The sequence below is a fragment of the Rattus norvegicus genome, chromosome X (genome assembly GCF_021556685.1).
Source record: "Rattus norvegicus strain SHRSP/BbbUtx chromosome X, alternate assembly SHRSP_T2T, whole genome shotgun sequence".
Classification (NCBI taxonomy): Eukaryota; Metazoa; Chordata; class Mammalia; order Rodentia; family Muridae; genus Rattus; species Rattus norvegicus.
The window spans coordinates 31,077,697-31,217,254 of NC_141554.1; the positions used below are offsets into that span (position 1 = coordinate 31,077,697).

Consider the following 139,558-nt stretch of genomic DNA (forward strand, 5'->3'; position numbering starts at 1 on the left):
TACAGCTGCAGCTGTTCTGAGTTTGTGTTGGCAATGGTTGTCTTGTGAAAGAGATAGCAATTTGCACCTCTCATCTCTATGTCCTAGATCTTACATTCTTTCTGATGTCCATTCTTCAATTTTCCATGAGCTCAAAGTGGAAGGAAGGCAGTTGTCACTTACTACCAGCACCTTGTGCAGTCATGGGTCTCTTCATCATACACTAGGAAGAGAGCCTTGTCTAAGGCTAAAGGTAGCATATGGATATGGGAAAGGAACTAATAGGGGTGACAAGGGGTCAATACAGAAAATGTGGTACATCTACACAATGGAATATTACTCAGCTATCAAAAACAATGACATTATGAAATTCATAGGCAAATGGATAGAACTGGAAAATATCATCCTGAGTGAGGTAACCCAGTCACAGAAAAACACACATGGTATGGACTCACTGATAAGTGGATATTAGCCCAAATGCTCGAATTACCCTAGATGAACAGAACACATGAAACTCAAGACCGATGATCAAAATGTGAATGCTTCACTCCTTCTTTAAAAGGGGAACAAGAATACCCTTGGCAGGGAAGAGAGAGGCAAAGATTAAAACAGACACAGAAGGAACTCCCATTCATAGCCTGCCCCACATGTGGCCCATACATATACAGCCATCCAATTAGATAAGATGGATGAAGCAAAGAAGTGCAGGCTGATAGGAACCGGATGTAGATCTCTCCTGAGAGACACAGCCAGAATACAGCAAATACATAGGAATGCCAGCAGCAAACCACTGAACTGAGACCGGGACCCCCGTTGAAGGAATCAGAGAAAGGACTGAAAGAGCTTGAAGGGGCTCGAGACCCCATATGAACAACAGTGCCAACCAACCAGAGCTTCCAGGGACTAAGCCACTACCCAAAGACTATACATGGACTGACCCTGGGCTCCAACTGCATAGGTAATAATGAATATCCTAGTAAGGGCACCAGTGGAAGGGGAAGCCCTTGGTCCTACCAAGACTGAACCCCCAGTTAACATGATTGTTGGGGGGAGGGTGGTAATGGGGGGAGGATGGGGAGGGGAAGCCTATACAGAAGGGGAGGGGGGGTTAGGGGGATGTTGGCCCGGAAACCCGGAAAGGGAATAATAATCGAAATGTAAATAATACTCAAGTTAATAAAGATGAAAAAAAGAGAGTATGTGTGTGAGAATAACTGTAATATATTATACATGTGTGAAATTGTCAAAGACAAAATTAATTTAAAAATAAGAACGTATTTCTTGAGATCAACTTTGATAGCTCTTTTAAAAATTCTGTCTATATGTTTATGTCTATGCATGGATGTCTAGAAATGAGTGCAGTGCCAGAGGAGATATCAAAGCCTCTGCAGAAGGATTATAGGTACTTGTGAGCTACCCAACTTGGGTGCTGGAAATCAAACTCAAGTTCTCTGAAAGTGCAGTATAAGCTTTTAACTGCTGAGCCATCACTCCAGCCCTATTAGGTGCAATAATTTGAAAATTATTTTATCTGTGTTTTACTTTCTCTGTAATAAAGCACACACAGTAGTCTTTTTATAAAGTAATATTTTCATTGCTGAGAGATCTATTTATTTATAGAAGGAGGCTGAAAGATCTTAAAAGTCAGAGGTGATGGATGACTCCAAGGAAACACCATCTTCTAGGTACAACAGGATTGAGGCACATGTGAACTGAGTCTGTTGCGGCAGGTACGAGACCTGGCACAGATTTAAGCTAGGTGGGGTCCCAGCACTGGGAGAAGGAAGTGAACAGGAACTTCCATCCCTAACCCAAATGCTGTCTACAATAGACAATTATTGGCAGAAGACAAATTATCCTTCTCCCTTGGAGTCTGACTGGGAATACAACCACACTTAAGGTTAGGCCCATGCCAAGCAATAGATGGCTGCCCCAAAACAAACTCCATGTGTTTTCTCTTGATGTGTTTTTGCATTTTCTCTTATTGGGTTTTGTTTCCTTGCTCGAGATTATGGGGGAGGGGGAGGAGAGGGCGAGGAGGAGGAGGAGGGGGAGGGGAAGGGGAGGGAGGGGGCGGTGAGAGAGAGAGGAAATTGGGTAGGTAGGGAAGTGGAGGAGAATAAAGGAGTAGTTGGAGGGGAAAATATGGTCAAAATATATGAAAAAATCCTTTTTCTAGGTCTTTGCCCTGTCATTTGCTGTTTTCCATATTTGTGTTTTCTTGATTAGGTTAGTTTTTTGGATTAAAAGCAAAACCCATTGTCCCTATTTTTAAAAGTCGGAAGGTCAAGTGTGTCAGAGCACTGTTCCACTGATGGGCTCTAAGGGAGGGTTCTTGTCTCTTCTAGTTCCTAGGGATTACAGACATCCCTTGGCTTGTGGCTCCACCTCTCCTGTTGCTCTTTCCATTTTCACAGGGCCTTTTCACCTGTATTTCTCTCTTCAAATATTCCCCTCCATTCTCTTATGAAAGCACCCAACTGTTGGGTTTATGACCCATCCTAAGTTTCAGTTTGAAAATCCTTGATTAATTACATTTGTCTGATGCCATTTTTAAATAATCATATCCTGACATTTTGAGTAGATCCAAATTTGAGGAGCAGAACACATACATACATAACACTGCACACACTTACTCACATATGTCCAAGCATTAGTAAGCTGCTTATTGGTCATGCTAACTGGATGTTCTTCAGCTTCGCTCAGGTCTTGTCCTGGGTGCATTGGTACTTGTGTATTAAGGCTCCTAATCTTTTTATATTGATGGTAATCTCTACTATTGCAAGCCATTGCCTAATGACTTGTTAACTCTTCATTGGATAACATCGTCCACAGTACTGGGAAGTAGTCCATGCTCCCCGTGCACTCAGTCACAACTCCATCTTGTTAGACACCAAGAGTGCCAAAGATGATTTCACTTTGTTATTTTCTCACCTGTTTACCTATGTACCTGCTCTATGTTCTAGACTCTTTTTTTTGCCTGTCTGTGTTTCTCCCCAGATTAATATTAAAATGCATTGTTTGATATTTCTAAAATGCTTCATTTTAACGGGTCATCTGGATATGACCATTTATTAATAATACTGGTTTATAAAAATGTTCTTGCTTCTGTTTTGGCAGATACTTTTCAGCTGCTGCCTTGCTTTCCCGCTGGCAGTTGTAAGAACTTGTTCCAGTACCTAGTCCTTCTTTTAAGCTTAACCTTAATGTTCAGTAAACCTTTTTTAAAATCTCTTGGTCTCAAGAATAATTCCAACACAAGAGATCATAACAACCTTAGGATTGAAAACAACACATATTTACCTTATTACACTTCCAGAGAAGTTTATAATGGGTTACACTGAGGCCAATTAAAGTACTGTGTTCATAAGCAGACACTAGGCAACAACATTTTCTAGACTTTTCTACTTCTAGAAGCTTCTTAGATTTGTCTGCTCGTGGTCCCATATTCCATTCTCAAGGCTTACCAAGCAACCCTTGCTAACTGCGTATTCTACCTTCATGTAATTTTTTCTTATTTTAATCCTACCTCACTTTTATTAAGGTCCTGTTGATGTCATTATACCCATCAACCATGCACATGTTCTAGGGTGTGCTGGTTGGGTTCTTTTTGTTGTTATTGTTTGTTTGTTTGTAAACTCGACACAGATCTAACATATCTAGGAAGAGATAGTTGTAATTGAGAAAATGCTTTCCTAAGACTGGCTTATAGGAGGTCATATTCCCCACTATGTTCATAGCAGCCTTATTTGAAATAGCCAGAAACTGGAGCCAACCCAGATGTCCCTCAACCGAAGAAAGGATACAGAAAATGTGATTCACTTACACAATGGAATACTATTCAGCTGTTAAAACTGAGGCCATCCAACCCATGGCACCAATCCCTGAGACTATTACTGATGTCAAGATGTGCTTGCAGACAGGAGCCTAGCATGGCTGTCCTATGAGAGGCTGTATCAGCAGCTGACTGAAACAGAGGCAGATACTTACAGTCAGTCCTTCCCCATGGAAGAGTTAGGGGAAGGATTGAAGGAGCTGGAGGGGATGGGAATACCATAGAAAGACCAACAGTGTCAACTAACCTGGACCAGTGGGAGCTTCCAGAGACTAATCCACCAACCACAGAGCATACATGAGCTGGTCCTTCCCTCTCCCCCCACCCCCTGGCACATATGTAGCAGAAGACTGCCTTGTCTGGCCTCAGTGGAAGAGGATTGCCTAGTCCTGTAAAGACTTGATGCTCCAGGGAAGGGGGATGCCCAGAGGTAGGGTGGAGGAGGGGGAACACCCTCTCAGAGGCAAAAGGAAAGGGAGATGTAGTGAAGAACTCTGGGAGGGGGAAAATTTGGAATGTAAATAAATAAAATAATTAATTGAAAATAAATGAGACTAATAAAAAATGTAAAAAACAAGATTGGTTTGTAGGTAAGTTTGTGATGCATTTCTTTGATAGATGATTTATATAGGCAGCTGAGGCTACTTTGGAAGGTGATATACTTCTGAGGAGGTTGTCCTGGGTGTGTAAGAAAGCAGGCAGAGCAAGCCATAGGGAGCAGGTAGGTCAGTATGCAACATTCCTCCTTGGACTCTGCTTCAGTTGCTGCCTAAGGTTTCTACTTTGAGGTCCTGGTATGCTTTCCTTATTTTCGGTCAAGATGTTTTTCACAGCAATAGAAGCCTAAATGAGACACAGGGCAAACTCTCTGTAGCTCCAGAACCCCTAACTTAATCACATTTATATAATCCTTTCCTATGTAAGCCAGCATCTTCAGAGGTTCTACAGACATGGAATTGAACACCTTTGGGGGTAGTTGTCCAATATAGTGGAAAAGCACACTCTTGGAAGAGTATATTTCTGAGTTCTTATGTGGATGTCCACTCGTAAATATCTGTATCAATCATCAGGTATTGTCATGTCTTCTTGAAGCATAGCCTGGAGGCCCCAAAAGTAGAAACTGCCTGTTTTGTGGCATTTGGAAGTACCATACCTGAGTTCCGTGCCTAGAGGAACACAGGTCTCTAGAAACAGTGCCTTTCTATCAGTCCCACCAATAGCCTTTCTGGCTAGATTGCTTTTCCTGCCCTGAAATTACAGGCAGCAAGCCAAAGGTAATAAAGAAAAATTGTTTTATTTTAGTGGAATTCGTTAACTAGAAATATTTGATGTCATGAATAGAATTATCTGTGATGATATAGTTGTCCTAGATCCCTACTAAAATATCACAGTTATTAGATCACATGTGACCCTTAAGCACTTAACATGTAGCTATTATGAATAAGGCACTGAATTTTAACTCAAATTTCGAGCTAATTCTTTTGTAAGTAGCCATTGTGGGTGGTGCCAAGCATCCTTGGCCAGTACAATTCAGAAAAAAATCCTATTTCTGCTTCACAATACTAAGTCAAGAAACATTTCTCTCCTTCTATGAAGCCACAATTACTCTTATACCTAAGCCACACACACACACACACACACACACACACACACACACACACACACACACACACACAAGTAACATTTCTCTCTAAGGCCAGGTCCAGGATAAAAAGAGCTTCTCCTTACTTAGAGAAAAGAAAACCTTAATTCTGTTGTTGTCTTAGTCAGGGTTTCTATTCCTGCACAAAACATCATGACCAAAAATCAAGTTGGGGAGGAAAGGGTTTATTCAGCTTACACTTTCACATTGCTGTTCATCACCAAAGGAAGTCAGGACTGGAATCCAAGCAGGTCAGGAAGCAGGAGCTATTGCAGAGGCCATGGAAAATGTAACTTACTGGCTTGCTTCCCCTGGCTTGCTCAGCTTGCTTTTTTATAGAAACTACTAGCCTAGGGATGGTACCACCCACCATGGGATGGGTCCCCGCCTTGATCATTAGTTGAGAAAATGCCTTACAGCTGGGTCTCATGGAGGCATTTCCTCAACTGAGGCTTCTTTTTCTGTGATAACTTCAGCTTGTGTCAAGTTGACACACAAAACCAATCAGTGCATCTATAATTTAGCTAAATTGACATAGTGTTGAAGCACCATATATATCCTTAATCTCAAAGAAGTTTTTCTTTCCAGTGAACTTCATGGGCTGGAGAGACGTATGGTTACACAGGGCACTAAATGACAGTGAAGTACTCAGCCCTAAAGAAGACATTTCTATCATTTCTTCCAAACTCAGGGAACACTGTGTGAAAGGAGAGTGGAAAGCAGGTAAAAGTCTGAAGATAGGAGAAGGGCCATAAAATGTAGCCTTCTGGTGTAATACACAGTTGTTCAAAGCATGAACATTCCACAACTGTGGAGTACTATACTGGGTCTGCACAAAAATGGGTACATCAACAGTCAGGCATGGAGGGAGGAAGTGCTCAGTGCCCCTTACTGCTGAAATACTACCTTTGGATAGTATTACAAATTAAAGGAAAGTTTAAATAACTAAATAAAAACCCAATTATTTCTATGACTTCTATGCAATGGAGATGTGTAACAATGGCCATTGAATTAATTTCAAATTCATTAGTCAGTAGTTTGAAGTTAGCCATGAGCTGACTGGCTTCCAATGGGCAGTCCCAATCCAATGGTCACACATATTGTCCTGATTTAACTAAATGAGTCACAAAACCCACTTTTTTTTTTACTATAAAATAGAGATTATTCAGGGCAAGGGAATGGGGTTGAGAGGATAGTAGAGACAAAGAAAGACACACACAGAGAGAGAAAGAGAGAGAGAGAGAGAGAGAGAGAGAGAGAGAGAGAGAGAGAGAGAGAGAGAGAGAGAGGAGGGAAGAGGGAAGAAGAGGGAAGAGGGAAGAAGAGGGAAGAGGGAAGAGGGAAGAGGGAAGAGGGAAGAGGGAAGAGGGAAGAGAGTAGAGAAGTAGAGTCAAGCCTCGGGCATGTGGAGAGAGATGGGGGAAGAATGTGGGGAGAGAAAGGGAAGGGACAAGAGGACAGAGTGGAAGCAGGAAGGGAAGAGCAAGAGAAACCATAAGATCATTTTGAGCTGAGCTGATTGCCACTAGCAGAGACACCACGATACATATGCGAAGTAGAGAAGACAGCCTTCTAATCCAAGCTTGGTGATACATGCCTATTATCCCGGCTGAGACAAGTGTATTAACAGTTTAAGACAAGCTTGGGCTACACAGTGGGTTCAATGCTAACCTGGGTAAATAAGTGAGATTGTTTCAAAGCAAAATGTCAAGAAGCGGGCTCATATTGTAGCTCAGTGTTAAAATGTTGATCTATCATGTGTATATTCCCAGGTTCAACCTGGGGGGGAGGGAAGCAGAATAGAGGGGGGAGTGGAGACAGACTAGTGAGTTGCCTGAACACAATCTGAGTTTCCTGGCAGCTGAATAGTAAAAGGAGATACTATCACCCTCAGAGTTCTAAATGTAGAGTTTTCCGGGGTGTGGTGGTGGGGTGGAGTAAGAGTTCCCTTACTCTCACAACTTTTAGAGGTTATTGTCTCAGGCAGCCTAGAATGGACAATGACCTTGACAGTAATTCCATTGCAGAACAGGGTGTTTAAGGCTGTAATTTATCACATCCATAAAGGCATTCCTACTGCCTAGATAACTGAGTAACATGGTCCAAGTTTGCAGGTTTTAGATGTCTGATGTGATCTATAAACAAAGTTCAGAATGCCTGAAAAAGACTGGATTGCATAGTCTTACATATCACATTATTACCTTATTCTCCTAAATTTTTTACGACACCGATCACATGTAGTAATAAACTAGATGGGAAGAATTTCTTCCTTCTTTCTTTCAATCAAGGCAATGGACCCAGGTGTGAAACACAAGTGGAATGGGCTTTTGCAAGATTCACAATTCTCGGAATACCTTACTAGCTACTCAGGGCTGAAATTTGGAAGTAAGTGAGGCACTTGCCTTGGGTGCAAGGTTTAAGAGCACCACAAAAGGTATTTAAAGAGATTGCTGTCTTTGTTAATGTAAAAATTAGTGCAAGGGACTGAAGAGTTGGCTCAGCAGCAGTTAACAGTACTGACTACTCTTCCAAAGGACCTATCTGGGTTTGGTTCCTAGCCCTTACATGGTCAGTTCACAACAATCTGTAACTCCAGTTCTAGGGGATCCAATGCTGTCTTTTGGTCTCTGCAGGTACTAGGCATGCAAGTGGTGCTCCAACATAAACACAAACACACTGCCCATCCCCTTAAAATAATAAATACTAATACTAAAGTGCCCAGTGCAGAAAGTATCACATTTTAAAACATGCTCTTTGAGACTGAAAAGATGGTTCTATATTTAAGTATATTTGTTCTTGCAGAGGAGCTGGGTTCGATTCACATGGTGGCTCCCAATTGTCTAGATAACTCCAGCCCTAGAGGCTCCAGCACCTTCTTCTGATCTCTGAGGTCAACGGGTATGAATGTAGTGCTCAAACATTAAAATATGTAGGATGAAAAAAATAAATCTTTTTAAAAATGTATAGTTGTTTGAGGAGCCTGAATTATTGTGCAAGGGTAGCAGTCATTTCCAGTTAGCTATGGGTTCGTATGTCTGATGTCTCCCCCAAAGATGGTTATATACTGTTGGACAATGGCATGTAAATGAATTGAGTATAACCCTCCTCTTTCTCTTCCCCCAACCCTGTGTGTGGACTCTCAACAATTTTCACTTAGTTAGGTGATTACTATATATAGGTGCATACATTTCCCATCACATTTCCCATACAGAAAGGGGGTGGGCATTGCTTTCTCCTTCTTAATGTCTCACATCACTTCCAATAGTGCTATCATAGTTAGGGTTATTATTGCTGTGATGAAACAAAACCATGACCAAAGCAACTTGGGGAGGAAACTGTTTACTCTTTCTTCAGTGTCATTTTTCATTATTGAAGGAAGTCAGAACAGGAACTCAAACAGGGTAGGAACCTGGAGGCAGGAGCAGATGCAGAGGCCATGGAGGAGTGCTAATTACTGGCTTTCTCCTTATGGTTCGCCTATCCTGATTTCTTATAGAACCCAGGACCACCAGCACCACCTACAATAAGCTGGGCCTATCCTACTAATTAAGGAAATATCCTGCAGCTGGACCTTTTGGAGGTATTTTTCTCTATTGAGGTTCCTTCTTTTCAGATAACTCTAGCTTAAGTCAAATTGACAAAAAATGAGCCAGCACAGGTAGATTCTATAACACTGACCCTATTTGCAGAAGGGAAAACTGAACTTTATGCAGATTTGAAAAAATAGCACAGATAGGACTGGGGCTGTAGCTCAATTGGTAGAGTGCTTGCTTGGCATACACAAAACCCTGTGTTTGATCCTTAACATTGTATGGTGGTGCAATGTTAATGGTTTGATCCTAACCATTGTATGGTATGTATGTCTGCAATCCCAGCCTCTAGGAGAGGGCAGTAAACGAATCAGAAGTTCAAGGTCATTCTCAGCTACATGGTAAATTTGATGACTGCCTGAGATACATGAGATTGTCTCAAAAATAACAGAGAAATTCATATCATCTATTTATAATACATTAAGTTATAAGTTAGATGTGTTAAATTTTGGTTGAGAATATATTATTTATTTCGTGTATTTATTTACTTATTTACATCCAAATCACTGACTGACCTCTCCTAGTCCTACATCCAAGGTCCTTCCTCCATCCTCCCAGTATTTTTTTCTTTTTCTTTTTTTCCATCTTAAGTGTTTTCTTATCTTTTTTTTATTAACTTGAGTATTTCTTATTTACATTTTGAATGTTATTCCCTTTCCCGGTTTCCAGGCCAACATCCCCCTAATTCCTCCCCCTCCCCTTCTATATGGTTGTTCCCCTCCCCATCCTCCCCCCATTACCGCCCTCTCCCCAACAATCACTTTCACTGGGGGTTCAATCTTGGCAGGACAAAGGGCTTCCCCTTCCACTGGTGCTCTTACTAGGCTATTCATTGCTACCTATGAGGTTAGAATCCAGGGTCAGTCCATGTATAGTCTTTGGGTAGTGGCTTAGTCCCTGGATTTTTAACTTTTATTTTTAATTGTGCATACACACACACACACACACACACACACACACACACACACACGTATGGATATGGGTACATGTCAGTGTAGGTACTTGCAGGGTTCAGAAGAAAGTCTCTAATCGTCTAGAGCTAGAGTTATAGTCAGTTTCAAGCCACAGGATTTGGTACCAGAAACCTAATTGGGGGGTCCTCTGCAAGAGCAGCAAGCACTCTTAACCTCTGATGCATTTCACTAGCCAATTGGCTGAAGATATTTGAGCAGAGCTAGTAAAACTTGGTATGGCCTAGAGATAGTGTTGAATGTTGATCTTTCCTTGAGAGAAAGATCCAGCTCTTGCTGCTCTCCAAGAACTGTAGGACTGATGTGAGCAAGTGATTTGAAAATAATGTAGTATATGCCATGTCAGGGTCTTGGAAGCTGTGGGTTTAACAACGAAATGATAGGAGAAGCAGGGACCATGAGTCCATGTCTGACCACACAATGCTCCAAGTTAGAGGGTAAAAAACAATGTTAAGGCTCTTTAGTCTATCCTCCAAGATAAGGACATAGCATTTCACCCATTCAATTGCTGGTAATACTTAGCTGAAAGCATCAAAGGACACCCTGGAGAATGTGCTCAGTACATTGAATATTTGACACAGGGAAGTGAGAGTCCTTGAGACATGTATGTTTAAATCATATTTAATGCATTCCAAAACTCTTGAAACTTTCGACCAGTCTCTTTGAGCCAGACATTGGGTCCTCCTCCCTAGATATATAACCACCAAATCCTTGGGGTTTTTTAAGAGATGGTGTTATTCTTTCTTTATGACCAAGTAAGGTTCTTTATTATGTAGCAGAGCCTCTAGCACATTATCAGGGAGGGAGGGTGCTTCAGAATAGTTGGGACATCAAATCTTACTTTATAAATCATTCTAAGCTGGAGGCCCGAAGCCTCAGCATTATTGATATTTGAGGCTATATCATTCACTGCTATGAGAAGCATTTATTCACACTGTAGCCTGTTCCCCAGTGTCTCAGGGCTCCAAGCTTATCCCTATAGTACATGGGTCAGGCAGCTGCAAATATCCCCAGGGAAAAAGGAACAACATTATTCCTATTAAGAACCAGTGTTTTATGAGAATAGGACCCGCGTTGAAGGAATCAGAGAGAGAACTGGAAGAGCTTGAAGGGGCTCGAGACCCCATATGTACAACAATGTCAAGCAACCAGAGCTTCCAGGGACTAAGCCACTACCTAAAGACTATACATGGACTGACCCTGGACTCTGACCTCATAGGTAGCAATGAATATCCTAGTAAGAGCACCAGTGGAAGGGGAAGCCCTGGGTCCTGCTAAGAATGAAACCCCAGTGAACTAGACTGTTGGGGGGAGGGCGGCAATGGGGGAAGGATGGGGAGGGGAACACCCATAAAGAAGGGGAGGGGGAGGGATTAGGGGATGTTTGCCCGGAAACCGGGAAAGGAAATAACACTCGAAATGTATATAAGAAATACGCAAGTTAATAAAATAAAATAAAAAAAAAGAAAAAAAGAACCAGTGTTTTAGTTGTGCAAAGTGGCTCACAACACTCAAGCTACAAAGTGAGACTGTGTCTCAAAACAGAACAAAACAAAGGACCCCCAACTCTACAACAATCCCACAGTGTTGTGAATCTTGTGTGTGTTTCTGGAAAAAGTACAGATAATGAAGAGGGGAAAAGTTTCTTTCTTTTTTTTTTTTTTAAGATTTTATGTATGTGAGTGCACTGTAGCTGTTCTCAGACACACCAGAAGAGGGCATCAGATTTCATTCCAGATGGTTGTGAGCCACCATGTGGTTGCTGGGATTTGAACTCAGGACCTTTGGAAGAGCAGTCAGCACTCTTAACCTCTGAGCCATCACTCCAGCCCCGGGGAAAAGTTTAAGAAGTTCCATGTTATGAAATTACAAAATATGTGAAGAAAAAAAAAGGAATTGGATCTAGAAATTAGAGTTTAACGGTGCGTCTACATCTAATGAAGCAGGGTTACCAGAAAGAGAAAATTACATTATTGGTCCTCCATTCCAGTGGCTGACAGGTAGGACTCCAGAGAACACCTGTGATTTTTCCCTTCAAGCTTTGTGTTTGGGACTGGAGACTTTTCAAATAAAAACTGTACATCAAAAGAAGCTACATGTATTCTACATATTTCTCTTGTCAGAAAACTGTCACTGTGGAGAAATTATTGCATAGCAGAAGGGGGAGAGGAAGAAGAAGGAAATTTAAATACCTCCTAATCCTATTCACCAGTCAGTTGCCACATTTGATAATTTGATGAATTTGATTTTTAATTATTTTCTGTGTTCATATGTAACAGTTTGTGTAGCTAGACATGATTACCTTACACCCTCATACAACAGATAAATTACTTCGTACATGTTTTGAAGCTTAAATGTGTTCCATTTAATCTGCTATGAACATCTTTTTCTCCTTAAGTATCTACCATCATAGTAATTTTAGGTCTATTGCAGTTTGTGTGTGTGTGTGTGTGTGTGTGTGTGTGTAAAACACAAGACAGACAGACAGACAGCATATGTGTGCTTTCTTTCCTTTTGTTTGTTTGGTAGTTAGTCTGGTTTTTGAGACAGGGTTTCTCTGTGTAGCCCTTTTGTTTGGTAGTTGGTCTGGTTTTTGAGACAGGGTTTCTCTGTGTAGCCCTGTCTGTCCTGGAACATACTCTGTAGACTAGGCTGTCCTTGAGATTGCAGAGGTCCACATGCCCCTCTTCCTCCTGTGTGCTGGAGTTCTGGAATTAAAGGTGTGTGCCACCATACCTGGTGTGTGTGTGTGTGTGTGTGTGTGTGTGTGTGTGTGTGTGTGTGTGCTTTCAATTGAGAAATCACTTGGAAAAAGAGAGGGTGAAACTAGCCTTAAACAAACAAAAAACTGTCCTTGGATGAGGAAGGTTTTCAGTCACGTCAGCCAAGCTGAACACAGAAGAAAACTGTGGGCAGTAGGGTCAGTTACATGCTGCTGGCAGCAGGGTTGATTATGTCCTCCACCCCAACCCTGGGGAAACTATGACCAGGGAGCACTAGCTGCTGGAGGTGGGGTGTCCTTTATTGCAGAAATAGGGCACCTTCTCCAGACACCTTTCTACCGGGAGTAAAAGGCCAACCACATTGCAAAGGCTATCTTCCAGAGCCAAGAGCTGACCAGTAGGGCAGAGCTGGACTGAGTGGCTGACTGAACACGTGATACTGCCAGACTGCCTCCCGGGCCCTCTGTGAGCCTGAGGCTGAAACCGACATTTGCCTCTGGCAGGAAAATGAACTTGTCAGTTTCTGTGTGCTTCAGACTCTCGACCCAAAGGAGCCAGGAATTGCAGTAGCAATTTGCCTTTGTATCCCAGAGCTATAAAGGTAAGTTATTTGTCACTCTGAGAAACAAACCTGAGAGGAGTGACCTAGAAATCCACACCACTGTCAGTTTAAAAAAGTATGATCTTGAAAATAATAGATTGCTGAGAAAGGTGAGGGCTGTATTTAATCTAAATTAGAGTTTGACCTTTGAGCAGAAATGTGGTTAATCCAGAGGCAATGGTGGCAAAAGGGACAAGGTTAAATATAGAAGGAAATAAAAGCTGTTGATATAAGTGGCTGGTCAATTTAATCCATGCCTGTTTGTAAAACAATCTATTTAATGTGCATTTCAGGGGAGTGATCAAAAGGAATGTTATAAATTGTGATTTAAAGTTAAAACAAATGGGATATGAAGGAAAAGAGCTTCTATTATTGCCCTTTTACATTCCCACAACATTCATGTAGTTTGGCAAACAAACATTTTATACAAGAGCTGCTTTAATTCCAAATGTGCAAATTCCAATTTATGAACTGTTCACAGATTTTTCAAAAGCTTTTAAGAAAAGACTGTTTTAGTGTGAATGAAAAATGTTGACAATGTACATTTTAATATTAAAGTGACTCACTTCTTCAGAATGTCAGAAAAATTAGACAACCTGAAATAATGAGTTGTTTTCAATAAACTCATGCTTGAGAGATGAAATGTCTTACCCCAGGAGTTAAGAAAAATAAACACAGACACATACAGTTATGTTCTGTCAACAGTCTTTTATTTTAAATATTCAAATATTACAGTAAATAGTATTAATGTGTGGTGCCACTGATTTTTTCTTAGCAAATAAAACCAATGTAATGCAGTCACTGAGAGTAACTTAAAGTATTAGTCATCAGTGCAATTGCTAGAATATTCCATCAAGAATTGCCTGCGTGTAATATTTCACATATTATTTGGAACACCAATTTTCTAGTGCAGTGTCTAGTGCATGCATGGTCTATTTCGGGTATCATTTTGATTTTCATAAAATATATTTCTCTATTGCATCTGATAAAGTAGAACACCAGATTGTGTTTCTTCCTACAATAATCTCCTTATTGCTACCTTTTGTCAAATCCTATTACATGCTTGGAGCCTGTAATAATGTTGATTGTCCCTGTGTGCCGTTTCCCATAACTGTCCCAATAAGGCCAAGCAATAGACATGCATCAAAACAAACGCCCTGAAAGAAGGTCAGACTGAGTGTTACCTGCCACTTCTGGAACATCTAGGGTCTTCCCACCCCACCCTCAGACCTCTGGTCTTGCTCCCAGCCGCAGGACTTCAAAGATATCACGTGGCAGCGTGGAGCACGCCTCCTGATGACGTCACAGAACTCGCAGCAGACGCGCTGAAGAAAGGATGCTCTAGGATGCTGTCCAGGTGGACGGCCACGCTGCAAGATGCGGCACTGCAGGTAAGGGGTGCACGGTGCCCGGATGCTCTTCCTGGAGCTCCCAGCAGTACAGACGCTGCAGGTGGAACCCGGGTGGTCTGCTGCCCTGGCAGCATCCCCTAAAACCGAAAGTCGGGCCTTTGGCTGCTACAATGCCTGCTACCCACAGCTGTTTCCTCCTGCTGCTTTTGCTGTTGCAAGCATCAGATGGGGAGTGGCCTGGTGCAGGTCTCTTAGTGAGTTGGGTTTTGGCATGCTCACGGGCAGAAAGTGGGCAAGGGCCAGACAGAAAAATAATAGCAGCCTCTTGCTAGGAAGGGGCAGAAAATTTTGTACTGACTACAACACATATATTCTAAGGCCAGAGACCAAGTGAAGGAGCTGCTTTGAAAAGATAGCCATAAACCATTTTCCTTCTGCCATTGTGCTGGCTGAATAAAGGAATCTTTATTAATTCTTCTCACAGAGGTTGCTTCTCAGCAGTGAGTCTAATTCCATTCAAAGCAAAAACTTGCTAGGGAATGGCAACTTCTGAGCTGCAATCTAAGTCAGTTTTGCATTATTATGCAAGAGTCCAGCACTTAAATGTGCCTCCCCCCTCAAATGTGTTTTCAGTAGATTTAAAAATAACAGCATTCAATGAAATACAGTAAAATTTAGTTTTCAAAGATAACAGGTCATGGTAAAATGTGGCAATATATCTAAGAACAAAGTGGCCCTTAATGAGACCTGGGGGTTGGAGATAACCCAGACCTTTAGAATTTCCAGCATTCTTCTTAATTGCTTTGCTGCATAATTAGCTCACTGAAGGAAGGGGCTTGATGACTCAGCGGCAGATGGAGGGTCAGGTGACTTCAGTCCCAGCATGACAGCCAGTGTATGCATGTGTGTGTGGGGTGGGGAGGGAGGGAAGTTAATGCCCTCTTTTCAACCAACCCTGTTTATATTCCTTTCTTCTGGTCTGTGGTCAGTACTTGTGTGGGTATCCTAGAGAGGAGAATGTAATATTCTCTACTGAAAACCTTATGTCTTTAGGAGCTAGGGCATTAGCACTAGAACTTATATCCTCTGAAGACTTTCATCCCCCAGTAACTTTGGTGAGGCAGTGCTATTCAAATTGATAATTGAAGATGAGGTTTTTTGTTCACACTTTGGCTATCCTGATGAGTTGCTGTGTTCTTCGTTCAGTGATTCTTTTATCGTGGATTTCTTCATTTGTTTTAGGTTGGGCTACATGCAGTAAGTTAGGTGTTTTTTTTTTGTTGTTTTTTTTTTTTTTTTTTTTTTAGCAGAATTGTTGTTCAGTGTTGGGTCATGTGCTTCATATTTGAGAGATCCCTGAATACCATCTTTAACAGCACAAAACAAAAACATCCTCAGGTCCTCACATTTTCTTCTCCCTAACTCTTGACAGAGCAGAGCAGGTAATGGAGGCAGGTAGAATAGACACTTGGATACACTTTAGGCTTTGCAGCTATATAATCTTGAAGTAGACACTATTATCTTTTCATACCTTTATGTTCTCATTCTGAATGTAATTAGTTTTGAGTTTCTTAATTTTCCCATGAGGGGCTTCTGATGCATTGTAGGATGTTTATCTTAGTATGTGGCCTCCACATGCAGATGCTACTGTGATGGTGTTCCTTCTGATTGTGACAATCCAAATGTACCAGGCAAATTGCTACCTGCTTACAGATTCCATTGACCCTGGTTAGGAGCTACTGATTTAAATGATAGCTGTATTCTTTTTTCCCACCCCTGCTACTGGGGTTGGAATCCAGGAATATGTATTGTATGTAAGATAAGCACTTTACCACTGAGTCATTGTCTCAGCCCATAGATGCTCTTTAAATGTTATTCTAGCTCTAACATTCCAGAATTTGTTTTCTTATGATTTGTTCAACGTGTAGCCCTTGTTCTGAAACCATCATGTTGGGTATATATGAATTACAACGTGAAGGCCTTCTTATCGTGAAGGTTTACATTCACAGTTTCTGGGGTAAGATGAGAGGAAAGCTTGCATGGTGTTTGTAGTGTAGGGCTGGGATGACACAAAAGTGAATGTTGGAGAAAAAAAAATAGGCATTAACCAATCATGGGCTGAAATTTGTAGAGACTTATCTGCCCAGTGAACCTGTGTACATAGTGCATTTCATTCTGGGGCAAAGTATATCTAGTGAAAACACCATCCTTCTCTTCTGCAAGGAGAGAATGACAGGTTATATTGAAGGTATCTGAAGGATGACAGAGTGAGACGCTTTGTTCTGAGGCCACATATGGTGAAGCAAGGGTAGAAGTGGTGTGCCCACAGCTACAAGGAGGCCAACATGACTGTCTGTTGAACCATGGAGCTGGCAGGTATCTCAGGACAGCAATGCATGCAGGCTTTATTTAAGCTTTGGAATAGAAATATGTTTCTTGAAGGTCTGACTTTGGCACATATGAGGGTGAACAACTGGCCACATAACTTTTTATCTCAGAATAGATGCAATGTATGTGGGATGCTGACAACTATTACTTGGTGGCCCTACTTCCTCATGTTTAAAAAGGGCCAGCTTGATGGAAGAAGAAATGTAAAATAGGAACATCCCAAGAGACATGGAACTGTGAGTTCCAGTGCTGTTGCAAGGTGAGAAACATCTTTACTGAAGGTTAGAAGAATCTGAAACTATTTCCTTGTCTCCTGGGCCTGGAGTTTGGGGATGTACCTTCTTCCTTTCTTTTGTCATCAGCTAGCTCATGCCTATCTGTCTCTCCTCTCCTGGTCTCATCCTCAAGAAATAGTTTGCCTTTAGTGAAAGAGGCAGCTGCTGAAATCTAGGATGAGAGCAGCTGGCTGTATCTACTCTCCAGGCCACTTTTCTGCTCAGGTGTCTTTCCCCTGAGTCCAGGTAGCTCCTCTTGGATCCAGAGTAGGCTCTCTCAACTCTTGTTACCCCAGAAGGCTTGTCCCTCACCCTGAGCTATCTGGCCTTGCCCTTCATAATTCAGAATCATAAAAGTAAATTAGAATGAGTGCATGAGGGTGTTCTTTAGCAAATGATACCTAAGAAAACAAAGAGCCTAATAAAATTTGTGGCCCTTGATTGGATTCCAGTCTGAACAAACATGCAGTAGACATTTGGGGGATGCTTGAAGAGTTATGTGCATGACTATCAGATGGTGATTTGGTAAAATTAATTTGAGACTTCTGCTCTTACTGGGCACAATCTTGCATAATCCCCTCCCTTGGCAGTTGGGCCACGCCCTGTGACTCACTTAGCTGGGACAACCTCATGACACTTCTGAAATTAGGATATAAAGAACTGGGGCTTTTGTCTTGGGTATGTGTTCTCTTGACAGCAAATTTCTCAGGACCAGCTGTGTCTTGAGATGGTGGAAATCTTATGAGAGACCTGGGGTCTAGACACTTGGCTCAGGTGCACCCAGATTCAAGTGCCAAATACTGTAATAGTTTTACATTGTTAACATGACACAATCAGTATCACCTGGAAAGAGAGTCTTAGTGAAGAATTGTCAGATCGGGCCGATCAGGAGGCATGTGGGGAGATGTTCTTGATTGCATCAATTGATGTGTGAAGATCTACCCACTGTGGGCAGCATCATTCTCAGGGGTTGTTTTCTAAATTGTATAAAAGTAGAAAAAAATGAGCTGAGCAATAAAGATTCATGCATGTATTTTCTCCCTGCCCTTGACTGTGGATAGAACTAGATACTTCAGTTCCCTGCTTCTTTGACTTCTTTGTCATGATAGACTGTAATCTGGACTTGTAAGGCAGATTAAACCCCTTGTCCCTTAAAGTCGAATTTGTTAAGGTGTTGTATCACTTTGTCAGGAAAGGAAACTAGGACATACAGTGAGATAAGATAAGGTTATTTCCTGTTGCTGTGTTTTGGGTAATTTGTTATACAGCAACAGATAGCCCATACATATGTTTATGGATGAGGTCTTATATTTTGGAGATGCTTAATAAAGTACTTAGAGGTAAAATGCCAGGATAAAACAATTCAATCTTTTTGGTTTTGGTTTTTAGTGCTTTTTTTGAGATCTGTTTAATATGTGTTTAAGTAGAAGACAAAAGAATTATTGTCCTAACTGCATTACTTTCAGCATCTTGTAGCTCTGCCCCTCTCTGTTCAACCAGTGGGTGTGCCAGACATCAGTAACTCCATATCTAAGAGATCCAGTGGGTGTGCTGGACATCAGTAACTCCGTATCTAAGAGATCCAGTGCCCCTCTTTGGCCTCTGGGAGTACCTGCACTCTTGTTCAGGTACCCCCACATGGACACATACTCATACGTACTGTTTTTAAAAAAGAAAATAAATCATTAGAAACAATAAAATTAAAAAATAATAATTTCAAACACGAGAGAGAGAGAGAAATGTCTGGGAAGCATACATGGCTGAGGTTGAAGGCAGTGAGAGGAATGAATGAAATGATGAGATTATATTTTAATTAAAAAAATTAGTTAAAATTTCTGACCCAGAAAAGAACTAAATGCATTAATGTCCTAAGAAAAAGTCATCAATATGATTACTGCAAAAGCATTTCCCTGTGACATGAACCTCAATATTCATTTATTCCTCTACTCAACACCTTAACAACATTGTAGTTTATTTTTAGTTGTGTGTGTGTGTGTGTGTGTGTGTTGCATGCATGCACAAGAGTATATTAACGTGTCGGTGTGGGTGTATGTATAAAGGTCAGAGGACAAGTTTTACTGTAACCTCACCTACCATCCTGTTTGAGACAGGGCCTTTTTTGTTTTTCTACTGCACACACCAGGCTAGCTGGTCCTCAAGCTGTTGATCCTTTTGCTTCCATCTCAAATCTTCTTATACGAGTGCTGGAATTATAGATACTTGCATTCCAGATGTTCATGCTGCTTTTATGTGTCTTTAGCAATTCCAACCCAGGTCCTCATATTAACACAGCAAGTGCTTTTAATCACCAAGCCATCCCTCTTCAATAGCATTTTAATTCAGCAACTATTCCTTGCATTTCTTCTGTGTGTCTAGGCCAGAGTTTCTCAACTTGATACTATAATGGTGTGTTGATTTTAGGTTGTGGTTGTTTTGGTTTTGTTGTTTTAGAGACAGGATCTCAGATGTGTAGCCCAGGATGGTCTCAAATTTACTGTTCCTACCTCCGTCTTACAAAATATTGTTATTACAGTCATGCACCATCACACCTTGTTGGGGCGGCAAGCTTCTTTCTGGTTGGGGTAGTATAGAATGTTTAACAGTTCCCCTCACATAAATTTACATAGCAACCACTCTTGATATGACATTTGAAAATGTTCCAGTCATAACCAGGTGTCCCCTGGGTGGCAACATGGTAGACAACTTTAGGATGGTGAGGGGGCTGTGATGCATTTATCTCTGCAGCTAGCCCTCCAAACAACAGGCTGGTGACAGTGACAAGAGCTCCCCATTAGCTACTTAGTGAGGTGATGAGAGCCATAGGATCAAAGAGAAGACAGTCTCAAATGGAGGCTGAGAACAAAGGAATATACAGATGCATAGGAGAATTAAACTGAGACTGTTTCAAAATGTTAGTACATTGCAAACCTGTAATACACAAAGGTCTGGGATGATCACTTCCTATTACCTCCTTTCCCTTCTTCCCCACCCGCCAGGACTCTCTGTACCCTGTTACCCCTTGTCTGCCTGACATAGGACTGAGCAGGCTGGTGTGTGGCATGGCAGGCTTCCTGCAGCCTGAGGCCCACACAGCTATTTGTCCCATTTTGAAACCTAGCCTGTGTGTTGGAAAGGAGACCAGGCCAACCTCATATGGCCTCTGATGACACAATCAACTCAGTGTTCTCCACCCTCACCCAAGGGGGGGATGGGGCTATGATGTCCCTGTGTTGCTGTTGCCAAGAGTCAGGAGTTTAGCATTTCCCCACAGACACCTTCCAACAACAGCAAAACGAAGGGGCTCAAAATAATAACAATAACAATAATAATGACCATAAGCACTTCATACACATTAAACTCACAGGGTTCTCCAGCATTCTGAGTCAAGAACTGTTACCCTAAGCCTTTGTTTAGATAAATTAACTGAGGCAGACAAGAACATATCTCTCATATACCAAAAGAAATGGATTGCATAAATCCCGGGCCCCAAGGTCTTTTGCCACTCCTAACAGGTCACAATCATTTTCGGACCTGGATGCTTCCTGGTTATATTGAGTGGGCATTGGGAGCCATGTTTCTCCTAAATTGAGTGGAAGCAGTTTACCGTAGGTTATCCTTTCATCTTGCAAGTGGGCAAAGGCAGACACATCCTCCCAAAACCTGGCTATGCTCTATTCATTGCTTGGGCTGCTGTAATGTAGGATTATATACTGTTTGGATAATAGCAACTTCTCTCATACTTTGAGATCAAGTTGTGGGTGGGGTTGTTTCCTTCTGATGGCTGTGAGGAAAGAGTCTTTTATAGGTCTGTCCATAGCTTGTCCTCCTATGTTGTGTGTGTTTCTGCACCCAAATTGTGTCTTATATGGACACTGATCTTATGTGATTAGGAGTCCATCCTCATGTCTTTATTTCAACTTAATTACTTTTATTTTATAAAGACCTTGTCCTCAAATATAGTCCACTCTAAAATACTGATGGCTGTGACTTTGACACATGAATTTTTATGTGGATATAATTCAACCATAACAGTGCCAAACAGTATTGCAGGGAAGTTGCACCTTGTGTCCTGGAAGTCTCTAGCCTCCCTGTCCTGGTATTCTCCACATTGGCCTTCTGCTGACTGACCACTATTTTTTCTGGCAAGTTTTTCTCCACAATCTATTTTCTGCTTCCTTGTAATATTCTTACTCATAGATTAATGAAAGTTAGATACTAATGACAAGTGACTTTGTCAAGACTTCAGGCAAGGAGTCATCAAACACAGCTTTGATGTATTCCTCCTGTGTCCTCAGTTCGGCCACAGCAAAGAGAGCAAGGATGATGTGGCTGAGATGGTAGCTGAAGTTACAGTCCTTCTGCATGTTTTTGGGGAAGCAGGGTTGGTGAAAGGTATGACTAAGCTATGAGGAAAAATAGCTCATTGTGGTGGGCTCTTCTGTATCGTGACCACAAAGTCTTTCTAGACTGACAAGTAAGAACCTCCCAGGCTTCCTCTGTAGGAGGAATAGTAAGTCTAACATTTAACCAAATCAACCCAGGAACTAAGACCTGAGAAGTAAGTAAACACAACCTGGCCATAGAATCCCAGGAAAACTTCTAGACCAGCATAACTATAGGTCTCAGTGGCCACCCTGAGATATATGTGCAGGTTTCCTAACTATGCTAGGTCATAGCCTTTTCATGTCCCAGTTTAACCCTAGGAAGGGAGTGCCTACCCCACAGGGTTCTCTCTGCAACCCTTTCTCTTGTCATTGTATGATCCTTGGCCCCAAGACTTCTTTAAATCCATCTTCTGTAGCTTCAAGTCATGTTAAACTCATCTTTCTCTAAGGAAAGCCCTGATCTCAACTGAAGCCCAGCCAATAACTGGGTAAGGTTTTCTAAAGAATTGTTATTTATTTCTGACTATTTAAGTCAGCAGCATAACCAAAGAAACAGCTATTTTCCTCCTTTCTCTATCTCTGTGGATTCCCACACCTCTAATAACCTTATCTCTAGTTCCACCAGATATCAAATCATTGATTAAGTAATGCAGTTTTGTCCATAGGGTACATTTGACAGTAATTTTTTAAAAACCTAATATTAAAATATTTTAATTAGCTTATTAATTTATTGATTTTCAGATAGAGTCTCATGTATCTCAGAATGGTGTCATACTCACTTTGCTGAGAATGACCTTGAACTTATGATCTTTCTGCCTCTACCTCCCACATGATGGCATGAAAGGAATGGACCTTGTGGGGATCAAACCCTGAACCTCCTCTTGCACACTAAGCAAATACTCTCTGGATTGAGCTACACCCCCAGGGCCTGTCAGCAATTTATATATATTTCCATGTGCATGTGTGTGTGTATGCCTATGCATGTATGACATGTATTATGAGAGGACATTTGGTTGAGAATTGGTTCTTCCCTTCTACCATTTGGCTCCTGAGGATCAAAATCCAAGTTATCAGGCTTGGTGGTAAATGTTTTATCCATTGATCCATCTCACTAGCCCATCTCACTACTTTTAAAAGTAAGATGGCATAAGCTCAAATGAATTTGAAATGGTGGGATGTTACACAAGGCAGCGAGGTGAGGAGAGAAGTGTCCGTTACTGGAGAAGTCACCTTCTAAGATGGATCCTCCCATCTTACATAGAGGTTTCTCTGTTGCTTAACTTTAAAGTATTTGTGTACTCACTTAGCTGCCCCAGTGACTGTTTATTGTCTGTAATTTTTTTCTCCCTAATCGATCTTCAGAAACCCTGGTTTAGGGCTGGAGAGATAGCTCGGTAGTTAAGAGTACTGGCTGCTCTTCCAGAGGGGTCTGGGTTAGAATTCCAGCAACCACATGACAGCTCATAATTGCTTATAACTCCAGTCTCAAGCATCTGACAGCTTCTGGTCTCCACAGGCATGCATGTATGTTGTAAACAGTCAGGCTGGACACTCATACGCATAAAATAAAAGTAAATAAGTAAAAAATACTCTGATTTTCACTAATGTTGACAATTTGATATGACACGCCTGGGCTGTTCTTTTTGTTTTGAGATTAGTTGAGGTTCTTGTTTCATTCAGAACAGGATTTTGGAAGTTGAATGCTCTAGTTAGTGTATCAAAATGTACTTCAGATAAACTTCCTGAAATACTGTACATAATAATTGCACAGTGCAGTGGGTAGAACCTAGGGTCCCAAACATCCTGAGCTACTCTCTAGCCCCTTGAATAAATTTTAAAACCAGATTCCCGGTTGAATTCTAACATTCTTCCACCATTTGCATGAGAACTTCAGGGATTTGCCTCATGATTGGTTTAAGGAGTTGCCAGATTGTGGGTGCTATTTAAATTATCCGTTTGGGGCATGGAGCAAGGGAGTAGAAGAATATCTACACCAGTTCTGAGAGTCATTGCTCACACTGGCTCCCAACCATGCATTTCAGGCATGTCACATGAAGAGAACTATTGTATCTGGCATCCAAAACACTGATGTCAGATATAGAGATGCTACTTGAAATCAGCTGGAGCTATTACAAGGTTTTGAGTGGTATGAGTGGGATACATCAGACGGACAACTGAGTCACATGTTCGCATGTATGTGGTCACATAGCTGTATTACAGCCATTATAATCACTGGTCAAGGTGCAGACTTGTTTATACTTTCTTTGGAATGCTGCAGGAATGCCTGGTGAAGGTTGAGGGTGGAGGAATTGGGGAAAGTGTCATGTACCTCGCTCTGTATCTGTCGTGTGTGTGTGTGTGTGTGTGTGTGTGTGTGTGTGTGTGTGTGTGTGTGTGTGTTAGAGACAAAGAGACAAAGAAAAACACAGAAGACACAGACGGGGGGCACAGACAGAGACAGAGAGAGGGAGGAGAGGGAGAGAAAGAGAGAATGCAGTGTGGACAGAAAATAATTTCCTGGTCCCTTTATTATGTTTCTCTTTTTCTCTTTTCTTTTTTCCTTTTATTTGAGACTCAGTCTCACACATCCTAGACTAAGCTAAAACCTGGTGGAGAGAGGACGATAACCTTGAAATCTTGACTTTACTCTGTCACCCTGTTCTGGTTGATTTCTTTGTCAACTTGACACAAGCCAGAGTCGTGTGGGAAGAGGGAATTTTAATTGAGGAATTGCTTCCAATGGATTGGGCTGTAGGCAAGTCTATGGGGTCATTTTCTTGATTAGTGATTGATGTGGGAGGGCACAGCCCACATTAGGCAGTACCGTCTTTGAGCAGCTTCTTTGGGTGTTATAAGAAAGCAGGCTGAGCAAATCATGGGAAGCAAACTGGTAAGCAGCACTCCTCCATGGCTTCTGCTTCAGATCATGCCTTCAGGTTTTTGTCCTATTTAGCTTTCTGCCTTGGCCTTCTCTGCTGATGTAAAATGTCAAATGAAATAATTTGCTTTTTATCAGCACAAGAAAGCAAATGAGTGCCCCACTTGGGTCCTAGTATTGCAGACTACTAGGATTATATATTTGTACCACCAAACTAGGCTCTTTAGAACAAGATGGCTACAAAGAGATCCACCTGCCTTTGTCTCCCAACTGCTGGGAGTGATCCACCCACAACCTGGTCCCTTCAATGTTTTTAAGTTTCCATTTTTTCAAATCTTTCAAATCTAAGCACTGTGAGAAGAAAGCTAGAGCAATATCAGCTACTGTCTTAAAACCATATGTGGAAAATTAATTTTTGCCTTTATCCACTCAAACAGGTTAAGAACAGTAAGTGCTTAATGGTGGTACATGCCCATACTATCTGCACTCAAGAGGCTGGAGCAGTAGGATTGCTGTGAGTTTTAGGCAGCCTAAGGTATGGAATAACAGAAAACAAAGCAACCACCCAAACAAACAAAAGAAGTATAGTGCTCTGTTGGGCAATCCGAAGCTAGAAATTATTTTATAGCGGTTGGCAGTGTTTAAGATTTTTGTTATATTGAGTGAACTTCAGCTTTGAGTAAAGGCAACCTGGGCCATTCTCATTCACTGAGCTCCCAATACTCCTTTCAGAAACCAGCAAAGCAGAAAATGAGAAATTGGCCTTCCTGCTTAAAACTTAGTGGGTTGGTGATGCTCCCACATCTGACTGCCCAATTTAAGACAGTTCCAAAACACCCCAGTCACACTGATCAGGACAGAACATATTGACTATCATGACTAAATGTTGACCATCATCTCCTAAACCAGTCTAGTGACCTATTTTGGTATGTCTTTGCTTTTCTCTGCAGAATTGCTAGTGAATTGTTTGTTCTGGCGAATCATAGCTTACTTCTGCCTGTTTCTGACTAGAGTCACATAGTGTGTATCTGATGTGTCTGAATTGTTTGGCTCACTATTCTGTGTTCAACAGTTACCTATTGCAAGCATGTTTAGGGATGTGTTTGAGTCAGAGCAGATTTGAAGAGAAGCTACAGAAGGGGACAGAGAAACTGCCATGAGGAGGAGAGGCAATTACACTGGTGCCTGTTCCTTAGGCCTCAGTTCGTATTATGGGCTCTTAAATTGGGGACTTCTGATGAACTACAAGCTCAGCAGAGAAGGTGCAATAAGTCTGGGCCGAGTTATAAGTTAAAGAAGATGGAAACCTTTTTCACAAAGGGGCTTTGGTTGCCAGACCAGTAGGTGCTGAATCAGCAAACCTGGAGAGGCTCCCTCTGGTGGCCATATGTGATGACACCATGTTTGAGCCCAGAGGCTGTACCAGTTCCTGAGTTAGATGCCTTATGTAACCCAGTAGGTTACAAGATCTTTTAAAATGCTGCTTGTGGATTAGTCATTGAGATTGGCTAGAACATCTGTAAGAAATGAAAGGTTTTTTCCTGCGGAGGAGGGATGCTTATTTTTAGATGTCACCTGACCTAGGCCTGTCTCTGAGCATAATATTCTTAGTTCCTCTCTTCCAGCTGTATGCTTCTAGAATTCCTATTGAGTTCTATGATGTTCATTAGAGGTTACCTTTATCTCTGACCTTAAATATTTTATTAGAGAAATACAGCCATGATATTTTATTCATGAGCCAGGGCAACTAGAAACTGAAAGAATTAATTAGTTGGAGAAAATCCTTCTGGTTGGAGAATCTCATAGAAACCTTAGAGTGTGTGTGTGTGTGTGTGTGTGTGTGTGTGTGTGTGTGTGTGTGTGTGTGTGCACACACATTAAGAACTGCCCTTTATCATCTCACAGTGTCAAGGTTGAAATGTTAGTGATGCCTTTTATTGGTATTTCTGGGACCTCATTCCCTTAAATGACTCGATGAGGCACAACTGAGGCTGCTCAAATTTGAATTAGTTCTAGTGGATCACAACAAATACTGCCCATGGTCGAATGGGCAATGCATTGGAACTTAGTTCTACAGTCAAATATCAGAGAGGGGCTGGCAAAGGAGGACTGTCTCATGGGGTAAACTCAGCTTGCCACCTTTTATATGGCTTCTTTATTTTACTATATTTGAACGCAAATGATTTTTACATTTTTATATTGGTGATCCCCCCCAATATTTTGTAGCACATGAAGATTATATGAAATTTGAATTTCAGTGACCATAAATACGGTTTTATTGAACCAGAGCTATAGCTTGAACATGTGTCTGGTCTTTGGCTACTTTTGAATGATAACAAGAGTCAAATAAACCTAACATCAACCACATGGCTCACAAAGTTTCAACCATTTAAACTCTGGCCCTGAACAAGAAACATTGGCCCTCCTGGTTATAAGGCAGGTTGATCGGATAGTAATTATGTCCAACAATTCAATAGACATTATAGCACAATTTAGAATATAAGAAACTGGAAATTAGTAAAAAGCCCACAGATAAGCAGCAGTAGCATATGGTGTAGACTTAGCCTTAGCAGGAGTTAAGGACTAAGGGTACAATGGGAGGCTTTTAGGAACTAGGCACATGCTGTTTCTTGCCTTCAGTACTGGTTCCCTTTGTGAGAGGGCAGGTGAGCTGCGTTTTAAAGTTGTACTTTAGTATTTTTTTATTTTATGTATTTATTTGTGTTTACACATGTGGCGACCAGAGATTGATGTTGGGTTTCCTCAGTTGCTATCCACATTGGTTTTTGAGACAGGGTTTCTCATTGAACTTTGAACTCACAAATTCAGGTGGGGAGGCTACACAGTGAGCCCCAGAAATCCTCCCTTGTCTGCCTCCTCAGTGCTGGGGTTACAAGTATATTGTTGTGATCTGCTTTTTCCTTTCTTTGGGTGGGTGCTGGGGATTAAATTCAGGTTCTTTGTGCACAACAGGCACTTCACTAAGTCATCTTCACAACCCTGATTTTTCTATTTTTGTTACTAGATAATTTACTTTAACAGGAAGTGATTTTAAGGCTTGGGGTGTAGTTTGGTGGTAGAGCACATGCTTAGTATGCATGAGACCCCAGATCAATCTACCAGCACTGAAAAGAAAAGAAAAAGAAAGGTGGTGGGAGTGGGGGAGAGAGAGGCGTTAGTATGGCAACTCCTCACAATGTTAGATATAAAGTTTTCTTTGTCCTAGCAACTTCACTCTTAAGCATATATGCAAGAGACATGAAAATATGCACACAAAGACTTTATGCCATACTTATAATAGCATTATCCATAACAGTTCCAAAGTAGAAACAATTCAAATATTTTGTCAGGAGATATAAAGAACCCAAATATGGTACTGTGCCACAGGGGAATGTCATTAAGAAATAAAAAGGAATTAAATGCTAATGCATGATCTTTTGTAGCTGGACCTTGTGCTAGGTGAAACGAACTAGCCACAAAAGGTCACATATCAGATGATCCCATTTAGGTGAAATACAGAGATTCATAGACAGAAAGTAGGGGACTAAAGAGGGACTGCTAATAGCTGTGAGGTTACATTTAGAGGAGACAGGATAGTAATGGTAATTGTACAAGTCTGGGAATGTACTCAAGTATAGATTCGAACTTTATGGTATTTCAATTATGTATAAACTATGTTTAAAACAGATTACTGTTCCATAGCCTCTTGTGAGTTTATATAGGTCAGAATACAGAAGTTTTAAAGTGACAGCCACCTAACTCATCAACACAGATAGCTAAAGTGACTGACTCTTCCGCCAGGTTATTGAGATACATCCCTTTGGTCCAGGCTGATAGAGTACTACAAAACAGATTCTAGAATTTGAGTAAAAGGGCCCACTCAAATTCTTGTTCTCAGAAAAATAAGGCAAATTAAAATGTCATAGCAAACTAACTAGCTTCCTTGGACTTTTCCTGTGATTGGTTTCTACTTCCTTGACCTCTGATTTTCTTTAGTCTGAAGGGAAAGCAGTGAGACCCTTACACTTGGCTACAGTTCTTGCAGGTTACTCCAAGGCTCCATTACTTACTTGTATATATTCTTTTCCTTTTCTTTTAAATTTCCTTTCTTCTCTCCTCCCACCCTACCTCTTTTCCTCCCTCCCTCTCTTATCTTTTTTTTTTTTTTTTTTTTTTTGGAGCTGGGGACCGAACCCAGGGCCTTGCACTTCCTAGGCAAGCGCTCTACCACTGAGGTAAATCCCCAACCCCCCTCTCTTCTCTTTTGAGGCAGTATTGCTCTAAATAGTGCTAGTTATTCTGGAACTTGCTATGTAGACCAGGATGACCTTGAACTTGCAACAGTCTTTCTTTAGCCTCTCAATGCTAAGATTACAGACATATACCATTATAGATATACCAATTGTAGATATCTTTTGGTTTGCTTGTTTGTTTGGTTTTGGTTTTTCAAGACAGGGTTTCTCTGTGTATTCCTGGCTGTCCTGGATCTCCCTGTGTAGATCAGGCTGACTTTGAACTCTGAGATCCATCTATCTGCCTCTGCCTTCTAAGTGCTGGGATTAAAAGCATGCACCACCGACGCCCATCGTAGGTATCTTTTTATAAATGGTTATCAGTCTCTTTTGTGTTATACTGCTCAGTCCTCACATCTAGGTGATAAAGACAATGATGGATACTTTTGAGGATTTGAGACAATCACACAGATTATCTCCATTTGAATTTTGCTGCCGTCAAAGAGTATGTATTTTAGGATTTACATCTCTGTACAACTAACTAAATCCAAATGGCAGTGAAGATAGCTCTGAAATTTCTGGAAATTCCCAAAGGCCTAAACATTAGCTGTGGTACAGACGAACCATTCTGATTAATGAATAAATGTTTGCTTGTCCATGAGAGGGTGAAAGGAGTAGGTATTAACTTTCAATCTCTGCGTCACATGTTTGGGCAGGTCACTGGAGGTCACATAGCTGGCTCCGGGAATTCACATAAATCTCTCAGTGGTTTGTCCACTTTGAATAGGGGAAATTCAGATTGGAGGGAAACCAGTCTCTAATAAATGCAAATACTTTAATGGTATTTTTAGGAAAAAGAGATTTGAACTGTCTGGCATAGATTCCTATTTTAGTGACCTCACTGATCCTTCGTAAAGGTAACCTAGGAGGCCCCTTGAAAAGCACCATTGAATCACCCCAGTTTCTTCAATCTGAAATGAAGTCTTGGATTTAGTGGTGCTATCTGTCAGCCATAGACTTCATGTAGTCATAACAATACCTTGAGGCAAATGCTGCTACAATCTCTGTTTCATAGATGAGAAGACTGAGGCCAGGTATGGCTCAGAAAATTATCTACAATTATACCACTGGGAAGTGTCCCAATTGAGTTGGACTCAGGCAGCACTGTTCTAGGGTCCTAATAGTGCTACCTTTCAGGAAGAAATCTTGAAGTATGAGAGAAGTGTGTATTAAAATTTAGCTTGGGCTGGGGACGCGAAATCAGTTGGTAGAATGCTTGTTTAACATGCATCAAACCCTAAGTTCTGTCCCTAGCACCATGTAAACTGGTAGTGGTAGTGCACACATGCCATCCCAGCGCTGGAGAGGTGGAGGCAGGGCCATCAAATGTCCAGTGGCATCTTCAGCTATATAATTTGGAGGCTGGCTTAGGTTATATGAGATCCTGTCACAAGATCGAAGTAGTACTTGATGTTTGAATTTAAGACTTCAAGCATGTTAGCAAGTGCTCTACCACTGAGCTATCCTACCAGCCATCCATATGTTTAAAAATTTACTTATGAAAAATATAGCAACATATAATAGTGATTTACAACCTAAGATGATTACAAATAACCCTTATTTTCTCCTAGATATCTTTCTGCATTTGTGAAGATTGTTTTGTAACTTGGAATAATCAGTTCCATTTAAAAAAAAAAGTCCACAACACTATTTCTGGATTCTAGGTGGTTTCTAGAGACGCCACATTCCCCCAGCAAGATTGTGATCTATTTTCTTTCCATTTGACCTTGATGTGCTTTTGCAACAGCCACAGTATGTAACAAGAGGGCCACTGCCTGACTTCTGAGGCTAGGTGAGGTGAAATGACACATCTTCTGCCTGGTCTCTCTCAGGACACAGTTACCTTGGAGAGGCCACATGGTAGTGTCATGTGGAGCCTCAGTAATTCTCATCCTCATTCGTTGAGGACTTCCAAGCCAGGCAGAAATAGGAGTGAGCAAGCCTTCAAATGACTCCAGGCCCTGATGACTGTATTTTCTTGAGCATTCTCTAGTGAGAATTGTTTATGCTTAGTCAAATCCCAGTGCTAACAGTGATAAAATGAGGTACTTGTTTCTGTGTAAGTCAACATGCTTTGAAATGAACTGTAAGTAACCTATAGAGGTCATATTACCTTTTTTGTTTATGATGACAGTGACCCAACTAGTCCCTGCACCCCCCCCCCCCCAGCACTGAGTTCACAGATATGTTACCCATCTTGTTTTTAAATGGCTTCTGAAGATGTAACTCAGGTCCTCATACTTGCATGGCAATCACTTCACTGAGTTTTCTTTGTTGTCTCTTCTAGTAGTATCAGAAGAAAAAGGGTCAGAGAAGATATTATACTGAGTCTAGCTATTTGAGGCTGAAGAACATTGCCCACTCCACCTGAAGCTGTGCTCCTTGACCTACTTTCCTGGGCTCTTAGTCAGAGGTCAAAGGTTCTTTCTACTTCCCTCACGCAGTCTAGTTGGAGTCCAGCTGCTCCAAGCCTCCCTTCCCCCTTCCCCACCTCCCTACCATTCATGTTAGACCATACAGTAGACCAGGTTACCACCCCTAGTTTTCTTGCATTCTCTGAGCCAAGGTAGTGGCATGTTTTCTTGCTCACAGTGCTCTTATGGTGGCCTCAGATCCCCAAGGACACAGATATGTCCAGAAATATTAGGGGTATGATTTAGTGAATCTTGTGCAATATTCACTTTCTGGCTTCTGGAAATGAACATGTTGGAAAGAATTGTGCAAAGCACATGGGGCTGCTTACCTGTCTGGTCTGGCCCTATTACCTCTTCTAGTATCACCACTTCCTTGACTTTGAGCTTTCATGATGCTTCTAGTGGTGAACCCTGGGCAGTCTGGGCCCTTAAGTACAGAGAAATTCTGCTTTCTCCTGGAAAAAAAATGAATATAGACTACAGTGTCCTAACGACTGATGCAGTAGTCAAAGAAAGTGTGACTTTTAAGCCCCTTCTGACCAATAACATGTGTTCAAGCCATTGAGCTGTTTTAAAACCACAGAGCCACTGAATTCCAGATCTGAAAAGAATCTCACACCACACATTTTTAATGGATGAGAAAACTAATGCCCATGGAAATCAGGAGGACCTTTTTTCATAATCTCACAGCAGGGTGCAAGCAAAATCAGCCAGGGACTTGAAGACTTGGTACATTGTTTGCATTTTTCCAAATTCTACCCTTCAGAGTGAAGAAATCAGTAGTCTATTTCATCTCCTACAAGTACTTCTCAAAAGAAGTACATCATACCAGGTTTTAGAATTTTAAAAATGTAGTCCGCCGTGCTGGTTTTGATGGATTTATTAAGAATGCCTTACTTTATTCTCCATGTACATAAGGGGAAGTCTTCTTTCTCTACCTGAGGGATGTGAAGAAACTGGCACAGAGCTGAAAGCCTGGGCAGAACCTTATGGGAGAGTGCATGCTGGGGATCAAACTTCATTTCCCCTGCCTCTAAATTTAATTTTTGCAGAGACATTGAGACAATCAGCCAAAAGGAGAGTGCGCAACTGAAAAGGGCTGAGGAGCTTTGTTGTATATGCAAATGCTGCTGTATTTAGTCAAATAAGGGCTGAGCTAGAGTTTTGGAGGTTAATTCTTGTCTAAAATTTATATAACCGGGACTGCTCCTGTTGGCAGTAGGCACAGTGAAAGGTTTCTTTGGAGTGATACCGGTGGCTTCTGACATTTTGGTCTGAACGACCCATGCCCTCAAACACATGCTGAGCATGTCTCTAAGGATATTGGTCTAGATTTCCCTGGACCACACTGTAACTAGTGGAAAACTTGCTTATTTGCTTGCACATCTTTTGTCTATGTATCTTCCACTCACACTTTTTTCTCCTCTCCCCTCTCCCTTTTGCCCTCTTTTTCATTTAAGATAACATTAAAACTTCTTCGCTATTTATGGTGGCTGCAAAAAGTCCAATGGGTTTTGTTGCCCCCATGGTCCAGAAATAATACATACAGTTGAGTTAATTCAGGGAGGGTATTGAACACTGACTGCACGCCAGGCCCAGCCACAGAGAGGTGAAAATGAGTAAGTCTTTCACTACAGAAGATCACAGTAAAATGAGAAGTTAGTGATAGCTTTGGTATACTTGTGAGTTCTGATAAGGAAGTCTTTGAAATGAGTAAGCAGGGTGCCCCAGCTCTCTCTCTGGGGAAACTAATGCAATCTCTATAGATGAGAAGATGCAGGAAAAAAAAAAAAACCTCTACAGACTAAACCAGAAACTTTCCAGGCAGAGGATAAGCTATTCAAAGGAGAGGAGCAGCACATTCAAAGGGATGGCATTTGGGGGTAGATACGCTCAGAGCCACCATTTAGTTCAGGGTGGTATATTCTTTTATACTTAGTAGGAGCCTTGATTATCTTTGTTGATCTTTATCCAAGTGATTTCCTGCTTTCTTTCATCTCTCAAACTCATTACATCTTTACCAACACCCAGCTATGCACTGGCTAGGTTTCCTTTAAATGATACAGATCCCTGTTCTGAGGGTGAGCCGACCCATTCAGAGTAGCTTTCAACATCAAAGTCCTAAATGGTATCATTGATGCTATCGCTGCTAACACATGTTTGTCTTTGTTGGGCTCTGGTGAATTGCGTTTATGGGAAGGGGGTCTGTTATCGGCTGCTGTTGAAGACTTTGATCCTGGCCTCTTGGGAGCTTCATGCTGAGACTGTCTTACACATATTTTCTTGCTTTAAGGATTAGATAAAAGAACTAGGTGTCCTGCATATTTTCCAAAGTCCCTTTGTAGGTAAATAGTGGTTCTACAGGAGAGATGTTATCTTCTCAGGCAGAATATAGCCAGGATGAGTTAGGGAAAATTCTATGCCATCCCAACTCTGCTGAGCATTGTCATCCATTGCTGCTTCAATCCCCTTCACCACTGGAATTGCTTTTCCTATCTCCAGAGCTTCACTGGTCTTCATTTTCCAGACTCCAAGTGGGCATGACTCTAAACTGATAAAGGTTTATTTACAAAACTAGATGGCCTGAATTGTTCTGTAAGGCGGTTTGCAGAGACTTGATCTACGTGACTCAGGTCAGCAAGGAGTCTTGGATTCAGCCTGTAGGAGGCTGTCCTTTGAAACAATGTCCTCAAGGTCATAAGCAGAGCTATCGTCTGCCAGCAAAAAATGTACCTGCTGGGGAGAAGGAATAAAAATAAGTGAAAAACACAATGAGCCCTTCTCGGGTACAAATGACCATGTGTTCCTTTGAAATTCACCATACTGAGCTGACAGAGATGATCAGTTCATTTCTCAGGAGGCTGATCCAAGTCACATACATATGTCCTTCTTGCTGCTCTCCTATCTTTCTGGAGTCGTTATTCCTCCATTTGTGCTATCCCACTGCATTCCAAAGAGTTCCTTTCATTTTTCTTATCCATATTGTCTTTGTTTACACTCTTCCTGACCCTCTCTTTTCCTCTTTTAACTACAATCTCAGGAGAGACATGAGCAACTCTTTTAGGGGTCCGTGAGAGGCAATCTGAACTCAGTTGATTAGATCATGTTTACTTTCCTGTACGAATTCTGGGTCTAGTGCGCATACCGGTCAAGCTCCAGTAATGTCTACAGATGGGTGGGCTGTGACGATGGCTCAGTGAGTAAAGCTCTTGCCATATGGTCATATGACTTGAATTCAGATCCTCAGAACCCATGCAAAGCTGTATGTAGTAACACATTTATGTAAATTCCAGAAATCCTATGATGAGATAAGACTGAGATGGGAATCCTTGGAAGCTGGTGGGTCAGCTAGCCAGGTATACAAAGTGGTAAATAATAGATCGTGTCTCAAACAAGTGTAAGGTAAAGAAAAAAAAACCCTGACATGTGACTGTATGCATTCACACATTCCCATCTGTCCCTCAAATGAGTAATTGCTGATGGATTTATTCTTTGGAGTGGCTTTTTTTTTCATTTAAGCACTGTAATCTGGAGTAGCTACTACAGTAGATACTTGGCTAAATTTCAGGCAGTCACTCCACACGTACTTTGAGATATGTCTTAGTCTATGACTGAGTCTGATCTTGAACTCAGGGCAGTCTTTGTGCCTCATGTTCCAAGTACTGGGATTATAAACACTAGCCACTCTGTCCAGCACTGACTTTTCTTTCATAGTAGGTCAAATTTCTGCAATTCTTTTACCCACTGAGGTTTTTTGTTTTGTTTTTGTTTCCTGATGAGACATCTGCATTGTGTGTTTACAGACTCTCATCTTATTTTTCATCGTCAGAGATATAATAAGAGATTTTGATCATCTTGTTTTTGTAAAACTTAGAAGGCTACCCCTGTTTTCTAATTTTATTCCTTTCCTTATATTATTGGTTATGTTATTGGTTGCTACTGACTTATGCAATATGATTCTTCCCTCGGTACTCATCAGCGGGTGTAGTTTTCAACTTGGCACAGCTCAGTACTCAAACTCTGAGAAAGCTTTAAAGCAGCTGAGTTGCACAGATGGTCAATAAATTAATCACTGTGGCCATTTTATTGCTTGTAAGGTGATTACCCCATTTTGTTCATAGTGGCTTTTCTGGTTGATTAAAGTACAGTTTCATCAGGACATGGTTGAGTCCTTTAGATATGTTCATATATAAAGCAATGAGAGAGAACTGCAGCAAATATTTTTATAGCCACCTTCAATATTGATTCCAAAACTTTGTGGCCTTCATCCTATAATTCAAATTTCCATACCTTTTGCCAAAGCAATTTTTATTTGGTGCATATTCCAGGCTCTTATCTTTGTACATGTCCTGCCACAAAAATTTTCTGTGCCTCAAATTGGTTCTGATGTGATCTGCAAATGAGGCTCTGAGGGTGGCAGAACATGGGAGGTTTATGATTGACTGGATTCCAGGCCAGGGGAGCCTGAACAGTTAGAATGGAATTGTTACCTAAGACATTCAAGCCTTTTACTGTCCTGGCAGCAAGACCTGTTTTAACTGTGTTTTAAGAAGGACTTAAAGTGGGTATCTGGTCCCAGAGATCGTTGCCCAGGGAACTGTGTATAGTTCTTAGAGATCGTTGCCCAGGGAACTGTGTATAGTTCTTGGCTTATAGTGGTCTGTCCTACAGTATTGTTGATTTCTAGGGTGGTCCTCCTGTTGAAGAGGACTGCTGCCACCTACTGATTGCCTTGTCATGTGTGAAGTGAATAAAGGTCTGCTCTGTTATACATTTGATTGCCTCTGATGACAATCACAGAGACTGATTACTTCTTCTGTCTATGGGGAGAACCAGTGATTTTGGTTACTATTATTTGCCAGTCTGATTCTGTCCTTTTGTAGCACATGGGAAGAAACTAACTCACACTTAAATGTGAACTTTATCTGCAAATTTGCCTATTCACTGAAATTTGCCATCAAATGTCCACTTCAGTTTGACCATATTAACAAAATATCTGATGTAGTCAACCTAAAAGGAAGAAAGGCTCATTGAGTTGATGGTTTTCAAGATTTTGAATCTGATTTATTAGCCACCTTGCTTTGGGTTTCTGCTGACAGTGTATGAGTATATGTCATGGCACAATTTTGTGGTGGAACAAACTCTTTGTGGCCAGTACATGAAAGGGGAGTGAGGGGAAGGAGCTGGGGTCCCCAAACTCCTCTTTGGGGGCATACACATTATCACCTAAGAACCCCATTCCCCATCCCTCCTCTCAGCGCCACTGCTTCAGGATTTCAATACCTTCCAATAGCGCCACCTTGAGGATAAAATAGGAAATACATGGACTTTTTCACATTTTACAATGAGATTTTATTTTATTTTTTTCATCTTTATTAACTTGGGTATTTCTTATTTACATTTCGATTGTTATTCCCTTTCCCGGTTTCCGGGCCAACATCCCCCTAACCCCTCCACCTCCTCTTCTGTATGGGCTTCCCCTCACCATCCTCCCCTCATTACCGCCCTCCCCCCAACAATCACATTCACTGGGGGTTCAGTCTTGGCAGGACCAAGGGCTTCCCCTTCCACTGGTGCTCTTACTAGGATATTCATTGCTACCTATGAGGTTGGAGCCCAGGGTCAGTCCATGTATAGTCTTTAGGTAGTGGCTTAGTCCCTGGAAGCTCTGGTTGCTTGGCATTGTTGTACATATGGGGTCTCGAGCCCCTTCAAGCTCTTTCAGTCCTTTCTCTGATTCCTTCAACGGGGGTCCTATTCTCAGTTCAGTGGTTTGCTGCTGGCATTCACATCTGTGTTTGCTGTATTCTGGCTGTGTCTCTCAGGAGCGATCTACATCCAGTTCCTGTCAGCCTGCACTTCTTTGCTTCATCCATCTTGTCTAATTGGGTGGCTGTATATGTATGGGCCACATGTGGGGCAGGCTCTGAATGGGTGTTCCTTCTGCCTCTGTTCTAAACTTTGCCTCCTTATTCCCTCCCAAGGATATTCTTCTTCCCCTTTTAAAGAAGGAGTGAAGCATTCACATTTTGGTCATCCTTCTTGAGTTTCATGTTGTTCTGTGCATCTAGGGTAATTCGAGTATTTGGGCTAATATCCACTTATCAGTGAGTGCATACCATGTGTGTTTTTCTGTGATTGGGTTACCTCACTCAGGATGATATTTTCCAGTTCCATCCATTTGCCTATGAATTTCATAAAGTCATTGTTTTTGATAGCTGAGTAATATTCCATTGTGTAGATGTAGCACATTTTCTGTATCCATTCCTCTGTTGAAGGGCATCTGGGTTCTTTCCAGCTTCTGGCTATTATAAATAAGGCTGCTATGAACATAGTGGAGCATGTGTCTTTTTTATATGTTGGAGCATCTTTTGGGTATATGCCAAAGAGAGGTATAGCTGGGCCCTCAGGTAGTTCAATGTCCAATTTTCTGAGGAACCTCCAGACTGATTTCCAGAATGGTTGTACCAGTCTGCAATCCCACCAACAATGGAGGAATGTTCCTCTTTCTCCGCATCCTCGCCAGCATTTGCTGTCACCTGAGTTTTTTATCTTAGACATTCTCACTGGTGTGAGGTGAAATCTCAGGGCTGTTGGTTTTGCACAATGAGATTTTATTAAGCTGTTAAGAAAAGTGAAATTTGCAGGTAAATTAATGGATCTAGAAACAATCATTGAGGATGAGGTAACCCAAACTCCCAATTACAAATATTTCATGTTTTCTGTTTCTTTTCTTTTTTATAAAATGGGATATTGTTTATTTACATTTCAAATGTTATTCCCTTTTTCAGTTTCCCATCCATAAGAACCCTATCCCATCCTTCTCCCCTTCTTCTATAAGGGTGTTCCCCCTCCCCAACCATCCCCCCTTCCGGCCTCCTCACCCTGACATTCCCCTACCCTGGGAGTCCAGCCTTGTCAGGACCATTGGTGCACAACAAGGCCATCCTCTGCTACATATGCAGCTAAAGCCACGGGTCTGTCCATGTGTAGTCTTTGGGTAGTGGTTTATTTCCTGGTCGCTCTGGTTGGTTGATATTGTCATTCTTATGGGGTTGCAAACACCTTCAGCTCCTTCAATTCTTTCTCTAATTCCTCCAAAGGGGAACCCATTCTCAGCAATGGTTGGCTGCTAGCATTCGCCTTTGTATTTGTTATGCTCTGGCTGAGCCGCTCAGGGTATAGTTATATCAGACTCTTGTCAGCATGCACTTCTTGGCTTCATCAATATTGTCTAGTTTTGGTGGCTGTATATATATATGGGCTGCATCCCCAGTTGGGGCAGGCTATGAATGGCCATTCCTTCAGTCTCTGCTCCAAACTTTGTCTCCATATCCCCTCCTATGGATATTTTTGTTCCACCTTTTAAGGAGGACTGAAGCATCTGCTCTTTGGTTGATCTTCTTGAGCTTCTTGTGGTCTGTGGATTGTATCTTAGATATTCCAGGCTTTTGGGCTAATATCCATTTATCAGTGAGTGCATACCATGTGTGTTCTTTTGTGATTGGGTTACCTCACTCAGGATGATATTTTCTAGTTCCATCCATTTGCCTATGAATTTCATGAAGTCATTGTTTTTGATAGTGGAGTAGTATTCCACTGTGTAGATGGACCACATTTTCTGTAGTCATTCCTCTGTTGAATCTGGGTGTGAGAGGGGAGTGAGGGGAAGGAGCTGGGGTCCCCAAACTCCTTTTTTGGGCCACACACATTACCCCATTCCCCATCCCTCCTCTCAGCGCCACTGCTTCAGGATTTCAATACCTTCCAATAGCGCCAGCTTGGGGATAAAGTATGCAATACAAGGACTTTTAAAGGACATTTAAGAACCAAATCAATAGTGGTGCTTTAATGGTTGTTCACTGTCTTGGCAATTGTGTAGAATGGTGAAAAGTTCAAGTCACCAGAAGCACATTTGCCAACTGTGGTCACAGACAATAACTTATTTCCGTGTTTCCATAGTCATATTGAGAACAAGTGGCCTTTTTCTGTTTTATTATGTTTCCCATTCAAAACAAACCCATGCTCCTTTTTTTTTTTGGTAATTTGTGGTTTAAGGTGTTCTTGAACTACTGTATTGTTGTGCTAGCCATGTTCCCAAGTGTAAGAGCAGTGTTTGTGATGTGTTTTGTGGAGAAAATATGTCTGATAGAGAAATTTCAATCAGGCATCAGCAGTGGTGCATCTGGCTGTGTTCAAGTGTACTGAGTGAGTAGTGTATATCAAATAAGACGTCTTTAAAAGATGGCATGTTGATAAGTTGAAAAAGAATTTGTGAAAAAAATGCCTGCAGGATTCCTTTGGGGCACTTGTTTGGTATTTCCTTGTTCTTGTTCAAGATGACTTTGCAACAGATAACTAGAGAATAATGAGGGTAAACTGAGTACATATTACATTACAGCAAAGATACTGATGTGGAAATAATGTTTTTGGTTATGTAAAAAAAAAAGTAGAAGCAGGGAATCATGGCATATTCTTGTTATCCTAATGCCCAAGAGGCAGAAGTAAGAGGATCAGGAGTTCCAGTCATTCTTTGTGACATAATGAGTTCAAGGCCAGTCTTCGCTTCATGGGCCTCTGTCTCAAAACAACAAACACAACAAAGGAATCAGTTGTAGAACACTTGCTTAACATGAACTATTCATACATGCATGCGCGCGCACACAGACACACTCACACTCACACGCACATGGTGGGAGGGATAGGTGGAAAGAGAGAGAAGGAGGGAGGGAGATTAAAGTAGAGGTTCCTGGATTATGTTGCTATATCCGTGTTGTGGTCCTGCTATGCATGCTATGCAGACACACTGTCCTGAGCTACACACGAGCCCTGTTTGCATTTTTAACAGGTGGAATTCTCTTCCAGGAGTAACTAGCACGGTCAGTGCAGGAGCCATGAGTGCCTCTGGGAACCTAATGGACTTCCTTGATGAGCCCTTCCCTGATGTGGGGACCTATGAAGACTTCCACACCATAGACTGGCTGAGGGAAAAGTCCCGGGACACTGACAGACATAGAAAGGTAGGCGGTACTATGCTAAAGGGGTCGTTACCAATAGTTCCACAAGGCTTCCATCTTTAGGTTAGGATCTGAGCCTGAGGCTATGTATTGCATATTGGTCCACAGCGGAAAAGTGCTAGTAGGGAAGCAGAGACAAAGACTGAGAGTTACAATAGCAGATACCTTGGGTGGAAATATGACCAGTGCAAGCAACAATAGGACCCTGAGCCAGAAATGTTTAGACTACATTTTGTCCTTGACACCTTCATGGGACTTGAATTTGAAGCTGTTAGGTGTGTGTGTGTGTGTGTGTGTGTGTGTGTTTGTGTGTGTGTGTTCATTTTCATATCCTTAAGAATAGAGGTGATTACTTTGAACACTGGAGGAGAGAGGCTGGGGGAGGGAGAGTGAGAGCATCACTATGCTGCTATACATCTAGCTGGCATTCAGTATCCTGGAATGGGACAAAATGCAGCTATATACAAAGGCTGTAGGCTCATTTAGAAAGAATGACTAAGGAAGGCTTTTTCAGAAAGGGTATGACCAAGAGTTTGGATGTCAGAGATGGGAAGAAGTTCCTTCAATATCAGGAGTGGGCTTTTGTTAAGTCACAGAGGCATGAAATAACCCCAGAGAGCTCTGGGTTTGTTGAAGGCTTCTCAGGAGAAGATGAATAGAGATAATCCTAGAAGAATGGGCTATGGGACTGTGTTAGGAATGATTAAGTGGGCCCTGGGGGAATACTTGGTGATGGCCACAGAGCAATGTAAGTATTTGCTGGAAAGAGAAAACATAGGAACCTTGGAAGCATGGTCAAGGGGAGGAAGGCGTTACTGAAGGCTGTAAAAGGGATGGAGATGGGATCAGGGTCAAGCCATGGGGAACTTTACAGGAGGGAATAGAGTCATACAGCAGCGGGCTCTTGTCAATGGGATACTTTTGCTGATGAGTAGAGGAGGGGAGTGGGGACTATCTTGCAGCAGGTGATGGGATACACCATGCTGCACAGCTCAGTATGCAGGCAGGGCTCACCTTAGAGAGTGACAAACTCCTAGCATGCAAATATCTACTGAAGCTTGAGACACTGACAAGGTGACTTAGGCACTTAGAGTAGGGATGGAAGCAGGGCCCTAGAAAAGTCAGGGTACATATTCTGTATACAGAGGGAGGCAGGTGAGAGTCAGAGTCAGACAGAGATGAAATAGGGAACCAAAAAAGGATGGGGCGATGATGTCAGAGGAGTGTAGGGCTCCCCCAGAATGGGGAGGGGAAAAGGCATGATATAAAGATGCCATAATGTTCTCTAAGAGTTTAGACCCTTAAATAAAAACCTGTGCTCAATCTGATTTGCTCTTTGGTGATGTAAAATCCACTGTGAAGGGGAACACTGATTGTGTGTTGCATCCTTATAGCCCTATGAACTAGAAAGGCCATTTAAACATTGTGCTGAATTGCTGCATGAATAACGTGACTGGGAATTTAACGGCTTCATTATATTCATCTTCTCAGTCTCTTTGTTTCCTGAGGAATCTTCTACTTCAGAAGCATGAACTAGAAAGTGTGTTCTGATCAGTTGCTGTCTGTCCTTCATTGCCAGATAACCAGCAAAAGTAAAGAGTCTATTTGGGAGTTCATCAAGAGTCTGCTGGACGCATGGTCAGGATGGGTGGTGATGCTACTTATTGGTCTGCTAGCAGGTATGTGTGTTGTGCTCCTAGCACCCCCTCCCCAAACTCCATATGTTTGGGAGACAATGAAGCTGTGGAATATTCATCTTCCATTTGAATGCCAAGTATTTACTGCTTGAACCACTGAGACTAAGGCAAGAGCCTGATCTTAACTGTGGCACCAAAGGCCAAAGCAAAGATGGCTCACAAAACAACTACGGGATTTTGATGTTGTAATTAACAGTGCTGCTTGACCCTGTCATCCACACGCTGCATAGGTTTATGACCACCCTGAGCTTTTACTCAAAGCACACATTTTATATTCTGTTATACCTGGCTATGTGTGGGGTTACAAATACAGAAGTGTTATAATCTGCAAGCATCAAACACCACATGTGATGGGCTTTTCCTATCACTAGAAAGCCTTGAAATGCATGATTAAACATGCTAAGACTTTCAAAGTAATGCTGTCCACCCACAGAATGTAAGGTGAAACCAGGATAGTTGCACCTAGAATACACACTATTCTGGCTCTTAGAGACGTTTTGTTTTATGCTGTCATAATCTCGGTGCTACTTTGTGGATGATAGATACTTGGCTCTTCATGGCACTTGTTTGCTGAACTTAATTTCTTTTTAGGAGGTTATGAACAGATTTATGTTAAATAGCCTCTCTGGATAAAACACCCTGATGCTGGGTAAAGACTTTCTCTTTTCCCTTCATGATTCCAGTGTGCAGCAGGAGGCAACAAACATGTAGAAAGCTGGTTCTATGGACATAGTAGAAATGTAGGAAGGAATAAAGAGGTTTTGGAGATAGGTCCCTCCAGTGTTCTTTGGATTTAGATGAATATTGGAGGGAGATCTAGAAAGTAGTATGATTTCCCTGTGGCTCCGATGGTGGGAAGGACTCAGTTGCCTAACTCCCTTGGTTCCTTGGTAGAGGAATCACAAATAGCCTCTGAATAACTAATTTACCAGAAATTACCAGAAGGGGGCACTGTTGCACCACAAACCAAAACTCACAAACAAAGGGCATAGGCAAAGGAGGAAGCCTAATGTGACTGAACAGTTGAAAAATGATAGCTTTTGAGGGTGATCATCAGATCTTGTTTAAATACACATTTCTCCTTGAACCTCTTCCTCAACCAGTTCTCTCTCTCTCTCTCTCTCTCTCTCTCTCTCTCTCTCTCTCTCTCTTCCTCTCTCTCTCTCTCTCTCTCTCTCTCTCTCTCTCTCTCTGTAAAACAGCAGTGCTGAATTATACTACAAATATTACACGATTAACCCATTTAAAGTGTACAACTAAGTGGGTTTTATTACATTTATAGAGTTGTGCAAACTCTATAAATCATTATGATCAATTTTAGGACAATTCTATCATCCCCACCTTAATATTATCTGTGTGTTTAGGTATGGAAAAACCTGAACCTTTGCCAGCCTATTTCCTTTCACTGTTGTCTGCTCTAAATATTCCATATAAATGAAGTTGTGCATTCTGTGTGACTTTTAAAGATGCCTGGATTGACACTAATTGTGGTTCAAAAACTAGATGACAAAGCCCTTTTCCCTACTACATAAATGAGTGGAAGTACACACACACACACACACACACACACACACACACACACACACACACACAATCTGTTATTGAAGATATGATTCTGTGGATCTGAGTGTATCTTTAGAGAAAGGAACAGTGGCAGTAACGGTAACAAGGTACCAGTACCAGTAGGAAGATGGATACAAATAAGACTGCCAGGAAAGAAAACATGGTATAAAAGAAGCAAAGGATTTAGGAACAAGCTTTGAGCAAATATCCTCTTTATGAAGCTGGGTGGAGGAATAGGAAAGATCAAGAGAGACAGAAAATCTGATAGTGAGGAGGAAAGCAGGAGAGATTAAATATTGTCGAAGCCATAGACAACATGTTTCTGGAAGAAGAGTGCTCAGCAGTTTCAAGTGCTGTCAAGAAGCTTGAATCTAGGATTGGCAACCTTCTTTCTATTGAAGGCTAGAAAATAAGAATTTTCAGCTTTGTGAGCTGTGTAGTTTTTGTTTCTGCAATTTAACTCTGCCGTTGTAGCAGGAAGAATAGCCACAGTCAGCATGCAGTGAAAGTCTGGGTATGCTGAGATAAAGCTTTCCTAACACAAAGGTAGTGGGGGTACATTCGACCTCTTGGTGGCATGTTGCATGACCTGTTCTGGAAAAAATGAAAGTACAGGACTTGATACAGGCTATTGCATTCCCAGTGGAAGGAATGCACTGGACTGAGGGGAAGAGGAGAGAAGGGAAGATACAGGACAGTGTCTGGAGGGGAATGTGGAGTAGGTGTGACTTAAATATTGATGAAAAGGAGCCATCAGAGAGGGAAGAGTTGTTTAATTGCTTGTGTATTTAGTGCATGATGTGTCTTAACTGTGTGTTCTGTGTATGTGTGTGTGGGTGTGTTCACTTGTACTCACATATTTGGCAGTCAGACAAAGATCTACCATATTCCCTCCAGACAGGGTCTCTCACAGCACCTGAAGCTTGTTTTTGTTTGTTTGTTTGTTTTGTTGGTTGGTTGGTTTTGGTTTTTGGGTGTCCAGTGTGCTTCTAGTATCTGCTCATTGCTTAGAACCCTCAACATTGGAGGTTTAAGCACACATGGTCATACACAAGTTTTATGTAGGTGCTGGGATTTGAACTGAGTTCCTCATGCTTGTATAGAAAGGAATCCCATTGCTGAGCTATCTTCCTAACCTGAAGGTATTTTTCCGAGATGTATATTGGCAACTTAAAAACTCAGAAAGGGATGAGTAAATCCTGAACTTCTGTCTGCCCTCGAATAGCTTTCTTACCTGATGTGAGCCACCCACCCCCAAGAACTTTGTGGTTCTTTGGGCTGTCCACTGCTTGCGTTATACCAAGTGCTCAGGTAACGTCCAGGCAAGTGAAAGCAGCTGTCAGATTCAGTGGCAGTATCATGTCATGGGTATCTCCTCAGCTTTGAGAATACTCTGTCTTCTCTCCATGTGGCAATTCTTCTCCATGATTCATTCTTTTCCTAGGTACCCTGGCTGGAGTTATCGATCTCGCTGTTGACTGGATGACAGACCTCAAGGAGGGCGTCTGTCTGTCTGCATTCTGGTACAGCCATGAGCAATGCTGCTGGACCTCCAATGAGACCACTTTTGAGGACAGGGACAAGTGTCCCCTGTGGCAGAAGTGGTCAGAGCTTCTTCTGAGCCAGTCAGAGGTATGCTATTATCTGTGCAGGATCCTGCCTGAGGACCATAGTAATCCCCAATCTCTGAACACTCATAATTTCACCTTCAGATAACAATCTCTCACTTAACAGAGCTGCCATTTGCTTTCATTGAGCTCTGCCACTGCTCAGAATTCATTTGGAAAACTTTTGCTCACTTTTGTGAATGTTATATGTATGTTCTATGAAGCCCTTTTCCTCCCTTCACCACTTTCTCCCTCACTATATCTGATTGTCCTCTTTTTTCTTCTTCCCCTCTCTCTTTTCTACTATTTTTTTAGATATGGTCTCACCCTATAGCCCACCCTGGCCTGAAACTTACAGTAATTTTGCTTCAGCTTCCCAAGTTCTGGGATTTTAGGCATAGATCCATCAGTTTGTGCATTTGCCTTTTTCTTACCTAAAGTCGTTTCTTCTTTGTGCTGAAGAAATGAAATTGATTTTCATGTTTTAAGATAGAAGAAAAAATATTATCTGTTTTGAAGTAATGCTTTTAGGGAACCAATTTATAGTTCATCAGATTCTCCCACAGAAAGTACAACTCAGTGGCTTTTGTCATAGTCATAGAACTGTGTAATGATCACATGATTTTAGAATATTTTTATCCATAATCCTCCTCCACAAAAACAACAATAACAACAAAAACAAAACAACCAAACAAACAAAACCTGTCTGAACTGATTCAAGTTCATTGATTGCTACAAGCAACAACTAATGTCCTTTCTGTCTCTCTCTCTATAGATTTCCCTTCTAGATGGTTCAGTTAAATTAGCCCATGAACCATGTGGATTTTGTAGCACTTAACATTATTTTCTAAGTCTTTTCATGTTGCAGCATCTTTTCATTGCTGTGTGATACTCTCTTGTATGGATAAGCTAGATAGTATTTGATGAACATGTGCTGCTTTCCTTTCATCTAACCTGAAAGATGTCACCATGAACATCTGCATTCAAGGTGGTGACATATATTCCATTTCTCTTGGGTATAGGTGTAACCTCTGGGTGAGAAGTGACCTCTATATTTAACCATTGAAAATCTGGTAGGATGCTTTCAAATTGGATGCACTGTTGTGCGCTCCTATGAGCAGTATATGAGGACTCTGATTTGCCTACTTTCTTTCTAGCACTTGCTAGCATCTGTTTTCATCATAATTATCCTAGTGATTGTAAAGTAAGGCTTCTCACTGTGGTTTCCATGACAATATTCCATTGATTATTTTTCTGATCTAATTAGAGGATCCTTCTGTGAAAAGCATGTCTCAGGCACAGGGATATATGAATGAGCCACAGATCTAGTACTTACCTGCAGTATTTTAGCTCAGGAAAAGTTGATCATCTAAGTGAATTCACAAGGTACCACAATGAGCCAGGTGTGGTGATACAACCCTTTAATTCCCAGTACTTAGGAGGCAGAGAAAGGGGCAAAGGCAGGTGGGTCAGTATGAGTTTGAGGTCATCCTGGTCTATATATTGAGGCTCTGACTCAAAATAGGGAGGAGGAGGGTCACTGATGTATCAGAAAGCGAGCTGAGGGGAGCTAGGTATCAAGCTTCACATTACGGGTAATGGGACGACAGTTAGAGCTAGAGTATTCTGGGAGGATATTTGTAATCTATTTGAACTTCTTCATTTCCTGTTTCTTTCGACTGACTTTCACAGCTGAAATGGAAGACATTTGGAACACATTTTGCCATTTTACTAAATCCTCCTCTTTCACATCTCAGAAATAGAGAGAGATCTTGAAATCTCACACATTCTCAATGCTCTCCATTATGTCCAAAAAGAAATTCTCTACTTGGGTAGATGGGTGTTGGCAGATGGGACTGGCTGGCTGCCATCTTTTCTCCTACTTGCAGTATGTGTTCCAGGGGAAATAGAGGTGCCTATCTTCAACTGGTTGTAAGATTTATTCTTTGTTTCAAAGAATTACTCTTTAGAAGAGTGAGAAGTTATTTTTAGCCTCCAAAAAGTACTTATTTAAGTGGATGAAAGGTATTCCTTAGGCTGATTTCTCACCACATAGTGTGTGAAATATATGCTTGCATTGCAGTCTCCAGGAACGTGTCCTTACATTTAATAGGCACACATGTGGCCATGGTCATGGCCTGCCAGGTAGGTGATATCTATTTCCTTTCCTCACACTTGAATAATCCAGATGGTGAAAAGAAGCTGAAACCTTGAGAAAGGAAAAAGGACCCAGACTGTTTGTATCAGAAAGGAAAATACCCTGCCACCAGCTACTTTGGAGCAAATAGTCCAATACATTCTTCTGTAAAGGATGCATGAACAGCTCTCTTCTATGAGTACCTGTCAAATGTTTGCACTTGCTGGAATCTCTGGGAGACTTGTTAAAATGCACTGGGCTGTGTGCCTGTGTGAAGTATCTGATTTGGCAGCCCTAGGGTGGGGCCCACCGGTTATGTTTCTGCCAAGCTCCCAGGTGATGCTGATGTTGTTGGTCCATGGACCACACTTAGAGAAGCAGCCTTCTTAAACACAGTACTGATACTTATTCACTGTGGTCTGGGTGTGGCTGTAATGAAAGCTAAGAAAGGCCATCCCACCACAGACAAGACAAAACAAATCATCCAGAGTCTCACAGGCAGAGTTTTCTGTACCACACCTTTTATTAACTACCATGCAAGTGGTGATTACAAACCAGCATCATGCTTGCTTTCCATTACTGCTGAGATTTCATCCACTGGAAGGTTTGTGTAAATAGCTCCTGGAAAAACACCTGATGATGTTTTGTGTAGTGTAGTAGCTGTAGCAATAGCAACAACTGATTCTTTTGTTTTTGCAGGTCTGGGATGAACCTCTTTGAGCCTATCATAGCTTCGCTTTCTCTGATGGAGATGGTGGGGCTGGGTACACTGTTCAGGTTTGCTCTGTCTCATCACTTCTTCCTTGTTTTGTGTCTGATCTTTAGGGTGCTAGCGCTTACATTCTGAATTACTTAATGTACATTCTATGGGCATTGCTGTTTGCATTTCTGGCTGTCTCCCTGGTACGTGTGTTTGCACCATATGCCTGTGGCTCTGGCATACCTGAGGTAAGCTGTGGATGAAGGACTGTGTACCAACACTAATCCCCACTATAAGCCTAATATATAAACCCTGTAGATTGACTTAGTAGTTAAGGAAACTAAAATATAAACCAGTTAAGTGACCTCACTAAAGACTAAGCTGGCAAGCTGTGAGTTGAACCCAGCAGTGTAGCTTCACAATGAGTACTGTATTCAGCAGATTTGATCTGTAGCTTCTCAAATGATTAGACCTCTTCCTTGTCAGCCAAGATAAACTCTTAAAGCCCAAAGAAACTGAGTTCATGAAGCATCCACATAAATGTGCTACTGTAGTAACTCTATGATGTAATGTGAAAAACCAGAGAATAGTGGAGGAGAATCACTGGGAAAGTTCACTGGCGTTCAGAAGCTTCTGCCCCATTTTGCTTTTATGGTGACAAGGTAATAAGACTCTTTAAAAACCAGAATTCTTCTTTTAGAGCAAACACCGGGAAAATGACTATGTGACAGTATGGTTCTTATAAATAGTTTTTTAAAAGTAATTTTATATAACAAATGTATCAAGAAAATTACCCCATCCTTCACTGAAACCAACCTAGAAGCCTGGGAGAATCTTCTGGGTAGATTGATGGTAATAGATCTGAGTCCTAAAAAATCTCAGGCAAAATGGTAATCAGAAAAATCGTAAAATGCCTTGTACTCACTATAGACATTACATTTTCATTGTCCCTTGAATGGAAATGGAAAGTTTAAGTTTGAAAATAGTGTTGTATGCTCAAAGGAGGGTTGTCTTGCCTCTTTCTTTTTAAAGTTGTACTCATTTATTTTTGGATACAGTGTTCCATGATTCAGTGTTTAATGTATTCCAGGCTGTCCTTAAACTTACTGTGTATCCAAGGACGACATTCAATTACTTATCCTCCTGCTTCAATTTCTCAGGTACTGGGATTGCAGCTGTGTACTACCAGGCCTGGTTTATGTGTTGCTGAGGATTGAACCCAGGGCTTTGCACATGCTGGGGAACAGTTTACAAACTTAACTACATTCCCAGTCCAGTTTCCCCTGTGTTGTGCCTTCCCACACTGATGCTGGTCTAAGCAGTTCACACAAAGGGGTAGAAGATTATTAGGAAGATGTACTGAAAAGTTCAATATAGGCTTGTTTCAGGAAAGTGGGTAAAACATATATTGTTATGTCATACTGAAATTTTGGCAGTTTATTTTGACATATTACGTAATTGGAAGCTTTTTCATATTTTTGGAGGTTTAGTCCATTGTCATCATGGCAGGAAGCATGGTGATGTGCAGGCAGAGGTAATGTTGTAGAAGTAGCTGAGAGTTCTACATCCAGAAGAGAGAGTGAGCCACTAGGCCTGGGATAAGCTTCTGAAACTTCAAAGTCCATCCCCAGTGACATAATTCCTCCAACAAGGCCACATCTGCTAATCCCTTCCAAGTAGTGTCACTCCCTGATGACTAAGCATTCCAACCAGTGAGCCCATAGAGAGCAGCATTCTTTATCAAAACACCACACCACCCTATTTCCTCTGTATAGCCAATTCTACTCTAATGCACTATTTACACTATGAAAGCATATGGCATTATGCAAAATGGCACACTAAAAACTATAGGCTTATGAGAAAAATGGTTCAGAGTGGGGTCACAACACTCAAAACCTGATGCAGGAAGAGAGAAAATTGCTAAGAACAGTTTCACAGTATCACACATCTTAAATATCCTCTACCTACATAAATGCTGCAACAAATAAATATTTCACTTGTTGAAAAACCTTGATGCTTGCTTGTGGAGGATTGAGGCTTAAAGGAATTGCAGCCTGAAAGGACTAAAGTAGGGTACAATTCAAAATCAACAGAGAGTGGTCACAGCAGGTATAGGCAGCCATGGCACCCTAGCAGAGGTGTGAGATGGTAGGCATTTCAGACATATGAAAATGTACATTTTGTGTTTTCCCATGCAACTCTGTTCAACTAAAGGCACTTTTCTGAATTCACCTTGTATTTCTTCTGGGGGAAATTGTCCATAAGCGGTCAAAAGGTTTGCATTATGCTTAAATTCATCTCTGATGAATGAATAGCATGGGTGGCAATTATGCATCTTCAAAGCAAGTGTTATTGCAGATCTGGCTTTTTTATTTGATGGTCAAAGTCTAAGGGACTCTGAAAATAAAAAGGCTAGACAATTGCTGTCTGAGTTTATGATTTCACTGCCCTCCTAGTAAGCATGTTTTTACTCAAGCTTTTCCCCAAACAGGAAGATGGCCAATATTGATACTAAAACAGCAATAAATTGCACACTGGATCAATCCTTTTCCCTTTTCTAAGAACCAGAGATGAATAATTCTGCTGGTGATCTTGTAGTGTAGAAAGATGTAAACTTTGTTTCTTCTCCAATGTGAATATCTTTTAAAAGTAGTTTTTATTTGTTATTTTGTGTATGTACATACTATGTACATGGGGGTAGGGGGATCTACACATGCCACTTTTCATGCTTGGAGGTCAGAGGACAACTATTTGAACTCAGTTCTCTACTTTGATCTTCCTGTGGGTGCTTAGGCCTAAGGTCATTAGGCTTGAGTTACAAGTTCTTTTACTTGCCAAGAGTTGGATGTTACTGAGTATAAGGTAGACATCATTATTGGTGGTAGTTTCACATACAAGTTACTTATGTGACAAAATGGCATGTGATGAAGATGATACTCATAATAGTGATGTCAAGTGTGGAATGTAAAAAGCAGACTGATACCTTAAGTATGGTTTTATTTATAAGGCAACTTATAAATAATGAATCATTGCTTTGGTTCAAGGCCTTTGGTGCTACACTATTAATACTCTTTTCTCACTGGGACTCCTGTAGGCTATTCTTTTGTTGCCCTATGCCTTGGGGATACTGTATCTTTGAATGTGCCGGACTGGCCCCTTCACATGCTCAAGCAGTTCATAGATGGGGTAGATGTTAGTGTGGGCCAACTTAAAGTCCTGAATCTGGGCCTGGGTGTTTCTGTCAAAAGCTAGACCACAGTGGAGATTGACTTAAAGCAGGAGTTGGAGCCATGCTACTTCACGTTAGCAAAGGTATAGGCTGAGCTGCTTAGAAAAGCTACTATGTCTTACTGGAGTCATATGGTCTAGTAGAGTATGTTGTGTTTGTACCTCAACAGCAGAGCCAGTCTCATCCTCAGCATCATAAAACAATGTGAATATGTTTTCTGCTGTTGAGCTACAAACTCCATCAAAACAGGTTTTCAAAATTGCTCATCCTTCTAAGAATTTTCTTCCATAATATTCTGATTATTTTAGGTAAAATTCACTTTAGAAACACTTTAAGTCAGGTTCTCACTATATAGCTCTGTGTGGAATTATAATCCAGCAAGGCTGACCTTGAACTTTCTCAATCATTGTATCTGTGCCTCCTGAGTCCTGCCTGAGATTGAGATGTGCATCACCATACCCACTATTAAAATTTTAAGATGCTAATTTGGATTTTTTTCTGCATAATAAATGCACTATATAAGTTGTGTAGAGCACATTTGAAAATGAACACTTCAGCAAAGGAAGTGTCTCGGTAAGTAAGAGTGCTTACTGTGCAAGCATGAAGGCTTGAATTTGAATATTCAGCACCCAAGTAAAAGTTAAGCATGGCTGCATGTTTTTATAGCCCCAGTATTATGGAATGGAGATGGGCAGATCCTAGGAACTCAATGACCAGCTAGCCTACCTGAAGCACTAAATGCCATGTTTAGTGAGAAAGCCTGTCTCAAGGACTAAGTAGAGAATGATACAGAAGACACCTAGCATCGTCTTTTAGTCTCTGTATGTGCATATGTGGATGCGTTCAACTGTGTGAATGCACCCACACACCACATATCCACACAAATAACATAAAAATGAACACTCCCATTTTCTTGGATGTCAGAGTTTGGAGAGACCTAAATTCCTCTTGAAGTTCTCAATTCCAAAAGCCACAACTGTTCACTACCAACTGGACAAGAAATTGCATCCTCTCAAAACTTGTCCATCACTGATTTCTGTTCTTTACAAAATATGAGCATTCATACAAACATTTACTGATCGATCAGAAAGAGCTTCGTTCTTAAGGGTAACACCACCTTCTAAGAGTTTCTGCAATACGTCTCTCTAAAGTTCTGTTTGCTTCAGTCTCGATCAATTCAAATTGAAGTAATTAGATTTGGTCATCTCCTGGGAATTAATTTGCCTTTTCTGGTTCCTAATTTGATCATGACAATTTTATAAAATCATTTTAGAGGATTACAAAATACCTATTATAATGTTCAATTCACCACATGTCATTGCTGGCAAAGGCTCAGGTAATTTAGATGCTTGTGATTTTCTAAGTGGTATTATGCTTTTATAATGTACCCTGGGGTACAAATCCATATTAACTAAGTGACAAAGAATATAGATATTCTTATTTGAGGCAACACAAAAGGGCTAGATTAGGGCAGGCATAATCAGACATCCCTTCAATACAGGGGTCTGAGAGTCCCAGAACACAGGCTCAATTAGGGCAACTACCACTAAAACAGTTTAATCACCACTCGTTAAATATTAGTTCAAGAATTACTGTTTGACTGCAGCCCTCATATGTTCTGTGAGAAAGAACTCATAGATATTTCTGGTAGCTCTCTCTCTCTCTCTCTCTCTCTCTCTCTCTCTCTCTCTCTCTCTGTGTGTGTGTGTGTGTGTGTGTGTATGTGTATGTGTGTATCTCCTTCCCTCTCCCCATCTCCCTCTCCCTTTCTATTCTCCTCATCTTTTTCCTCTCCTCCTCAAATTGAGAAATGACAGACTATTTTCTGAGTGACATTGGTGCCAACCTGTAATCTCAGCATTTGTGAGGTGGAGGCAGGAGAATCAGTTCAGTTTGGCCTAAATAGTGTGACACTCCTTTAACCCTATCTCATTAAAACACAAGAGGTCTCTATCATTATCCTGAGATGAAAAAGTTCTGTACACAGCCCTTTAAAATTTGAGGATTAGCCCATTCATAATCTCCCCAAATCAACAACATTGACTTGATAAGCAGTATAAGCAGACATTGTAAAAACATGACCCTTAAAGATTGAGAAGTTAGAGGTTTTGTTACTCTTTCCAGGAACCGAGCATTTTAGAATCATCTGGCTGTAAAATTCCCTTTGCCTTGGCTACATCTCAGGGCAATTACATTAGATCTCTGTTGGGAAAGCTAGTTCTTGATTAGACCTCTGCAGAGAGAACTGCTCCTTGATATTTTCTAGTTCTCTAAGTGATTCTGATGATGTTGAGAAACATTATGTTTGCTGTTTGAGAAGTTGTATTACTTGGCAGAGTCCACAAGAAGACATTTTTATGTTACGTAAATGACACTGACGAGGGAAAACATTATTCCATAATATAGCATACAATTGGGAAAACTAGGTAGGAATTTGATTAATTGACCTAGTATCTCATGAATCCAACCAGGGGCTTGAAAGTTGCTAGCTCTATGGTAAACATTCAGTCTTCTTAGCCCATTGTGGCAGAGGTTAGAGGTAGACAAATACTGAACTACTTGGGAAAGTGGACTTCAGTATGCAAAGTCCATCTTGGATATTTGCATCTGGTTTAACTCTAGGCTAAGACTTAAATGCACTTGTAGGAATAAAATGGTTTTTGGCATTGACAAAATTAAGCAAGTCTGCAAAGGAGCAAGATAGTAGTTCTCTTTGCTCTCAAACTCCTTTCCAATATGAGACAATAGGAATAAAGTGTATGACCTATACACATGGAAACATCATAGTGAAATCCAGGATTCTGTATTCTAAAAATATCTACTTTTAAAGAAATAAGTCTATGACTGGGCATGGTGGTACACACCTTCTCATAAGTTCAAGGCTAGCCTGGGCTATGTAGTGAGACTGAGTTCCAGGCCGGTAAGGATGAGACCTCTACCTCAAAAAGATTTTGTTTTGGTAATTCCAATCAATGTGTACTCCAAATTGCAAAAATTTTATGTGTATAATTAAAATGCAAAAGGCATTAATATTAGTTGGATAAACAAGCAGAAAATATATCTTGGTTGTTAAAATTGTTTTATTTTTTAAAAAATGTTTTATTTTGTTAATTACTGGTGTTAATATTTTACTGGGTTTAATTTATAAATTAAACTTATATATATTATATATATATGTACAGTTTGACATAATCTGGGTTTCAGGTATCCACTGGAGGTCTGTGTCTCCATGGATAGAGAATAGGGCTGCTGTAATAAAACACAAACTTCTGCTGGTACAAAATTCTAGTCGAATCAGGAAGTGAAATAGCCTTCCATCCCTATGATCTAGCCATTGCAATTTCTTTTCCAGTCCTGGACCAATATAATTCATTCTTCCTCACTCTCCATCTTCTGTTGCAGATAAAGACTATTTTGAGTGGCTTTATCATCAGGGGCTACTTGGGGAAATGGACTCTTCTAATCAAGACTGTCACTCTCGTGCTGGTTGTATCCTCTGGCCTGAGTCTTGGGAAAGAGGGGCCACTGGTGCATGTGGCATGTTGCTGTGGCAACTTCTTTAGCAGCCTTTTCTCCAAGTATAGCAAGAATGAAGGCAAGAGGCGTGAGGTGAGCCAGTTCTCTACCACTTCCACTGGCAGGGGACATAGCTTCTTGGAGTCTCTACCTCATCCTACTCATGCTAAAGTCCACAGAGCTCACTTTCAACATCTTGATTTGCAGGTGCTTTCCGCTGCAGCTGCTGCTGGTGTCTCTGTGGCCTTTGGTGCTCCCATAGGAGGTGTACTCTTCAGTCTAGAGGAGGTGAGAGGGGCCAGAATGGGCTTTCCTGGTTTGGAGTAGCCAGAAATATGTGGGTGGCTGATAGAGCATAGAAGTATTGAATAAGCATAACTCAGTTAATTAAGGGACATGGTTTCTGCTGTTAAATGTGCTCTCACATACTGTTTTCTAAATTGCCAATTTAAAGACTTTGGAGAGATTTCTAGGGTGGAAACACAATCAACTGAGCTTCCAACTCAGTTTTGAAGCTTAAGGGATCATTCTAAGGGTGAGGAAATCTTTTTTGTCTGAAAAGATCAAGTTAGGTAACTATGTAGGTGTCATCAGCTGCGCATTGTGCCCTTTGACTGTACTTGCAGCAATATCCATGAGTAGGCATGGCTATGTGGCTGAAAACTTCCTTTATGGGCTTTGAAATGTCCCCTTTATTTAGTTCTTATGTGTCACAAGAATGCTATTTTTGAATGAATATTTCAGGTTATAAGTAGTTACTTTTATTACCCTAACTATTCATAATTATAAATACTCTGTTTCCATATAAATTTTCTGGGTCAGAGTTGACTTGTAAGCCAGAATTTTCTAGTCCTTGATCAATTCTGTGGTTCAAACAATAAGAATCATTGAGTTTGGGAGGACTTTTGTGACATGAATAGTATTATGAGTACATATACCAAGTTTTCTCATTTATGCTCAGGACCTGGAGCATACTAAACATTTGCTATATCTCTGAGCTATACCCAAGCCTTTTATTTTCTTCAAAACATAGCAGAAACCTATTTTGATTAAAGCTGTCCAACTTTTGTTATATTAAATTTTATAGTACTAGAGAATGAGCCCAGGATCTTATGACTGCTAAATTAATACTGTACTACCAAGTTGTACTCTCAGTTTATGAGTTTATGTTTAGATATTAATTTACTTATGTGTCTTTTTGATCACAACTAAACCTATACTGATAGCATGAGTGGAATATACTTTTGGTATTAAACTGTGTCTTTTATTCCAAGTGCCTGCAGTTAGCTTCTAACCCAAGAGAAAGGATCTGAGCAGTCCTTTCTCTGCTCATTCTGTGATTTTTCTCTTTGTCCCAGGTCAGTTACTACTTTCCCTTGAAAACCTTGTGGAGGTCATTTTTTGCAGCCCTGGTGGCTGCCTTCACACTGCGCTCCATCAACCCCTTTGGAAATAGCCGCCTGGTTCTCTTTTATGTGGAGTATCATACACCTTGGTACATGGCTGAACTCTTCCCTTTCATCCTGCTTGGAGTCTTTGGGGGTTTGTGGGGAACCGTCTTCACACGCTGCAACATTGCCTGGTGCAGGAGGCGTAAAACCACCAGGCTGGGGAAGTATCCAGTGTTGGAGGTCATTGTGGTGACAGCCATCACTGCCATCATTGCTTATCCCAATCCCTACACTCGCCAGAGCACCAGTGAGCTCATATCTGAGCTATTCAATGATTGTGGGGCTCTTGAGTCTTCTCAGCTCTGTGACTACATCAATGACCCCAACATGACTCGGCCTGTGGATGACATTCCGGACCGGCCAGCTGGGGTTGGAGTTTACACAGCCATGTGGCAGCTGGCCTTGGCACTGATCTTCAAAATAGTCATTACTATATTTACCTTTGGCATGAAGGTAAGTGAAGCAGAAAGAAGGGGAAGTGTGTATGTTTTTTGGGGTGCAGCAAATTATTTTCCAAATAAAATTATGATTCAAAGAAGAGAAATTCTGATCTTTCTTGAATGTTCTCATGAGCTTTGTTTTCTTTTAATTGAATGGAAACAGTTCTCTAGATAGCAAGCATATGAAGTAGAGATTGTATTTTCATTTTCTTTTTATATTATTGTGTTTTTTTTTAAATACTGGCTCTCACAGTGTAACTCAATGTAAGCAGAACTTGCTATATAGACCGTACTAGCCTTGAACTCATAGAGATTTCTTGACTCCTAAGAACTGTAATTAAATGCACATGGTATTATACCTGGCTATTTCTACTTTCTAGTTGAAGAATCTGTATATGTCTTGGACCATCCAAATGAATCTGCATATGAGTTGGTCCATCCAAATTTGTGGGATATTTATGAGATACAGGACTGGGCATCAAGTCATTCCATTGTCTTAGACAAATATAGGTTTAGCTGCTGAGCAGGTGATAGCAGGTAGAGAGGCCTTGAGAATCATCTGTATCCTAAGAAAAGATATGAAGTCTCACAGAGCTCAATGCAAAATGCTGTCCTTGAAGGGCACATGGCTCTGGGGAGACAGAGGCAAAGCTGCCAGCATTCAGAGAATCTACCAGGCAACATGAATATTATATCAGCATCATGAGGATACAGAGTTATTGCTCCCCTGTCTGAATTCAATTAGGTTCATGGCATGGGCTATTTGCATACATGTTTTATTTTGATGTTTTTGAGAGCTGTGGATAATAATGCATGCTTCCATTTTTGGAGAGAAGACAGGTTCTTTCATTCTGGTTTGAAGTACTGTTTTAATCCAACTCTGATATACATATCTCCCAGGTTATGGAGGAATTATTATTGCTTTATTTTTCTCCTTGAGAGCAATCTCACTGTTTAGATCAGGCTGTCTCTGAACTTGTTATTCACCAGCCACCTCCTCTCAAATGCTGGGATTATAGATGTTAGTGCCATGCCTAGCCAAGCCAAGTTTATCATTTTAAAGTATAAAGTTCATTCCCTTTATGTACATCTATGTATATAGGGTAGCAATTTCTTATTTAGATTCAGAATATTTTCATTCCCCCAAAGACCCTGTATTAATAGTTATTCTTCACCCTCCCATCCTCTACACTTTGCAGCCATTCATGTGTTTTCTGACACTGAGGATTTACCTATTTTGGACATTTCATATACATGGAATGGGATATGTGACCTTTTGTGCCTGGCATCTTTCACTTAGCATCATGGTTTCAAGATTCATCCATGGTGTACCGTGTTCCAATACTTTGTTCCTTTTATTGGCTAAGTAGTATCTTATTCTATGTAAATCCCACATATTTTAAAGATTTATTTATTTATTTTATGTATATGAGTACACTGTTGCTGTCCTCAGACATGCCAGAAGAGGGCATTGGATCCTATTACAGGTGGTCGTGAAACACCATGTGGTTGCTGGGATTTGAACTCAGGACGTCTGGAAGAGCAGTCAGTGCTCTTAACCGCTGGGCCATCTCTCCAGCCCCCGACCCCACATTTTCTTTATCCTGTCAACTTTCGATGGACAGCTTGGTTGGTTTTGCCTCGTAGTTGTTGTGAATGGTACCGTTATTTCTATTTAAAAACATCAGAATATACCATTCATACAGAGTTGACCACAGCTTAATGAATTTTCATAAAACATGCACATTCAAAATCTGTTTACAGAGTCTCAGAAATGGCGACTTTGTGAGGCACAAGATGGGTAGAACTCGTTAAATAGATGACTCACTCTTATCCTTCAGTACTTATCAAAGGAGTTTGTCTTTGTGTTCCAGGAAGATGCTACCCTACCGGTACCCTTTAGTGTTTACTAAGGAAGGCCTACTTTGAAGTTAAGGGAAACTCAATAATTGTGAAGCAAGGGAAATTCAGAAAGAGTTTCTCCAAGATCATTCCGAACTCTAGAAATTACACAAGAGGATGCCTTCTTCACTTCAGTGAAGTTAAAGATCTGCTTTCATCCTCAGATTGATGGCTACTGGGGTGGTGAGAAGAGCAGCTGCTGTGAGATCGACAAGCTTGTGGATTCTCAGTGAATTCGGGAGTCAGAGAGTTCTGAGGCAGACATATGATCACCAGCTAAACCAAAATACGTTTTCACTCAGAAACGTAGAAAACTCACCACTACCAACACCTATTAGTCAGCTTTCTTGCTGCCCCTGAAATGTTTGGAAAATATTCTGAAAGCTACTTGGAAAATGAGTTGCGTCATGAAAGGGGTATTTTTCTCCTCCCCTGATAGGTGTCCAGCCATCAGCCTTTGATGAGAGCACTAAGTCTTTGAAAAGCTTTTGGAGGATCTAAGACAGCAATGTGTTGCAGTGCACTCAGTTTATTTTACCTGGGAGCAAATGAAGGCCCTTCTCATCCGTTCTCATGCTGTGGCTTTGACATTTAATTTTCAAAGCCAGTGAGAATGACACAGCTAGGGGGGTAAGAAAGTGGTGAGAGGCTCAGGTGGCAGATGCTGGCTTGGAATGTTATCGCCAGTCAAGTTTATTATTTAATGCACAGCAGGCGAAGGGGCTGGCCTTTGAAAAAGAGGAAATGAAAGTGTCAAACTGTTCTTTTTGAGTTGCAGTGGACTCCACCACCTAAGTGACTGTGTGGGTCAAATCATTTGTCTCACCTTCCCCAGCTTCCTTGTTTTGAAGAGCTGTGTTTCCTGTGAGGAACTAAGCCAAATGCAAATGTTGTGGGGGTGGGAGACTCTTACTCTTCCTGGGACTGGGTGAACTGGGCCTTTTTTTCTCAGGCTGCCTTTTCTCTGTATGCTTCTTCGAGATTCCCTCAGGTCTCTTCATCCCCAGTATGGCTGTAGGAGCCATGGCAGGCCGGATGGTGGGAATTGGTGTGGAGCAGCTGGCCTACCATCATCATGACTGGATCATCTTCAGGAACTGGTGCAGGCCTGGAGCGGACTGTGTCACACCAGGGCTTTATGCGATGGTGGGAGCTGCAGCCTGTCTAGGTACAGCCATAGGTGGGGAAGGAGGAGGGCAGAGATCAGATAAGAAGAAAGAGGGATTTGGTCATTGGCTTTGCTTGGGCTAGGTATAGACTGTACTCTGGTAACAAGTAAATTCCTGTTTTGATAGCTCATGACTTGTTCAACACACACACACACACACACACACACACACACACACACAAACACACACACACACACACACACACACACACACACACGTTTGAGAAGGTTCTCCTCTGTCCAGTCATTCAAAAACCCAGGCTGATCTTACAGATGTACCATCTAGAACACTGATCCTCAGTCTGTGGATTGAAACCCCAAGGGTTGTGTAAGAACATGGGCAAACACAGATATTTATACCACAATTCATAACAGTAGCAAAATTACAGTTATGAAGTAGCAATAAAATAATTTTCTGGTTGGAGATCACTAGACCATGAGGAAGTGCATTAAAGGGTGATAGCATTAGGAAGGTCTAGAACCACTGATCTAGAATATGGCTTTGCAACAAATGATATTGGAGATACTTTCCTTTACCATAACTACAAGGGCCACTTGGGTGTAGTGGGTAGAGGGCACAGAGGCTGCTTAGCTTATAAGCATATGACCTTCTTAATAGTGGATATCTTATATCTTGCATATTAAGGTTAAGAAATCCTGGTTTAAGTTTATTAGAGTAGAATTTTTTTGGAATTGCCTTTGAATGCCTAGGAAAAGCTAGATCCCTGTCCAATCTAATATTCTTTAAAATTTCTAAAATTCTTTGGCTTCTGAGATGTTTGCATTGTGAGAAGTCTGGATAGTCTGGTAGAATTCACTCATCAATGAGCCAGACACAGTATCTGCGTGAATATATAACCCATGTTCCTCATGGGAGTGGAGCTCCCTGTCAGGCAATATACAGGTCCTGATGGCAAAGCTGGGTTTAACAGAGCCTGAGCCCAGTCATTTTGTGGAACTGACTCTTCGGAACAAGTATGAGAAGGACCAAAAGTTCTCATTAGAGAACCTGCTTGGGATAAAATTATGATCTGTAAGCTTGTTTGCGTAAACCACACATTCATGGGGACTGAGGCTGGGCTTTTAAATCTGTCTTTTTTTATTACAGGTGGAGTGACTAGGATGACAGTGTCTCTGGTAGTCATCATGTTTGAACTGACTGGAGGTCTGGAATATATTGTACCCCTGATGGCAGCTGCTGTTACCAGCAAGTGGGTGGCTGATGCCTTTGGGAAAGAAGGGATTTATGAAGCCCACATCCATCTGAATGGGTACCCATTTCTTGATGTGAAGGATGAGTTCACTCACCGTACCCTAGCCACTGATGTGATGCGGCCCCGCAGGGGAGAACCACCTTTGTCAGTACTAACCCAGGACAGCATGACTGTGGAGGATGTGGAGACTCTCATAAAAGAGACAGACTACAATGGCTTTCCTGTGGTGGTCTCGAGAGATTCGGAGCGCCTCATAGGCTTTGCCCAGAGGCGGGAGCTAATCTTGGCTATAAGTGAGTAAGGACAGGGAGGCTTTCACATTTTCCTCAGAGACTAATGGTAGATTTTGTAGCCCTAGGATCAGCATGTGAGTTCCTTAAGTCGAGGACTTCCTTGACATGTCAAGTCTAAGTGGTCAGTCCTCAACTTGTGCACATATGAGCAACATTAATTTGGATTCAATAGGTTGTATGCGCTTAGTGTGTATGTGCATATGTATAATAACTACAGAAGAAGAGAACATGAAGTTTAGAGGATGTGGGAGGAAACATAGGAAAAGTTGGAAGGGGAGAAGGAGGTGCAAGGATGATATGAATAGAGTGCATTTATGTATTCGATCTTTAAAAACAAAATTCATGATAAAAAATGTAAAAACAAGGGGTTTCCAAGCTTTGGTTTCAGCAGATTTGTCATCTAGGACCAGGTCAAGATACGAATTCTGATTTAACTGTCCCACTGGGTTTTGAGACTCTATATTCCTTCTGAGCTTCCCAGTCATGCCAGTTTTTCTGCTTCCAACTCACATTGTCAGGAGTTAAGATTTAAACTCAATTCCTGGTTTGAAGTCAGTGGCTATGGGTACGGTACAGTAAGCTACTGGGGCTCTATTCTTGCTAGGGTATATGCTAATGCTGTTTTTGCTGCTGCTGTCATAGTTTTCTTTGGACAGCAGAGAAGGGAATGATATACATGTAGGGTGTCCCAAAGACAGGCTATCTAAGGAAGCCAGTCTTGCAAGGGATGGCAGCAGTGGAAGGAAAGCAAGAGTTAGACTTGGGTTAGTTGTAGTTAGAGCTCCAGGAAAGGAGAAATATTGTGCTTCAGAGGACCAAAAGCCTGTTGATCTCAATATAGAGCAGGTACAAGTACCATTGTAGCCCATCTTCCCATGCATGGCAAATAGCAGGCCATGCCCATCAGCAGTCCTGCTCCATGATCTGTGAAATACTCCTACATCATATGGGAGACAAGCCTCTGACACAACTTTTATTCCCATAGGACAGTGTTATGTTCCACTACATCTTCCAGAATATTCCTACAGTATAACAACGAGACCTTCTTCCACCTGTATGACTGCTGATTACCTCACTGTTAACACATCTTCACCAGACTGCTGTTTATCCTCTAGCCCTTTGTTCTTGTTCCCCAGGCACTTCCTTTTCTATTTTTAAACTCCTTTCCCATATTAAATATCTTAAAATACATTTAAGATATCTTCCTCTAAAGCTTTCCAAATGTTAGTGTAGATAAGCTCTGCTTTCTAACTTTAATGGTTACCTCATCCTGAAAATAAAGTTTCAGCTTACATTTTAGGTTCCATGGCAAATTCTTGTGTGAGCACTCAGAAATGTTTCTCTTTATATAGGTCCTGTCTTAGAATAGGGAGGTGCCTTGAGGGATAAATGTTGCCTTAGAAATAATGAGATCATTTAAAAGTTGTTTAAGTAGGGTTGGGTTTGTTTTATAATAATGGAATCAGCAGCCTTTAAAATGCATTCAATCCCCCTAAATCTTTTATGCAAAGGTTTAGTTTAGAAATTGAACTAATAAATGTCACAGAGCCCATTACCTATTGTGCTGCTCAAGGCACACCTGCTAAGAGACAGCTTATTAATTTTGCTTAACTCTATTACTGTAATCAAGTGGGAAGTCGTAATTGGCTTCAACGTTTTGGAGAAGAAATTGAAGCTCTGCAAGTGTGCGCCCTCTCAGAAGCTATGTTTGGAATATCTGAAGAGGCACCATGCAGTGTAAATCATATTTCTGTGCTTTCAGTTAGGCCCATAATAGTGCAGAAGCTGCTATTTACATGGCTTGCAGAAAAGGTGAGGGGTATTTTACTCCAAGGAATCATACAACTTGTTTTCCTAAGCTATGAAAATGGCAAGATCACCACTTTCTGGTAGTAGGATGTAAGACCTGTATTTGAGGAATTATATGCTCTTGCGTGAATATTGAGATAGGGCATTAAACAGTTTGCTGAAACTTTCCCATGCCAGTTCACTTTTAAGGGCTACTGCAAGGAACATTCAAGAAAATTGTCATGAAGACACAATGAAAACTGAGAAAAATAAGGATTTGCTTACACTTTAGTTTCTCTTCTTTTTTTCTAAAACTAAAAAAAAAAAAAAACAAAACAAAACCCAACTTTGTTAAGTTAGCAAAGCAATGGATTTCATAATAATGTTTTCACACATATGTGTTATTATGTTTTGTCATTCCTAATTCATCTCTGGAATTCCAGAGAGCAGCCCTGGTCTTTATATTAGAGGGTGATGGTTAGCGCCACCTTGCGGGAATCAGAGGTATTAGTCATTTATGACTGCGGCCCTTGTTTAGTAAGGGGTCTTTTCCCTCTCATTATTCTTTACAAATATGAAGATTCTTCTGTACTCAGCAGGGCTCATGCTCTTCAAGTCCTGGATTCTGCAATTAAGCAAGTACAGGTTCCAAGAGGACTCAGTGGGAAACCACAGAGATGATTAAAGGAATGGAAAGTTAAAGAGCTATGGAGAAGAATTAAGGGAACTCATTTTTTTTTTCATTTAGTGGGTGACTTAATAATGATTCTCCAGCATATGGAAAATGCTTGCTTGCATAAAAGGATCCACATTCAGGACAGAATGAGAAGATAGGTATCAGATCTGCTAGATAGGCTCTGTAAGTGTAGCGGTTTCTGTCTGAAAGCACTCTTAATTATTGGAGTGGATCATGTGGAATAGTACGGTTAATTACTTTCTGCTAAGTGTTAAAATATATGGTGTGCGTGAGATTTGTCCATGCTTTGGTAGGTAGTATCTTATACAATAATCTTTTCCTTCTATGCAGTGTTTAAGTCATGTCATACTGCTACTTAGCCCGAGAGTGGTTGCTTCCAATTTTCCATTTTAACCTTTCTTGTTAATTGTGTTTGTTTTATGGAAGCATTCTTAACCAACTGAATAATAGACCATAGCTTCCCTGGAAACAATTACTCTAAAGTAAAGGCTCGTAACCTTAATACCGCTGACATTTGGATCTGGTTGGAGATGTCCTGCACACTGTAGGGTGTTGAACAGCATCCTTGTTCTCTCCCCATTAGAATCTAGTGGCACTCCCCTTTTCTATTTTGGAACAATGAAAAGGGCTTCTAGAAATTACTAAATTCCCCTGAGAATGGGGCCAAAACTGTTTCCAGTTAAGAATGATTGTTCTGAAGCCACTCGCAGGCATATTAGATGTTTGATTATTTCTAATTCAAAATTTTCTTCATCTATCACATATGTGAAATGCATGTCACCAACACCATATTAATTACTCTCTTGCATCTGACATTATTACTACTAGAAACTGGAATATGAGGTTGAACAGTCTTAGCAGGTGCTCATAAAATATACATCATTTTCAAAGGAGCTGTGTCTACCAGGACTAGGTCTATTACAATATTATGATGAAGCCGTCTACATTAAAACATTGAAAGATACATTTAAGTGCTTGAACACTCAAGCATTTAAAAATGAAGTTATTTTTATTACTTTTTAAAAGTAAAATAATACATGTTCCTAAGTTATTGAAAAAATTGGAAAAAAATTAAAAGATACCCTCCTCACCATTGTTGAACAACAGCCATCATAGCATTCAGTGAATTCTCTTCCTGTCTTTTAGGTCTTAAAACTATATGTTTGGTGGTTCAAGATATGGCTCAGAAAAACAGATATAGCATCTCCTTCTCCAGAGTTTGAAACCTTTATATAAATCTTTATAATTTAGTTCCAAAGTAACTTAGGAGAGCCATTCTGAAAGTATCAGCCACTGTTACAGAGCATAGCAAGAAACATCTGATCCCAGCTACTTTTTACAATCCTTGCTTGGTGGTAGATAGCTCTTGAGCATTCTTTTCTAATGCCTCCTCCATGAAATAGGCTCTATCCTACATGACAAACAGCTAGATACACTGTCATTTAGTAGATCTTATCCATTCATGCATACACGCATGCATATGGCAACAACGTTTTGTGTTGGGGCTGAAGAAATGATTTAGCAACTAAGAGCATTTGCTGCTCTTCCAGAGGATTCAAGTTCCATTCCCATCACCCATGCCAGGTGGTTTGCAGCATCCTGTAACTCCAGTTTTAGGATATCTAATGCCCCTTCTGGCCCTCACAAGTGCACGCACGCGCACGCACACACACACACACACAAAATCCAAATGAAAGAAAATCTTTAACAAAATGTCATGTGCCTCTTGCATGCTTTGACATGGTCTTGGCACAAGGGATACAAGGGATACACTGGCGAGCAAGACTTCATTGAGTTGGTAGGTTTCAAACAGTATCAGGAGATTGTGAGGAAACATGCATTTTCTGTTTATTTCACCAACTGGGCTGGGTGGTTTTATGATAGGCTTGACACACTCATGTGATCAGTTCTTGATTAATGGTTATGGTTTGATCCAATCCTGATGTTCAATCTGATTGTTGAAGTGGATGGAAATCCTGTTGTATGGGACTTTAAGAGACTACTTTGGCTTGTGAAAATGAGCAAATAAGTATGTACTGAATATGGCCTCTGTGCCCGAGAGCTTTAAGACAGAAACCTTTGGATTAAGAGACAAGAGCACAGTGTGTAGCCTGTAGTGTGGATTGTACAGGATTTGCACTTGAAAACATGCCATATGCCAGGTACTTGTGGCTGAAACACATCCAGTTTGACATAGCTAGATTCAACCTGACCCTTATAATGTGCAGGCGCTTGCCCAGCAGGCCTGCCTTTCCTCTTTACAACAGAGCCTCGCTTTCAGACTCAGCCTGACCCAGATGATGCCAGTATTCCATTAGAGTACTCTATTACACTAAATGGTCTTAGAGGAAGCAGTAAGAATTTTATTTTTGAAGGAACAATGTAGGTGAATAGTAGTCTTTGAGAAGGTTAAGAACTGTACTATAGGAACTGGCATTCCTTTTTTAAGGCAGGCCCTGATGTACATTTTCCCTAACCTTTTCCCATGAACTAAAAGGAAGATTAAAATTCCAACAGCAGGAAAATGGCCTTGGAGAAATATCTTGAGACCGATGGATTTATTTCATGTGTGACTTAAAATAGCTTGGGTTTCTAGCACTACATTAAGCTGTAGCTCTAATGAATTCCGGTTACCCTACTTTTCTTCAGCATCATATGACCTTGCCTACAGACAGAAATGAAGTAATTGCTACCATAACAGTTTTACTATCTTTCTTTGTGAAATCTATGAAATGGCACATTTTAAAGAGAGGAGAATCAAGAGGTAGAGGGGATGCAGCTTTTCTAGGGTTGTTTCTTCAGTCCCAAGGGTCATATTTGGAATTGAGCTGCATTTCTGGGCTGTGAGCCTAGGCAAGTCTTATTGGATTCTCATTCCTTTAGGATTCACAATGCCATTTACGCCATTTGTAAGCTCATTTGTAAAAAAAATAAAAAATAAAAAATTAAAAAATTAAAAAAAACCCCAAACCGTTGTGCTAAGGTTACTGGGCAGTGAAATGAGATTTCTTGTTCTCGCAAAGTTCAGCCCATGGTGAGATGGTATAAAAGTGAGGATGGAGGACCTTTGGTCATTTGGGGTGCTCTGGAGTCTAGAGAAAAACAGGGGACATCTGTATAGAGCCATGCTGGTGGGGGTCCATCTTGCAAAATGTTGGCAGTGAACTTTCTGGTCACAGCAGGGTCTCTCAGAGCATGTGAGAGGGATGCCAGATCCACAGATGTTTGGCTAATATACTTGTTATGACTGTGCCTTTTGCCCTCTCAACTCCTTTTTGAGATTCTGAGATGCTGTATGCAGGCAGGTGGGGGTAGGGAAGTACAAGGTTTTTGTGTGTGGCTTATTATTCTCTTCTTCTAGAAAATGCCAGACAGAGGCAAGAGGGCATCGTGAGCAATTCCATCATGTACTTCACAGAGGAGCCCCCTGAGCTGCCTGCCAACAGCCCACATCCACTGAAGCTGAGGCGCATTCTGAACCTGAGCCCTTTTACTGTCACAGACCACACCCCCATGGAGACAGTGGTGGACATTTTCCGGAAACTGGGGCTCCGACAATGCCTGGTGACACGGAGTGGGTGAGTATCCAGTCAAGGGAAGATAGAATGCACAGTGTGGCCAGCTCTAATGTGTCTGCCCTTAAGGAAGGTCATGGTCACTTGGGATGGACTAGTCCTGGACAGATGTTACCACTTAACTGAGCTGAATGTATTGAGAAAGAAAAGTATAAGAAGCTTGGGAACTTTAAGCAGAGCCTGGGAAGAGGGAGAAACTTCTAGGCTAGCCTGGGTTCAGTTTGAAGGTTAATTCAAAGGGAATAAAAGAATAACTTGTTTCTTCTGCCATATGATACTTGGCTTAGGGAGAAAGTGCAGTTAGTTCTACTATTCTGTGACATAAATGCCACTCAAAATCATAGTAGTATGCCAAAAGAAGCATCCAGAAGAAGTTATGGGGAAAATAGAACTGGGTGCACAATACTCCAAATCTTTATCAGTGATTTATCATTTTAAAAGGATGGGAACTTAAAACACACAGTAAGTTTGTATATTTTATACTGGATGAATCATTGGGAAATACACAAATATGGAAATGAATAGTTTATTTTCTCTTGGAAAAGAACTGACTGTAAGGTGGTCATCTGAAGAGCTGTCATTCTAGAGATAGTGTGAAACAGTAAAGGGGGAGAATGGGAATTCATCACAACAAGCTGGATAGGTGTGGCTCCTAATTCTCACATGAGGACAGCATGTGGGTGATGATCAGTGTGTGTGTGTGTGTGTGTGTGTGTGTGTATGTTGGGTTTAGCTGGGGACAACTTTTCTTTGTTTACCTACTCTATCATGGATGTTATTATCTAAAGTAAATACCACATCTATGTTATTCTCAGACAGTTGCCTAAAATATCAGTGTACATTTTTTTAAATGATACCTTATTACACAAACAGTATACTGAGGAATTTGGTAGCCTAATGGCATCATCTCTGAAACTTTGCTTTTTGTTGTTACAGCCCAGGAAATCAACAAAACAAATATCAAATTGCTAGGATAATGCCTGTGTTGCTGTGATGATGCTATTCTTCAGGTTCAGATGTATGGCTCAAGTTCCATATTCTCAAAAAACTGGATAAAGAAACATGCTAGAAGCCATGGTCATCTATCTGCTGTACTCCCTAGGTTAGAGGTTGGAGATAAGAGATGTTATATAGCCTTTGATATCCGACATAGTTCAGGCCTCTGTAGAATCCAGAGGCTGAACTATCTTAACACAGTCTACTATTCTAGAGTCAACACATCATAGTATCCAGTAGTCCTAACCAATGGTGTTTTTATTCTGTTGGATCTGGGGACAATTTTGGATGTCACAACCTGAGGAATTGGTTGCATAGTGCATAGGGGATGATGCTGCTGCTAAAAATTCTACACTGCATAACACATTTTCTGCAACAAAACCACAAGTTTGGCTTAAAAAATATCACACTAGTGTCATAGTAGAAGAACCCAGGGTTAACTATTGTTTCTAAGTGAGGAATCTTGCTCATTTGGCGTCCTTCCTGGTGAGTTAATCATGGGTTACAGAATGAAAGCTTTCAGCATGTAGATTTAACCTTCAGGACACCTAATTAGTGGGACAGGTTTCTCATTCATAACTGCCCATGAGATTTAGTGGTACTCTCTGCTTTCTCACACTTGAAGATACATCAGAATGCCCTCACTAGAGGATGAACCCCCAGGTGAAACCCATTTTTTGTTTCCCACTCCAGAATTTCTGGTTCCTGAGGTCTTGGGTAAGGTCTGAGAAAGTGAGTTTTTAACAAGCTCCTGGGGATCACACTCTGAGAGCCACTGAAATGAATATCTATCTGCACTTGGGTTTTCAGCATGGAGTAAATACCACAATGATTGCCCAGGCCATCTCAAGTGTATAGCAGTTTCTCCTTTCTGCTAAAATAGTCTGATGTCAGTTATCATTGGAATTTCCAGTTCAGTCAGGAAATTCTGCCCCCAGTGCCCACTTACACCTCATGGAGCCCCATGAGGTTTTCCTGTGAAGATCTGGGTGCTGAAATTGGCTCCGAATGTTCTAAGAGAAAACAACTCTCCCTCATTCTCTGGCTCTACATGTTTTAAACAAATACAGATGCTGATACGTTAGTGCTGGCAAAGGATTCTTGTTTGTGGGGCCTTTCATCTTCTCCTTGGGCTTTCAGCCAGGGCAGGCCCAGCTCAAGCCAGCTCATGGTTTTGATACATTCCATTGCCATGTGCCTTCCCTGCTCTAGTGGATGAGAGTCTGAGCTTGTCCCTTGACCTGATTGTCTGCAGGGTATCTCTAGGCCTGGGGTTCAGAATATTCATAAAAAACAGATTAGGATCAGAGATGCTTTGTACCCAGAATGCTGGAATCTAAGAAGCCTTCAGGTACTAATGTCAAATTCGGATAAATTTTCCACCAAACATTCTAGAAAGGGAAAACAAATATGGGTAATTGTATCAGAGTCCCCTTATCCTTGTTAGGTGCCCCATAGGGGTCTGAGCAGCATAGCTGTCTCAGAAGATCCCAGATGCTTTGGTCTACATTTTAGGTCCTCTGTCATACATCTGGCCATTTGTAATTCACCGGATTTTCATGGAGTGCTACCTAAAGATGCTGGGAGTTCAAACACTCCATTTAAATCAAATAGGACATTTACTGCCACTAATGAAGCCTGCTGTGTTTAGTTTTGCCTCCTTCTGGGTTGATGTTTTGTTGTTGTAGATCAGTGCATGATTTATGCTCAAACCCAAGGCAGATCTAGAACTTATATTTCCTCAGTGCTGCTGGAACCAATCTAACTTGCAGATTTTATAGTTACAGAACTTTATGAAGAGGTTTCCAGGACTATAAATACTTTATTTTAGTTGTTTTTGCTGTTGTTGATAATGCTGGCAAAGCGACTGATGTCACTAAACTGCTCAGGCAGACCCCGAGTTTCTCAAGTAATCTAAATGCCTCAGCCTCCCAAGAACTGAGACTATGGGCTCATGTTACCAATCTTGAGTATATTAAATTCTATCACTAGGTTAAAAATAATAAAATATGGCCCAGACTATATAGATACATGAAAGGTGTGTGTGTGTGTGTGTGTGTGTGTGTGTGTGTGTGTGTATTTTTATCACTTTGCAAATAATAGTGGCCTTATTTTCAGCAAAGAGTCCTGGACCAGTCAGTGTTCTTTTCTTTTTTCTTTTTTTTCTTTTTTTTCGGAGCTGAGGACCAAACCCAGGGCCTTGCGCTTGCTAGGCAAGCACTCTACCACTGAGCTAAATCCTCAACCCCACCAGTCAGTGTTCTTACTGAACATCCATTTCAGTTGAGCCCTGGAGAAGGCCCAAAAAGGGTTTTAAAATAGAAGCCTGTGGTACATCACTTATTATGTACACAAGGCCCTGGGTTCCATGCCCAGCTCCAACACCAAAATATAAAGTGTTAAAAGTAAAAAGCCTTCTGGGCCAAGTGGCTCCAGCCTGAAATTGAATGTACCCAGAAGGCTAAAGCAGGAAGATGGCAAGTTCAAGGCTACCTCGTCTGCAGAGTAAGTTCAAGATCAGCTTGGGTAATTTACTGATACCCTATCTCAAAAAAATAATAAACTTTAGAGGGTTGGGGACATGACTCTTGTAGAGGGCTTACCTTGCATCATGTGTGAGGCATTCAGTTTTTTTATCTTTATTAGATTGAGTATTTCTTATTTACATTTCAATTGTTATTCCCCTTCCCAGTTTCCGGGCCAACATCCCCCTAACCCCTCCCCCTCCCCTTCTATATGGGCTTCCCCTTCCTATCCTCTCCATATTACCACCTTCCCCCCAACAATCACGTTCACTGGGTGTTCAGTCTTGGCAGGGCTAAGTGGATCAAATCAGATACACTCAAAATAATAGAAGAAAAAGTGGGGAAGCATCTCGAACACATGGGAACTGGAGAAAATTTCCTGAACAAAACACCAATGGCTTATGCTCTAAGATCAAGAATCGAGGCATTCAGTCTTAATCAACACAAACAAGAATATGGATAGAATCCAATTTAAGTGGCATCATCCAAGACAGGTAGTCTAAGAAGCAGTCATCATGATCTGTGTTTTCAAGTAAAACATGCAGTGCAGAAGATGAGTGAGTTGGTTAAGCTGAAGTACTGTTTACATATTGAGGATGGTCAGCTATGGGACCCTTGGCACCATTGAGATCACCTATGAATACTCTGTCCCTGTGAACTGATCTGCTCAGATTTAGTTCTTGGTCATAGTTGGGAAGCAGACATGTTTTTAGTTTTCTTGGCTAGGTAACTCGGAGTGGGGTTGCTTAATCATGTGGTCACTCATTTAATTAATTTAGCCCTTCTCTTCCTCCCTTTCAGTCTGGGCAATGGTTCTCAAGAGGGATAACATTTTGTAGTATCTGAGGAAGTTTTGTTTGTCATGGTTGGGGATGGGACAGGTTGGGACAAATAGCAGTTAGAATCTGGGTAATGTCCAGGACAGGGCACTCCCAACAAAGAACGGCCCAACTACTACTAGTATCAAAGTGAAGAAGTCATGAGTAAAGCCTTTACGTGGTACAGAAAAATAGCTGTAGGAGGGATGCTCATTGAATACTCCCCTTTGGCTTTAGATGGTGACCTCTCCTGGAATCAAATCCCTTTGCTATGTCTGTACCCTTGAAGTTAGTATCAGAAGAATGAGAACAAACTATACCTAATCCCAAGCAGAGAACTATTTCTACTGAAGCATAGTGATTCACCAAATATTGGGTAATAGTGCCACTGAGAAAATCATGACCCCTCATTGGATGAATACAGGGTCTCTTATTGTGGCAGTTGATCCCCAAGCAGCTAAGACAAATCCAATTGGAAAAGAGTATTTTCAGGAGTTACTAATTGAACTCAGGCCCATTCCTATGTGAGAAGCCTAGAGTGCCTCATTTCCCTTGTCAGTGGTCACACTTAAGGATGTTTTCTTGAAAGAAGCTAGCGTTTCATTTCAAGAACACTGGCAATGTTTAGTTCCTTCCGGTTGTTTGAAAATTGGACAAATATATGGGGAAAACACTAAGTTCACTTAATTCAGGTCTATACATTGTACAAGCTAGAATTTCACATGATGTAGAAAGGGAAACATTCAGAGGAAATTGCTTTATCACAGCTGCCCAACACAGACAGGTGGAATCCTGGTAAAGACTGAATTGACTTACTCTAAATTCGTATGGTGAAGCTCCAACCCTAATATATGGCTGTTAGGGCTGGGGGATGCACTGAACCATAAAGTTAAATGAGATTATTTGGGTATATCCTTAACCCAGCAGGGCTTAAAAAAGAGGAAGAACCCAAAAAGTATCTATACAGAGAGGAGGCCATATGAAGACACAGCAGGAGCATAGTAGTGCCTATCTGCCATCCTAGGAAATAAGACTTAGGGAAACTGGCCTTGCTGACACCTTGATCTTACACTTTCATTCAACCACCACATCTGTGGCATTTTGTAACAGCAGTACAGACTGAGTGATGCCAAGACAGCAACTAAGCTTGGCAGATTGGGTAGAGCGCCATTTTTGTTCCATGAAACAGCTTCAGTTCAATTTAACTGTATTGTGAGTCATTGTAAACATATATTTTGATGAGTGTGGTGGCCTATGCTTGGTAATCCCAATATGCAGGAACCTGAGACAGGAGGATCAGGAGGATTATGAGCATTCATGTACACACACACACACACACACACACACACACACACACACACACTCACACATGCATGGACACATACACGCACACATACACACACACAGCACCAGGCACATGCATGAGCATGTGGGTGTTTGTGTGTGTGTCCAAAATCAAGGAGCCCCAAGCAGCTTGACTTATAGTCACAGTTCCTGACTCTATCCCTATTCAAGCAACCATTCTCCAGTTATTATCCAGCATGCTTTTATAGGGCCCTCTGTCTGTTTTCCTTCCTCTTGAAGATGTTCCTGTGACACAAATGGGAGGGAACAGTGTTTACTCACTTAATGTTACAGATGAAGAAACTAACACCAGAAAGTTACCATATTTCCTATATTGCTTAAGGCTCGATGTGGTCAGAAATAGCTTAATTTGTTCACTATATGTAGTCAACATGGCTACCCTTGGTCCCATTCACATTCTTCATACTAAGTACTAGGTAGTACAACATGAGTTGACTTAATTAAGCTTCAGCTAAATGGCAATTTGCTTTCCTACTTTTTATATGTTATCACTTTACACAGGCCCTGTCATTTTTATTGCTCCATATTTCTGAGGAGAGGCTGCTGTGGCTTGCTTCCTGAACACCCTCCCCTGCTGCCTTTTTCCGAAGTCATGGAGAAGGAGTGAACAATTATTTTTACGCTTGCCTGATGATGGATTTTTTTCAAAGAAATTTTCACATCCTGATTGTAGAAAAATTCACTTCAACAAGGGAACACAATTTGGTGCCACAGATTGTTATTAAATGTCCAATAAAAGAATTAAGGACTAAGTTGGTGTGAATGTTCATATGGGTACAGTATCATCAAAGGAGCCATATTTACATTCCAGTCTTTTAAACAATGCTCTCTTGGTTTGTACAGTTCAGATAACCCTATAAAAACAACTCTGGGAACTGTGTCCATGATGCAGTAGGTAAAGTGCTTTCTGTGCAATTATGAGTTTGTTTCTCCAACACTGTCATAAAAGCTCTGTGGTATTGCATATCTGCAACCCAGTATTAGCAGGTACATGGATCAGAAAACAGGATTTCTGAAGCTCTCTGCCTCCAGTCTATCAATGGGCTCTAGACTCAATGAAAGGCTGTGTAAAATATTAAGTTGGTTAACAATGCAGACAGACTCATAAGATGACCTCTGACCTTGACACATACATGTACACAGACAAGTATATACACCACACATATACATTTGTGTGTGCATGTGCGTGTACACACACACACACACAGAGAGAGAAAGAGAGAGAGAGAGAGAGAGAGAGAGAGAGAGAGAGAGAGAGAGAGAGAGAATATGAATCAGATGACAAGCAGATATACAGACACAGACCCTAGAAACTGACACTCTGTATAAGTTGAAAATGATGGAAAATTGGAAGAGGGGATGGTGTGTATATTGGGTCAGAAGTTTATGTTGTACTTTATCCATCCAGTAACATAAAATTAAAAGTAGAGTGTTTTGGCGTTTTTATGCAGTCTTACTTTGTATCTCAGACTTGCCTGTTGTTCCCTACGTAGGCCAGGCTAACCCTAAACACATGGCACTCCTCTTGCCTCTACTTACTTTGTGCTAGTATTAATGGGAGTATACTACCATGTCTGGCTTCATTTCTTATACTAAGAAAAATCCTTATACTTGGACTTTTTACAGTGTGGTCACATTGTGACAATAGCTTTATAAATTATAAATTGATTACAATCTTAAAATTGAAACCATTGTGTCAGTCATTGTAGTTTCATAACATATGTAACAAAAAAGTTTGCAATCTTAGTGGAATCCTAGTACTTGGGCTATTGAGGCAGAAAGACCAAAAGTTTGAGTCTAACCTGAACTACGAGTTTCAAATATAGGCTGTATTTTTGTCTCAAAACATACATACAATCAAAGAAAAAAGAAAGAACAAAGAAACAAAGAAACAGAAAGAAAGGAGTTATTTTTTTCTCACCTATTACATCCTATGCAAGTACAGGCTCTTCCCCAGTCATTCAGGGATCAGTGTCTTTGAATGTAGTGGGTTATGAATCAGTCTTCTCTACATCAAAGTCCTTCCCTGGTTCTCTTGTCTCAGGGTACCAGGTGAGAAAAGTGGAACATAGGAGAATTGCACAGAAGACCTGAGAGAGGTACTTACTTGTCACACAGGTCATTGGCTAAAGCTTACTCTATATTGCTCAACTATATGGGAAGCTAGGATACTTTGCCTGTCCCTTCTGTTAGGCTAACTTATTTTTTCTGTTTTTTTTTTCACTCCAGGAGGCTTCTTGGGATCATCACAAAAAAAGACGTTCTGAGACACATGGCGCAGATGGCAAACCAGGACCCTGAATCCATCATGTTTAATTAGCAATAAGATGGAAATTATTTTGAGAAGACCGATAATTATGTCATTTTTGAAGAAATAACCAAATGATACATTATGATCCTAATGAAAAAACAGGCAACTGAGAGTAGCAGAAAGCCTTGTTTGAAAGGAAGGGGAGAAGGATGAAACATTTTTTAAAGACAAACCATAAATTAATAGGCATTTTCTAGTTTTAACCTCTTATGAGTTAGAAGCTGCGTTTCTTAATAAATTTACTAACTGCTTTGGGGGCATGTGGGAGGGTGTGAATGCCATGAATTATACGAAGACACGGAACACAAGAACCTTTGGCACCTCACTCAAGGTGGATATTCATAATTTGGAAGTATACATGATGCTTTGAGTCCAAAAGACAAAGGGGTATTAGCATGCTGCTGTTATATATTGGTTCCTAAACATTTGCTATTATGTTATGGAATCATACTGAAAATATTGCACTTACTTTGTTGAAAGAGAAAAGAAAATTCAAGTTGGATACAGTGAAAGCTACAAGCAGGCCCTGATGGATGGTCTACTAGTGACTATCTCATTTCTTGCCTCTGTTCTCAGACCCATTGTTTTGTTTCTTTATCAGTCTGAACCAGTATCAGTGGTGCCCACCATAATGAATATGAAGTGAAAGACTTCTCTACAGAAAACCTCAAGACTGGACTAAACTACTGGACTGTGAACCATGTAGTGCTATGCAGACATTTCTTCTATAAAAGGGGACACAGTTTTACTTTGAGGGGACACCTGCCTCATCACTGATTTGCAACCCCAAAGCATCAACTTTACTTATTATATGGTTACTTGTGCATTTGATGTATTGATCAGTCCAGCACTTCCATGGATTATTGCCTGTGTGCTCCTAGATTGCTATAGTGTGTTTTGGTTTTCAGGTAGCATGTGCAATACTCAAAACCAGCTACTCAGTGTTTCTACTTAACTTTCTTCTCATGTCTTCCAGATAGAGCCATGATAAGAGTGAGGTGTATGAATTCTCAGTGGGAACATCTCCAAGTGGACTGCAAGAGAAATAGTAGATTGATTCTAAATCTGTTCCACTCTCTTTTCTGTAGGCTATAAAATGTCCAGTTTTAATGCCTAAGCATGTACTTTCAAACTAGCAATCATGGCACAGGACAGAGTTCCATTTTATACAGCCAATTGAGGCACTAGGTCTCTTTATTTGAACTTAATGTCACTTTTATTCTCTACATTCTACACATCTGTCTTTTCTGAAGGAAGGGATTAGTGTTTCAGGGCCATTGCATGTTTTGTGTAAGATTTGCGTCATTTCCTATTTCACTTCATCTTTGCCCCTCACTTTTCACTGAGTCATCATCCTTCTTTTCAATCTTATTGTAGGTATTGTTGCATCAGGGACATGTGCACTAAGTAAGAAACCTGGGACATAGCCATTCCAGGATTGTCTCTACACATTGCCAGGGTTCCAAATTCTTCTGGTATTTCATTTTCACTTTTCTTATTCTTTGTCCTTTGGCTTACTGCCTCATAGTTGTAAAAATGTTACCCAGATGCTAGGTGTGATATCTACTTTCTGTGTGGGAAGAAGGAAGAAGAGGCAAGTATAAAGATGAAATGATGCATATACCTTTCCCAGAGATGCTCAGCATAAAACCATTGGCTGGAATTCTATTATCTGTCCCATCCTCCTATCTGTACAGGGAGGATAAATTTTAGCTAAACATATTACTTTCTGGATGAAATTTAAATTCTGTTAATAGGGAAGGGGGATTGATATCTATCATATTAAATTCCAACATCATGTCCCTACCATTGTCTTTGGTGTCTTTTTTACTCTCATCTGATAACCCTTCTGAATATCTCTCCAAACATCCTTATAACTGTTTTGCATCTTACCCATTCTGTCACATTTGAGAGAAAACTCATTCCTAAACTGAGTCTACTTCTTAGGTCTAATAGGAATCTTAATTTTGATTACAGTCCTAGTTACAAATGGGTGTCTGTGAATTTTCTCATTGTTTCAATAATTATATATTCTAGAGAGCAAATATTTTAAGTCAGACCCTGCTGACAACTGTGGAAAATTATAGTTTCAAGTATTTGTTTCTGTAACTAATTGACTCCTTCTGAAATAGCACTAAATAGACATATCAGTGTGAAAATATCCAGGTTAATAGAGGAAATTTTAAGCCTTTGTTCAAGAATAAAGTTCATTGTCTCATTTGAGCATGGAACTATTATGTAGTAGATCTTAATTTTAGGGTTGTTAGTAGGTTTTGCATGGAACATTTGTAAATGAAGCTGGGTTCTCCTGGACTATAAATTCAAAGTGTGAAAAATTACTTCATGTGGTCCCCCTCTTTGGTCCAGGTGGCTCCCCTCAGAGTTGCTCTGTAATGGAAGGAGAGTATTAGTCATAGCCTGGCCTTCTATAATCCACAAGACCCTAAATCTCACAGGTTTGTGTGTGTGTGTGTGTGTGTGTGTGTGTGTGTGTGTGTGTGTGTGTGTGTGTGAAATAGCTTTCAAATCAATGGATGGCATTAGAAGAATAGCCAAAGGACAGCAAAACCAGAAAGAGTCAGATAATCCCCCTCTAATACAACAGAGTCCATGGAGGAAAACAAGGGGCTAAGTTTACTCTGGGCCAAAGTTACCAAGGAGGGGGAAATTGAAAGTATGGTGTCTTTCTCCTAGTGCTCACATGGAGATGCTCAGAACTGAAGGAAATAATTGAAAGTGTGACTGGATTGAAATAAGTCAGGCTTCTTTTCATTTGCAAGTCGATCCTCTAATGTGGGGTTGAGGATCAAAGCTGTGGTCAGACCAGAAGGTTAAGGTCAAGGATTGGGAGTGTGCTGTGGAGATTGCCTTCTTCCCAGGGATCCTGAATCCTCTCAAGGATTCATTTGCCATTGAATCATCTGCCCACCAGGAACACACTGCCCTGCCTTTTCTCATCTTTATGAAACCACTTAGTTAGGAACTTTGTATCCCAATATAGAGTTCCCATTCATTTGGTGGTCTGTTAAGAACTGGGACAAAAAGGTGAATAAATATCTTTCCAAATATATTCCTTCCTCTTTCCAGGACCAAAATCTTCAGTCATCTATAAACTTTCTGGAGTTTTTCTGAATCTATTCTTAATACTAAAACCAAGCACAACAGAAATGTACAATGGAGGCGGTTTTCTACTGAGGTACACTACCTATTTCTTGCAATCCACCTCTGTTGCTAAGAAAATGAATTATAGAACACCAGAAAATGGCTATACCTTTCCAGAAGACGTGTCGATTTGTTCTCGGGATTGTTCAGTTCAACTCCTGGGAATGCAGATGTACCTGTGGCTTTTCAGGACAAGCAAATGAGCCAGAAGGAAATCTTCAACTATTCAGTCCTCACTGTTCCCAAGAACAGTTCTCTACACAGCACTTCCCAAAGGCCTTACCAAGAAGATATGTAAACATATATTTTGAACTTAATAAGTCACAGAAACTGTTACATTTAGGTGAGAATGGCTTACTTCATGTTATCAATAGGTGCATATTCTGCTCAGTATTATCAGATGCTGTGCTGGAGAATGAGAAACTTACAACAGAGAATAATGGAATCCTTACGTAATTGCAATAGTCCACATTTTAAATTGGGCAGTGCATTATCAGACTCAATTTGTAAACTTTGAAATGATTTATATGAGTACAGAGCTAGTGTATCTGACTTTTGAAGCACTACCCGAATCTCAGTTTGCCGGCATGGTAATAACCATTTATTTGCTATATTACGTGTGTGCTGAGAATAATGAGTCTATGTGTGATTTTTGTGGGATATATTCACATTTGCTTTTGCCACAAGATCATAGTAATGTGTTGGTTTTTTAAAAAACTGTAACACTGTGTTAACACTGGTACTTTATTAAAAATGAAATGTTTGAACTCTATTAAAAAAAAAAACAAACAATTTTCAACAAGCATGTTGCAAGTTGAAGAGAGGTGATTTCACTGCACATTTATTCCCAATAGGCACCTCTGAAACTTCCTTGTGATGGTTGCTGACACACCCAGTCACAGGAAAGACCTGCTTTGTAAAATTGTTGTACAGAGTATGATGTCACTGTGGTTGGATTTAAAATTCCTTGTTCTTGGCACGGTGGCCTCTAAATTTCCAAGGATAGGGAAGGATCACTCTCCCTGAGGCCATCTGTGTTTGCTTTGTGTTGGAGGCTAAGGAGTACAGCTTGGCTTATGGCTTTAATGCAAGTGGAAATCAGAAGGGTTTGCACTATGTTCCTCTCTACCAGGATTTTTTTTTTGTTTTTTTTTGTTTTGTTTGTTTGTTTTTTTAAAGCTTGAAAGAAATTTGAGACAGAGAAGGAAGGAGCAAAGAAAACCCAGAAGAGTTGCTAATTAGTATGTGTAATGAGAGGAGTATCTTTTGTCTAGGGAGAAAAACAGTTTGGGGAAGGACATCCTTAACAGAAGAGACATCAGATGCAAATGTCCTAAGACGGAAGGGGCCTAGCCTGTTGCGGCCCCACCCAGGACAAATCGATACAGATATTGTAGGAGCTGGGATAGCAACAGAAATGTTCCAAATCTCTTTTTGGAGAGAGAATGTGCACATTAGTAGATAGCTCAGGATCTTGAAGGGCTAGGCAAAGACTCAGGGTTTAAAGGAGTGGCATAATTTGACTTGTGCTGTTCACAAACTATTCTGGCCATTGGACCTGGAAGTCAGGAGTCTGGGTGGATGAACAAAGATGGGAGTGAAGCTTGCTCCAGTCAAGTTCATGAATAAAGGATTGATTGCTATGGAAGAGCCAAGAAGAGAAGCCTCCTGGTAGACTGGCTATATTGAATAAGATGGGTTAGATAACACAAGGAGTTCCAGATGGAAATGTTAATGAAGAACCATCTGTAAGCTTTCAAGTACAGAGTTCACAGGAATCCACCGGGTTAGAGATAGAAATCAGGCCATTGGTGTATCAGTGACACATAAAGCCATGCCTGGGAACATCTTAAATCTAGTTACACCTAACAACATTTCAGTATTAGGAGTTCAGGGAGTTATGCAAATGTGAGATGCCCACAGGACTAAATTTGAATCTCAGCTCCATCAAGATCTGGTTAAATTACATTTTCAACCTTATCAAATGTCTTAGAGCAGCAGTTCTCAACCTCTGGGTCTTGACCCCTTTGGGGGTCAAAGGTCACTTTCACAGGAGTAGCATATCAGATATCCTGCATATCAGATATTTACATCATAACATTAGCAAAATTACAAACAGCAAATTGTTACGAAGTAATGAAAATAATTTTATGGTTGGAACTTACCACTTAACATGAAGAACTGTATTAAAGGGTCACAGCATTAGGAAGGCTGAGAGCCATTATCTTAGAGCCTGGTTTTCCCCATCTCCTTAGATTGAGATATTATCTTTCACTCATTACCATACTTGTGAGAATTAAATGTAAGAACTACTGTAAAATCTTGGTATAGAACATTAATAGGCAAATGTAGCTATTGTTTTCTTCTATAATGAAGCCTTCTAATAATCTTTAATTGGAAATTCATTTATTGTTTGCAAAGGACACACACACATCACTTTGATACTAATATGTCTATTTTTAGCTCCCGTTATTAGTTTTGCAACAAAACAAAAGAAATACCTCCCCACAAAACAGCAAAAGACCTCTTGAGAGTTTTCAAAATTTTTTCTCAATTCCAAGTTCACGGGAGTGAAGTTATAGAAAACACTTGAAATAAAATTTCACTTCTCTGTAGCTTTATATTAGCTTTGTTAGAAAAATCCTGAGTATGAAAGGATCATACACTGATTAATTTGAAATTTGGAACACGGTCTCATAATACACAAGAATGTGTATATATTGCTTATTTTCAGAGAATGTAAAAACCTAACACTCACTAGACAAAGAAGAAATTCTCCCTCAAAGTGTTAATGTAGAAATAAGTCTGTTAGTAGAATTCATGAAAGAACAGCCCTTGAAGGCTTTGGGTATTTCCCTTTAACACGATGTAGTTAAAAACTAAAGAGTGATAATGAACAAACAGGATTTGTCCCAAAGGTGACAACCTCTCAGTATTACTTCTGGGAACTCAGCCAAAGTGGCCTCACAAATAAAAGTCTGGGTCATGCCTGGGCTTCCTGGATTTTTGTAGATTGAGTCAGGACCAGAAACTTCATCCCTGCCTGTGGCCATGTGCACAGTGCTGGCATGCCTATGCCTATGCCTTTGGCTCTTCTCAGTTCATTGGTAGTTAATTGGCTAGAAAGAAGCTATGTGAAGGCAGATAGAGAGCTTCTATTTTTGGCAGTTCCTCAACATTTCATTTCATTAAAGAAATGGTTTTTTTTTTTCTTTCTGACTGAGCAATAAGCAAAGAGCACCTTGTGGGGATTTCCAAACCCCTTTAGTCAGGATTTGGCTCACAGAATGAAGGGAGCAATTTATATGTGATTCCAGCATTTGTTATGGAACACATTATTTCAAAGATTAAACAACCATCCTCAATCCAAACAGATTCTGTCAGAGAAATTGAAAACACATCCATAAATTCTCAGCACACAGGCTGCCTCATCAGTTGGGTTCAGACGACGCTTGCTGATAGACCATTCCTTCCTTCCATGGGGCTCCATGTTCATTTAAAAAGCTCACATTCTCAGGACATCCACCTGTTTCTAACCAATGCAAGTGCAAATTGCAGCTCACTTCCTTTTGAGGAACAGTTTTCCTTTCCTGCCATGTCTCAAACTTCATCCTGTTTCCAGAAAGATTTTTTTAAAGGAATGGCTGCTGGGTGGTTTACAGGATCAGCAAGGAACTTTCTCCAGAGAGTTGCCAAGCTCAGTTGTTTCCCAGGGCAAATATTTTCACAGGTTATTAAAAGGGTACAGGAAAGAGCAAGGATGTGTGAGGTGCAGATGAGTTCCTCACAGCTCCTGCAGGTAAACATGATTCTCTAGGATGATTTGATATGTCAAATGACAAGTGGATTCTATAGTTCACTAATTGGTGGTAGGAACATGGAAGCCCGGAAAGTCTTCTTTTTCAAGTTCCTTTTTAGAAGTTCTATCTGCATTCCCTGAGAGAAGGGAATTCACTTGAGTGGACAACCATTTTACCATGTATATAATAAGGACTGTTCCTTACATTCTGCCAGTTTAGACGATGCCCCCACTTGGTCACTAGTACCAGAGACCGTTTGAGGCCATAATGCACAATCTACCTGTTTCTTGGCCTGCAGTGCTGAATCTTCTGTTTATCCACTCAGCTGACTGGTGTGGGGAATAAAATTTGAAAAGCTATCCAGGTGAGATTGTACTTTTAGTTCTGAGGTATACATTCTCCACGATTTTCTCCCCAAGGAAGGAGTTAATAGCCACAGTTACCAAACCATGGAAGAAGCCTGGCCCAAGAAAGTAGATGGAGTGAAGTTTGGCAGGAGAGCTCAAAGTCCTCTTTCTCAGCATTCATCAAGTGACTTTTGTCATCTACACAGCTCATGTTTGAGAACTATACAGTTAAGCTACAAATAAAAATATCTCCAATATCTCATATTTTAAGTAACTGATTTTCTGTTGGGCCACATACCTAGATATTTAGCTTCAGAGGAGGACTCATCTGGTAAGACTTTACCTCCAATTGCCTCATTAGCTGATACTTTCTCTGGAAACTCAACCTTTAGATTGGTAGAATCTCTGTGATAGAAACCTCTGCCTACCAGGTACCAAACATACCCTGTCCCAGTTGTGATAACCAAAGAAAGTTTCTAGATGTTACTAAGGAATCTCTGAGAAGGGGTTCTAAGTCCCCTTACCCCCTAAAGTGGTACTCAAGAGGGTGCTTTGATTTACACAGCATGAGAAAGGTCCCCTCTTTTATGCTACTTTGGTGTTTTTTTTCTTAGACTGAGTGAAAATCTCTAGATTTAATCAAAGGTCTATGGAGATTTGCTGTCTACCTTGGTTGGTTGCACGGCTATGGAGAAAAGTTTCCTCACCTTGAAGCAAAGGTAGTAGGGCAGGGCTAGGTTTACTTTTTGCTAAGACCCTATAGTAAGCCCTGAAAATTATCGCCATCTCCCATCTATGATTTTGAGATGTTTGACCACTTTTGTCTATCCATATGACCACTCTATCTTCCTTGCTTGGTCCTTTCCAGCCTATAATTGTAACCATATTCAGAAGCATGGATATAAATACTCTTTCCTTGTAGCTATCTAGAATCTCAGCTATTCCTTGAGTTGATGTTGAATATTTTTCTTTCTTAATTGGAAGCATAGAGGAGTGGGTGGTGAAAGACAGCCCATGGTCATATTCAGCCTTCACCTGTTTGGTTATGTAAGGCTTATTGGTACACAGCTAGGGCCATTAATTTATGCATTGCCTAGCTTGTCTGTATAGTTTTGTCTATGGCTGTTTTTGTGCCACAGTGGTAGAGCTAAATTAATTGCATGAGAAAACTGACCTTCAAGCCAAAAGTGTTGCTGGCTCTGACTTAGAATAAATTAGAGTAAAAAAACCCTATTAGACACCAAAGAGAATTTCTAGATGAAAAATATGAATAAATGATTTAAAAACAGATGCTAGGAGAGACAATGTATACTGATGGAATAAGATAAACTTCTTAAAATGTTGCTCTCCTCTTTTTCCAGCAATTTAATTTGTACAAGAAACATCCATCTTTTGTTTTGTTGAGACAGAAGTCTCACTCTGTAGCCCAAGCTAGCATATAACTCACTATGTATCCCAGGCTGGTCTTGAACCCTCAGTAGTTCTACTTCCACGGCTTCCCAAGTTCTGGAATTACAGATGTATGCTATGATGCCTGGTGAAATAATAGTCCTTATTTAATATTCGTAGAAGTTTTAATAAGTTGTGTTGGCTCTCAAAATTATCAAAACTCTCAGTAATCTGTGGTGGGACAGGGAAATGAGGCAGGAAGATTTCCCGGGCTATGTTCTGAATACTGCCTTTTAGTTCTGAGGCTGCCATAGCTTGCCATGCATTGGTCTAAGGGAATAAGAAAGGGGATAAATGAGTTCTGTTGGGGTAATGGTAATGGTGCTAAAACACACACACACACACACACACACACACACACACACACACACCCACACACACACACACACACCCACACACACAATACATGAACATGAAGATACATGTGGACAGTTATACCTGCCTAGCTTAAACATACCCTGCCACTGGGAGATCAACTCTGGATATAAAAGGGCAGCATAGTTGTGAGGTTTGTGGAAAGCAAGAGTCCAGAAGGGTCCGGAGAGGGATGAACCAGAGCAGCACAAAAAGAGAACAGAATTCACCTGTGTGCAAGAATGAACATCTGTAGGTTTAACTGTCCATGGGCCACACTGAAGGTGTCAGCAAGAATTCATGCATCCACTGCTCTATTTCAAGTTGAAGGTTTTGTTGTTACTTGTTTGTTTCATTTTTTTTTTTAATTTTCAATGTTTGGTGGTTTTGAGAATCATGCACTTTGGGGGGTTGGGGATTTAGCTCAGTGGTAGAGTGCTTGCCTAGCAAGCCCAAGGCCCTGGGTTCGGTCCCCAGCTCCAGAAAAAAAAAAAAAGGAAAAAAAAAAAGGAAAAAAAAAGAGAATTATGCACTTTGTAAAGATGAACATTCTTATGTGATTAGATGAACCCCCATCTATTTATAGCCAAAGTCACATTCTTTGTTTCAATTTGATCCCAGGTGCTCCGTTTTAATTGCATTTCATATTCAACTGTGTAGCCATCCCCTTCTCTGAGAGGGCTGGCCCCTAATCACTACAGTGCCTTTCCCCCTGCAGCTGGGACTTCAAAGGCCCCAGAAGTCATATTGAAATACGAGCTCCAAATTGTCCCTGAGAGGGAGCCCAGACAAGAATCGTCAGTCAGGACTCATCAAGGGGATGGGGGAGGGGGAAAGGGTACCACGGCCTGACATGGAGGTGAAAGAATGCAACCTCATCCTCAGGCCTCCTCTAACCTCCTGGTCCAGTGCATTGCCACTGCTGATGAAATCCCCACTGGGACATACATAATGCAAGGCTGTACATCCGTGGCCCAGAGTGTGAGGGACAGCCGCCTGTGCCCAGGAAAGAATGTTTGTTTCAAGCAAACGTTCACAGCAGCAGCTGCCAATGGGAGAAAAAAAAAAAAAAAAAGCAGAGGCGGGACTCCCGCAGACTGACATGGGAAAGTATAAACAATGATTATAGGCTCCGCAAAAGGGCTGTTGTTGGGTAAAATCACATCATCTGATTCGGGTTTTGGATGTGTAATTACCAGACCTAGAGAATGCAACTGCAAAGCACATGCTGTTTCCAGAATGGGCAGGACCATGTGAGCTCCTGACGATTTCAAGTCTGCACTTTGGCGTTCCTGTTGGGCTCCAAGAGCTAACAAGAGCAGACCCTGCTTTAAATAGAAGCTTCATTTTATGCTCCAAAGCACGGTCCCTGAAAGCAGATGGGGCAACTTGCACTTCTATTTGCTTTCTTCAGCCTGAAGCTAATACAGAATATTGATTCCTAATGTGCGAGTTCCGAGGGTACAGAACTGGGATCAGCTTTCTTCATCAAATTGAAGAGTTTCTCAAGGGCAAGGAACTATGCTATCAGTGTCAGTTTTAACATTTTATATATGGCTGATTATCAGTGCTTGGTTTTAAAGAATGGATAAAATATTGAAATCTTGTTCTTTAGCTGTGACCTTTTGCAATAAATCAGGGAATCATCTTGGCAGAGTTTTCTGGAGATGTGGACCACTTTCCCCAAAGAGTTCATCTGCCTTCATGTAAAATATCCCATAAAGTGCTAAATTCCAAAAGAAACTGAGATGGCCTTAGTATTGCATGATCTGAGTGTAATTCCTTAGTTGAGACCCTGGACTTCCAAAGGAGAACTCTGCCAGTGGAGCCTGAGGATATATTTGATCAAATTCAACCTGCAGAAGAAGTGTGGCAGGTTCTAAATGCCACAGAGATTAAGTATTCAGGAATCCATGCCAGTGACTTTACTGAACATGTCACATCAGAGGCAAAAATAAAAAAAGCCCCCCCCCCCCCCCCCTAGAAAGCTTTTCTGCTGTTCAATGTTAAGGAAGAATAAAAACAAGATTAAATTTCAGTATTTCTGGATTAGGTTACTTGATGCTCCCTCTCTATAAGAACTGTAAGAGATTTGATTCTGTTTTACTAGAAGACTAGTCAAAAGTACATCTAATAACCAAGGCTGAAGGAGATAAAAAATAGTTGTGCTTTCAAAGACTCAATCATCAACTTCAGAGCAGTCACACAAAACATTATTATTTTTTACTTTTATCTGCATTTATCTTATGCTGAATTTATTCCCATGACTTAAGTTTTTATTTTTCTAGTTTCTTCTGGAGAATCTTTTACTTTAGTGCAGCATCCTTTTCTGGGTTTGGAACAATCTGTTCCTTTTCAGTGAGGATCATCTCAGTGTGGCAGGGAGAGCTCATGTATGGATTAATCTGGCCATGAACTCTGAAAATACTTAAGTGTACCTTAAGTGCTTTGTTCACAGGCTATGTTCAATGACTGGAGAATCTACATCTAAACCCTTAAGTTCAGCCTTAAGTTCAGTATTACTATCTGTATTGTTAATCATGTTCAGCAAAAACTCGGCACTCTTCTTTTGGGCCACTGATCCTGTGACCAGCCACACTGTTTGACTTGAGTATACGTACTGTAGGATGATGTCACAGGTGAGGCAGGTACAGGATAGAAAGAGGCCTATCATTGGAGGAGAAGGAAGGATAGGTGGGAGAGAAGTTTGAAGGAAGAGGAGGAGACTAGGGGAGAGAGGAGGAGACAGAAGGGAGAGAGGGGCGGAGAAGCCGTGGCAGGACAAGATGGCAGGTGATGTTAAGATTCTGCTCTGTGTATTTACAGGTTGTTATTCAAGGGATGGATAGTACCGGGCTTTGTATGTTTAAGTGGGCAATTATATCTTTCCAATTGGATCTAAGATTATTGTGTTGTGTGTTCCTTCATACGAGGGTTTGAGTGTAGGAAAGTGTGCGGCTGGGCTGTGTTTCCGCCAAGATAGCTAGCAGATATCTTGGGACACCCGAGGTGTAGACTTAGCGGGTAAAAGACTACTACTTTTTTTATATTTATATTTTTATAACAACAACCTACTGAGACTACTATCATACTATCAAACTGCACACATTTAAAGTGATAGCTTTCAGATACTTGGTGACTTTTTGTATATACATACTCTTGATGGCCTGGATGATTTCACAGGTGTTCTTAAAGGTAAAATGGGGATTTGAACCTCTTCATTTGTATGACTTTGTAAGGTTTTCTGGTTTAAGAGTAGTGAACCATCTCCATAGGTCACCATAGGAGCAGAGCTCCAGGAGTCTTAATCTGCTCAGATCACCCAGTGCCCAGGGCCCATTTTTTTCACTCCATGTATTCTCTCATGCTGCTCTATAGCCCAAATAGGCCCACTCAACCTGGGACTCCAGGTCATACTCAAAACATTCTTTTTTTTCTTTCTTTTTTTTCAGAGCTGGGGACCTAACCCAGGGCCTTGCACTTGCTAGGCAAGCGCTCTACCACTGAGCTAAATCCCCAACCCCTCAAAACTTTATTTTTAACTACAGCATCCAAGCTAGTTTTAGGTTATCAATGCAGATGTTTCAAAGATAAACTCTAGATTTATAAATTAATCCAGGACGCTGTTTGTGATGTAACTCTGAAGGGGTTAGGAAATGACAAGAAACAGACCTAGGCCCTTGGCACATATGTAACAGCTGTAATAGTTCGGTCTTCAGGTGGGAGTCCTCTAACAGTCAGAGCAGGAGCTCTATCTGACTCTGTTACCTGCTCTTGGATGCGTTCCCCTAACTGGCTGTTTTGCTTAGCCAAATAGGAGATGCACCTAGTCCTATTGCAACCTAATATGACAAGGTTAGTTGATATCTATGGAAGGCCTTCCCTTTTCTAAAGAGAACAAGAAAATGGTAAGATGGGAGGAGGTGAGAGGGAGGGACTGGGCAGAGGGTAGAGAGGGCACAGTGCAATTGGCATGTAAAAAAAATTACTTAGAAAAAAATAGCTGTCATTCTAAACTACTCTGAGATATTGACCTCAGAAAGTCACTCTGAAGTATGTTGTATTTCTTAAAACTGGGAGATGGTATTTAAAAGATATTTAAAGGATAGTAAAAGATTTAAAAGATGCCCTATTTATTCCTTTCCATACTGGGAATAGTATGTACACTCAAATATTTCATGTTAGTATAAATGTCCGTAAGAGCCCACTTTATAGTCAATCATACACAGCTACCTTAACCAACTTCTCCTCTTGCACTGTGTAATGACCATGATGCCCTTGGCAGCCCCATCCTGTGCTTGGAAGTTCCTTCATTAACACTTCCAATTTTAAGATGCCAAACTCCTTATTTGGGTTTCCTTTAGTTGCCCTGAGCCAAGAGGTCAACTTATCTTCCTTCACCTAACATGGCTCAATCAGAACCTCAAGGCATGGTGGATCCAAGGTGACAGTATTTTATAAGAACATTAACACTAAGATCTGTTGGTTGATCTTGTTTCTCTTTCTTCCTTCCAGGGTCATGCTTCCACATTCCATATTCTTGAGCTAAAAAGTGCCATTTCTTTTCAGCTTGTGCCAACAAATATACTCTGTAGAGGCCTTGGATTCTCATGGGATTTGGAAGTATGTGAGCACAGGCTAAACAATTTCTATTCACTAAAACACATCACTTTTGACAACTAGGGTTAGCAGATTCATTTGCAAAACCAATCAGCCCACTGATGCTTCTGAGATTAAAGGTATGAAGAGATGGGACTTAGTCTGACCAAAGAAGAATGATTTCATCAAAGATGTGACTTAGGACTACACTGTCTTTGGCACCCATCTTTATAAAGGCAAAGCCACATGAAACATATCAATGAACTTTAACTTTGTCATAGGACAGATATCTGTGCTCAGAACTAGGGCCCTCCCACAGTCCTTGGACCCAAAACCTGCCCTGAGAGAGCTGGTCTCCAAGGAGTGCTCTCCCTCCTAAACCCACTGCCCACAGGGGGGAACCCCACTTTCCTCCCCTGACTATTCAAAGAAAGACCTGCTAAGAACACATGGGGCATGGGAGCCTCACAGAGGCCTAGAACAGGACACATTCAATCTCCATTTGCACTCAGAACTAAGGCTGTCCCACAACTTTCCAGACACAAAACCTTCCAGGAGCACTCTCACTCTTAAGATCACAGGCTCACAGACTTACAGGTAAACAGGAGGCACAAGCTCCAGAGACAGCAATACCAACTAACATCAGAGATAAAGAGATGTGAAAGGTAAGTGCAAGAACCTAAGCAACAGAAACCAAGACTACTTGCTATCATCAGAACCCAGTTCTCCCACCACAGTAAATACTGGATATCCAAACACTCCAGAAAAGCAAGATTTGGATTTAAAATCACATCTCATGATGATGATAGAGGACTTCAAGAAAGATAAATAACTCCCTTAAAGAAATACAGGACAACACAGGTAAACAAGTAGAAGCCCTTAAAGAGGAAACACAAAAATTCCTTAAAATGTTACAGGAAAACACCACAACCAAAGAAGTGAAGGAATTGAACAAAACCATCCAGGACCTAAAAATGGAAATAGAAACAATGAGGAAATCATAAAGAGAGACAACCCTTGAGATAGAAAACCTAGGAAAGAGATTAGGAGTCATAGACACAAGTATCACCAACAGAATACAAGAGATTAAAGAGTGAATCTCAGAGGCAGAAGAGACACAGAAACATTGACACAACCTTCAAAGAAAATGCAAAAAGCAAAAAGATCCTAACCCAAAACATCCAGGAAATCTAGGATTCAATGAGAAGACCAAACCTAAGGATAATGGGTATAGAAAAGAGTGAAGGTTCCCAAATTAAAGGGCCAGTAAATATCTTCAATAAAATTATAGCAGAAAATTTCCTTAACCTAAAGAAAGAGACACCCATGAGCATACAAGAAGCCTAAAGAACTCTGAATAGATTGAACCAGAAAAGAAATTCCTCCCATCACATAATAGTCGAAACACTAAATGCACAGAACAAAGAAAGAATATTAAAAAGTGCAAGAGAAAATGGACAAGTAACATACAAAGGCAGATTTATCAGAAGTACACCAGACTTCTCATCAGAGACCATGATAGCTAGAAGATGCTGGACAGATGTCTTACAGACCCTAAGAGAACACAAATGCCAGCCCAGGTACTATGTTCATTGATCTACATACCGGTTATTGTACCAATACCATGCAGTTTTATCACTATTGCTCTGTAATACAGTTTGAGGTCATGCTGGTGACAACATACGATGACAGGGACTGCCAGGAGTAGGTCGGGATGGAGACATCTCAGAAGCCTGCAGTTCCTTGTAAAGTAGGGTGGTGTCTGGGACCCTGAGAAGCAGGAGACACATCTCTCCAGGGTACCTGCCATCTGAAATAAGAGTCTGCCTGGAGTAAGCCGAGATGGAGACATCTCAGTAGCCCACAGCAGCTCTTTGTAAAAACTGGTTGCTCCCATTTCTCCTAACCTTAGCCCTGGACAATGGCTGTATAGATTTCATTTGAATGTGACTGCCTTTCAGTTGGCCTTGTTGTGCATAATTATTCTATTATATCTGACTTTCCTTCTTCTTTCTCCTACTGCTCTGGTGAATTCTGTGAAACTAGATGTTCCTTGATGTTATGATTCTTTTTTTTTTAATTTTTAATTTTTTTTATTAACTTGAGTATTTCTTATATACATTTCGAGTGTTATTCCCTTTCCCGGTTTCCGGGCAAACATCCCCCTCCCCCCCTCCCCTTCCTAATGGGTGTTCCCCTCCCAACCCTCCCCCCATTGCCGCCCTCCCCCCATAGTCTAGCTCACTGGGGGTTCAGTCTTAGCAGGACCCAGGGCTTCTCCCTTCCACTGGTGCTCTTACTAGGATATTCATTGCTACCTATGAGGTCAGAGTCCAGGGTCAGTCCATGGATAGTCTTTAGGTAGTGGCTTAGTCCCTGGAAGCTCTGGTTGCTTGACATTGTTGTACATATGGGGTCTCGAGCCCCTTCAAGCTCTTCCAGTTCTTTCTCTGATTCCTTCAACGGGGGACCTATTCTCAGTTCAGTGGTTTGCTGCTGGCATTCGCCTCTGTATTTGCTGTATTCTGGCTGTGTCTCTCAGGAGCGATCTACATCCGGCTCCTGTCGGTCTGCACTTCTTTGCTTCATCCATCTTGTCTAATTGGGTGGCTGTATATGTATGGGCCACATGTGGGGCAGGCTCTGAATGGGTGTTCCTTCAGTCTCTGTTTTAATCTTTGCCTCTCCCTTCCCTGCCAAGGGTATTCTTTTTCCTCATTTAAAGAAGGAGTGAAGCATTCACATTTTGATCATCCGTCTTGAGTTTCGTTTGTTCTAGGGATCTAGGGTAATTCAAGCATTTGGGCTAATAGCCACTTATCAATGAGTGCATACCATGTATGTCTTTCTGTGATTGGGTTAGCTCACTCAGGATGATATTTTCCAGTTCCAACCATTTGCCTACGAATTTCATAAAGTCGTTGTTTTGGATAGCTGAGTAATATTCCATTGCGTAGATGTACCACATTTTCTGTATCCATTCCTCTGTTGAAGGGCATCTGGGTTGTTTCCAGTTTCTGGCTATTATAAATAAGGCTGCAATGAACATAGTGGAGCATGTGTCTCTTTTATATGTTGAGGCATCTTTTGGGTATATGCCCAAGAGAGGTATAGCTGGATCCTCAAGCAGTTCAATGTCCAATTTTCTGAGGAACCTCCAGACTGATTTCCAGAATGGTTGTACCAGTCTGCAATCCCACCAACAATGGAGGAGTGTTCCTCTTTCTCCACATCCTCGCCAGCATCTGCTGTCACCTGAGTTTTTGATCTTAGCCATTCTCACTGGTGTGAGGTGAAATCTCAGGGTTGCTTTGATTTGCATTTCCCTTATGACTAAAGATGTTGAACATTTCTTTAGGTGTTTCTCAGCCATTTGGCATTCCTCAGCTGTGAATTCTTTGTTTAGCTCTGAACCCCATTTTTTAATAGGGTTATTTGTTTCCCTGCGGTCTAACTTCTTGAGTTCTTTGTATATTTTGGATATAAGGCCTCTATCTGTTGAAGGATTGGTGAAGATCTTTTCCCAATCTGTTGGTTGCCGTTTTGTCCTAACCACAGTGTCCTTTGCCTTACAGAAGCTTTGCAGTTTTATGAGATCCCATTTGTCGATTCTTGATCTTAGAGCATAAGCCATTGGTGTTTTGTTTAGGAAATTTTTTCCAGTGCCCATGTGTTCCAGATTCTTCCCTAGTTTTTCTTCTATTAGTTTGAGTGTGTCTGGTTTGATGTGGAGGTCCTTGATCCACTTGGACTTAAGCTTTGTACAGGGTGATAAGCATGGATCGATCTGCATTCTTCTACATGTTGGCCTCCAGTTGAACCAGCACCATTTGCTGAAAATGCTATCTTTTTTCCATTGGATGGTTTTGGCTCCTTTGTCAAAAATCAAGTGACCATAGGTGTGTGGGTTCATTTCTGGGTCTTCAATTCTATTCCGTTGGTCTATCTGTCTGTCTCTGTACCAATACCATGCAGTTTTTATCACTATTACTCTGTAATACTGCTTGAGTTCAGGGATAGTGATTCCCCTTGAAGTCCTTTTATTGTTGAGGATAGTTTTAGCTATCCTGGGTTTTTTGTTATTCCAGATGAATTTGCAAATTGTTCTGTCTAACTCTTTGAAGAATTGGATTGGTAGTTTGATGGGGATTGCATTGAATCTGTAGATTGCTTTTGGTAAAATGGCCATTTTTACTATATTAATCCTGCCAATCCATGAGCATGGGAGATCTTTCCATCTTCTGAGGTCTTCTTCAATTTCTTTCCTCAGTGTCTTGAAGTTCTTATTGTACAGATCTTTTACTTGCTTGGTTAAAGTCACACCGAGGTACTTTATATTATTTGGGTCTATTATGAAGGGTGTCGTTTCCCTAATTTCTTTCTCGGCTTGTTTCTCTTTTGTATAGAGGAAAGCAACTGATTTATTTGAGTTAATTTTATACCCAGCCACTTTGCTGAAGTTGTTTATCAGCTTTAGTAGTTCTCTGGTGGAACTTTTGGGATCACTTAAATATACTATCATATCATCTGCAAATAGTGATATTTTGACCTCTTCTTTTCCGATCTGTATTCCCTTGACCTCCTTTTGTTGTCTGATTGCTCTGGCTAGAACTTCAAGAACTATATTGAATAAGTAGGGAGAGAGTGGGCAGCCTTGTCTAGTCCCTGATTTTAGTGGGATTGCTTCAAGTTTCTCTCCATTTAGTTTAATGTTAGCAACTGGTTTGCTGTATATGGCTTTTACTATGTTTAGGTATGGGCCTTGAATTCCTATTCTTTCCAGGACTTTTATCATGAAGGGGTGTTGAATTTTGTCAAATGCTTTCTCAGCATCTAATGAAATGATCATGTGGTTCTGTTCTTTCAGTTTGTTTATATAATGGATCACGTTGATGGTTTTCCGTATATTAAACCATCCCTGCATGCCTGGGATGAAGCCTACTTGATCATGGTGGATGATTGTTTTGATGTGCTCTCGAATTCGGTTTGCCAGAATTTTGTTGAGTATTTTTGCGTTGATATTCATAAGGGAAATTGGTCTGAAGTTCTCTTTCTTTGTTGTGTCTTTGTGTGGTTTAGTTATAAGAGTAATTGTGGCTTCGTAGAAGGTATTCGGTAGTGATCCATCTGTTTCAATTTTGTGGAATAGTTTGGATAATATCGGTATGAGGTCTTCTATGAAGGTTTGATAGAATTCTGCACTAAACCCGTCTGGACCTGGGCTCTTTTTGGTTGGGAGACCTTTAATGACTGCTTCTATTTCCTTAGGAGTTATGGGGTTGTTTAACTGGTTTATCTGTTCCTGATTTAACTTCGATACCTGGTATCTGTCTAGGAAATTGTCCATTTCCTGAAGATTTTCAAGTTTTGTTGAATATAGGTTTTTCTAGTAAGATCTGATGATTTTTTGAATTTCCTCTGAATCTGTAGTTATGTCTCCCTTTTCATTTCTGATTTTGTTAATTTGGATGCACTCTCTGTGTCCTCTCGTTAGTCTGGCTAAGGGTTTATCTATCTTGTTGATTTTCTCAAAGAACCAACTTTTGGTTCTGTTGATAATTTCTATGGTCCTTTTTGTTTCTACTTGGTTGATTTCAGCTCTGAGTTTGATTATTTCCTGCCTTCTACTCCTCCTGGGTGTATTTGCTTCTTTTTGTTCTAGAGCTTTTAGGTGTGCTGTCAAGCTGCTGACATATGCTCTTTCCTGTTTCTTTTTGCAGGCACTCAGCGCTATGAATTTTCCTCTTAGCACAGCTTTCATTGTGTCCCATAAGTTTGGGTATGTTGTACCTTCATTTTCATTAAATTCTAAAAAGTTTTTTAATTTCTTTCTTTATTTCTTCCTTGACCAGGTTATCATTGAGTAGAGCATTGTTCAATTTCCACGTATATGTGGGCAATCTTCCCTTATTGTTATTGAAGACCAGTTTTAGGCCGTGGTGGTCGGATAGCACGCATGGGATTATTTCTACCTTTCTGTACCTGTTGAGGCTCGTTTTTTGACCAATTATATGGTCAATTTTGGAGAAAGTACCATGAGGAGCTGAGAAGAAGGTATATCCTTTTGCTTTAGGATAGAATGTTCTATAATTATCTGTTAAGTCCATTTGGCTCATGACTTCTCTTAGTCTGTTGACATCACTGTTTAATTTCTGTTTCCATGATCTATCCATTGATGAGAGTGGGGTGTTGAAATCTCCCACTATTATTGTGTGAGGTGCAATGTGTGTTTTGAGCTTTAGTAAGGTTACTTTTACGTATGTAGGTGCCCTTGTATTTGGGGCATAGACATTTAGGATTGAGAGTTCATCTTGGTGGATTTTTCCTTTGATGAATATGAAGTGTCCTTCCTTATCTTTTTTGATGACTTTTAGTTGAAAATTGATTTTATTTGATATTAGAATGGCTACTCCAGCTTACTTCTTCCCACCATTTGCTTGGAAAGTTGTTTTCCAGCCTTTCACTCTGAGGAGTGTCTGTCTTTGTCTCTGAGGTGTGTGTCCTGTAGGCAGCAGAATGCAGGGTCCTCATTGCGTATCCAGTTTGTTAATCTATGTCTTTTTATTGGGGAGTTGAGGCCATTGATATTGAGAGATATTAAGGAATAGTGATTATTGCTTCCCGTTATATTCATATTTGGATGTGAGGTTATGTTTGTGTGCTTTCACTCTCTTTGTTTTGTTGCCAAGACGATTAGTTTCTTGCTTCTTCTAGGGTATAGCTTGCCTCCTTATGTTGGGCTTTACCATTTATTATCCTTTGTAGTGCTGGATTTGTAGAAAGATATTGTGTAAATTTGGTTTTGTCATGGAATATCTTGGTTTCTCCATCTACGTTAATTGAGAGTTTTGCTGGATACAGTAACCTGGGCTGGCATTTGTGTTCTCTGAGGGTCTGTATGACATCAGTCCAGGATCTTCTGGCCTTCATAGTTTCTGGCAAGAAGTCTGGTGTGATTCTGATAGGTCTGCCTTTATATGTTACTTGACCTTTTTCCCTTACTGCTTTTAATATTCTTTCTTTATTTTGTGCGTTTGGTGTTTTGACAATTATGTGACGGGAAGTGTTTCTTTTCTGGTCCAATCTATTTGGAGTTCTGTAGGCTTCTTGTATGCCTATGGGTATCTCCTTTTTAGGTTAGGGAAGTTTTCTTCTATGATTTTTTTGAAGATATTTACTGGTCCTTTGAGCTGGGAGTCTTCACTCTCTTCTATACCTATTATCCTTAGGTTTGATCTTCTCATTGAGTCCTGGATTTCCTGTATGTTTTGGACCAGTAGCTTTTTCCGCTTTACATTATCTTTGACAGTTGAGTCAATGATTTCTATGGAATCTTCTGCTCCTGAGATTCTCTCTTCCATCTCTTGTATTCTGTTGGTGAAGCTTGTATCTACAGCTCCTTGTCTCTTCTTTTGGTTTTCTATATCCAGGGTTGTTTCCATGTGTTCTTTCTTGATTGCTTCTATTTCCATTTTTAATTCCTTCAACTGTTTGATTGTGTTTTCCTGGAATTCTTTCAGGGAGTTTTGCGATTCTTTCAGGGATTTTTGCGATTCCTCTCTGTAGGCTTCTACTTGTTTATTAATGTTTTCCTGTGTTTCCCTAAGGGAGTTCTTCACGTCTTTCTTGAAGTCCTCCAGCATCATGATCAAATATGATTTTGAAACTAGATCTTGCTTTTCTGGTGTGTTTGGATATTCCATGTTTGTTTTGTTGGGAGAATTGGGCTCCGATGATGCCATGTAGTCTTGGTTTCTGTTGCTTGTGTTCCTGCGCTTGCCTCTCGCCATCAGATTATCTCTAGTGTTACTTTGTTCTGCTATTTCTGACAGTGGCTTGACTGTCCTATAAGCCTGTGTGTCAGGAGTGCTGTAGACCTGTTTTCCTCTCTTTCAGTCAGTTATGGGGACAGAGTGTTCTGCTTTCGGGCATGTAGTTTTTCCTCTCTACAGGTCTTCAGCTGTTCCTGTGGGCCTGTGTCTTGAGTTCACCACGCAGCTTTCTTGCAGCAGAAAAGTTGGTCTTACCTGTGGTCCTGAGGCTCAAGTTCGCTCGCGGGGTGGTGCCCACGGGCTCTTTGCGGCGGCAGCAACCAGGAAGACCTGTGCCGCCCCTTCCGGGAGCTTATGTAACCTCAGGAGTGCCCACCTGACCAGGCGGTGACTTCTCTTTCCCTCGGGGTGTGGGAGTAGAGAGCTGCTGCAGGCCGGGATCCGCGGGTGTGGGACTTCCGGTAAACACAGGACGTGCCCCGTCCTAGAGGAGTTCTGCCTCTGTGTGTCCCGATTTCATCAGGCAGCTTTCTTGCAACAGACAAGTTGGTCTTACCTGTGGTCCCGAGGCTCAAGTTTGCTCGCGAGGTGCTGCCCACGGGCTCTCTGCGGCGGCAGCAACCAGGAAGACCTGTGTCGCCCCTTCCGGGAGCTTTAGTGTACCAGGGTTCCAGATGGCCTTTGGTGTTTTCCTCTGGCGTCCGAGATGTATGTACAGAGAGCAGTCTCTTCTGGTTTCCCAGGCTTGTCTGCCTCTCTGAAGGTTTAGCTCTCCCTCCCACGGGATTTGGGTGCAGAGAACTGTTTATCCGGTCTGTTTCCTTCAGGTTCCAGCAGTGTCTCAGGCAGGGGTCCTGCCGCTCCTGGGCCCTCCCCCACGGGAGCCCAGAGGCCTTATACAGTTTCCTCTTGGGCCAGGGATGTGGGCAGGGGTGGGCAGTGTTGGTGGTCTCTTTCACTCTGCAGCCTCAGGAGTGCCCGATGTTATGATTCTTAAACAATTGGAAATTGAGGCATAGGGGCACAGCACAGCACAGCCCTAATGGCCCAGGTGAATGCTGTGTGTCCTCATCTTGGAAACAATGTAATAACTGCACAATGGTAGTTCTAGATTAATGCTTGACTTGCAAAGAAACTTTAAAGAAATTATTAGAAAATGAATTTGAGTCAACATTGGGATCTTAAGAAAAGAAAAAGTTATTGAAGTTAAGAAATAAGTTTTACATAACATTTGAGAGTGGTTCCTGGATAAGGAAGTATAGAATATATAAAATGATATACTAGTAAAACTAAGTCAAAATACTGGGACTCTTACGAGAGTCATTGTGTGCAACGAACAGAAAGCTAGAGGAACCACTGAGTTAAGGGTTAACTTGATTCTTTCTGGCCACTGCCTGGCAGCTTTGCCTATGTCATTCATAATTAAAGCTTCACAGGAAAATGCAAGTAGCTGATCTCGGAGCTTTGAGCTCTGAATTATAATAAGTTAAAAGTTAAAGTTTAAATAATGATAAGTTTACAATTATTATTATTTTGGCCACAGGCCTTGTAATAGGGGAAACTTGAAACTTTGGGGAACAATTGTAATTCTTAATTCTTTGTGGGATATGGTTGTTATTTTTTTTTAAATTTGATTTGGCAATGATTATACAATATCTTTTTTCTACCTCCTTTTGGATTATCAATAAAGGACTAGGGCAAGAGAAAGTCTGGAGAGCATGAGAAGAGCATGTGAAGAGTGAATGAGAAAGCACATGAGGGAGCAAATGGGAGAGTGAGTGAGAGAGCATGAGAAGAGCATGTAAAGAATGACTGAAGAGAGCATGGGAAGAGTGAGTGAAGAGAGCATGTGAGACTTGTATGAAGAGTGTGTGTGTGAATGAAAAGAGAGTGCATGTGGGGCTGCCACCACAGAGAGCTTGTGGGCAGCACCCCGCGAGCAAACTTGAGCCTCGGGACCACAGGTAAGACCAACTTTTCTGCTGCAAGAGACCTGCCTGGTGAACTCGGGACACACAGAGGCAGAATTCCTATAGGACCGGGCACTTCCTGTGTTTACTGGGAGTCCCACACCCACGGATCCCGGCCCGCAGCAGCTCTCTGCTCCCAGACACAGTAGGAGAGAGACCCCACCGCCTAGTCAGGTGGGCACTCCTGAGGCTGCAGAGCAGAAGAGACCACCAACACTGCCCACCCCTGCCCACATCCCTGGCCCAAGAGGAAACTGTATAAGGCCTCTGGGTTCCCGTGGGGGAGGGCCCAGGAGCAGCAGAACCCCTGCGCCTGAGACACCGCCGGACCCTGAAGGAACAGACCGGATAAACAGTTCTCTGCATCCAAATCCCGTGGGAGGGAGAGCTAAACCTTCAGAGAGGCAGACACGCCTGGGAAATCAGAAGAGACTGCACTCTGCACACATTACTGATTCCAGAGGAAAACACAAAACGCCATCTGGAACCCTGGTGGACTGAAGCTCCCGGAAACGGCAGCGCAGATCTTCCTGGTTGCTGCCACCGCAGAGAGCTTGTGGGCAGCACCCCGAGAGCGAACTTGAGCCTCGGGACTACAGGTAAGACCAACTTGTATGCTGCAAGTGACCTGCCTGGTGAACTCAAGACACAGGCCCACAGACACAGCTGAAGACCTGTACAGAGGAAAGGCTACACGCCCAAAAGCAGAACGCTCTGTCCACATAACAGGCTGAAAGAAAACAGGAAAACAGGTCTACAGCACTCCTGACACACAGGCTGATAGGACAGTCTAGCCACTGTCAGGAATAGCAGAACAAAGTAACACTAGAGATAATCTGGTGGCGAGAGGCAAGCGCAGGAAGCCAAGCAACAGAAACCAAGACTACATGGCACCATCGGAGCCCAATTCTCCCATCAAAACAAACATGGAATATCCAAACATACCAGAAAAGCAAGATCTAGTTTCAAAATCATATTTGATCATGATGCTGGAGGACTTCAAGAAAGACGTGAAGAACTCCCTTAGAGAAACACAGGAAAACATTAATAAACAAGTAGAAGCCTAGAGAGAGGAATTGCAAAACTGGCAGGATTAATATAGTAAAAATGGCCATTTTCCCAAAAGCGATCTACAGATTCAATGCAATCCCCATCAAAATACCAATCCAATTCTTCAAAGAGTTAGACAGAACAATTTGCAAATTCATCTGGAATAACAAAAAACCCAGGATAGCTAAAACTATCCTCAACAATAAAAGGACTTCAGGGGGAATCACTATCCCTGAACTCAAGCAGTGCTACAGAGCAATAGTGATAAAAACTGCATGGTATTGGTACAGAGACAGAGAGATAGACCAATGGAATAGAATTGAAGACCCAGAAATGAACCCACACACCTATGGTCACTTGATTTTTGACAAAGGAGCCAAAACCATCCAATGGAAAAAAGATAGCATTTTCAGCAAATGGTGCTGGTTCAACTGGAGGTCAACATATAGAAGAATGCAGATCGATCCATGCTTATCACCCTGTACAAAGCTTAAGTCCAAGTGGATCAAGGACCTCCACATCAAACCAGACACACTCAAACTAATAGAAGAAAAACTAGGGAAGCATCTGGAACACATGGGCACTGGAAAAAATTCCTGAACAAAACACCAATGGCTTATGCTCTAAGATCAAGAATCGACAAATGGGATCTCATAAAACTGCAAAGCTTCTGTAAGGCAAAGGACACTGTGGTTAGGACAAAACGGCAACCAACAGATTGGGAAAAGATCTTCACCAATCCTACAACAGATAGAGGCCTTATATCCAAAATATACAAAGAACTCAAGAAATTAGACCACAGGGAGACAAACAATCCTATTAAAAAATGGGGTTCAGAGCTAAACAATGAATTCACAGCTGAGGAATGCCGAATGGCTGAGAAACACCTAAAGAAATGTTCAACATCTTTAGTCATAAGGGAAATGCAAATCAAAACAACCCTGAGATTTCAACTCACACCAGTGAGAATGGCTAAGATCAAAAACTCAGGTGACAGCAGATGCTGGCGAGGATGCGGAGAAAGAGGAACACTCCTCCATTGTTGGTGGGGTTGTAGACTGGTACAACCATTCTGGAAATCAGTCTGGAGGTTCCTCAGAAAATTGGACATTGAACTGCCTGAGGATCCAGCTATACCTTTCTTGGGCATATACCCAAAAGATGCCCCAACATATAAAAAAACACGTGCTCCACTATGTTCATCGCAGCCTTATTTATAATAGCCAGAAGCTGGAAAGAACCCAGATGCCCTTCAACAGAGGAATGAATACAGAAAATGTGGTACATCTACACAATGGAATATTACTCAGGTATCAAAAACAATGACTTTATGAATTTCGTAGGCAATTGGTTGGAACTGGAAAATATCATCCTGAGTGAGCTAACCCAATCACAGAATGACATACATGTTATGCACTCATTGATAAGTGGCTATTAGCCCAAATGCTTGAATTACCCTAGATGCCTAGAATAAATGAAACTCAAGACGGATGATCAAAATGTGAATGCTTCACTCCTTCTTTAAAAGGGGAACAAGAATACCCTTGGCAGGGAATAGAGAGGCAAAGATTAAAACAGACACAGAAGGAACACCCATTCAGAGCCTGCCCCACATGTGGCCCACACATATACAGCCACCCAATTAGACAAGATGGATGAAGCAAAGAAGTGCAGACCGACAGGAGCCGGATGTAGATCGCTCCTGAGAGACACAGCCAGAATACAGCAAATACAGAGGCGAATGCCAGCAGCAAACCACTGTACTGAGAATAGGACCCCCGTTGAAGGAATCAGAGAAAGAACTGGAAGAGCTTGAAGGGGCTAGAGACCCTATATGTACAACAATGCCAAGCAACCAGAGCTTCCAGGGACTAAGCCACTACCTAAAGACTATACATGGACTGACCCTGGACTCTGACCTCATAGGTAGCAATGAATATCCTAGTAAGAGCACCAGTGGAAGGGGAAGCCCTGGGTCCTGCTAAGACTGAACCCCCAGTGAACTAGACTGTTGGGGGGAGGGCGGCAATGGGGGAATGGTGGGGAGGGGAACACCCATAAGGAAGGGGAGGGGGGAGGGGGATGTTTGCCCGGAAACCGGGAAAGGGAATAACACTCGAAATGTATATAAGAAATACTCAAGTTAATAAAAAAAAACAAAAAAAAAAACAAAAACAAAAAAACAAACAAAAAAAGAGAGTGCATGCGGTGTATGTGAGGTATGTGTGAGGTGTGTACGAAGAGTGTGTGTGAGAATGAAAGGATAATGAACAGAGGTGTGCATGAGTGTGGTAGTTCGAGAAAAGAAAACCACAATAAAAAAGCAGAGTGTGAAAGAGAATGCAGAGTGTGTGCGGCCTCAAGGTGTGTTGTGTGTGTGTGTGTGTGTGTGTGTGTGTGTGTGTGTGTGAGAGAGAGAGAGAGAGAGAGAGAGAGAGAGAGAGAGAGAGAGAGAGAGAGAAAGTTTAAGTCTTGAAATTTCCTGTCAGTTTGTACCCAAAGAGTAGTCTGTGTATATTTATTATGCGCCTTCCAGATATTTTGCTTCCAGTTGAGAACTCCAATTTTGTGTCGAGGCTGGCCCCGGCAAGGTCAGGGATGGTGAGGATGGTGATTCCCCCTGAGAATAGTTATTTTTTTCCTTATCCTTTTTTTTGTGCTTTTCCAAATGAATTTGCAAATTGCTCTTTCTAATTCTATGCAGAATAGAGTTGTAATTTTGATTGTGATTTCATTGAATCTGTAGATTGCCTTTGGCAAGATGGCCATTTTTATAATATTAATCCTACCAATCTATGAGCATGGGAGATCTTTCCATCTTGTGAGATCTTCTTCAATTTCTTTCTTCAGAGACTTGAAGTTCTTGTCATACAGATCTTTCACTTGTTTGGTTAGAGCCATACCAAGGTATTTTATACTATTTGTGACTATTGTGAATGGTGTTGTTTCCCTAATTTTTTCCTCAGCCTGTTTATCCTTTGACTAGAGGAAGGCTATTGATTTATTTGAGTTAATTTTATATCTAGCCACTTTTCTGAAGTTGTTTATCAGCTGCAGGAGTTCTCTGGTGGATTTTTGGGGTCACTTAAGTATACTATCATATCTGTAAACAGTGATATTTTTACTTTGTCCTTTCCAATTTGTATCCCTTTGACCTATTTTAGTTGCTCTGGCTAGGACTTCAACTACTATATTGGATAGGTAGGGAGAGAGTGGGCAACATTGTCTAGTCCCTGATTTTAGTGGGATTGCTTCAAGTTTCTCTCCATTTAGTTTGATATTGGCTACTGGTTTGCTGTATATTGCTTTTACTATGCTTAGGTATGGGTCTTTAATTATTGATCCTTCTAAGTTTTTATCATGAAGGTGTGTTGAATTTTGTCAAATGCCTTCTCAGCATCTAATGAAATAATCATGTGTTTTTTCCTTGAGTTTGTTTATATAGTGGCTTACATTGATGGATTCCATATATTGGTCTATTCTTCCACCCTTGGGATGAAGCCTAGTTGATCATGGTGAATGATCATTTTGATATGTTCCTGGATTCAGTTTGCAAGAATTTTATTGAGTATTTTTGTGTCAATAGTCATAAGGGAAATTGGTCTGAAGTTCTCTTTCTTTGTTGGGTCTTTGTGTGGTTTAGGTATAAGCATACTTATGGCTTCATAGAAAGAATTGGGTAGTGTTCCTTATGTTTCTGTTTTGTGAAATAATTTGTATAGCATTAGTATTCAGTCTTCTATGAAAGTCTGATAGAATTTTCACTAAACCCATCCTGTCCTGTGCTTTTTTGTTTGGGAGACTTTTAATAACTGCTTCTCTTTCTTTAGGAGTTATGAGACTGTTTAGATCATTTATCTGATCCTGATTTAACTTTGGTACCCGGTATCTGTCTAGAAAATTGTCCATTTCATCCAGATTTTCCCATTTTCTTTGTGTGGCTCTCTTCTTTTGGGTTTGTTGAAAGATGATTACTTTCTTGCTTTTTCTAAGATGTAGTTTCCCTCCTGTGTTGAGTTTTCTAACTAGTATCTTTTGTACAGGAAAGATACTGTGTTAATTTGGTTTTGTCATGCAATATCTTGTTTTCTCCATCTATGCTAATTGAGAGTTTTGATGGGTATAGTAGTAGCCTGGGCTGGCATTGGTCTTAGGGTTTATATGACATCTGTCCAGGATGCCATAGTCTCTGGTGAGAAGTCTGGTGTAATTCTGATAGGTCTAACTTTATATGTTACTTGACCTTTTTCCCTTACTGCTTTCAATATTTTTTCTTTGTTTTGAGCATTGGTGTTTTGACTATTATGTGAAGGGAGGAATTTCTTTTCTGGTCCAATCTTTTTGGAGTTCTTTAGGCTTTCTGCATGTTCATGGATCTTTATCTTTAGGTCAGGGAAGTTTTTTTCTTCTATAATTTTGTTGAAGCTATTTACTGGCCCTTTAATTTGGGAATCCTCCATCTCTTCTATACCTATTACTCTTAGGTTTGGTCTTCTCATTGTGTCCTAGATTTCCTGGATGTTTTGGATTAGGAGCTTTTTGCATTTTACATTATCTTTGAGAGTTGTGCCAATGTTTTCTATGCTATCTTCTGCCCCTGAGATTCTCGCTTCTATCACCTGTATTCTTTGGTTGATTCTTGTGTCTATGACTGTTGATCTCTTTCCTAGGCTTTCTATCTCCAGGGTTGTCATCCTTTGTGGTTTCTTTTTTGTTTCTATTTCCATTTTTAGGTCCTGGATAGTTTTGTTTAATTCCTTCACCTATTTAATTTTTTCTGTAATTCTTCATGCGATTTTTGTGTTTCCTCTTTAAGGGCTTCTACTTGTTTACCTGTGTTGTCCTGTATTTCTTTAAAGGAGTTATTTAAGTCCTTCTTAAAGTACTCTATCATCATCATGAGTTGTGAGTTTCAAATCTTACTTTTCTGGAGTTTTGGGATATCCAGTATTTGCTGTTGGGAGAACTGGGTTCTGATGATAGCAAGTAGTCTTGGTTTCTGTTCCTTAGGTTCTTTCACTTACCTCTTGCCATCTCTTTATCTCTGATGTTAGTTTGTATTGCTGTTTCTGACTGGAGCTTGTGCCTCTTGTTGGCCTGTAAGCCTGTGAGCTTATGATCTTTGGAGTGAGATCTCTCCTGGCATTCTAGCTCTCTGCCAGCTGCTTTTGGGTCTGAGTGCTGTGGAAGAGCTCCAGGTCTGGGGGCAGATGAAGACCTAAAACGTCTCATTACAGGTCGCCCTGCAGCTCCTGAGCCCTGTGCACTCCTGTCTGGTCTCTCTTTGGACAATCAATGGAGCAAAAGTGGGGTCCTACCTTTGGGCTATGGGTTTAGGAGCAAAACTGCTCCTGACCATCCAGCTCTTTGCAGGTAGGTTCTTGTCAGAGGTTTATAGGACCACCCCAGCTCTAGGTGCAGATGGAAACTGAAAGTCTCCCTTTGCATTTCCTGCTTTAGTTTGGGGGAATTTTCTATCATTTTGTTGAAAATATTTTTTGGGTCTTTAAGTTGGAATTCTTGCCCTTCTGTGTTTTCCCTCTTCAGGATTTCCTCAGTTTTTTTCTTTATTGTTTCTATTTCTACATTCAGTTCTTGCACAGCTTTATTTATTTATTTCCTTCACCTGTTTAATTGTATTTCCATGCATATTTTGTGGGATTTATTTATTTCTTCTTTAAAGACCTCTACCTTTTTAATTGTATTTTCTTGTATTTCTTTAAAGGATTTATTTTTGTTTTTTTTTTTTTTCTTTTAAGTGCCATGAGCCATCTGGATGGCATTGGTTCCTGGATGTTCCTATAGTAGTAATGGGTAGGGAGGAAGGGTAACTTCAATATTCTTGTGTGGCAGGTCTTTTATGGGTATCCTTGTGCTGTATGGTTCTGGATGTGCAGGTTTGTAGAATTCAGGATCCCCAGGTCTGTATCTTCCAGGAACTTCACGTCTCATGAAGGTATGCAGAGAATTGGTGGGAGAATGGAGGACTGCATGGGTGAACCGGCTGTTCAGAGCATCTTGGCATGCCCCAGAAGACTCAGTGGCTAAGGAAGATGGGTAGAGGAAGGGAAGCTAACTTGTATGCTTCAGGCTCATGATGAAGGAGGGTGGAGAGGTGGTGGAAAAATTCAGGTTTCCTTGTGATATCTCGCTGCCCAGGGCACCATGGCTCACCCCAGAGGATTCAGCAAGCAGGGAAGATTGATAGGGGAAGGGAAGGTAATCTGTATGTTTCAGGATCCACATGTCTGATAAAGGTAGGAGGGATGTAGCAGGAATATGTTTGTCCAGAGGGGATAGCAGGCTGCTTAAAGCAGCTTGGTGTACTCCAGAACACTCATTGGGAAGGAAAGATTGGTGAGGGAGGGAAGCTAACTTATATGATTCAGGATCACCAGGTCTGATGATGGTAGAAGAATTGTGAAGTCTATTTTAAAACTCTCTTTTCAATGGGACGTTGGATAGTGTTAAGCAAAGCTGAGAACTAAAGAGTGGGGAAATATTTAACATGTGAGTAATTTTTTCTTATTGGATATTTTTTATTTACATTTCAAATATTATTCCCTTTTCTGGGTTCCCGACTACCTCTCCCATCCCCCTCTCCCTTCTTCTACAAGGGTGTTCTCCCTCCCCAACCACCCCCTCTTCCCACCTCCCCACACTGACATTCCCCTACACTGGGGGGGTCTAGCCTTGGCAGGACCAAGGGCTTCTCTTCCCATTGGTATCCAACAAGGTCATCCACTGCTACACACGCAGCTGGAGCCATGGGTCTGTTCATGTGTAGTATTTGAGTAGTGGTTTAGTCCCTTGGAGCTCTGGTTGGTTGGTATTGTTGATCTTATGGGGTTGCAAGCCCCTTCAGCTCCTTCGATCATTTCTCTAACTCCTCCAATGGGAACCCTATTCTCAATTCAATGGTTGGCCTCTAGCATTCAACTCTGTATTTGCGATGCTCTGGCACAGTCCCTCAGGAGACAGCTGTATCAGGCTTCTGTCAGCATACACTTCTTGGCATCAGCAATATTGTCTGGGTTTGTTGGTTGTATGTATATGGGGTGGATCCCCAGGTGAGGAAGGCTCCGAATGGCCATTCTTTCAGTCTCTGCTCCACATGTTGTCTCCATATCTCCTCCTATGAATATTTCTGTTCCCCCTTTTAAGTGTGGACTGAAGCATCCACACTTTGGTAGTGCTTCTTGCTGAGCTTCATGTAGTCTGTGGATTGTATCTTGGGTAATTCGAGCTTTTAAGCTAATCTCCACTTATCAGTTAGTGCATAATGTGTGTGTTATTTTGTGACATTATACTACCTGAGGACCAAGCTATATCACTCCTAGGCACATACCCAAAAGATGCCCCAACATATAAAAAGACACATGCTCCACTATGTTCATAGCAGCTTTATTTATAATAGCCATAAGCTGGAAAGAACCCAGATGTCCTTCAACAGAGGAATGGATACAGAAAATGTGGTACATTTAAAAAAAAGGAGTACTACTCAGCTATTAAAGACAATGACTTCATGAAATTCATAGGCAAATGGATGGAACTAGAAAATATCCTGAGTGAGGTAACCTAATCACAAAAACACACATGGTATGCACTCACTGATAACTGAATATTAGCCCAAAATCTCAGAATACTCAAGCTACAATTCACAGGCCACATGAAGCCCAAGAAAAAGGAAGACCAAAATGTGGAAGCTTCATTGCTTCTTAGAACGGAAAACAAAGTACTCACAGGAGGAAATACAGAAACAAAGAATGAAGCAGGATGTGAAGAAAAGTTAATCCAGAGAGTTCCCCACCTGAGGATTCATCTCATATGCACCACCCAATACAGTCACTATTGTTGATGCCAAGAAGTGCTTGCTGAGAGGAGTCCGAGTCTCCTAAGAAGCTCTGCCAGATTCCTACTGATACAGATGATGATGGCACAGCTAACCATTGGACTATATAGGGGGACTCCAATGGATGAGTTATAGTAAAGATTGAAGGAGCTGAAGGGGTTTGCAACCCATAGGAAGAACAACAATATCAACCCACCAGATCCTACCACAGCTCCCAGGGACTAAACCACCAACCAATGAGTACACATGGAGGGACCCATGACTCCAGTCACGTATGTAGCAGAGGATGGTATTTTCCAGCATCAATAGGAAGAAAAGCCCTTGGTCCTGTGTAGGCTTGTCTCCCTAATGCAGGGTAATTCCAGGGAGTTGAGGTTGGAGTCGGTGGGTAGGAATGCGAGCATCCTCATAGTAGCAGAGGAGGTGGAGGTGGTATGGGAGAGAGGAGAAAGGGGATAACATTTGAAATGTAAATCCATAAAGTATCCAAGAAAAATAAAATTAAAATATATAAAATAAAGGAGATGCATATGAAGGTACAGGAACCATACAGAACCCCAAATAGTATGTTCTTCTGCCACATAGTAAACACTAACCATGTAGAAAAGAAAGAACCTTAAATGTTGCAATAGGAAAAAAATCAAGTAGCATATAAAGGCAGACCTACTAGAACTACACCCGAATTCTCAGTGGAGACTCTAAAAGCCACAAGAGCCTGGAGAGATGTGCTACAGACTCAAAGGGGCTGTAGAAGCCAGACCACACTTCTATAGTCAGCACAGCTTTGTTTTTATATTATTTATTAAATAATTTATTTAATTAATGTCAGGGCGGGGAGGCATGAAGGGTTGGGTGGTTGGGTGGGGGAACACCCTCATAGAAGAAGGGGGATGAAGGATGGAATATGAGGTTTATGGACAGGAAAACAGGAAAGGGGATAACATTTGAAATGTAAATATAAAATTCAATAAGCTAAACTAAAATAAATAAAACGTTTTATTAATTTCTTTAGAATTTATGCAATGTTTTTTTCACTTAGACACCTTTTCTCAACTCCTTTCCTTACCACCTTACCAATCCTCCCATTCCTTCCCACCTGACTTTCTTATTACTTTATTTTTCTTCTTTCAAAGTTGAATTCATAACTTTAACTTTTAGTGGCTTTTTGTTTGTTTATGTTTTTGTTTTTGCTTTGTGTGTTGCATGTGTGCCTGTTTATATCAGTCTGTCTGTCTTTGTTTCTGTACATCTGTCTATCCTTCTGTCTCTCTACATCTGTCCACCTGTTTGTCTGTCCATCTGTCAGTCCTGTCTGTATATCTGTCTGCTTCTGTCCATCTGTCCACTTGTCTGTCCTGTCTTTCTGTCTCTGTCCATCTGCCCATCTGTCTGTCCATTTGTCATGTCCATCTGTCTTTGTTCATTTTTGTCTGTCCATCTGTACCTATTTGTCTGTCTTTATCCATCTGTCTGTCTATAAGTCCATCTGTCTGCCCCTAAGTCCATCTTTCTACCTGTCCATCAGTCCATCAATCTGTCCATCTGTCTTTCCTGTCTCCGTCCATCTGCCTGTCCATCTGTCTCTCTCCATCTGTCTCTCTCCATCTGTCCATCTGTCCATCTGTCTGTCTGTCCATATGTCTGCCCACCTGCCTGTCCATTTGTGTGTCCGCCTGTCAATCAGTCCATCTGTCTGTCCATCTCTCTGTCCTGTATTTCTGTCTGTCTCTGTCCATTTGCCTGTCCAGCTGTTCCTCTGTTTGTCTGTCTCTTGTCTGTCCACCTGTCTATTTCTCCATCTGTCTGTCCTGTCATTCCATCAGTCTCTCTGCATCTATCTGTCTGTCTGTCTATCTCTGTCAATCTCCCTGTTTCTGACTGTCCATCTGTCTGTTCATTTTTCTCTCTCTTTATCTGTTTCTTTATCTGTATACCTGTCCATCAGTATATCTATCTGTCCATCTGTCAGTCCTGTCTTTCTATCTGTCTCTCTCCATCTGTCTGTCTGTTCATCTCCATCTATCTGTCATATGTCTGCCCTCCTGTCCATCTGTCTGTCCACTTGTCTGTCCCATCTTTCTGTCTGTCAATCTGTCCATGTGTCTGTTCACATGTCCATCAGTCCATCTGTCTGTCCTGTCTTTCTGTCTGTTTCTGCTCATTTGTCCATCTGTTCATCAGTCTTTCCATCTGTCCTGTCCATCAGTCCATCTGTGTGTCCATCTGTCTGTCTATGCCCATTTGTCTGTCTTTATCTGTCTCCCCCTTTGTCTGTCCACCTATCAGTCCATCTATCTGTCCACCTTCTGTCCTATATTTCTGTCAATCTCTGTCTGTCTGCCTATGTCTTTCTCTCCATCTGTCTGTCTGTCTCTGTCAATCTGTCTCTGACTCTCCATCTGTCTGTCCTTTTGTCTCTCTGTCTACCTATATGTCTGCCTCTCCATCTGTCTGTACACCTGTCCATCAGTACATCTATCTGTCCATCTGAATGTTCTGTCTGCATCTTTCCATATGTCTACTGTCCATCTGTCTGTCCATCTGTACTGTACATCTGTCTTTGCTCATGTCTGTTGGTCTCTGTTTGCCTGTCTGTCCTGTCCATCTGCCTGTTCATCTGTCAGTCCCTGTCTGTCCTTTCTATCCATCCATCTGTCTGTCTCTGTCCATCTGTCTGTCCATCTGTCTTTGTGCATGGCTGTCCACCCATCTCTATCTCTGTCCACCTGTCCATCACTCTATCTGTCCATCTGTCTGTCCTGTCTTTCTGTCTGTCTCTTTTCATTTGTCTCTTCATCTATCTGTTCATCTATCTATCTGTCCATTTGTCTGTCCACTTGTCCCCCAGTCCATTTACCTGTCCATTGGACTATCCTATCTGTCTCTGACTGTCCATCTGTCTGTCTGTTTATCTATTTGTTTCTTCATCTGTCTGTCCACCTGTCCATCAGTCCATCTATCTGTACATCTGACTGTCCCGTCTTTCTGTCATTGTCAATCTTGTCTCTCTGATTGTCCATTTGTCTGTTCATCTGTCTATCCATCTTGACCCTCCTGTAAGCCTGTGTGTCAGCACTCCTGAAGACCGGCTTTTTCCCAGCAGGAACTGGGTACACAGAGCTGTGTCACAGGGTCAGCTCTGGGCACAGGCAAAAACCAGAAGGATCCTGCCCCTGACTGCTCCTAGGTTCCTGTATCCAGAGGGCTCTAGGTTGGTTCCTCTTGGGTCAGGAAGGTGAGCAGTTTCCCCTGAGCTCTCAGAATTGTCTGCACTTCTGAGAGTCCAGCTTTCTTCCGCACGAGATTTGGGTACAGAGAAGTGTGGGACCAGGTCAGCTCCAGGCTCAAGTGGAAACTTGAAGCTTGTGTGATCTTTATAATGAAAAATTTTAATCTCTGAAGAAAGAGATTGGGATAGACATAAAAAATTAAAAGACATGCCATGCATATGGATCAATAGAAAATTGTGATAATGAACATTATATCCAAACTAATCACTAGAATCTACCCAACATCCATAAAAATTCCCAAGACTTTCACAAAAGTAGAAAAAATAGACACTGATAACCAGGCATTCCTGAAAGAAAAGACCACTGATGGTATGATTACCATTCTATATTTCAAACTATGTAACAAGCAACAAAAACAGACTTACTTGTGCAGAAATACTGAGCTCTAGAGAGAGGATACAGGTGCTATAGTATGTGAAAATGGAAAAACAAAGCAGTGAAATTTAACTGGCAAATGAAGAGGGCAATATGGAGAGAAAGGAATGGAAGATAGATTAAACAATGTTAACTATGTTGATAAAAGCCATAGAGAAATTAATTATGTTTAATTTTATTTACACATATATATAAAACTAAACACACACATATATGTATATATGTAACTAAACATATATAACTAAACATATATATATATATATATATGTGTGTGTGTGTGTGTGTGTGTGTGTACACATTGATATACACATACAGGGTGAAGCCATTTGGGTGAATCCATTTTGGGTTATAATGCTCCTTTGGAAAGTTATAGACTAAGTTCTCCAGTATATAAAAAGTCATCCCCTCAAGGTCAAGGTTGTTGAATGGTCTCCTAAAATAATATAAATATAAGCTATTGTTATTGTCCTTGGCTGCCTCCCAGAATGTGAACATAAGATTGGATTGCTGAATATACAACACAGGAGTTACAGAAAATGAATAATAAATGACCTGCTATCATTCCTCCCTGAGCACTGGCTGTCACAGCCCCTGAAATTCCTGTCAAGATACTAAGGTGGGAGGATCTTGGAAAGTTGTCAAGAAAGAAAATCAATCAACAGTCAAAGCAAGCTGTGAAATCTAGGAAGCAATAGCAAGCATAGCAAAATATACCCAAAGATTCAATAGTGACACTCTATATCTTGGAGGAAACCAGCAGTAAAGGGGGCTTCATGATTGATACTGTACACTAGCTAATTACCAGGGTTTGGTAAGATCTTGGACCCCAGAATAGAATCTACTACTGGCAATTTCCTATGCCAGTATAATTCCAAGCTACATTCTAAATATTTATTGTTACATTCACAGATAAGTATAGTCCTTACTCCTCATTAAAGAAGCTTCTCTTCATAGCAGACAGAGATAGTTACAGAAAGCTACGACTGAATAAAATACAGAGGACAAGTTGGCTGTGGGGTGCCTAGACTCAGATAATACACCTACAAAACAACCCTTACCTCTAAAATTCTGGGAAGATTGCAAAGGCGGGGGGGCAGAAAGATTTTCAGAGTAAGAGAACAAGGATGCCTGTTCCAAAAAGTGTCTTCTTTCCATGAAAAAGAAGTAGCACTCAAAAAAAAATCTCAAAAAAATAAAAAAAAATCTCAAAAATATGGTCACTTAAATGAGACTCACATAATGAAAACACCAGGTGACATGCCAGTATCAATGGAGGAAATCTCACAAGGTCCCAAACAGAGATGAAGAGCTACAGGCAATGAATGACTGCAAAGAAAGGCAAAATTTGTCTTCCTCAAGATTATCCCTGGATACGTCGTCAAATCTCCTAAATACATGCTAATATACGTTTCCTGCACCCAAATACCATGGGGAAGAGAGCTGAACACACAGGAGTGCAGACATTCTGAGACCACAGGACAGACTGCCACCTCTGCACACCTCTGCCCACATCCCTGGTCCAAGGGGAAACTGCACAGTGCCTCTGAACACAGAAATATAGGAACAGTCAGCCACTGGTACCCGCAGTTCTGGTGTATCCCCAGGACTGAACTGAACTGGCCAATCAGCTCCCTGCACCCAAATCCTGTGGGGGAGAGAGCTGGACCCTCAGAAGTGTGGACACTCCTGAGAAGTCAGAGGAGACTGCCCTCTGCCCACAGTCCAGACCCAAGAGGAAATCACCTAGTGCCAACTGTTCCCCCCTGGGTGCAAGGACCTAGGAGCAATCAGGGGCAGGACCATTTGACACCTGCCCATGCCTAGAGCTGAAAGATAGTCTCCAGGAGCGCTGACACACTTGAAATCAGTGCACCTGTTCTTAGAAAAGACTGAAAAAAAAACCCAGGAAAACAGTTCTACAGGAGTGCTGACACGGAGGCCTATAGCAGGGTCAAGTCACTCTCAGAAACAGCAAGATAAGCAAGCACCAGAGACAATCCAATGGCTAGAGGCAAGCGCAGAAACTTAAGCAACAGAAACCAAGACTACTTGGCATCATCACAGCCCAGTTCTCCCAACAAAGAAAATATTGGATATCCAAACTCACTGGAAAAGCAATATTTAGATTTGAAATCACATTTTATGATAATGATGGAGGACTTTAAGAAAGACATAAAGAGCTCCCTTAAAGAAATGCAGGAAAACACAAATAAACAAGTAGAAGCCGTTAGAGAGGAAACACAAAAATCCCTGAAAGAATTACAGGAAATCACAACCAAACAGGTGAAGGAATTGAAAATGGAAATAGAAGCAATAAAGAAAACACAAAGGGAGACAACCCTGGATATAGAAAACCTAAGGAAGGGGCTGGGGATTTAGCTCGGTGGTAGAGCGCTTACCTAGGAAGCACAAGGCCCTGGGTTCAGTCCCCAGCTCGGAAAAAAAGAACCAGAAAAAAAAAGAAAAAAAAAGAAAACCTAAGGAAGAGATAAGGAGCTGTAGATACAAGCATCACCAACAGAATGCAAGAGATAGAAGAGAGAATCTCAGGGGCAGAGGTCACCATAGAAAACATCGACACAATTGTCAAAGATAATATAAACACAAAATGCCCCTACCCAAAACATACAGGAAATCCAGGACAAATGAGAAGATCAAACCTAAGGATAATAGGTATAGAAGAAAGTGAAGACTCCCAACTTAAAAGGCCAGTAAATATATTCAACAAAATTATAGAAGAAAACTTCCCTAACCTGAAGAAAGAGATGCCCGTAAACATGCAAGAAGCCTACAGAACTCAAAATAGATTGAACCAGAAGAGAAATTCCTCCCATCACATAATAGTTAAAACACCAAATGCACAAAACAAGAAAGAATATTAAAAGCAGTAAGGGAAAAAGGTCAAGTAACATATAAATGCAGACCTATAAGAATTATACCAGACTAATATCCAACGTATACAAAGAATTAAAAAAGTTAGACTCCAGAGAACCAAGTAACCCCATTAAAAATGGGGTACAGTGCTAAACAAAACATTCTCAGTTGAGGAATATCAAATGCACGAAAAGAACCCAAAGAAATGTTCAACATCCTTAGTCATCAGAGAAATGCAAATCGAAACAACCCTGAGATTCCACCACTCACAAGTCAGAATGGCTAAGATAAAAAACTCAGGTGATGCTGGCGAGGATGTGGGGAAAGAGGAACAATCTTCCGTTGTTGATGGGATTGAAAACTGGTACAACAACTATGGAGATCAGTCTGGAGGTTCCTCAGAAAATTGGACATTGAACTACCTGAGCTTTTTGGCTAATATCCACTTATCAGTGAGTGCATACCAGGTGTGTTTTCCTGTGATTGGGTTACCTCACTCAGGATGATATTTTCCAGTTCCATCCATTTGCGTATGAATTTCATAAACTCGTTGTTTTTGATAGCTGAGTAATATTCCATTTTGTAGATGTACCACATTTTCTGTATCCATTCCTCTGTTGAAGGGCATCTGAGTTCTTTCCAGCTTCTGGCTATTATAAATAAGGCTGCTATGAACATAGTGGAGCATGTGTCTTTTTTATATGTTGGGGCATCTTTTGGGTATATGCCCAAGAGAGGTATAGCTGTGGGTCCTCAGGTAGTTCAATGTCCAATTTTCTGAGTAACCTCCAGACTGAATTCCAGAATGGTTTTACCAGTCTGCAATCCCACCAACAATGGAGGAGTATTCCTCTTTCCCCACATCCTTGCTAGCATCTTCTGTCACCTGAGTTTTTTATCTTAGCCATTCTCACTGGTGTGAGGTCTCCCACTCCTTCTTAAAAGGGGAAAATATCCATAGGAGGGGATGTGGAAGCAATGTTTAGAGCAGCAACTGAAGGAATGGACATTCAGAGCCTGCCCCTCGTGTGGCGCATATATATATATATATATATATATATATATATATATATATATATATATATATATATATATATATATACAGCCACCAAAACCAGGTTAGATTGATGAAGCTAAACAATGCATGCTGAAAGGGACCGGATATAGATCTCTCCTGAGAGACACATCCAGAGAACAGAGGTCAATGCTAGTAGCAAACCACTGAACTGAGAACAGGTCCTTCTTGGGGGGAATTAGAGGAAGTATTGAAAGAGTTGAAGGAGATTGCAACCCCATAAGGACAACAATGGCAACCAACTAGAGCTTCCAAGGACTAAACCATCACTGAAAGACTATACATGGATTGACCCAGGGCTCCAACTGCATATGTAGCAGAGGATAGCCATGTTGGGGCATCAGTGGAAGGAGAAGCCCTTGGTTCTGCCAAGGTTGGACCCCCCAGTGCAGGGGAATATGGGGGGGGCAGTAAGGGGGATGGATGGGGGGAATACCTGTATGGGGGATAGGGAGGGAATGGGGGCTTATGGACAGGAAAACTGGAAAGGAATTTACATTCGAAATGTAAGTAAACAATTATATCTAATAAAAAAAGAAAAAAATTGAATGCAGTCATTCTCTTGAGCAGCATAATATTCTTAAATATGATGGCGTCTTATTGTTATGTGAATTGGTTGCAAAATGTATATGCTCTGATTTTGTCTTATAATAGTCTCATTATCATATGTCATTCTCCATACTTTAGGGTTGTTTAACTTATTAAATACATAGAAATCTGCTATTTTCTCATTCATGCTTCTACCTGGAACAATTTCAAATAGCTTTTCTCTGAGAATAAAATGTTCAGGATGAGCAAAGATGTTTTGTAGAAAAGAGTATACATTTAGAAACTCATGGAACATATGGATCTGCTGTGGTTAATAGCAAATGAATCAATAAAACGACATTAATTGTATATGAAGTTGTAGACATTAAATAGCATAAACATATAAAATATAAAAAGAAAAAAACAACACCACATAGATTCATCAGATCATAGTCATATATACATACACATTTAAACATACACATAATATATATAGCAGGAATCATAAGAAAAAGAGGCCATGAATTTGAGAAGGATTGAGAGGTGTATGATGAGTTGGAGGTCACTACACTTTAAATAAACTCTTTTAAATAAAGTCTTTTTTTATAAGCTTCATTGGCCACAGAGTTTTACCATAGCGGCTGTAGCAACAGAAACAGTAACAACAACAACAACAACAACAACAACAACAACAAACTAAAAAATTAGTCTCACTCTGATTCTTATTTCATTCTAACACTCGTAACTAGAAAGTCAAGCCTTTTTTTAATCAACACACAAGTTGCTCTAATTAGTCTCTCTGTTCACTTTAGATAAATTATACCCCACGTCCCTCAAATACATTGATCATTTGTTTCTTTTACCCTGTGTAAAGCCACTCAAGCTATTTTACCTATACTTTCTGCAGTTCTATAATTTCTAACTAATAGTATTTGTTTTCAATTTTATGACAAATTTTTAATTACCTGTGAAAATACTTGTGTAATAAGATGTAAACTGTTTGCAGTTATCATCAGCCTATGAATAATCTCATGTTGGCTTCTAATAATTCTGTATGTATCCAATGACCCTCTAAAATAAGGGAGTGCAAAATTAAGTCACTACTAAGCTTCTTCTTTTTGGATTTCTATTTTTTGCAACAAGGCTTCTCTTGTAGACCTGGCTATCTTGGAACTTGCTTTGTAGAGAAGACTGTCCTGGAACTTGCATAGATCTATTTGCTTCTGCCTCTTTTGTGCTGGGAATAAAGGTGTGCTCCAGTACTGCCCTGGCTGCACTATTCAGCTTCTTTGATGAGAGGATACAAAAACCAACAGGGCCACCTTGTTTGTAGTAGAAGAGCTTCCTTCTGCGTCTTGAGGAACCCAGGTAGGGGTTAGTGGAGAGCAGATTCACCTGGATTATTTTGCTTTGTAGGAATGTTAGCTCAGCTCCCAGTTCAGTAGAGCTGGCATCAAAGAATGAAGGAAGAAAGTGAAGCTACAAACTAATTTTGTCTCCAATCCATGATGCCTTCTTGAAGCAGAAGGATGCGGAAGTTCAGCTCACAGGAAGTCTCTGTTTGAATAGCTCAACCAAGAAGACTAGATTAAGGCATAACTAGGAAGAAGGTGTTCATCATAACTGGTCCTTGCTGGCACTCTAAGCTGTATCCTTAAAAAATGGTAGAAACAACGCAATGTATAAAACAGAACTGTTATAGGAACCCAGCTGGAATGAGATAATTATCAATAATCTGAGATCAAGACAACCTCTACCGGCCACATGTGTATATTTAGAAATTCAAATGGGACATAAATAACAATGAATAGAAATTGATATTTGTGGCACGGGATATTGAACAAACATAGGTTTCCCTTAAATGTAGAGGAAAAGAGAATGCTAAAGGTGGTGTGTGTTTCCATGAAACATCTTGCACTTTAGAAGCAATAAACTAGAGAGAGCAGAGCACAGCCTGTCACAGTAGGTTGTGCTACAATTGAACACATATTATACAAAAACAAAAATATAAGGATATAATTCAAGGTATATTTCCAAGTCCACCTGATGGGAAGACAAATAGTGTTAGTGAAAAGAAAAAATAGAATAAAATGTGAAGAACAGAATCTCATAAAATAAAAAGTAGTGTGACAGATTTCAATAATGCAATCAAATGAGCATTTAACTTTCAACAGTGGGCAGTTCACTCTACTTTCTATCAATAAGTGAGAATGCTGGTAGAAAAAAATTCTATTTTAAACTAGGAATTTAAAAAATAAGCCATTCTTAGATACCAAATTGTAATAGGTAAGGTGATGTCAATATGGGATACATATATTCTTTTTTTGCTGTTTTTTGGGGGGGTCAAGATATGTCTTTATAGGACACATGTTTTTTTTTTCTTTTGCTGTTACTGGGTGTAGGTGATCCTCATATCAATTTACTCATAATAGGGTCCTATTACTTTGAGAAGTGTTTAGGTATAATATCTAAAATACTATCAGAACACTAAGGTAAAGTCAGTGTGAGCAAAAAGCACAACAAAGTAGGGATTAAGTGAAGGAGTGTGAAGTAGCAAACTTATACAGAAGTTTGTCACAGTCTCAGTATAAGAAGAGGGTAAGCTTAAGAAATTAATCTTGCAGAGGTTTAAGTAAAGCCTTCTATTTTCAACCAGTTTTTGTAGTTCTAGTATATTGACCCCTTCGACAGGGTATGAAGGCGATATTTTTCAATGAGTAAGGCATATCTGAGACTCTTAGGCAGCCTGTTCTGTACTCCCTTTAACCTCAAAGTGGTCAGAGGTAGGGCATTGTGAGGTGCCAGCCACTCCTTAGCTGCCATTGGCTAGGGCAGACTTTGTTGACCAATCAAAGCTAAGGGGTGTGGCACCCATTGTTCAGCAGGTAGATAAGCAGGGTGCTCAGAGGTCTGGGGCCAGTCCCTGGAATACCACCAGTATGGCAGGGGCAGCTAAGAAAGCCACCCGGCCTAGAGCTGAAGCAGCCGCAGGATCAACCAAGAGATCAAAGCTTAAAAAGAAGGTCAAACGTAGGTCGAAGCTTCACAAGAGATATCATTCCTCTTGCCCTTCTTGTGGAAATATCAAGGTGAGAAGTTCCAAGCTAAGCTCATTCCCTCCCTACTGCAGCCATCCCTTCCCCTAAGACTTTCTCAGGTCTGCTATAAACTTCTCATCTACCTCTGCCCCTTCTCATGAATCCCTACCCACAATCTATCTTTCCCCCAAACCAGTGCCCTTGTGACTTTAGTATGTAGTTCTTTCAGATCACAATGAAGGTGGAGCGATCTCTTCATCCATCAAGGAGGACAAAGTCCCAGAGACCTGTCCATACTAGGATTCAGGAAGAGCCGAGCACGAGCCAACAGAGCCGACCATCTGGGGCACATCTTGTTCGTGAGCAAATGAATAAAAATGACAACCCCTCAGCCCCGGCTGCAGCGGAGGCAGTTCCACCGTGCCCCAATATTGCCTCTGTTCCTATTGAAGCTGTGGACATTCCTACACCCCAAGTGGGTCCAAAGTCCTAAGTAACATCAGTGACTGGGTCTGGAAGCTGAGACACAGTCAGGGTGTCAAGTCCACGTCTCACCACGTACTAGATTGTATGATGGTGACAATAAAATCAATCAGATGTGAAAATATATATGTCACTCTCAGTCTCTGATGGTGTAGAATGAGAGGGATGGAGGGAGGGAATACTGGGAAGATGATGAGAAGGAACACCAGTTTCTAGAAGGTTGGGAGCAGCATGAACAACCCCCTGATAGGTAGACAATGAATGGTCTAAATTGAGTTAGCACAAATGTCCTCCTGAAACATTATTTCACAAGGCATCAGGGAAAACCCAAGGTATTCCTAAATGTCACTGGCTAGGGCTGCTGCATTGTTTCAAGCTATTACATTGATGTGAAACTGAGGTGTGAGTGGCAGTTCCAGTCCTAACTTAGGAGGCACCTCAACTTTAGGACCCTTAACCTCCTTGTGGTGTTTTTTAAAGTTCTCATTATCTCATGTACGAAGACACACAGAAGGGACTTCATCCCATCAAAATGCACAGTATATATGAAAGGGCACTAATCTTGACTGGAGGCTGCAAATGCAGCATGGATTTAGCCTAACTCTTTGGAAATTGTGGGAGGAGTAGGACAGTAAGTAGAGGCTTGCCAACCAGTACTGCTTACAAAGCAGGTAGAGATATCTACAGCTTATTTTTGCAACCACATAGGAAGAACAACATCAGCCAGATACCACCAGAGCTCTCAGGGACTAAACAACCAACCAAAGGGTACACATAGAAGGACCCATGGCCCCAGCTGCATATGTAGCAGAGGAGGTCAATAAGAGGAATCAATAGGAGGAAAAGCCCTTGGTCCTGAGAAACCCGTTTCCCCAGTATAGGGGATTGTGAGGACTTTGAGGTTGAAGTGGTTAGGTGGCAGTGGAAACATCCTCATAGAAGCAGGGGTAGGGGGTAGGGGTATCGGAGAAGGGGAGAGGGGATAACATTTGACATATAAATTCATATAATAACCAAGAAAAATAAAATTAAACATAGAAAGAACAAAAAGAAGTTTTTTTAAAAAAAGAAATATCATTTTGAGTCCATATCCTACTTGCTAGATGTGCAATCTTGCGCAAATCATATATATATATATATACTGTAAGCTGTGGCTTGCTTATCTATAAAATACTAGAATGAATCCAGCAGGAATACTGTACTATACAGATGTAACTGCAGCACAGAAAGTACATACTGAATTCATGTTCTTATCTTCCTGGGCTCACAGATTCCCTACATTTACTAGCTTTTTTGCAGGTAGGTTCCATACACGCTAATTTTAATCAATGGTACATGAACAAAAATTGATGTTCACACACTGTTGCAATCCCTTACAGTGGGCAGCAGTGGAGATGACCTAGGATAATCTTGGAAACTATGTGTTGAAGGCAGAAGATTTGTTGTAAGCTTAGGCCTCTAAATAGAAATATGTCCCAGTGTATGTTTGCCTGATCAGTTTTGAGATGTGAATCTGTGGTAGTGCATCAGTTCTTCCTTGGGAGTCAGTTTAATAGAGAAAATTGTCTACCCAGAATGAGGAGCTCTTGCCAGTGCAAAGTCTTGTAAGGCTGGACAGTAGTGTGGAACCAGCTGTACCACAAGCTCAGAAATGCTAGTTAAATATACAAGAGTTCTGTGAGCCGTCTTACGTCATAAATTTAGGTTGCATTGAGCCACAACAGGAATATTTATACCATAAAAATTGGTAGACACTATATCAGGATTTTTTGTCTTTGTTGGTTTTGGGATTGCCCCATTGAAATGTTTATTCATACCACTGTCAGGGTATGTATGGTTTTCCTCTTTGCCTCAGATGAAAATGTTGTAACAGAACATTATGTATTTGTGTGATCCAAAAAGTATTTGGGATTATGAACCAAGTTCAAATGTTGAAGGAACTAAGATAAGAGATGTTAATGTGTGGTGGCTTATATCAAAGGTTGGATGGACCATAAGATAAGGAGGAAATGAGAACCGTTTTATTTCTGCCATTTTTGGGGATTTATTTTTTGTATCTTAAATTTTTTGAGAATTTCAATTTTCTAATTTTCTTTATCTCTTTTACTGGTTGTCACTTGTCCATCTTCAAGTAGTTATTATACTACCTGGTGACAGACACCAAGGAAATGTCTTATTTTTCTATGCTCCTGTGCTAGAGGCTGGAGCTAGTACTTAGAAGGCAATGTCCCCATCCAGACTTTCTCAGCAGTAAACTCTGAGACAAGCATTCAAGTAAAAGTGATTCATGTGTAATGCGATGCCAGAATATGAGAAAGTGGGGGAGAAATGAGACAGGGAGAGGAAAACAGCCCATGAAGTGGAGTGAGACCCAGAACATTGCTGCTATGGGAGATGACCTAGGATAATCTTGGAAACTATGTGTTGAAGGCAGAAGATTTGTTGTAAGCTTAGGCCTCTAAATAGAAATATGTCCCAGTGTATGTTTGCCTGATCAGTTTTGAGATGTGAATCTGTGGTAGTGCATCAGTTCTTCCTTGGGAGTCAGTTTAATAGAGAAAATTGTCTACCCAGAATGAGGAGCTCTTGCCAGTGCAAAGTCTTGTAAGGCTGGACAGTAGTGTGGAACCAGCTGTACCACAAGCTCAGAAATGCTAGTTAAATATACAAGAGTTCTGTGAGCCGTCTTACGTCATAAATTTAGGTTGCATTGAGCCACAACAGGAATATTTATACCATAAAAATTGGTAGACACTATATCAGGATTTTTTGTCTTTGTTGGTTTTGGGATTGCCCCATTGAAATGTTTATTCATACCACTGTCAGGGTATGTATGGTTTTCCTCTTTGCCTCAGATGAAAATGTTGTAACAGAACATTATGTATTTGTGTGATCCAAAAAGTATTTGGGATTATGAACCAAGTTCAAATGTTGAAGGAACTAAGATAAGAGATGTTAATGTGTGGTGGCTTATATCAAAGGTTGGATGGACCATAAGATAAGGAGGAAATGAGAACCGTTTTATTTCTGCCATTTTTGGGGATTTATTTTTTGTATCTTAAATTTTTTGAGAATTTCAATTTTCTAATTTTCTTTATCTCTTTTACTGGTTGTCACTTGTCCATCTTCAAGTAGTTATTATACTACCTGGTGACAGACACCAAGGAAATGTCTTATTTTTCTATGCTCCTGTGCTAGAGGCTGGAGCTAGTACTTAGAAGGCAATGTCCCCATCCAGACTTTCTCAGCAGTAAACTCTGAGACAAGCATTCAAGTAAAAGTGATTCATGTGTAATGCGATGCCAGAATATGAGAAAGTGGGGGAGAAATGAGACAGGGAGAGGAAAACAGCCCATGAAGTGGAGTGAGACCCAGAACATTGCTGCTATGGGCAGTTAGAGGGACCAGAAAAAATGTAGAACTCATATTAGCCTATTAGCTCTCTTCAGACACTGTTTAGTATAGCATCAGAAGCCTCAAATTCCATATTCTGCTGAGACAACCAAATTGTATTTTTGCTTTCATTATCTAGCCACTGAGAGTCTCTGATCTGGCAGGACTCTAGCTTTGTCAAAGGTGAGCTGACTCCTTTATTCTGACCTCTTGATCAAGACTTTTCATGTGCTCCCATAAAAGCCCTTCATTGTGACTCATTACATTTCATCCCAACCATTACCTACATGTAGTTCTCTATATGCATACACAACAATTAAATCACAGTGTTGAGGTTTATAAAACTGGTAGAGGTAATCATTTATGCAATATAACTATTGCTATCTTAGATTAAATGTAGCTTTTGTTTGAATTTTTGTCTATAGTGTAATGCTACTGTGCCCATTCTGACTTCTGACATCTAAAACTGTATGATAACAATTAAATTTGTGTTGTTTTAAGCTATTCTACTTCTAGTAATTTGTCACAGCAGCATTATGGAATACATTCATGTCCAGTATTTTAAAATTATGCATTCTTACACAGCCTTTTGAGGATCCAGTGTAATTGCAATGTTTATTTGTCTTTGTTCAGTTGATTTCAGGAGTGATCATTGTGGATTATGTATAAGAAAGTCACTTCTGGGTTGACTGCTCTCTGAGGCTTGGTCTCATTAATCAGTTGGTGGCTTCTTAGGGCAGACTCTGACTTTACAGGTAGCCAGGTCCATGGTAGCGTATTGCTTGAGGGAAATTGAGTGTTGGTGGCACCTGCTGATTGTGGTCCCGTTGTCTCAGGATTAAGTGCTGCTTTTGATACCCTGTACTCTTTTTTTGTGGATAATCATTTGTCCAGATGGCTTAAAATTCTTTCTTCTTCTTTTTTTATTGGGTATTTTTATTTACATTTCAAATATTATTCCCTTTCCTGGTTTTCAAGCCATAAGCCCCATATCCCATCCTCTTCCCCTTCCTTTTTTAAAAATCATATTTGATAGCAGCTTTTTTATTGGTTACAAAACCTAAGCCCATATACAAAATTAGGAACATGTTTAGATGCCTCTTTTGAAAGAACATTTTAGTCTTTTTTTTAAACTGAGTTTAAAAAAAATAGAAACAATGCAATTTTAAAACACTGTTTTGAAAATTTAAAAGTGCAGCAATACACTCAGTTTCCTTTATCTATGAAGTGGTGCGATTCCAATTCAAACCGGTAAGGTCACAGCAAACCGGATCAAGCAGATGCAGGGTCTGCACTACTCGATGCTAACATTACTCAAAGGTTAGTGTGCACTTAAGATGCAAGAGGAAATAGAAACCATCACAGTACAGGCCCAATTTTAATCTCAATGTGTGCAAATTTTAAAAGGTAACTCAGTTGAGTAGGGAGAGTTGAGAAGAAAGTAAATGTGGAAAATGCTATATTTCTTCCATTGGATTGTTTTAGCACCTTTGTCAAAGATCAAGTGACCATAGGTGTGTGGGTTCATTTCTGAGTCTTCAGTTCTGTTCCACTGATCTATCTGCCTCTCTCTGTACCAATACCATACAGTTTTTATGACTATTGTGCTACAACATGTTTAAGGTCAGGTATGATGATTTCCCCAGAAGTTCTTTTTTATTTTTTATTTTTTATTTATTATTTATTTATTTTTCCCATTTTTAAACATTGGGTATTTTCCTTCTTTTTTTTATTAACTTGAGTATTTCTTATTTACATTTTGAATGTCATTCCCTTTCCCGGTTTCTGGGCCAAAATCACCCTAATCCCTCCCCCTACCCTTCTTAATTGGTGTTCCCCTCCCCATCCTCCCCCAATTGCCGCCCTCCCCCCAACAATCACATTCACTGGGGGTTCAGTCTTAGCAGGACCCAGGGCTTCCCCTTCCACTGGTGCTCTTACTAGGATATACAATGCTACCTATGAGGTCAGAGTCCAGGGTCAGTCCATGTATAGTCTTTAGGTAGTGGCTTAGTCGTGGAAGCTCTGGTTGCTTGGCATTGTTGTACATATGGGGTCTCAAGCCCCTTCAAGCTCTTCCAGTCCTTTCTCTGATTCCTTCAACGGGGGACCTATTCTCAGTTCAGTGGTTTGTTGCTGGCATTCGCCTCTGTATTTGCTGTATTCTGGCTGTGTCTCTCAGGAGAGATCTACATCCGGCTCCTGTCGGCCTGCACTTCTTTGCTTCATCCATCTTGTCTAATTGGATAACTGTATATGTATGGGCCACATGTGGGGCAGGCTCTGAATGGGTGTTCCTTCTGCCTCTGTTCTAAACTTTGCCTCCTTATTCCCTCCCAAGGGTATTCTTGTCCCTTTTAAAGAAGGAGTGAAGCATTCGCATTTTGGTCATCCTTCTTGAGTCTCATGTGTTCTGTGCATCTAGGGTAATTCGAGCATTTGGGCTAATATCCTCTTATCAATGAGTGCATACAATGTGTGTTTTTCTGTGATTGGGTTACCTCACCCAGGATGATATTTTCCAGTTCCAAACATTTGTCTATGAGTTTCATAAAGACATTGTTTTTGATAACTGAGTAATATTCCATTGTGTAGATGTACCACATTTTCTGTATCCATTCCTCTGTTGAAGGTCATCTGGGTTCTTTCCAGCTTCTGGCTATTATGAATAAGGCTGCGATGAACATAGTGGAGCACGTGTCTTTTTTATATGTTGGGGCATCTTTTGGGTATATGCCCAAGAGAGGTATAGCTGGATCCTCAGGCAGTTCAATGTCCAATTTTCTGAGGAACCTCCAGACTGATTTCCAGAATGGTTTTACCAGTCTGCAATCCCACCAACAATGGAGGAGTGTTCCTCTTTCTCCACATCCTCGCCAGCATCTGCTGTCACCTGAGTTTTTGATCTTAGCCAATCGCACTGGTTTGAGGTGAAATCTCAGGGTTGTTTTGATTTGCATTTCCCTTATGACTAAAGATGTTGAACATTTCTTTAGGTGTTTCTCAGCCATTCGGCATTCCTCAGCTGTGAATTCTTTGTTTAGCTCTGAACCCCATTTTTTAATAGGGTTATTTGTTTCCCTGCGGTCTAACTTCTTGAGTTCTTTGTATATTTTGGATATAAGGCCTCTATCTGTTGTAGGATTGGTAAAGATCGTTTCCCAATCTGTTGGTTGCCGTTTTGTCCTAACCACAGTGTCCTTTGCCTTACAGAAGCTTTGCAGTTTTATGAGATCCCATTTGTCGATTCTTGATCTTAGAGCATAAGCCATTGGTGTTTTGTTCAGGAAATTTTTTCCAGTGCCCATGTGTTACAGATGCTTCCCTAGTTTTTCTTCTATTAGTTTGAGTGTGTCTGGTTTGATGTGGAGGTCCTTGATCCACTTGGACTTAAGCTTTGTACAGGGTGATAAGCATGGATCGATCTGCATTCTTCTACATGTTGGCCTCCAGTTGAACCAGCACCATTTGCTGAAAATGCTATCTTTTTTCCATTGGATGGTTTTGGCTCCTTTGTCAAAAATCAAGTGACCATAGGTGTGTGGGTTCATTTCTGGGTCTTCAATTCTATTCCATTGGTCTATCTGTCTGTCTCTGTACCAATACCATGCAGTTTTTATCACTATTGCTCGGTAATAGTGCTTGAGTTCAGGGATAGTTATTCCCCCTGACGTCCTTTTATTGTTGAGGATAGTTTTAGCTATCCTGGGTTTTTTGTTATTCCAGATGAATTTGCAAATTGTTCTGTCTAACTCTTTGAAGAATTGGATTGGTATTTTGATGGGGATTGCATTGAATTTGTAGATTGCTTTTGGTAAAATGGCCATTTTTACTATATTAATCCTGCTAATCCATGAGCATGGGAGATCTTTCCATCTTCTGAGGTCTTCTTCAATTTCTTTCCTCAGTGTCTTGAAGTTCTTATTGTACAGATCTTTTACTTGCTTGGTTAAAGTCACACCGAGGTACTTTATATTATTTGGGTCTATTATGAAGGGTGTCGTTTCCCTAATTTCTTTCTTGGCTTGTTTCTCTTTTGTATAGAGGAAGGCAACTGATTTATTTGAGTTAATTTTATACCCAGCCACTTTGCTGAAGTTGTTTATCAGCTTTAGTAGTTCTCTGGTGGAACTTTTGGGATGACTTAAATATACTATCATGTCATCTGCAAATAGTGATATTTTGACCTCTTTTTTTCCGATCTGTATCCCTTTGGTCTCCTTTTGCTGTCTGATTGCTCTGGCTAGAACTTCAAGAACTATATTGAATAAGTAGGGAGAGAGTGGGCAGCCTTGTCTAGTCCCTGATTTTAGTGGGATTGCTTCAAGTTTCTCTCCATTTAGTTTAATGTTAGCAACTGGTTTGCTGTATATGGCTTTTACTATGTTTAGGTATGGGCCTTGAATTCCTATTCTTTCCAGGACTTTTATCATGAAGGGGTGTTGAATTTTGTCAAATGCTTTCTCAGCATCTAATGAAATGATCATGTGGTTCTGTTCTTTCAGTTTGTTTATATAATGGATCACGTTGATGGTTTTCCGTATATTAAACCATCCCTGCATGCCTGGGATGAAGCCTACTTGATCATGGTGGATGATTGTTTTGATGTGCTCTTGAATTCGGTTTGCCAGAATTTTATTGAGTATTTTTGCGTCGACATTCATAAGGGAAATTGGTCTGAAGTTCTCTTTCTTTGTTGTGTCTTTGTGTGGTTTAGGTATAAGAGTAATTGTGGCTTCGTAGAAGGAATTTGGTAGGGCTCCATCTGTTTCAATTTTGTGGAATAGTTTGGATAATATTGGTATGAGGTCTTCTATGAAGGTTTGATATAATTCTGCACTAAACCCGTCTGGACCTGGGCTCTTTTTGGTTGGGAGACCTTTAATGACTGCTTCTATTTCCTTAGGAGTTATGGGGTTGTTTAACTGGTTTATCTGTTCCTGATTTAACTTCGATACCTGGTATCTGTCTAGGAAATTGTCCATTTCCTGAAGATTTTCAAATTTTGTTGAATATAGGTTTTTATAGTAAGATCTGATGATTTTTTGAATTTCCTCCGAATCTGTAGTTATGTCTCCCTTTTCATTTCTGATTTTGTTAATTTGGACGCACTCTCCGTGTCCTCTCGTTAGTCTGGCTAAGGGTTTATCTATCTTGTTGATTTTCTCAACGAACCAACTTTTGGTTCTGTTGATTCTTTCTATGGTCCTTTTTGTTTCTACTTGGTTGATTTCAGCTCTGAGTTTGATTATTTCCTGCCTTCTACTCCTCCTGGGTGTATTTGCTTCTTTTTGTTCTAGAGCTTTTAGGTGTGCTGTCAAGCTGCTGACATATGCTCTTTCCTGTTTCTTTCTGCAGGCACTCAGCGCTATGAGTTTTCCTCTTAGCACAGCTTTCATTGTGTCCCATAAGTTTGAGTATGTTGTATCTTCATTTTCATTAAATTCTAAAATGTTTTTAATTTCTTTCTTTATTTCTCCCTTGACCAGGTTATCATTGAGTAGAGCATTGTTCAATTTCCACGTATATGTGGGCATTCTTCCCTTATTGTTATTGAAGACCAGTTTTAGGCCGTGGTGGTCCGATAGCACGCATGGGATTATTTCTATCTTTCTGTACCTGTTGAGGCCCGTTGTTTGACCAATTATATGGTCAATTTTGGAGAAAGTACCATGAGGAGCTGAGAAGAAGGTATATCCTTTTGCTTTAGGATAGAATGTTCTATAAATATCCGTTAAGTCCATTTGGCTCATGACTTCTCTTAGTCTGTCGACATCACTGTTTAATTTCTGTTTTCATGATCTGTCCATTGATGAGAGTGGGGTGTTGAAATCTCCCACTATTATTGTGTGAGGTGCAATGTGTGTTTTGAGCTTTAGTAAGGTTTTTTTTACATATGTAGGTGCCCTTGTATTTGGGGCATAGATATTTAGGATTGAGAGTTCATCTTGGTTGATTTTTCCTTTGATGAATATGAAGTGTCCTTCCTTATCTTTTTTGATGACTTTTAATTGAAAATTGATTTTATTTGATATTAGAATGGCTACTCCAGCTTGCTTCTTCTGACCATTTGCTTGGAAAGTTGTTTTCCAGCCTTTCACTCTGAGGTAGTGTCTGTCTTTGTCTCTGAGGTGTTTTTCCTGTAGGCAGCAGAATGCAGGGTCCTCGTTGCGTATCCAGTTTGTTAATCTATGTCTTTTTATTGGGGAGTTGAGCCCATTGATATTGAGAGATATTAAGAAATAGTGATTATTGCTTCCCGTTATATTCATATTTGGATGTGAGGTTATGTTTGTGTGCTTTCATTCTCTTTGTTTTGTTGCCAAGACGATTAGTTTCTTGCTTCTTCTAGGGTATAGCTTGCCTCCTTATGTTGGGCTTTACCATTTATTATCCTTTGTAGTGCTGGATTTGTAGAAAGATATTGTGTAAATTTGGTTTTGTCATGGAATATCTTGGTCTCTCCATCAATGTTAATTGAGAGTTTTGCAGGATACAGTAACCTGGGCTGGCATTTGTGTTCTCTTAGGGTCTGTATGACATCAGTCCAGGATCTTCTGGCCTTCATAGTTTCTGGCGAGAAGTCTGGTGTGATTCTGATAGGTCTGCCTTTATATGTTGCTTGACCTTTTTCCCTTACTGCTTTTAATATTCCTTCTTTATTTTGTGCGTTTGGTGCTTTGACTATTATGTGACGTGAGGTGTTTCTTTTCTGGTCCAATCTATTTGGAGTTCTGTAGGCTTCTTGTATGCCTATGAGTATCTCTTTTTTTAGGTTAGGGAAGTTTTCTTCTATGATTTTGTTGAAGATATTGACTGGTCCTTTGAGCTGGGAGCCTTCACTCTCTTCTATACCTATTATCCTTAGGTTTGATCTTCTCATTGAGTCCTGGATTTCCTGTATGTTTTGGACCAGTAGCTTTTTCTGCTTTACATTATCTTTGACAGTTGAGTCAATGATTTCTATGGAATCTTCTGCTCCTGAGATTCTCTCTTCTATCTCTTTTATTCTGTTGGTGAAGCTTGTATCTACAGCTCCTTGTCTCTTCTTTTGTTTTTCTATATCCACGGTTGTTTCCATGTGTTCTTTCTTGATTGCTTCTATTTCCATTTTTAATTCCTTCAACTGTTTGATTGTGTTTTCCTGGAATTCTTTCAGGGATTTTTGTGACTCCTCTCTATGGGCTTCTACTTGTTTATTTATGATTTCCTGATATTCTTTCAGGGATTTTTGTGTCTCCTCTCTATGGGCTTCTACTTGTTTATTTATGTTTTCCTGGAATTCTTTCAGGCATTTTTGCGATTCCTCTCTGTAGGCTTCTACTTGTTTATTAATGTTTTCTTATGTTTCTCTAAGGGAGTTCTTCACGTCTTTCTTGAAGTCCTCCAGCATCATGATCAAATATGATTTTGAAACTAGATCTTGCTTTTCTGGTGTGTTTGGACATTCCATGTTTGTTTTGGTGGGAGAATTGGGCTCCGATGATGCCATGTAGTCTTGGTTTCTGTTGCTTGGGTTCCTGTGCTTGCCTCTCGCCATCAGATTATCTCTAGTGTTACTTTGTTCTGCTATTTCTGACAGTGGCTAGACTGTCCTATAAGCCTGTGTGTCAGGAGTGTTGTAGACCTGTTTTACTGTTTTCTTTCAGCCAGTTATGGGGACAGAGTGTTCTGCTTTCGTGCGTGTAGTTTTTCCTCTGTACAGGTCTTCAGCTGTGTCTGTGGGCCTGTGTCTTGAGTTCATCAGGCAGGTCACTTGCAGCATACAAGTTGGTCTTACCTGTGGTCCCGAGGCTCAAGTTTGCTAGCGGGGTGTTGCCCACGGGCTCTCTGCTGCGGCAGCAACCAGGAAGACCTGTGCCTTCCCTTTTGGGAGCTTCAGTGCACCAGGGTTCCAGATGGCCTTTGGTGTTTTCCTCTGGCGTCCGAGATGTGTGTGCAGAGAGCAGTCTCTTCTGGTTTCCCAGGCTTGTCTCGTATATCCTTTTGTTTTACGATAGAATATTCTATAAATATCTGTTAAGTCCATTTAATTCATGACTTCTCTTAGTCTGTCTACATCTCTGTTTAATTTCTGTTTCCATGATCTGTCCATTGATGAGAGTGGGGCGTTGAAATCTTCTACTATTATTTTGTGAGGTGCAATGTGTGTTTTGATCTTTAGTAAGGTTTCTTTTATGCATGTAGGTGCCTTTGTATTTGGGGCATAGATATTTAGGATTGAGAGTTCATCTTGGTTGATTGTTCCTTTGATGAATATGAAGTGTCCTTCCTTATCTTTTTTGATGACTTTTAGTTGAAAATTGATTTTATTTGATATTAGAATGGCTACTCCAGCTTGCTTCTTTCGACCGTTTGCTTGGAAAGTTGATTTCCAGCCTTTCACTCTGAGGTAGTGTCTGTCTTTGTCTCTGAGGTGTGTTTCCTGTAGGCAGCAGAATGCAGGGTCCTCATTGCATGTCCAGTTTGTTAATCTATGTCTTTTTATTGGGGAGTTGAGACCATTGATGTTGAGAGATATGAAGGAATAGTGATTATTGCTTCCTGTTATATTCATATTTGGATGTGAGGTTATGTTTGTGTGCTTTTCTTCTCTTTGTTTTTTTGCCATGATGATTAGTTTCTTGCTTTTTCTAGGGTGTAGCTTGCCTCCATATGTTTGGCTTTACCATTTATTATCCTTTGTAGTGCTGGATTTGTAGAAAGATATTGTGTAAATTTGGTTTTGTCATGGAATATCTTGGTTTCTCCATCTATGTTAATTGAGAGTTTTGCAGGATACAGTAACCTGGGCTGGCATTTGTGTTCTCTTAGGGTCTGTATGACATCTGTCCAGGATCTTTTGGCTTTCATAGTCTCTGGCGAAAAGTCTGGTGTGATTCTGATAGATCTGCCTTTATATGTTACTTGACCTTTTTCCCTTACTGCTTTTAGTATTCTTTTTTTATTTTGTGCTTTGGTGTTTTGACTATTATGTGACAGGAGGTGTTTCTTTTCTGGTCTAATCTATTTGGAGTTCTGTAGGCTTCCTGTATGCTCTTTTTTTAGGTTAGGGAAGTTTTCTTCTATGATTTTGTTGAAGATATTTACTGGTCCTTTGAGCTGGGAGTCTTCACTCTCTTCTATACCTATTATCCTTAGGTTTGATCTTCTCATTGAGTCCTGGATTTACTGTATGTTTTGGACCAGTAGTTTTTCCTGCTTTACATTATCTTTGACTGTTGAGTCGATGATGTCTATGGAATCTTTTGCTCCTGCGATTCTCTCTTCTATCTCTTTTATTCTGTTGGTGATGCTTGTATCTAGGGCTCCTTGTCGCTTCCTTTGGTTTTCTATATCCAGGGTTGTTTCCATGTGTTCTTTCTTGATTACTTCTATTTCCATTTTTAATTTTTTCAATTGTTTGAATGTGTTTTCCTGGAAATCTTTTAGGGATTTTTGTGATTCCTCTCTATTGGCTTCTACTTGTTTATTTATGTTTTCCTGGAATTCTTTCAGGGATTTTTGTGGTTCCTCTCTGTAGGCTTCTATTGTTTATTTATTCTCTAAGGGAGTTCTTCATGTCTTTCTTGAAGTCCTCCAGCTCATGATCAAATATTATTTTGAAACTAGATCTTGCTTTTCTGGTGTGTTTGGATATTCCGTGTTTGCTTTGGTGGAAGAATTGGGCTCCGATGATGCCATGTAGTCTTGGTTTCTGTTGCTTGGGTTCCTGAGCTTGCCTCTCGCCATCGAATTATCTCTAGTGTTACTTTGTTCTGCTATTTCTGACAGTGGCTAGACTGTCCTTTAAGCCTGTGTGTCAGGAGTGCTGTAGACGTGTTTTTCTGTTTTCTTTCAGCCAGTTATGTGGACAGATTGTTCTGCTTTTGGGCATGTAGTTTTTCCTATCTACAGGTCTTCAGCTGTTCCTATGGCCCTGTGTCTTGAGTTCACCAGGCAGGTCGCTTAGAGCAGGATGGTTTGTCTTACCTGTGGTTCTGAGGCTCATGTTTGCTCGAGGGGTGTTGCTTATGAGCTCTCCGCTGGGGCAGCAACCAGGAAGATCTGTGCTGCCCTTTCCGGGAGCTTCCGTGCACCAGGGTTCCAGATGGCGTTTGGTGTTTTCCTCTGGCGCTAGAGATGTGGGCAGAGTGTAGTTTCTTCTGGTTTCCCAGGCGTGTCTACCTCTCTGAAGGTTTACCTCTCCCTCCCACAGGATTTGGGTGCAGAGAACTGTTTATCAGGTCTGTCCCTTCAGTTTCCGATGGTGTCTCAGATGCAGAGGATTTGCTGCTCCTGTGCCCTTATCCAAGGGAACCCAGAGGCCATATACAGTTTCCTCTTGGGCCAGGGATGTGGGCAGGAGTGGGCAGTGTTGGTGGTCTCTTCCGCTCTGCAGTCTCAGGAGTGCCCACCTGTCTCGGCATGAGCTCTCTCTCCCACAGGGTTTGAGAGCAGTGAGCTGGAGGCAGGGAGTGTGAGATTGGGACTCTGGCTAAAAACCGGAAGTGTCAGGTATTTTATTATTTACATTTAAAGTGTTATTCCCTTTCCTGGTTTCCTGTCCATAAGTTTCTTATCCCTTCCCTCTCCCCTTCTATAACAGTGTTCCCCTCCCCATCCCCTCCCTCTTACTTCCCACCACAATCCCCTACATTGGGGGTCCACAGAAGTTCTTTCATTATTGAGTATAGTTTTCACTATCCAGGGTGTTTTGTTATTCCAAATGAATTTGCAAATTATTCTTTCTAAATCTATGAAGAATTGAGTACTAATTTTGATGGGGATTGCATTGAATCTGTGCATTGCTTTTGAAAAAATGGCCAGTTTTACTATATTAATTCTGCCAATTCATGAGTGTGGGAGGTCTTTACATCTTCTGAGATTTTCTTAAATTTCTTTCTTCAGAGACTTGAAGTTCTTGTCATACATATCTTTCACTTGCTTGGTTAAAGTCACACCGAGATATTTTATATTTTTTGGGACTATTATGAAGGGTGTCAATTCCCTATTTTTTTCTCAGCTTGTTTCCCTTTTGTGTAGAGGAAGGCTACTGACTCATCTGAGTTAATTTTATACCCAGCCACTTTGCTGAAGTTATTTATTAGGCTTAGCAGTTCTTTGGTGGAACTTTTTGGGTCACTTATGTATACTATCCTATCGTCTGCAAATAGTGATATTTTGACTTCTTTCTTTCCAATTTGTATCCATTTGACCTCCCTTTTGTTTTCTGATTCCTCTGGCTAATACTTGGAGTTCAATATTATATAAGTAGTGAGAGAATGGGCAGCCTTGTCTATTTTCCTGATTTTAGTGGGATTGCTTAAATTTTCTCTCCATTTAGTTTAAAGTTGGCTACTGGTTTGCTATATATTGCATTTATTATGTTTATGTATGGGCGTTGAATTCCTGATCTTTCTAAGACTTTTATCATGAAGAGGTGTTGAATTTTGTCAAAAGCTTTCTCATCATCTAATGAAATGATCATATGGGTTTTTTCTTTGATTTTGTTTATATAGTGCTTTATGTTGATGGATTTTTGTGTATAGAACCATCCCTGCATCCCTGGAATGAAGCCTACTTGATCATGATGGATGATGATTTTTATGTGTTCTTGTATTCGGTTTGCGAGAATTTTACTGAGTATTTTTGCATCTGTATTCATAAGAGAAATTGGTCTCAAGTTCTCTTTCTTCGTTGTGTCTTTGTGTGGTTTAGTTACAAACATAATTGTGACTCCATAGCAGAAATTACTTAGTGCTCTGTCTGTTTCTATCTTGCGAAATAGTTTGGAAAGAATTGGTATTAGGTCTCCTATGAAGGTCTGATAGAATTCTGCACTAAACCCATCTGGTCCTGGCCCTTTTCTATTTGGGAGATTTTTGATAACTGTTTCTATTACTTTGGGTTGTATGGTATTGTTTAGAAAGTTTCTTGGTTGATTATTTCTTGCCATCTACTTTTCTTGGGTGTGTTTGCTTTTCTTTTGTTCTAGAGGTTTCAGGTGTGCTGTTAAGCTGCTAATATATTCTCTCTCCAGTTTCTTTTTGGAGGCACTCATAGCTATGAGTTTTCCTCTTACCACTGATTTCATTATATCCCATAAGTTTGGATATGTTGTGCCTTCATTTTCATTAAATTCTAAAAAAAAGTCTGTAATTTCTTTCTTTATTTCTTCCTTGACCAAGTTATCATTGAATCCAAGTTCCATGTTCATGTGGGCTTTCAGTCGTTATTTTTGTTATTGATGGACAGCCTTAGTCCGTGTTGGACTGACAGGATGCATGGGATTATTTCAATCTCCTTGTATCTGTTGAGGCCTGTTTTGTGCCAGATCAATTTTTGGAGAAGGTACCATGAGGTACTGAAAAGAAGGTATATTCTTTGGTTTTAGGATGAAATGTTCTATAAACATCTGTTAAATCTAATTGTTTCATAACTTATTTTCGTTTCTCTATGTCTGTGTTTATTTTCTGTTTCCATGATCTGTCCATTGATGAGAGTGTAGTGTTGAAATCTCCTAATATTATTGTGTGACTTGCAATGTGTGATTTGAAGTTCAATAAGGTTTCTTTTATGAATGTAGGTGCCTTTGCATTTGGAGCATAATTATTTGAGATTGAGAGTTCATCTTGGTGGATTTTTCCTTTGATGAATATGAAGTGTCCTTCCTTATCTTTTTGATATCTTTTGGTTGAAAGTCAATTTTATTCGATATTAGAATGGCTACTACAGTTTGTTTCTTCAGGCCATTTGCTTGGACAGTTGTTTTCCAGGCTTTTACTCTGAATTAGTGTCTGTCTTTGTCTCTGAGGTGTGTTTCCTGTAGGCAGTAAAATGCTAGGTCCTCTTTACCTAACCAGTCTGTTAATCTGCTTCTTTTTATTGGGGAATTGATTCCATTGATGTTAATAGATATTAAGGAATAATGATAGTTGTTTCCTACTATTTTTGCTGTTAGAGGTGGGATTATGTTTGTGTGGCTATCTTCTGTTGCTTTTGTTGAAAGAATATTAATTTCTTGCTTTTTCTAGTTTGTAGTTTCCCTCCTTATGTTGGAGTTCTCCATCTATTATCCTTTGTAGGGCTAGATTTGTGGAAAGATATTGTGCAAATTTGGTTTTGTCATGGAGTATCTTGGTTTCTCCACCTATGTTATTTGAGAGTTTTGCTGGATATAGTAGCCTGGGCTGGTGTCTGTATGACATCTACCCAGAATCTTCTGGCTTTCATAGTCTCTGGTGAGAAGTCTGGTGTGATTCTGATAGGTCTGCCTTTCTATGTTACTTGACCGTTTTCCCTTGCTGCTTTTAATATTCTTTCTTTGTTTTGTGTGTTTGGTGTTTTGACTATTATGTCATGGGAGGAATTTCTTTTCTGGTGCAATCTTTTTGGAGTTCTTTAGGCCTCTTGTATGCTTATGGTCATTTCTTTAAGTAGGGAAGTTTTCTTCTATAATTTTGTTGAAGATATTTACTGGCCCTCTAAGTTGGGAATCTTCACTCTCTTCTATAACCATTATCTTTATGTTTGATGTTCTTCGTGTGTCCTGGATTTCCTGGATGTTTTGGATTAGGAACTTTTTGCATTTTACATTATCCTTGACAGTTGTGTCGATGTTTTCTTTGGTATCTTCTTTCCCTGAGATTCTCTCTTCTATCTCTTGTTTCTTTTATTTATCCTTGTCTCTATGACTTTTGACCTCTTTCATAGGCTTTCTATCTCCAGGGTTGTCACCCTTTGCAATTTCTTTTTTGTTTCTATTTTCATTTTTAAATCCTGGATGATTTTGTTCAATTTCTTTACCTATTCGATTTTGTTTTCCTGTAATTCTTTGAGGGATTTTTTTTGTTTTTCCTCTTTAAGGACTTCTACTTGTTTACCTGTATTGTCCTGTATTTCTTTTCTTTTCTTTTTTTTTTTTTTCTTTTTTTTTTCCGGAGCTGGGGACCGAACCCAGGGCCTTGTGCTTGCTAGGAAAGCGCTCTACCACTGAGCTAAATCCCCAACCCTGTCCTGTATTTCTTTAAGGGAGTTATTTATATCCTTCTTAAAGTCCTCTATTATCATCATGATAATTTGGATTTTAAATCCAAATCTTGCTTTTCTGGTGTGTTTGGATATCCTTTATTTGTTTTGGTGGGGGAACTGGCCTCTGATGATGCCAAGTAGTCTTGTTTCTGTTGCTTAGGTTCCTTTGCTTGCCTTTCACAGTCAGGTTGTCTCTGGTGTTAGCTTGTCTTGCTGTCTCTGAGAGTTGCTTGACCTTCCTTGTAGGCCTGTGTGTTAGCTCTCCTCTTGACCTGTTTTCTTTCAACTAGATCTAGGAACAGAGAGTGTCCCCTTGGTTTGTGTGACCTGTAGCCTCCAAGAGGGTTGCTTGCCATAGAAGATTTGGTCTTACCCCTGCTCTCAGGTTTGTAGGTCTTCCTGGCAACTGGCTTTCAGCTTTCGGTGCAAGCACAAACCTGAAGGGTCCTGCCCCTGACTGCTCCTATGTTCCTCTGCCTAGAGGGCACAGAGAGCACTCGGCAGGTTCCTCTTGGTTCAGGAATGTGAGCAGAAGTGATGGTCTCCCCTGAGATCTCAGAATTGTCCACACTTCTGAGGGTCCAGCTCTCTCCTTCAAATTCTTTCTTTGGACACTTTATTTTGTAGTACTGTAAATATTAAGACTTTTTGTTCTCCTCTGGTAAGTGCTTTCTAACCATCAGTAACATCCATGTACCCACTAAATTGACTATCTAACTCAGGAATCCTTATCTCTGAAAAATATTTCTTGGCTAGTTTCCTATGCCAATAAAGCTCTAGACCAAGCACTTTTAAAATTCATTAACGGGAATCATCACTCGGAGGTGATTGCACCACAGTTCCCACTTCTTATAGATGAAGATCTGAGAATTGGAGAGATTATATGGAAGGTCACATTTCAGAGCTCTACTGTGAAAGCACAAAACAGAAATCATTATTCCCAAGCCACACTTCTAACCAGTGATGATATTGCTATGGTCTTTTTGAAAATGACTCAAGTTTATTCTCAGAAATAGTGTTAAAGTTAGAATCTGACTTTACTTGGCAGTTGAGGACACCAAGAGTCAGGAGATAAAGTGAAGATCAACCCCTGTGTTAACTGTTGCATTTCCTCTTGGATGCAAGCTTTTGATGAGGAGGGTTTGTCTGTCTGTCTGTCTGTCTGTCTGTCTGTCTGTCTGTGTCTATATCTGTTTCACTGTGTCTATCTATAAGTCTGTCTGTCTTTACCTCTGTTTCTCCATTTCTCCCTTATTGTGTCTGTGTCTTGTCTGTCTTTGTAATGCTGTAAATCTGTCTGTCTGTATCTGTCTTTAAGTCTGCTGTTTTGTCTACCTCATGTATTTGGCTCTATCTGTCTCTGTCTGCCTGTCTACAAGTCTGTTGATCTCTGTCTCTCTCTAGATCTGTCTGCACATCTGTTTGTCTCCCTGTAAGTCAGTCTGTCTGTCTTTGTCCGTGCCTCTGTCTGTCCTGTTTGTATGTCTGTCTGCATCAGTCTACTTCTCTGCAATTCAGTCAGTCAGTCAGTCAGTCAGTCAGTCAGTCAGTCAGTCAGTTACTCTGTCTGTTTGTAAGTTTGTTTGTAAATCTTTGTCTCTCAGTCAGTAAACCTCTATATATCTTTGTCTGTCTGTCTGTCTTTAAATATTTGTCTCTCAGTCAGTAAACCTCTATATATCTTTGTCTGTCTGTCTGTCTGTAAATATTTGTCTCTTGGTCAGTAAGCCTCTATATATCTTTGTTTATGCCTCTGTCTGCCTGTCTGTAAGTCTGTCTATCTCTCTGCACATCTGTCTATCTCTGTATATCTCTGTATTTCTGTCTTTGTCTCTCTGTAAGTCTGTCTCTCTATATTTGTGTCTTTATCTGTCTGCAAGTAGGACTATCTGTGTCTCTCTCTGTAAGTCTATTTCTATCTGTAACTGTCTTTTCTCTCTGTGTTTATCTCTCTGTCAGTAAGTCTGTCTGTCTCTGTCTCTGTTTCTTTGTGTCTGTCTCAGTCTCTGTCACCGTGTTTATCTGTCTGTCACTGTCTGCCTTTCTGTCTGTAAGTCTGTCTCAGTCTGTAAGTCTGTCTACAAGCCTGTCATTCTCTGTCTTTCCATCTGTCTTAAAGTCTATTTGTTTCTGTCTGCCTCTCTGTATTTTTCTGTTGTCTCTCTGTAAGTTTATTTGTATCTCTAAGTTTGTCTGTCTCTGTAAGTCTGTCTGTAACTGTCTATTGGTCTATATGTCTGTCTGTTGGTCACGATCTGCCCCTCTGGCTGCAAGTCTGTCTGTTTCTGTTTGCCTCTCTATCTGTAAGTCTGTCTTTTTATTTCTTTTCCTGTCTGTTAGTCTGTCTCCCTATAACTTTGTCTCTTAAAGTTTGTCTGTAACTGTCTATCTCTGTAAGTCTTGTCTGTAACTCTGTCTGTCTCTGTAAGTCTTGTCTGTAACTCTGTCTCTAACCATCTGTCTATATATCTGTCTGTCTGCTGGTCACTATCTGTCCCTCTGGCTAAAAGTCTGTTTGTCTGTCTGTTGCTGTTTGCCTCTCTGCAAATCTGTTTTGTCTGTCTTTCTATCTGTAAGTCTATTTATCTCTTTTTCTATGTAAGTCTGTTTCTCTGTAAGTTTGTCTGTCTCTGTTAATTGTCTTTCTCTGTAAATCTGTCTGTAACTGTCTTTTTCTGTAAATCTTTCTGTATCGTCTGTCTGTCTCTGTAAGTGTCTGTCTGTCTACATGTCTGTTGATTACTAGCTGCCCCTCGCTGTAAGTCTGTTTGTCTAACTCTATCTGCCTCTCTGCAAGTCT

At 40.7% G+C, this 139,558-nt stretch overlaps 1 protein-coding gene and 1 long non-coding RNA gene across 3 annotated transcripts; both read left to right on the forward strand.

Moving 5' to 3' along the window:
- The first annotated feature begins 13,184 nt into the window (after positions 1-13,184).
- Clcn4 (Cl-/H+ antiporter 4) lies at positions 13,185-77,140 on the forward strand. Of its 2 annotated transcripts, none has more exons than XM_087600620.1 (13): positions 13,185-13,341; positions 14,590-14,732; positions 40,174-40,345; positions 41,922-42,021; positions 45,047-45,234; positions 48,172-48,294; positions 54,678-54,884; positions 54,999-55,079; positions 56,150-56,695; positions 59,566-59,752; positions 60,861-61,259; positions 67,106-67,322; positions 75,253-77,140. In XM_087600620.1, the coding sequence occupies exons 2-13, from the start codon at positions 14,719-14,721 to the stop codon at positions 75,341-75,343; spliced, it is 2,325 nt and encodes a 774-aa protein (XP_087456746.1). In that variant the 5' UTR covers positions 13,185-13,341; positions 14,590-14,718; the 3' UTR covers positions 75,344-77,140. The 2 variants fall into 2 exon arrangements, with proteins under 2 accessions (XP_087456746.1, NP_071534.2); NM_022198.2 differs by having other exon boundaries at positions 13,243-13,341; positions 40,191-40,345.
- Positions 77,141-118,763: 41,623 nt separating this feature from the next.
- On the forward strand, positions 118,764-119,476 carry LOC147998186 (uncharacterized). The gene is made up of 2 exons (XR_015646515.1): positions 118,764-118,920; positions 119,090-119,476. It is a non-coding gene; the product is annotated as an uncharacterized LOC147998186 (long non-coding RNA).
- The last annotated feature ends 20,082 nt before the right edge of the window (positions 119,477-139,558 follow it).

Bases quoted from the DNA above. Each gene is read 5' to 3' on its own strand.
- Clcn4 (XM_087600620.1), top strand. The intron at 42,022-45,046 runs GTATGTGTGTTG...TTCTTTTCCTAG, and splicing joins ACTTATTGGTCTGCTAGCAG to GTACCCTGGCTGGAGTTATC. The intron at 54,885-54,998 runs GTGAGCCAGTTC...CTTGATTTGCAG, and splicing joins ATGAAGGCAAGAGGCGTGAG to GTGCTTTCCGCTGCAGCTGC.